This window comes from Lissotriton helveticus, chromosome 4_2 (assembly GCF_964261635.1).
Source record: "Lissotriton helveticus chromosome 4_2, aLisHel1.1, whole genome shotgun sequence".
Classification (NCBI taxonomy): Eukaryota; Metazoa; Chordata; class Amphibia; order Caudata; family Salamandridae; genus Lissotriton; species Lissotriton helveticus.
The window spans coordinates 66,380,564-66,524,742 of record NC_136064.1 but is presented as its reverse complement, the minus strand read 5'-3'; positions in this window follow the sequence as shown (position 1 = coordinate 66,524,742).

Sequence of the window (144,179 nt, the reverse complement as noted above, 5' to 3'; positions counted from 1 at the left end):
TCTTGTTTCCTAACTAATCTTTTTAAGGGTGCCTCATGCTGGGCACCTGCATTTCTTTCTCCTTTCGCGGCAAACCCTATTCTACCTAAATGCTGTTCTTTTTCTCTGAGTCAAAATCCACGTGAAAAGGAAAAGAGGGGGGTTTTGTCGGATAATCGAGGGAAGAGAGGGTGGAGTGGGACCAGATCTTTGAGACAAACCAAGGGAGCAAAGGGTGATGCGCAGGCAGGTCCATCAATCGGGCTCAAAGGGGCGGGGACTTCTGGCACGCGTGGGTCAACAAGTAGAGGGCTTCAAGGCAGCCCTCCATTCCTTCATTTTCTGCGTTTGAGAGTGGTGCATCGTCCCGCGTCCCGTTGCTCTGCGGCTCCATCTTAGGTCGAGGTCACACGTGCCTCATGATCTGTGGCCAGGCTGTGCGTCACGTCCGGCCCCTCTCCTCCGGTGACTGTGTATCTTTGAATGGGTACAAAACAGGTTTTAGAGAACTGGCAAGAGAAGACATTTATACATTTCAATTCCATCCCAGATCTAAGTAGTTGGGGGTACGTTCATCGGTCACGGTCAGAAGTTATCACTGTGGAGCATGTATACAGGCATGCCTACTGAGTATGTTCTAAGCCTATTTGGCGTTCATTCATGACATACAGGGAGAGATCCGACTCCTATTGACTGTGTACTTCATCAATCTCGAAATCGGATCCTTCGGTAGAGACTCGTCTTTCTAACCCAAGCCCTGGCAGTCTTCTATCATCATGAGAGAGAGAGATAGAGGCTAAACATTCTTTTCTCGGGGAGCAACAGTTAATCGGGGTCATCAGTTATACTTCGGGTTATGGAGCTGGGGTCAATCGGGAGAAACGGGGACGTTTTGGACATCCGTACTTGGGTGCAGAGGGGTGGGGCAATCTGGGCATTGGAGATTGCGTTTCTAACGAGCTGAGAACAGAAAGCCACTGACATATAGTCCTCCTATAAGGTGGCCAGATTAGGGGACTTCAGTCGTCTTACCTGTCCTTTCCTTCATAGCCAATTCAAGTTCCATCATTTTACAGAAAGGAGAGGTAGTAATATGGCAGATTACAATTGTTTTAGTTTCTGTCAATTTGCCGAACACCTTTGTGTTCGAAAACCAATTAGGCTCGTGCCGGCGGGGCACAACGTTACCACACAAAGGAAGAGGGAACAGGGGGACCCTCGGAGGGAGAGTCGTCCGCATTTTAAATGAACTATTCGGTACACGTACAACATGAAGAGAGAGAAAAAGAGAGAGAGAGTGAGAGAGAAACGTGTGCAATAATAGGCCATTTAATGCGCACACAACACAAAACAGTAGGGGTCAAGTTATATAGAAACACAGACTGAGGGACAACGTAAATCCATATACTACGTACACATGAATTCAGGCGGGGGGGTACATGTATTATATACAGAACTCAAGACAAAACATAGAACAGTACTTGGCCAAAGATATTTCCTCCTGCATGCTGCGCATCCTTAGTATCCTATTTAATTCGCCTGGCTGTCTTTTGCTGTTGGCCTCTGTTGCAAATACTTACACTTTCGTCAATCGTTCGGGAACTAACCTGGTCGGGCTAGTACTTACGGTGGGATCTTTGAATCGTTTTTAGCGAATGGGTATCCAGGCTGAGGCAACGGAGGGTGTCAGTCGGGGGAACAATGGGCAGCTTCGAGTTTCATGTCTATGAGGGTGCAAGAAGGAGGTGGTAAATCTTAAACATTGACAATATTCTTAGTCTTCCAGGAGGAGGATACTTGGGTAAACCTCACCCCGGAATAGTCCTGAACCTTCCCCTATTTAGTTATCGTATGAACCTACTCGTAGGTGCACGTCATTCTTGGTGGCATTATTCGGGGGCCGGTTGGAGTCATATTTTTGTCATACTGCAATAACCCGCCAAGTTTCTGCTTCGGGCCACCCTTCCAGTCGTTGGGTTCAGAGAGAGAGAGATGGTCGTTTCTAAGTAAGGGAGTGTTATATCTATGTTTGTTCGTCGTGTATAGGCACCATGTTCAGACCCCCTTTTTCCCCATTCCATCGGCCGTTCGATCATCACTCAAGTCGTACAAAAACATCTCTCTTATCAAGTCAACGCGTGCAAGGTATATCCAGTCGAGTTATACACATCCGGTCATACACGCGTGCATTCATATCACCCAAATTCGTCATGTCCTCAGGGACAGTCCCCATGGATAATGTATCATTTTTTTTCGCGGAACCATGGCGCGTTGCTTAGGTCTTCTCCATACTTTAGTCGATGTTCCGATGTGACCTGCAGAAAGAAGGGGAAAAAGAAGGGGTGGGGGCAGCGTTTTAAAACACATCCCCGCGCATAAACCCAAAAGGCTTTTACTTACCACGTATTCGACCTATCTCCGCGGGGTGCAGTCCCTTCCATCTCGGCGTTTTAAGCCCAGAGGGACTGGTAGTGCCGGAGGCATAATCATTGATGGACTGTATATTGCATAGATCGCCCACGTGTGGTGTTGCGGATCTTGTGTAGGGGAGGGTCGAAACAAAAGGGCAGTCAGTGTAAAGTGGGGTGAACTCGTGCTCTCCTTCGAGGAGGAGGGGTGGTTTACAGTGGTACCGGGTCTGGCTTAGGGCCATCTGAAACAATTACCCTGAGATATGTGGCATATAAAGTAAAGGCCAAACACCGGGACCTTTATCGATTGCTTTATGTTGCACAAAAGTAGAAAACACACGCAACGAACTTGGACCATTCACATTTTTCAATATTTCTGGGTACTTTGCTTTTTAACCTTTAAGTGATCGAATTGCTTTATTTCGCCTGTCTTTTACGTATATCGGAAACAATGGCCATGTATTCGAACTTACCAATCCAAGAGCTACGACTATATTTGCTTTTCACAAAACCTTTATTAAAAAATGTTGACGTACAAATGCAGGCCTACAATCACGTGGGCCGGCCACGGAGCAGACTGGAACTGTACATGAGGGCATATTTATTTGAGGGAAACGTAACTGAGTCGGTGGTCGTTTTATTTCATAAAAGTACGATAAGTGCAATAAAATCATATCGAAAATTCATTGTGGGCAAGTACCATAAGTGTTGAAAATTCGACCTTTCAATAATACTGTAATCAATGGCGCGTCAGAACTTAATATCAAATCATTGTCCGAATGTTCAATCAATACTCATCCCCTCCCACCATGTTCTTCAAAAACTGCATACATATCTCATGATATCAAGTCTGAGCATCCGGAACACAACGGGGAGTTGCGAGTTTCGTTTGTACCGGCGCCATTTTGGGTGGGGTCAGGCGGGTCCAAGTATAGTCAAAATGTCTCCACCAACTCGGGGTTGGACCAGAACCTCTTTCGGCAGTCCAGAAGTTTCGTTAAGAGGCAACAGAAGGGACCGGTGACATGAACCATCAATCAAAGAAAAGGGAGGGGGCAACAATCTTTCCTACCGGGTCATACTGGTGTTCCACCGGAACTGATCAAATCGGTAGTCTGCAGGATTTTTGGTCATTCAAACTGAGGCTGGCGCTAGCATGAGGGCGCCAACGTCTCGTGGCTACGTCTTGGTCGTTCTGCGGGCAATCATGGCAGTCGTTCCCCATCGGGGGGCCTGGGGCCCCTGCAGTTCTCGTAGAATCTTCAAAGCTGAGGAGAACGCTTCTGGACGGGGGGACTCGTTTTCTAGCTGGCCAGCGACCAGGCCATCCTTGCACGCCAGGCCCATTCCTGCAGAGTCGACCGCCATTTTTAGGAGATCTGCAGCTACCGGCAGTCACTGGGTCGCAAGAGCAGACGGACTACAGCCTGTCGGGCGAAGCGTCGTTGCACCGCCACAGTGGACGAGACCCTGCTGGGTGAGTGGAGCGTCGCTGCACCGCAAGAGTGGACGAGCCCTTTGCCGGGTGCGTGGAGCGTTGGGGGTGCAGCTGAGGGGCCTCCACCTGGGGAGGCGGGAGAGGCTCGTCCGCGCCGCCTCTCCCTCCCAGTGCACCCCACGGCGCCTCGTAGACATTCGTTATGGCCGGACCAGGCGATGAAAAAGGGGGGGGGGGGGTCGGAGGCATACGAAAGACATCCCCCCCGTAGCCTGCAAGGCGTTGAAAGAAGAAGAGAATGGGAAGACAAGTACTTCCCGGGCCGGGTCATTCAACCCACGGCTTCTCCGGCTGATGGCAAGCTGAGTGTTGGAGGCGGCCCCCTACCCGGAGGGGGAAGGGGGGGGGGGGTCGTCCGCGCCACCTCCGGACATCCTGGGGACAGGCCTTGGCGCGTGGTCAATCAATCAATCAGATCATTTGTATAGCGCACTACTCACCCGGAGGGTCTCAAGGCGCTGGGGGGAGGGGATCCGCTACTGCTCGAACAGCCAGGTCTTGAGCTGCTTCCTGAAGGCGAGGTGGTCCTGGGACAGGCGGAGGTGGATCGGAAGGGAGTTCCAAGTCTTGGCGGCCAGGTAGGAGAAGGACCTTCCTCCAGTGGTGGATCTTCGGATGCGGGGGACGGCGGCGAGGGCGTGGCTGGTCGATCGAAGCTGGCGTTTGGGAGCGTAGAAGTTGAGGCGGCTGTTGAGGTATCCTGGTCCTTGGTTGTGTAGGGCTTTGTGTGCGTGGGTGAGGAGCCGGAAGGTGATTCTCTTGTTGACCGGGAGCCAGTGCAGGTCTCTCAGGTGTCCGGAGATGTGGCTGCGGCGGGGGATGTCCAGGATGAGTCGTGCTGAGGTGTTCTGGATCCGCTGGAGTCTTTTCTGGAGTTTGGCGGTGGTTCCGGCGTAGAGGGAGTTGCCGTAGTCCAGACGGCTGGTGACGAGGGCCTGGGTGACCGTCTTCCTGGTCTCGGTGGGGATCCATCGGAAGATCTTGCGTAGCATGCGCAGGATGTTGAAGCACGACGAGGAGACGGCGTTGACTTGTCTGGTCATGGAGAGGGAGGAGTCCAGGATGAAGCCCAGGTTGCGTGCGTGGTCAGTTGGTTTGGGTGCGCTGCCCAGGGCGGGGGGCCACCAGGAGTCGTCCCAGGCGGAGGGTGAGGATCCCAGGATGAGGACTTCCGTCTTGTCTGAGTTCAGTTTCAGGCGGCTGTTCGACATCCATTTGGCTACGTCTGTCATCCCTTCGTGCAGGTTGGCTCTGGCGGTGGCGGGGTCGTTAGTGAGGGAGAGGATCAGCTGGGTGTCGTCGGCGTAGGAGATGATGTTCAGGTTGTGCTGGCGTGCGATGGCTGCGAGGGGGCTCATGTAGACGTTGAAGAGTGTTGGACTGAGCGAGGAGCCTTGAGGGACGCCGCAGATGACTTCGGTGGCTTCCGATCTGAACGGAGGGAGGCAGACTCTCTGTGTCCTTCCGGCGAGGAAGGAGGTGATCCACTCCAGTGCCTTCTCCTGGATTCCGACGTTGCTGAGGCGCTGTACTAGGGTACGGTGGCAGACAGTGTCGAAGGCCGCGGAGAGGTCCAGGAGGATGAGGGCCGCTGTTTCTCCGTTGTCAAGCAGGGCTCGGATGTCATCTGTAGCTGCGATCAAGGTGGTCTCGGTGCTGTGGTTGGCCCGGAAGCCAGACTGCGAGAGGTCGAGGGAGCCGTTCGTCTCGAGGAAGGCGGCCAGTTGCTTGTTGACGGTCTTCTCGATGACTTTAGCCGGGAACGGGAGCAGCGAGATGGGGCGGTAGTTCTTGAGGTCGGTGGGGTCGGCTGATGGTTTCTTGAGTAGAGCGCTGAGTTCGGCATGCTTCCAGCTCTCCGGGAAGGTAGCTGTGTCGAAGGAGGTGTTGATGATGTCCCGCAGGTAGGGTGCGATGACAGCGTCGGCCTTGTTGAAGACGTGGTGAGGGCAGGGGTCTGTTGGGGATCCGGAGTGGATGGAGTTCATCGTGCGGATGGTGTCTTCGGTGCTGATCGGGGTCCAGGCGCGGAGGGTGGTGGTGGGGGGCGGAGGTTCGGTCGTGGCGTGCGTCGGTTGAGTGCTGAAGCTGTTGTGTATGTCCGCGATCTTGTTGTGGAAGTAGGAGGCGAGGGAGTTGCAGAGGTCTTGCGAAGGGGTGATGTCGTTGTTTCCGGCGTTGGGGTTGGAGAGCTCTTTCACGATGTTGAAGAGTTCCTTGCTGTTATGTGCGTTGTTGTCCAGTCGTTCCTTGAATGCGCTTTTCTTGGTGGCGTGGATCAGCTGGTGGTGTTTTCGGGTGGCGAGCTTGAGGGCAGTCTTGTTGTCCGGTGTTGGGTCTCTGCGCCAGGTTTTCTCGAGTGCTCTGCAGTTCTTCTTGGAGCTCTTGAGTTCGTCGTTAAACCATGGGGCTTTCTTGCTTCCGGGTCTACTCGGCGGGGTCTTCAGCGGGGCGAGGTCGTCTGCGCAGTCGCTGATCCATTTCGTGAGGTTGGTTGCTGCTTGGCTGGGGTTCGTAGTGCTGGTGGGAGGGTTCTTGTTCAGGGAAGTAGCGAGCTGGTCTGCAGTGATCTTGTTCCAGCTTCTGCGGGGAGCCTGTTGCTGGTGATGGTGGAGCGTGGTTTTTCTGTAGCTGAAGTGGACGCAGCTGTGGTCCGTCCAGTTGAGTTCCGTGGTGTGGCTGAAGGCGATGTCCTTGCTGGAAGAGAAGATCGGGTCGAGTGTGTGTCCGGCGTAGTGGGTGGGGGTGGTCACCAGTTGCTTCAGTCCGAGGTTGGCGAGGTTGTCCAGCAGGGTGGTGGTGTTGCGGTCGTTGTTGTTCTCCAGATGGAAGTTGAGGTCCCCGAGGAGGATGTAGTCAGCGGAGGGGAGGGCGTGCGGGCTGATGAAGTCGGCGATGTCTTCGCTGAATTGTGTGCGGGGTCCCGGGGGACGGTAGATCAGGGTGCCTCTGAGGGTGGTCTTGGGGTTGACGTGGATCTGGAAGTGCAGGTGTTCGGCGGGTGCGAGGGTGTCGTCGGTGTCGGTCGTGATGCGGATGGTGTTCCTGTGGATGATGGCGATGCCTCCTCTGGTGTCGCCTCCGGGCTGTTCGCGCAATGGCCCTCTACCCCAGGCCGCCACCGACGCTACCTCGCCAGCTGATGGCTTTTGTAGACTTTCTAACGCCCAAAAACCTACTAAAAAGTAGCCCAAAGTAGCCCAACATTGCTACTTTTCGCAAGGAGGGACAGGAACGGCGTTAAGCAGGCGGCGAATTGCATTGTGGGTTTGGTGTTGCAGCCGTTTGCCATGTAAATAGTTGTTTAATATATAGTTGTAAAATAAAACGTTTTAACATGTTCCCTTGCTGGAGTGTTGTATATTTCTAATATTTGCCTAGGGTTTGTCGTTATTTGGGCGGGGTGGGCGGTGGAGCCGAGCTGTCTTGAAGTCATAGCGTCTAGTTCGGCTCTTCTCACTAGTTTCATATTTCCTGAGGGGTTGTTCCTAATGTTTCCATTTCAGCGAGGTCGAAAAGAGATCTCATCAGTGGCCTACTGATTTTGCTCGATTCCTTTTGTTTTTCCTAACGATTTTTATGTTCTTTTATTTGCTAGCACGATACAGCGGCTAATCCGCATTTTTCTTTATATATGTCCTTTTTATTAGGGGTGTCCTCCGGTGGAGCCAGATGGTCTACCTCTAATAAATGGTCCGGGCTGAACCAACTACTGAACAATGGGGAGAAGATAGGCATGACGGGTTACAACGGGGACAAAAGTCTGCACTACCTATCCTTCACTACTTTGCGGAGACTAGATAGAATATTTCTATTCTACAGTATTCGCAAATAGGGAATACCCAAAGAGAGAACCAATTCCAAACAATCAGTGTTCGGACAAACAATCAATCAATCAAATGAGGAATAAAATAGGCGCTACGGGTTACAACGGGGGCAAAAGCCTGCGCTACCTACCCTTCACTATCTGCAGAGAGAGAGATCTTCCTGTTCCTCCCTGTTTGTAGGCAGAGAAGATCCTTTCAGAGAACCAATTCCGAATGATTAATGTCCGGTCAAACAATCAATCAGTGGGGGATAACAATAGGCACGACGGATTACAACGGGGGCAAAAGCCTGCGTTACCTATCCTTCACTATCTGCAAAGACTAAACAGAGTATGGCGACTCTGTGCTTGTTTGCAAATAGAGAATGATCCAAAGAGAACCAATTCCAAAACAATAAATGCTTGGATAACAATCAATCAAATGGAGAGGGAAGTAGGCGCGACGGGTTACAACGGGGGCAAAAGCCTGCGCTACCCACCCTTCACTATCTGCAAAGGGAGAATACTCCTATCCTTCCCCGTTTGCAGACAGAGAATTTCTCAGAACAAAACAATCAAATGCGTAATACTAGTATTTTCCAATGACAATCAAACAATCAATTCGCAATTTGTCGTGTTACACGACCTTACCCGGACCGTATGGACAGTTTCTCGTCTTCCGTTTCCAGCGCCCGATCGTCCTCTATTCTCCGTAATTGCTGTGGCACTCCTGATGGTTCCCAGTCAGGACCGTAGATCACTCGAGAGAGGTCTGCTCGGAACCAGTGAAGTTCGGATGATCGGCTGCCAGACAAGGGTCTATCGGGCAGGAGCTCTTCCCGATCGTTGCAGTCGTTCACTCTGTCGTTGGGACCTCTCTCACTGGATTCACGTGTCGCTGATGGGCCCCACGTTTGGGACGCCAATTGTGGAATCAAGGGTTCAGGCAGGTCAGGTCGATTACCCCTTTCCCATATTTGCCTGGCGTTAGCCGCTTCTCACCCAACTCACGATTACCAAATAAAGAGGCAGGCGCTGGAGACTGGAAGGCAGGAAACAGGAGTTTATTTCCGACGGAACAGAACACGTCAAATCAGACAACAGGGTATCTTCTCGAGGTGCTCTAACAACATATCTGAGGCCTGGCCTCTTATACACTGGTTTATTACTTTATTACATGCAACACATTCTTGGTAATGCTTTGAAGTACGGAAAAGGCGTCTTTGGAATCCCCGGTTCAGGCCCGTTCCCACACATATCTACAGTAGGAGTCCCCACCCCAATCTCAGCATGATGGCTATCGCGCAGCTGGACATTCCGTTGGGAACAGGAATGCGGGCGATCGATCGGATCTAGGGGTGTGAGGGCATTGATTAATCCCCGCTCCTTTGATGTGAGGCGAGGTCCTACGGTAGGGGCAATAAACCGCATCTGTTGGGCTAAGTGATGGCCTGGGGTCGGGCCGGACAATCGGGCAAGGAGGAAGAGGTTATCAAAGGGCCTGTTTTATGGGTAGGATGAAAGAGCGAGGGGGCAGGGGTTCAGCACGGAGACAGGGTCGTGTTTAGAGGTGCGTTTATATTTAACAACAAGGGGTGGTGATGGACAGAGTTTCTGAATTAAGCAGAATACTCTCACCCAGTCAAGAGATCAGGGCAAGATCCAACACCGTTTTTAGCTCACTGCACCATCCCAGTTCAGAACCTGGCTATATGCAAATTAGTCTGTTCCTGTCCCAGTGCATGATGGGAACAGGGCAAACCAAACTACCAAGCCAATTCTTACACTGGGAAGGAAACAAGCTTCCGGGGACCGGTTTCTGGCATTTCAGCCGTCGTCGGCCCAGCTTGCTTGAATCCTGATGGTGCAATGAGCAAGGGACTCACATCTGAGTATACCCTTCCACGCTTAGGGTGGACAAAATATTTAACAACAAGGGGTGGTGATGGACAGAGTTTCTGAATTAAGCAGAATACTCTCACCCAGTCAAGAGATCAGGGCAAGATCCAACACCGTTTTTTAGCTCACTGCACCATCCCAGTTCAGAACCTGGCTATATGCAAATTAGTCTGTTCCTGTCCCAGTGCATGATGGGAACAGGGCAAACCAAACTACCAAGCCAATTCTTACACTGGGAAGGAAACAAGCTTCCGGGGACCAGTTTCTGGCATTTCAGCCGTCGTCGGCCCGGCTTGCTTGAATCCTGATGGTGCAATGAGCAAGGGACTCACATCTGAGTATACCCTTCCACGCTTAGGGTGGACAAAATATTTAACAACAAGTGGTGGTGATGGACAGAGTTTCTGAATTAAGCAGAATACTCTCACCCAGTCAAGAGATCAGGGCAAGATCCAACACCGTTTTTTAGCTCACTGCACCATCCCAGTTCAGAACCTGGCTATATGCAAATTAGTCTGTTCCTGTCCCAGTGCATGATGGGAACAGGGCAAACCAAACTACCAAGCCAATTCTTACACTGGGAAGGAAACAAGCTTCCGGGGACCGGTTTCTGGCATTTCAACCGTCGTCGGCCCGGCTTGCTTGAATCCTGATGGTGCAATGAGCAAGGGACTCACATCTGAGTATACCCTTCCACGCTTAGGGTGGACAAAATATTTACCAACAAGGGGTGGTGATGGACAGAGTTTCTGAATTAAGCAGAATACTCTCACCCAGTCAAGAGATCAGGGCAAGATCCAACACCGTTTTTTAGCTCACTGCACCATCCCAGTTCAGTACCTGGCTATATGCAAATTAGTCTGTTCCTGTCCCAGTGCATGATGGGAACAGGGCAAACCAAACTACCAAGCCAATTCTTACACTGGGAAGGAAACAAGCTTCCGGGGACCGGTTTCTGGCATTTCAGCCGTCGTCGGCCCGGCTTGCTTGAATCCTGATGGTGCAATGAGCAAGGGACTCACATCTGAGTATACCCTTCCACGCTCAGGGTGGACAAAATATTTAACAACAAGGGGTGGTGATGGACAGAGTTTCTGAATTAAGCAGAATACTCTCACCCAGTCAAGAGATCAGGGCAAGATCCAACACCGTTTTTTAGCTCACTGCACCATCCCAGTTCAGAACCTGGCTATATGCAAATTAGTCTGTTCCTGTCCCAGTGCATGATGGGAACAGGGCAAACCAAACTACCAAGCCAATTCTTACACTGGGAAGGAAACAAGCTTCCGGGGACCGGTTTCTGGCATTTCAGCCGTCGTCGGCCCAGCTTGCTTGAATCCTGATGGTGCAATGAGCAAGGGACTCACATCTGAGTATACCCTTCCACGCTTAGGGTGGACAAAATATTTAACAACAAGGGGTGGTGATGGACAGAGTTTCTGAATTAAGCAGAATACTCTCACCCAGTCAAGAGATCAGGGCAAGATCCAACACCGTTTTTTAGCTCACTGCACCATCCCAGTTCAGAACCTGGCTATATGCAAATTAGTCTGTTCCTGTCCCAGTGCATGATGGGAACAGGGCAAACCAAACTACCAAGCCAATTCTTACACTGGGAAGGAAACAAGCTTCCGGGGACCAGTTTCTGGCATTTCAGCCGTCGTCGGCCCGGCTTGCTTGAATCCTGATGGTGCAATGAGCAAGGGACTCACATCTGAGTATACCCTTCCACGCTTAGGGTGGACAAAATATTTAACAACAAGTGGTGGTGATGGACAGAGTTTCTGAATTAAGCAGAATACTCTCACCCAGTCAAGAGATCAGGGCAAGATCCAACACCGTTTTTTAGCTCACTGCACCATCCCAGTTCAGAACCTGGCTATATGCAAATTAGTCTGTTCCTGTCCCAGTGCATGATGGGAACAGGGCAAACCAAACTACCAAGCCAATTCTTACACTGGGAAGGAAACAAGCTTCCGGGGACCGGTTTCTGGCATTTCAACCGTCGTCGGCCCGGCTTGCTTGAATCCTGATGGTGCAATGAGCAAGGGACTCACATCTGAGTATACCCTTCCACGCTTAGGGTGGACAAAATATTTACCAACAAGGGGTGGTGATGGACAGAGTTTCTGAATTAAGCAGAATACTCTCACCCAGTCAAGAGATCAGGGCAAGATCCAACACCGTTTTTTAGCTCACTGCACCATCCCAGTTCAGTACCTGGCTATATGCAAATTAGTCTGTTCCTGTCCCAGTGCATGATGGGAACAGGGCAAACCAAACTACCAAGCCAATTCTTACACTGGGAAGGAAACAAGCTTCCGGGGACCGGTTTCTGGCATTTCAGCCGTCGTCGGCCCGGCTTGCTTGAATCCTGATGGTGCAATGAGCAAGGGACTCACATCTGAGTATACCCTTCCACGCTCAGGGTGGACAAAATATTTAACAACAAGGGGTGGTGATGGACAGAGTTTCTGAATTAAGCAGAATACTCTCACCCAGTCAAGAGATCAGGGCAAGATCCAACACCGTTTTTTAGCTCACTGCACCATCCCAGTTCAGAACCTGGCTATATGCAAATTAGTCTGTTCCTGTCCCAGTGCATGATGGGAAAAGGGCAAACCAAACTACCAAGCCAATTCTTACACTGGGAAGGAAACAAGCTTCCGGGGACCGGTTTCTGGCATTTCAGCCGTCGTCGGCCCGGCTTGCTTGAATCCTGATGGTGCAATGAGCAAGGGACTCACATCTGAGTATACCCTTCCACGCTTAGGGTGGACAAAATATTTAACAACAAGGGGTGGTGATGGACAGAGTTTCTGAATTAAGCAGAATACTCTCACCCAGTCAAGAGATCAGGGCAAGATCCAACACCGTTTTTTAGCTCACTGCACCATCCCAGTTCAGAACCTGGCTATATGCAAATTAGTCTGTTCCTGTCCCAGTGCATGATGGGAAAAGGGCAAACCAAACTACCAAGCCAATTCTTACACTGGGAAGGAAACAAGCTTCCGGGGACCGGTTTCTGGCATTTCAGCCGTCGTCGGCCCGGCTTGCTTGAATCCTGATGGTGCAATGAGCAAGGGACTCACATCTGAGTATACCCTTCCACGCTTAGGGTGGACAAAATATTTAACAACAAGGGGTGGTGATGGACAGAGTTTCTGAATTAAGCAGAATACTCTCACCCAGTCAAGAGATCAGGGCAAGATCCAACACCGTTTTTAGCTCACTGCACCATCCCAGTTCAGAACCTGGCTATATGCAAATTAGTCTGTTCCTGTCCCAGTGCATGATGGGAACAGGGCAAACCAAACTACCAAGCCAATTCTTACACTGGGAAGGAAACAAGCTTCCGAGGACCGGTTTCTGGCATTTCAGCCGTCGTCGGCCCGGCTTGCTTGAATCCTGATGGTGCAATGAGCAAGGGACTCACATCTGAGTATACCCTTCCACGCTTAGGGTGGACAACATATTTAACAACAAGGGGTGGTGATGGACAGAGTTTCTGAATTAAGCAGAATACTCTCACCCAGTCAAGAGATCAGGGCAAGATCCAACACCGTTTTTAGCTCACTGCACCATCCCAGTTCAGAACCTGGCTATATGCAAATTAGTCTGTTCCTGTCCCAGTGCATGATGGGAACAGGGCAAACCAAACTACCAAGCCAATTCTTACACTGGGAAGGAAACAAGCTTCCGAGGACCGGTTTCTGGCATTTCAGCCGTCGTCGGCCCGGCTTGCTTGAATCCTGATGGTGCAATGAGCAAGGGACTCACATCTGAGTATACCCTTCCACGCTTAGGGTGGACAACATATTTAACAACAAGGGGTGGTGATGGACAGAGTTTCTGAATTAAGCAGAATACTCTCACCCAGTCAAGAGATCAGGGCAAGATCCAACACCGTTTTTTAGCTCACTGCACCATCCCAGTTCAGAACCTGGCTATATGCAAATTAGTCTGTTCCTGTCCCAGTGCATGATGGGAACAGGGCAAACCAAACTACCAAGCCAATTCTTACACTGGGAAGGAAACAAGCTTCCGGGGACCGGTTTCTGGCATTTCAGCCGTCGTCGGCCCGGCTTGCTTGAATCCTGATGGTGCAATGAGCAAGGGACTCACATCTGAGTATACCCTTCCACGCTTAGGGTGGACAAAATATTTAACACCAAGGGGTGGTGATGGACAGAGTTTCTGATCGGATCTAGGGGCGTGAGGGCATTGATTAATCCCCGCTCCTTTGATGTGAGGCGAGGTCCTACTGTAGGGGCAATAAACCGCATCTGTTGGGCTAAGTGATGGCCTGGGGTCGGGCCGGACAATCGGGCAAGGAGGAAGAGGTTATCAAAGGGCCCGTTTTATGGGTAGGATGAAAGAGCGAGGGGGCAGGGGTTCAGCACGGAGACAGGGTCGTGTTTAGAGTTGCGTTTATGGCCCGAGCAGGAGAGACCGGGGGCTGTCGGGGCGCGGGGGAATACTCGCGAGGCTGGGGAGTGGGGGGGGAGAGAGAGACGCAGGTTATTGGCAGTGGACAGAGAGGTCATGACACACAAAATGGCTACTATCTATGTTCGTGATGGGGCCTAAAAAGGGGACAAGATGGCGGGGCCACTGTTTCGTGACTTTCGCTTTACCTTCAACAGTGGCGAGGGTGAACACAAATGAACGCCGCTTATGTACATATACATTGTCGTTTTCCACAGGGTAGGCTTCCTCCCATTTTGAAAACAGGCAGACAATGACAAGGACATATCTCATTCCCTCACAGCGAGGCAGGGTGATGAAGTCAATCTGTACTCTTACAAAGGGACCTCCTGATTTTCCAATTTTTCCCAATTCGACTACTGTTCTTTTCCCAGCGTTGAACTGCTGACATGTTAAGCACCTCTGGCAGAGTGACTCTGCTACCTTCCTGAACTTCGGATTGTACCATGTTTGTTGGAAAACCAGAACCATGGCATCCCTACCAGTGTGTGAATCTCCATGTATCAGTCTGGCCATAGAAGCAAGCAGATGTCTAGGCAACACAGGCATACCATTTGGGCACACCATCCTCACTTCTCTGTCGACAACCAAGTTTCCTCCATTTTTCCTTTTCCTTTGATGGCACAGCATGCTTCCAATCTCTCAACTCTTCCCAGGTAGGCACATCCTCAAACACCATAAGTTGGCAGCTGTTTCCAGGTCCCCCCAATTTGATATTTACAGACATGCGATTTCTGGCACAATGTTGGGCCACTTCATCAGCAAATCGATTTCCTAAGGTCACATGATCAGTGCCAGATTTGTGATCAGCACATTTGACCACTGCCAATTCTTTTGGTAATTGGATTGCCTCCAGTAAATCTTGTACAACTTTTCCATTTCTAATGGGAGTACCTGAAGAAGTCAGAAACTCCCTCTGTAGCCACAATTGGCCGAAGTCATGCACAACCCCATAACAGTATTGACTGTCAGTATATACTGTTATTCTTTTGTTCTTCCCAATTTTACAGGCCCTTGTCAAGGCAATCAATTCGGCTACTTGTGCAGACTTCACTCCAAATAGACAGGATGCTTCTTCAATGCGTTTTACTGAGACTACAGCATAAGCAGCACTTAGGCCTACAAGTTCGTGTCTCATACATGAGCCATCCACGAACAGCTCCTCATCTTCCACAGGCAAAGGCACTTCCTTAATGTCTGGGCGTGGTTTAGTACTGAATTCTGTCAGGTCAATGCAGTCATGCTCGTCATCTCCCTTGGATTCTGCAATCATTGAGTCAGGGAGCAGGGTAGCTGGATTCAGAATATTACATCGAGTAATGACTACATTTGCAGCACCCACGAGAATCCTCTCGTATTTAGTCAGCCGACTAGGGGTGAGATACTGGGTTTTAGTTCTGGTCAGTAAAATTACAACTGTATGTGGAACATATACAGTTACAGGATGTCTCATGACAATAGATTCACTCTGTTCTAGACTTGTGCAAGTTGCAGCTACTGCTTTCAGACATCCAGGTAATCCAGCAGCCACTGGATCCAAAGTGGCAGAAAAATATGCCACTGGACGTCTAGTCAAACCATGCTCCTGAGTTAAGACTGACAGTGCACAATTATCTCATGTATCACAGAATAGTGCAAATTCTTTGGAATAATCAGGCATTCCTAGAGCCGGGGCTGTACACAGATATTCTCGTAATTTAGTAAATGCGGTCAAACTTTCATCATCCCATTCCACTGGGTCCTTTGCTCCTTTCTTTGTCATCTTTATTAAAGGCTTTGCCAGGACTGCAAATCCCACAATCCATTGCCTGCAGTAACCTACCACCCCAAGGAACATTCTGACTTCTTTCTGAGTTCGGGGTAACTGCATGTTCCGAATTATTCTGACTCTCTCTGAGGTAACCTTTCTGATGCCCTTTTCTATCTGGTGCCCCAGATATTTCACTGACTTTGTACAGAACTGCAATTTGTCAGGGGATACTTTATGTCCTCTTTCACCTAGGTGATTCAGTAAGGCAATGGTGTCAACAACACAATCTCTCTGACTTTTAGACACCACCAAGAGGTCGTCTATATATTGCACCAAAACAGATTTTCCGGGTAAGACTAAAGATTCAGGGCATTTTTTCAGAATCTGATTAAAGATAGAAGGGCTTTCTGTATACCCTTGAGGGACGCGATTCCAAACGAACACGTGACTGTCGAAAGCAAATGAGAAAAGAAATTTGCTGTCTGGATGCAATGGGATCGAGAAGAACGCGTGACATAGGTCAATCAGGGTGAACCATTCAGCATCCCATGGAATCTGATACAGAATCACTGCTGGGTTTGGGACAATAGGACAGCAAGGAACTACAATCTTGTTTACCTTTCTCAGGTCCTGCACTACCCTGTACTTGCCACTAGGTTTCTTGATTCCAATTATGGGTGAGTTACATGGGCTACTCATCACTTCTTGTATGATGTTTGCTTCTAGCAATCTTTTTATTTCAATGGCAACTCCTGCTCTCACTTTTGCACTCATTTTGTAAGGCTTGGTATTGGGGTAAACTGCATTTTCTTTCATAGCTATTTTGATTGGGTCTACATTTGCCATTAATCCTACATCCTTTCCAGTAAAGTCCCATACCTCTGGTTTCACTGTCTTTTGAAGTTCTTCGGGTAAGTCTTGTATAGTCATTTGTTTAATTTCTGAGTCAGGTCTGATTAACATTAACTTGTATATGCCATCTTCGTCTGGGGTCTGAATTTCGACGCCTTTTGGTGTGCAAAAGATGGTACAGTTCATTTTGCACAACAAATCACGTCCCAGTAAGTTTACTGGACTGGTATCACAAACTACAAATCTATGCATTTCTTTGAAATTCCCTATTGTGATCTCCATGGGTTCAGTAACTGGGGTACTAATCAATTGATTAGATACTCCCACTACTTGGATTGCTTCTCCCGAGAGGGGTAGGTTTGGAACGTCCGCTGTTCTCACAGTAGAACGGGTAGCACCAGTGTCCAAAAGAAAGGTGACATCATTTCCGTCAACCTTTCCTTCAATGTATGGCCCTGACTGGTCTACCGGCAAGGAGGCGCCAAGTACACACTCCTCGTCCTCCCCTCTCAGGCCCCGTCAGTATTGGTCGTCACAGAGAAAAGTATCATTCAACAGAAACTGCGAAGTTGCTGCATTTCTATTCTCATTGCCTCCCCATATCTCTATGTCATCACCCTGCGATGATTTTCCCTTATAATTTGGTTTTTGCGCTCGGGGCAATTGACTTGCCTTTACCTGATGCTGGGTCTTTCTTGGTTTTTCATTCTGCGTCTGTGGAGTTAAATCAGGGGTTTGGGTATTATCATGCTGTAAATATGGACACTCGTCTCTCCAGTGCCCAATGTCTCCGCACTGGTGGCAGGGAAACTTCTTTTTAGCTTCTTCTCTGCTCATTTTTACTTTGGGCTTCCCTCCACCCCCAGAGCCTTGATTTTGGGTATTCTTATTCATTTTATTCAATTGCTTTTCCTGTTGTTCCGCTAGCTTCACCTGTGCCCACATAACCTTCTCCTTTAGAGCCTTTCGCTTGTCTGCTATCTCGTCCTCACAATACTTTGCATATCGCAAGACCTCATCCATTTTCTTAGACTGCCAACAAATTTTATTGTCTTTGATCCACTGACAAATTTCGGGTCTTAAACCGTTTACAAACCTGTAAATGAAGTGGGTCATGTCCTTCATCTCGATGTTATCTATACCACTGTAGGTTTTAAACACTTGTAACAGTCTCTCATACAAGGAGTGCACAGTTTCGTCCCTTTCCTGCCTGGTTCAATCTTGGTCCAATCAGTTTCCTTCGCAGGCACCTTTTGCTTCAGGTGTAACATTACTTGTTCATATTTTTTCATCACCTCATCAGAAGGAGCTCCTGTTTTAGAGTCCCTCAGGTATTCTCCACTAGGCCAACCAATTGCAACCTTGCATTCGGTCCATAAATCCACAGGAACCACTATATCGAAAAAACCATCCAGGTCTTTCCATAGGCATTTTTGCATCTTTACAAATCTTTCCACCTGCCTGTACCAGTCCACAGGCTTCTCTCTCAGTTTTGGAAAGTCATTGGTAAAGGACACAATATCCTGTCTGGACCAGGGAACGTGCACATATTTTCCACCTGGCACTTCACGCATAGGGTATAACTGCTCTGGTTTGTCAGCTTCCTTTAGAACGAATTCAGGAGTCGCCTGTTTGGATCTAGCCTCATCTTTCTTCTTGGCCCATCTGGCTTTCCATCTTTCTACATCTCCCCATTTTTGCAATACTGTCAATAATTCTTTGACCTGTGCCTTTTTCCCTGACACATTCAGGTTTTCCAAATCTTTGTCTGAGAAATCTGCTCTGTACGGTTTTTGCAATGGTTTTGATTTTGAAATATCTATTCCCATACTAGCTGCAGTGTCTGTTAGTTTCTCATGGAGCACTCTGGCATTCCGGGTAAGACTCTTGACTATAAACAGCAGCTCTTCTTCAGAATAGGTATTTAATCTATCTAAACCTACGTTTCCTGCCATCAGTTCTTCTATTTCTACTCTCAGTTTGTAGATATCTAAAGGTTTCGTCTGAGGAGCTTGTTTTTCTAATTCGCGACTCCATCTTTCAATTTCTTCAGGAGTCACTAACGTGACACTCTTAGTACCCGAAGTCGATTCCATTTGAATCTCTCTCGTATTGAAAGGATTATGCCTTTTCAGTAATCTTTTCCCTGCATCCCTAATGGGCAGATCCATTAGCGAGACCTCAGACTCGCATTCACTTGTCTGGTCATCCACTATCAAGGGCTCTGGTCTCGGCTGTGCTATAACTGGGGTAATAACTGGAGTTTTTGGACTCCCCTGTCGGTCCCCATACAACGGAACCACTGGTCCAATAGTTACTGGGATTGTCAATGCTTCCGGACTTGTATTCAACTGGGAAATTTTCTGAATTATCTCAGTTCTTTGTTGAGCTAGAGTTTCTCGCTCTCTTTCCTGCAGTAGCTTGTCCAGGCTTATTTCAGGTACTATTTGCGGAGTCAATGTTGGGGCAGTTGGGTGCGTCATACTAGGTCCTTCACCATAATTAGGTTTCGGGAACAAGCTTCCTATGCTTAAGGATCTTGGTTCTTCCGTATATGGAGGTCTTGAGAACGGATTCCCTGTATTTGAGGGTCTTGCCTCACCTTCATAGGATGGTCTGGGACTGAAATCTCTCTCACCTGGGTATCTTGACTCCCCACTAAATGGTAGTCTTGAACAGGTATCTCTAGCACCTATGGGTCCTAGGCCCTCATTATAAGCAGGCATTTGGCAACTGTCTCTTGGGTTTACAGATCTATTCCCTTCCTGACACGGAGGTTGTTGGGAAGTATTCCCTACACTAGAGGGTCTATTTATTTCATTATAAGGAGGCGGACTTCTCATAAACAGGTCATCTAATAATTCATCATCCGACTCCCCAATTGGCACCCAATGTTTGCACTTTTCTGTTTTCTTCTCCCCCGCCGGAGGACCACCCATTGGCATCATTGGAAACAGCCCTTCTACAATCATATTCTGTCTCCACTGTTTCATCTTTTTGTCTCGGGTCTCTTGTTTCAGTTTCGGATACCATTTTGTTAAACCTTTATCCATGCGGGGCTTGTCTCTCCCAAAAGCCTCAATCTCCCATTCCTCTAGTGCTTCGTACTGCGTTAATCTAGGTCTGGGATGTAAATCATTCATTCGGGTTCTCAAATGAAATAGAATCCTGCCATTAAATGTACCTTCTAACGGAAAAGTCAAAATTCGTCATCCTTGGTGTATTCCGCCCAGTTTTCCAACCATACACACGAGTGGTACCCTTTATCAAACATCATGAAAGATGCGGGAGTATTCGGTGGCGGAATGACAACCCCTTCTCTAGTTTTAATCGGTTTGTCCTTTTTGAAATAATTCTTCACTTTATTTACAAGGGACAATTTTCTCTTATTTCCGTACATTATGCTAGTGTTATGACCTTTAAACTGATCTTTCTCGAACCCTAACTGTCTTGGATCAGGTCTAGTATGTGGTCAATACGTGTGCCACATACGATTACTGCGAGCGACTTTGTTTACAAAATCACTTCCAATCTAAATGCGTCTTTTATTTTCGTGCGACCAATGAAGTGCACGGTTTCAAATAATCTCGACCAATGGGTGCGCGGTCTTTTCGTGAGACAGTTCTCACGCTTCGGCACTCACCCCTCCTTTACAATTTCAGCTCCGCTACACACCCGCTGTTTCGACCAATCCCAGCGCGGCACAGAGTGACGTCAGAGCAGCTCCGCAACTGACTCCCTCCTTTACAAGGTAACGGAAACTTGATTTTTCTTTTAAAGTGCAAGTGCTTTGGTTATTTAACAACATAAACACATTCGCCACTGTACTCAAGTGTCTAGACAGTAAAGATTTGTTTCACTGCAAGTAAACTACTTCCATTTACTTTTCACACACTACGGATAGATCTCTTCTGCCTACCCTTCACTCAAGCATTAGGGAACCTGCTACTTCCTTGACTCATCCACTTCTTTTCAGGGTATATACAGAGCCTAAAGTTTCACCAGCGAACCCCTTTGCTATCACCCAAGCTCCGACGAACCTGCTATTCCTTCCGGTGTGACCCTCACTAGGTTTATATCACAATAGAAGTTTTGCCAGCAAACTCGTTGCTATCATTTATTCAATTATTCATTCAGAAAACCCTAATCAGTGCTTCCAGTTCTGCCTAACCTGCACCAATTTTCCTAAAGTAAGTGACCTTAAAGCGCAGTGGATTCTCTTCACCACTCGCTATTCAATTCCCCGGGGATTCCCAACAAACATAAAACACTTTACTCACCAGTGGATTAATACATATATCAGTATATCAATAAGAAAAACAGTTTAAAACATTTCATAATTTTTCAAAGCAAAGCATTTCACGTGAGTGATCAATTCACAAAAATGTTTACCTTTTTAGCAGCAATAATTTTCTCGATTAGCAGCAATAAATTTTAGCAGCATCCAACTTATCTAGCTTAACTAGTCCTACCTAACTTTAACTAGTCCCTAACCATTTCCTCTGCTACCAGAAAATTACTGATAGAGATCACAGGTCACCCGACCAACAATTTTACCATATACGTTTCGGGCCCATAAACTTCAATTCACCATATACATTAATCAGGTGACCTTACAACTCTACTACCAGTAACCCTGATTCTTTCCTATTTCTTTCTAGTGTACCCGACTTACCAATCCACCGTTACGGGTACCTATGACCACAATGGATCAGGGAGCTAGCTGTAAAAGAAAAGCAGGCAAAATACAATACCAACTTTTATTTCTTCTGTATTCATCAAATAACCACAGACTACTAGGAAGTTTTAAAAGCTTTATCTAGATTTCAGATTTGGAGATCATACAATTCACCACCAGGAGACAATCAATGATCAAGATAACGAAAAGCACATAACCATATAGGAAAAATATCAGGGCAACCATGTATGAGTCATTAGAGGGTAAGAACATGAGAAATATGCTAAGCAGATTTCAGGAATGAAATTCGAGAATGGATAACTATAAAGGGCAATTTTATGCACGTACTAGGATTTTACTACTGGGAAATACTACAAAGGTTAAATAAGTTTGGAAAAATCCTATGCATCTATAGGTAGGGGAAAAAATGGAACACGCTAAGTTCTAGCAACTTTACTTCAATCAGCTTGAAAAAGAGAAAATTATAAACCTCATCTATGTGTCATGAACAGTATGGAGAAAGGTGCATAAAGGAAGGGTAACATAGGAACATGCTAGAATAATAGCAGTAACATGTGAGCCTTCATTAAGTAGCTTTGCGAAAGCATGGAAAATCAATTATGCGCAAGGTATGTCTTTATTAAAGCAAAGACAGGAAAATAGAAAGGTGCAGTATAGAGTTCTCAGCACTTATATATATTTACCTAGAATGGTGTGAAGACCAACCCTGGCCACGGATCAGTCAAGGACAAGAAATAACCCAAGGAAGGACAGTCATCAATGGGACAGCAGGTGCAGAATGGACACCCCAGGAAAGGACAGGAAAACCAGATTAGGATCAGGACAGGACCACCAAGGAACGACCAGCACCCGCAGTTTGGAAGCAACGCCTGCGCTCCACCCTCTCTGCAGATATCAGTCAGAACCCCGATTGGGTTAGCGAATTCCCCAGCAAAGTTCTCCGCCAGCACTTAAGGTTCAGTAAAACCTCCAGAGTCTATGGTATATTTCGGACAGAGTGCTCCGCAGCACCTCTGTATCAGTCACCTATTGAGTGCGTTGGGTCAGTGACAGGTCAGCTATTCAGACAAGTCGGACAATTTCTCTAACTAAACCTAGGCTAGTTATACTGTTTTCGGGTCAGTGTACCACCCCCCAAATGTTGCAAGTGTCAGAATCCCCAATTTCGATTGGTCCCCAAGTAGGCTAGGTCTACACACCAATCAGAATTTACGTCTACAAGCCCCTATTTGCATTTTCTGGGACCGCCTAGCAAGTTTAGGGTTCCCATGAGAGAATTTACAGAATATAATGAAAGAATTACATATGTTGCTAATGTAATACATTTCAGCTTCTCCGGCTGGGTGAAGGTGCATCTTCCCAGGCACGTCTTGGCAGGGACCTTCAGTTGGCACTCTGTCAATGCCACCGGCAGAAGACTGTCATGCGCAGAACAGCGTTTCAATATGGATTCTGGAGCAGCCCATCAACCCTCAATACCGCGGTACATGAAAAGTAAGCGAAAAACAAATTAAAACATAGAAATAAATGATTCACTGTATACCGTGATTAGCTACTCTATACCCCTTACTTTATAATATACTATTGCGTGTATGATTAGTGCAAACAGAAAATAACACAAAAGCATCTGCGCAAGCTTCACCATGTGAATACACAGACAGCCATCTTAGAAGCAAATACGCAGGCGCAAGGATTCCCACCAGAACTGCAACTACGTCACGTCACGTGAGTGTGACTAACGCATGCGCAGAAGAAAACCCACCAAGCAGCGGCCATTTTTAGGAACAAGGGTTATGGAGTTAGTAAAACACATAGGCAAGCGTCGCTAGGACACCCCAAATGTAAAATAAAAGGGAAATTAGTAAGACGTACAGGTTGAGTTACATTATTATATGTTATTCGAGGTTCATGAATTCAAGCAAGTCGCGTAATATGCGAAATCTTACTTCATCAGTAGCATCAGCCTTTAGTTCAAAGTGGGTTGATTTTCATTTTCTGGCTACACCCTTATATGAAATTCATATATATACATTACATAAAACTGTTTCTTGCAAGTCATTGCATTTTTCTTTAACTTGCAGTCAAAACATATTTGCATCTTATGCACCCAACAGAATAGCCTTAATTGTATTCCTACATCAAATATTAACTTTCGGCATACACTCCTCAATAGCATTTAATGGAGATTCTGAGTAGTGTTCAAATAATGTTCACTCTTCCAGTGTGATGCTGTACAGGAAGGAATATTTCTCATTCGTCCTGACTGCAATTGGATTGTGCCCTACCTGTTCCCTGAGAATTTCATTCTAGCACAAAAGTTTTGTTTTTTCACTTTTTGCCTAGAAACAAATTCTTCTCCAAACATCGGCTTTAGCTCTTTCAAACAAACCCTACAATTACTGTTACATTCAGGTGCCCCATTGGAAGATTGGTGACTTCTGTCTGTGTGCTCAGTATCCGATTCTGGGGCACATTTATCATGGTTTTACATTTCCCTGGTGCCATGCAAGGGGATTCAATGGTGACACAAAACCTAATAGAGATTTATCAATCCATGCAAGGCCACCTTGTATCACCCTGAGTGTCTTGATAAATTCGTAGTAACGCAAGGCAGCTCAAATTGCTGCCTTGAATTAGTCTGCCACAGGGAGGTGTGTCATGGGTGCAGCGTGGTGGTTCCCATGCATCCAGGGATGGATTTTAGCACATTCCTAGAGTTAGCAACACTTGTAGAACTGGGAATGTGTCAAAATACTATGCTGGCTGCACGTGTAATGGACAAAATGTATTAAAGAAGAACTGTGTACATCATTGAAGACACAGAGAATACTCTTTTGGTCATTTGACTGTATATATCTGATGCCTAGCTTCCCTTTTTCTTTTGCATAGAGAACTGGCATTGTGTCAAAATGCCATGCCTTCCCAGGTGTATTGAGACATAATATTGAAGTAAAAATATAGAATGGATATAATATCGAATGCAAAATATAGAATGGACAAAATATTGAATGGACACAATATAGTGGTTAAAAATATCGAATTGAAGGTAATTAATATCGATTGTCAAAATATCGAAGATAAAATATCGAAGTATAAAATATAGACATTAAAATATATCGAATTTTTAATAATATCAATTTTTTTAAAGTGTTTTGTATGTTAGTGTATGTGTGAAAAGTGTATATTATTTTTGTAATGTATGTTTAATTTTTTTTAGGTAATGAATTGTATGTTATTTAATTTAAGCGCAATTTAATTCTGTAGCGGGCTGTGGGTTTATAGGGGAATAGGGTGGGAAGTAATTTAATTATATTAAAGTAAATATAAATTTTTAGCAATTATTAATTATTTTTAATTTATTTTTCCTTTTTAGTTCTGTAGCGGGTTGTGGGTTTATAGGGGAATAGGGTGGGAAGTAACTTAATTTTAATTAATTAAGTATTTGTATTTATTTATTGGTATTCATTTTGAATTATTGTTAAATAATTTTTAATTAGTAATTAATTTTTATTAATTGATTAATTGATCATTATCTTAATTTTATTAATTTATTTTCCGTAGCGGGTTTTGGGTTTATAGGGGAATAGGGTGGAAAGTAATTTAATTGTAATTAAGAAAATATTTGTTAATTATTTGTTGCTATTGATTTTTAATTTATTGTTAATACATTTTTAATTGGCAATTCATTTTTATTAAATGGTAATTCATTTTTATTAATTGATTAATTGATAATCATGTCAATTTTATTAATTTATTTTCCGTAGCAGAATGTGGGTGTATAGAGGAATAGGCTGGGAAGTAATGTAATTGTAAATAGTTACATATTAAAAATACTTTTTGTGTATTGATAATTAATTTACTGTTAATTAATTATTAATTGGTATTAATTTGTATTAATAATTCGTTTTTGTTATTGAAAATTAATTCGTTGATAATTAATTATGAATAGGTAATTGAACTTTAATAACTAATATTTATTTGTATTTCTAATTAACTAATTATTACATAATATTAAATTCGTAATTAATTTTAATTAATGTTTTATTGGTATTGATATTTAATTTATTTTTAATAATATATTAACTCATTACTTTCCCTACTGTTAAACTCACTGGAGTGGGAATAGTAATTTTTACTCCTACGCTATCCAACACTTTCCCTACTGTTGCACTCTCTGGAGTGGGAATAGTAATTTTTACCCTCCCGCTATCCAACGCTTTCCCTACTGTTGCACTCACTGGAGTGGGAATAGTAATCTTTACCCTTAAGCTATGCAACGCTTTCCCTACTGTTGCACTCACTGGAGTGGGAGTAGTAATTTTTACCCCTACGCTATCCAACGCTTTCCCTACTGTTGTACTCCTTGGAGTGGGAATAGTAATTCTTACCCTCTCCCTATCCAACGCTTTCACTACTGTTGCACTCACTGGAGTGGGAATAGTATTTTTTACCCCTACGCTATCCAACGCTTTCCCTACTGTTGCACTCTCTGGAGTGGGAATATTAATTTTTACCCTCCCGCTATTCAACACTTTCCCTACTGTTGCAGACACTGGAGTGGGAATAGTAATTTTTACCCCTACGCTATCCAACGCTTTCTCTACTGTTGCATCCACTGGAGTGGTAATAGTAAATGTTACCCTCCCGCTATAGTACAGTAAAAATGTTGTATATTTTGTATTAATATTACGTTCATATATATATATATATATATATATGTATTAAAAAATCAAATTGTATGTTTATTTTTTTAACTTACATTAATTATTTATTAATTTTATGGTTATTTAAGTTTTTTAAGTATGTTTAAGTTAATTATATTTAATATTTCATTAATTTTCAATTACTTTTAAGACATAAAATGTTTTCGATATTTTGACTAACTATATTTTTTACAATAATATTTTTGATTCGATATTTTTGTACTTACCTGTTTGGAGATAGGAATTCGATATTTTTGTATTCTATATTTTTTCCTCGATATTTTGGTAGTTCTATATATGTGTCATCGATATTATGTCAGTGATCCCTTCCCAAGGGAGGCCTAACGAGGAGAACTATCTTGATTTCTCCTTGTTGTTTCCTCTTTCCATGGGTGCTGCGTTCTGTAGCACATTAGGAAAGAGGGAACTGCCTCTGAGGATTGTTTTTGTGCAGGAAGGTACACCTAACTGCACAAAAAGAAATCCTGCCTACAATGGAGGCACCCTTACACAAGGGTGCCTGAGTTTGTGCTAGGCAGCCCATTGTGCACCAGCGCAAGGAATACACAGTATCATTTCAAATGTGGCGCATCCTGCAGTCTCCCTTTTACGCAGTGCAAGGTGGCTTGCTGTGCTGCCTGAAAATAATGATACATCTGACCCTCCATTTTTCAGTTTCCTTTAAAGTTTTGTTAAATCCTTGGCTTCGCTGTTTTTCATTCTCCTCATCCTTCCCTGTGGGTGGTTTCTCATTAGGAGCCATATCTGTAAATTTGTCACTGAAATTTAAGCCAGCCACTGTATGTTTATTTTGATCTGATACTAACAATCTGTTCGTCTTCATTGCCTATGCACTGTCTCTACTAGAGGCATTGCATTCATTCATAAATGTATCTCTAAATCATTTGAAGTTAAAGCCTACCCAAACGCCATACCACACAAACCAAAGATTACTGTGATTGCCCACCTCTGTCTGTCCCCCAGCCATAAGTGAACTGTGAAGCTAACTGGCTACAGAGGGTATAATAAGACGGGCAGCGCATGGTGTGGGGGTAGGGGGCGTACTCTCTCGCCATACGGTGAACATTCGAAAAGCCTGAAAGATGCATGACATTGGTGGCACCTCCCAACTTTACCATGATTGCCAGGGGTTATTCAATCTCTCGTGTGTGCAAAATGGAAGAGAGGACAGTGGGCAGAGCTCTGTCTGCAAGATATGTGGTGGCCTCCATTGCCCTACTAAGGACAGCCAGGAGGCTTCCCCTGGTAGAGAGAAAGCCCCCTGCAGCAGAATGAGGTAGGTCAAAAAGGGAAAAGTCCCCAGGGGGCTCAGCAGCATTTCTGGACCGTGGTCCTCCCCAAAGGAGTGGGAGGAGTGGCCGGGTCACCAGGGAGATGAAAGTGATTCATCTGGGAGATATTAGGATGGGCTGGCACAAGAAAAGCCAAGGCAGTCACAGAAAGGACCAGATGGTGCATGGCAGACACCAATTGAACTATTCAGAAAGGACCCCCAGTCCTTGGGAGGGACACTAACAGCAGCAGAGAAAGTATTAGCAAGGAGCGCTCCCAGTCAGGGTGACACAATTATAAGGTGGTGGGTGGGTGGAGGGATGAGGGAGAGCATGGCAGGAGGAACACGCAGGGTATGATAATTAAAAAAGAAAAAATACTTACCTTAAACTGCGGGCCGCCTCCAGTGTCGCATCACGCCTCAGTGAACTTCCTTGTCACAGCAAGCACTGGGGCAGCTTCACAGACTCCCATTCAATCCCCCGCGCTGCTCTCGAGCTGGAGTGCAGTCTGAGGATTGGCCTGAGCGGGCAGAGAAGCCGCTCCAATTCATGTAAGGGAGTCTATGGGGATTCTCAAGCCCGGCAAGTCAATGCAGCCGGGTTAGAGATATCTAGGTGCGCATGTGCGTTTGGCTGGCCTGTGATGCCCAGCCAAATACACATGTGCACTTAGAAGTTCACATAGCACTCCTCCTCACCGCTCCCATGCCTGCCCGCCTCTCCCTGCACAAGTTGGCTCAGAGCCGGCAAGTGAAAAATAAAGCAATAGTAAAATATCGTTTTCTTTTTAACTTGCTGGCTCTGAGCCATTTGGGGCGATTCTCCTCCGCCCTTGAAGACGGTGGCGCCCCTGGTGGTAAGGGAGCAAATGATGATGCAGACAGGAAGAGATAGGAGGCAATCAGACCAAGAACAGGCACAACAGCACATTTTAGAAGCAAGGCTCGAAGAACAATGATGAAAGGGGGTGTTGGTGATCACGGATCAGGGAGCAGAGGGAGGGAGTAAACTTCACAATATTTGTCTCCTCAATTTTCTTCACACAATATTTTGCTCCTTGATATTTCTGTTTCCTGTATTCTGGCTGGATCACTGACATAATATCGACGACACAAATATCGAGATACACAAATATCGAGTCAAAAATATCGATTGACAAATTATCGACTCCCTATCTTCAAACAGGTAAGTACCAAAATATCGACTCCAAAATATCGACTTACAAAAATATAGACTGTCAAAATATCGATTTTTTAAAATGTCTTAAAATTAAGTTAAAACTAATATAGTAATAAATATATTTAATATAAACTTAGAAATAATTATTAAAAAAATATAATTTTAATAAATAATTTATATAATTAAAAAAATTATATCACCAAAAATTACACACACATATATATATATATATATATATATATATATATATATATATATATATATATATATATATATATATATATATATATATATATATATATATATATATATATATTAAACATATTATTAAATAAACATATATAACATTTTAGAAAATGTTTAAAATTTATTGTTACAACTATAGTGAGTTCAACATTAGCAAAAGTGTTGGATAGCGTAGAGGTAAAATTTACTACTCCCACTCCAGTGGGTGCAACAGTAGGGAAAGCGCTGGGTAGCGTAGAGGTTAAAATTACTATTCCCACTCCAGGGATGTATGACGTTACAACGCATACTTTTACAACGCCTACCATTACAACAAAACTTTTACAACGCAAAAACTTTTACAACGCATACATTTACAACGCAAGATTTTACAACGCATATACCTTTACAACGCATACCATTACAACATAAGTATTGGTAAGTATATAATAATTTTTTGAATATAAATTAATAAAAAATATTATAATATAATTTAATATAATTTAATTTTATTAAATAAATGTAATTTAAATGTAATTTTACTTTATTTTTACAAAGTACCCCTGTACCCCAAAAACCCAAAACTGCCCCTGAACCCTAAAAATACCCCTTTACCCATAAACTGAAAACTGACCCTGAACCCTAAAAATACCCCTTTACCCGAAAACTGAAAACTGACCCTGAACCCTAAAAATACCCCTTTACCTACAAACTGAAAACTGACCCTGAACCCTAAAAATACCCCTTTACCCCAAAAACTGAAAACTGACCCTGAACCCTAAAAATACCCCTTTACCCAAAAACTGAAAACTGACCCTGAACCCTAAAAATACCCCTTTACCTACAAACTGAAAACTGACCCTGAACCCTAAAAATACCCCTTTACCCCAAAAACTGAAAACTGACCCTGAACCCTAAAAATACCCCTTTACCCAAAAACTGAAAACTGACCCTGAACCCTAAAAATACCCCTTTACCCAAAAACTGAAAACTGACCCTGAACCCTAAAAATACCCCTTTACCCAAAAACTGAAAACTGACCCTGAACCCTAAAAATACCCCTTTACCTACAAACTGAAAACTGACCCTGAACCCTAAAAATACCCCTTTACCCCAAAAACTGAAAACTGACCCTGAATCCTAAAAATACCCCTTTACCCAAAAACTGAAAACTGACCCTGAACCCTAAAAATACCCCTTTACCCAAAAACTGAAAACTGACCCTGAACCCTAAAATTAAAATATTTATCAATTAATCAATTATAATTAATTACCAATTATATTTTAATTAATTACCAATTAATAATTAATTAACAATTAATTTAAAAAAAATATCAATAAATAAATTAACATATTTAATTAATTATAATTAAATTACTTCCCACCCTATTCCCCTATAAACCCACAACCCGCTACAGAAAATAAATTACTAAAATTAAAATATTTATCAATTAATCAATTATAATTAATTACCAATTATATTTTAATTAATTACCAATTAATAATTAATTAACAATTAATTCTAAATTATTATCAATAAATAAATTAACATATTTAATTAATTATAATTAAATTACTTCCCACCCTATTCCCCTATAAACCCACAACCCGCTACAGAAAATAAATTACTAAAATTAAAATATTTATCAATTAATCAATTATAATTAATTACCAATTATATTTTAATTAATTACCAATTAATAATTAATTAACAATTAATTCTAAATATATATCAATAAATAAATTAACATATTTAATTAATTAGAATTAAATTACTTCCCACCCTATTCCCCTATAAACCCACAACCCGCTACAGACTTATATTACACAAAAAATAAAAATTATTATTAACTTACCTTAAATTCGATATTTTTGTTGTCTATATTATGTCTAGTCGATATTATGTCCATTCTATATTTTTGATTCGATATTATGTCCATTCTATTCGATATTAATTTTCTCTAGTCGATATTTTTGTTGTCTATATTATGTCTAGTCGATATTATGTCCATTCTATATTTTTTACTCGATATTCTGTCCAGTCGAAATAATTGACTCGATATTATGACTGTACACCATTCTGGCTAAATACCATTGAGGAAAGTGAGCTGAGAGAGAGATGTCCAATAAAGCAGAGGAAGTGAGATACAACAGCAGCCAGGTCAGGCAAAAGAGGTGCAGCAGAAAAGGAAGCCAGCTGCAGTCCCATCCACAGCGAAGTAAACGTTTCCGTAGATGGACATAGCAGAACTGTTAGCAGAACATATTTTAGTGAGCACCAAAAATGATGGTCTACTGAGTACATAGACATATTTAACCTTTTGCAATGGGAGGTGAGTAGCAAAGAAGGGTTGAAGGCCAAAGATACATAGACAATGGAGTTTAACAATCATGCCAGCCTTTTCTGTGAAAAATAGCCAGAGCGCAGTGTAGTACTCTTCAGATATCTGGATATCTTCAGGAAAGACAGCATTAGCTTAGGAAGGTTGCCTTGGTTGAAATACAGTGAAGAGTTCAGAACAGGAACCAATCCAGTGCCATCGGCTCGAGTGGATGACCCCCAACTAGGCCCATAACACTGCTTCATCTGCAAGTTGATTGCCGCTGCCTCACACCCTCTTTCCAGCCAGATCCACCCTAGGGAGGCCTGTGGTGAGCAGCCAGGCCAGAGGTGGGACATAGGGGACTTGTTGAAACTTCAACAAGGGGGCATATTTTGTATCACAGTTTTCTAGCACAGAGGCTCCAAATGTGACAGAAAACACCCCTTTGTTCCAATGCTTCAGGGGTCAAGCGGCAGGAGGGGGTTTGGAAGTTGAGAAGGACTGTTCAATACTCCACTTAACCTGGAGGTGATCGGATGCTTGCTGCAGCAATACCAAGACAAAGAGGAAGCACAGAAATTAGGGGAAGTATTTTACTTCTGAATTTAGGATATCATACGTTTGGTCGCGGTGCAGCCTTTGGACTGAGAATCATTGATCAGCAAAAGATATGCCAGAAATAGTACATACCAAATTAATGAAGGAAGTTCAAGCAGGACTCATGGAAGTCCCATTCCAAGATTTTCCGATGTGAGACCTTACAATATCACAATTGAATGGTCACCTAGAAAGTTAAAGGGACAGTCTGGATAACTCATCACCTCTCTTGGCCAGAAGCAGAATCCATTCTCAATGTCTTACTACAACACTGATGAGGTGAGTGCCTCGGTAAAAAAGTGTGTGGGGGGGGGGGGTGTTGAGATTAATGTGAAATGTTTTCTGTTACTGCTGGTTCATCTGGAGGATTCAGTTCAGGGCCAGGTATTAGTGGACAAGCGATGCTGATAGGCTGCTCGGTCACATTCTAAACTTTCAGCACCTTTCCAGAATGGACAGTGAAAGTGCAGATGTGGTCAGACCACCTCAATATCTTTTTGCTGGTAGGTAGTACAGAGCAGTACAGAGAATGCAATCATCTGATGAGAATGTTTGAAAAGGTTGCTGGAAGGTTTGGATGCCAGTATCAATGGCCATCAATGAGGATAACATTCTTCGGCTTGAACTTGATTTGTTTGCCAGTGTGTCTCACCTGCTGAAAGACAAGCTAAAAGCATTGAGAGACCTGCTGATAGAAATGGTAGAGATGAACAAGTATGAACTGAGGCCATCTAAACTTTGTATGTAAGATGAGAACCCCAGGCTGTGCATTTTACAGGCACATGGCATTTGTCTTAAAAGGGCTTCCAAAACCACATGCCACATATTTGAAGGACAAAGGGTCCTCTTGATATGGATCAGGTTTCTGGACAGCTACATCAGAATGGCTATTAGGCTGCAGACTGACCTGCTGACTTGGAGGTGAAGATCGTCTCTGATGCATCAGGATGGGTGAGCTTCAACAATACTAGAAGGGAAGTCGGTGAGCGGAGAATTGGCTTTTTGGAATTCTTCCTGATCTTCTAGGCAATGTGGGGCAAGATACTGGTGAACCCAGAAGGTGACTTACATCAAGAAATGAGGCAGGTGTGAGTGTAATCAACAACCATTCAGCCACAGAATGTTGGGTCCTGCAACTGCTCAGAGACCTGCTTGTAATGGAACATTGTGTTCCGCACTCAATACATACCAGCACTAGATAATGGCATTGGTGACTCAATACCCGTTGTCAAGAGTCTGTGGGCTGGCACCTTCTTGGACCGACAAGGGAGTAAGTACTGGAAGATATGTGGGTCATAGGTTGTTGAGGGCATTACAATTAGCAGAGAGATCACTGATCAAGCTCACAAGACACTCATCAACAAGCATTAGTGAGGTTTATCAGCAGATGAGAGACAATGAGGATAGACGCATGCAAGCAATGTGGTGAAAATTTGTAATGGAAATGGTTGAGAAACGGCTGCCACTACTGACCATATAAAGAAAATTGACAGGGACAGTATTTTTATGGAAATCAAATCTAAAGCTTTATAGGGCTATAAATCAAATGTTGGTGAATTTCTGAGATGAATTGCTGATCGGTGGGCTAGGGAAAAGAGTAGGATGAAAAACAGAAGGAAAGCCACAACAGTGGACACTTTGGAGATCGCAATGGAGAAGGCAAGAAGAGCATGTACATTTACTTGAAAAACTAAGCTATACCCCGCCCTCTTTGCTCTCCCTGTGTTTTGGGGGCCTTGAGAATATCTGAAGTGGTGGGGGTCAAGTGACTGTGAAGATATGAGATACAAGGATGCCATGAATGCAAGTACCCAGAAGTGGCTCCCGTGCTCACTACACCACTGGAGTCAAGCTATCCTGGCTGATGACGGCTGATAGCCAGAAACCGGTCCTAGGATGCTTGATTCCGGTCCAGGGAAGACATGGTTTGGCAGTTTGGGCTGGACAGTTCCCATGAGGCACATGGTCAAGACTGATTTGCATATGGCCATGTCTGAACTGGGGTGGCGTTGGTGAGCAAAATAACGATGGATTAAACCCAGATCTGTGATTGGGGGTGAATGTTTTGCCAATGTGCAACATTTGTCCATCACCTTGTGTGTTTTGCTGTATGGTCCTGGAGAAAGTCATCAACCACCAGCTCACAGAGTTCCTTGCAGTAAACACCTGCTCGACACCTACCAATCCAGTTTCCTATCTAACCACAGCACTGAGACCTCCATGATAGCAGCAACAGATGAAATGAAACACTTCCTCGTCCAAGGTGAAACAGCAGCACTCATACTCCTTGACCTCTTGGTAACCTTCAACGCTGTCTCACACACTCATCTCCAGAATCCACCACATCGACATCCAAGGCAACACCCTCAACTGGATCTCCTCCTTCCTCTCCGGTCAAACACAGAGGATCCATCTATCTACCTCCCTTCTACTCTCTAGACAAAAACATAATCTGCAGCAAACCCCAGGACTCTTCCCTCAGCCCCACCATCTTCAATACCTACATGACGCCGCTAGCAGACATCGTCTGCTAACATGGACACAACATCATCTCATACGCTGACGATATGCTGCTCATCCTATCCCTCACAGAAGACCCGACACCACCAGAGCCAACTTCTGAAACTCCATGTCCGATGTCGCCACCTGGAGGTGGACCAACTGCCTAAAGCTCAACTCGGACAAAACCGAAGTGCTCATCTTCAGGAACAAGCCCCCTCCCTGCCCTCGTGTCCAGCTGCATTGACTATGGCAACACACTGTACGCCTGGGCCACCAAACAGCTCCACAACTGCCTCCAGACTGTCCAAAACACAGCAGCAAGACTCTTCCTCAACCACCCCAGAAGAACCAGCGCCAGTACAGCCTCAAAAGCCTACACTGGCTCCTCATCCAGAAAGTATGCATGTTCAAACCCCTGAAACACGCCTACAAAGCCCTCCACAACCCTGGACCAACCTACATCAACCACCGACCTACCAGGGAGCTCTGCTCCATCTCCATCACCTTGCCACACATTCCCTACATCTGTCAGTGCTGATGCGGAGGTTGTACCTTCTCTTACGTAACGACCTCCCCACTCCACTTGTGAACCGCCCCCTTGCTAGAAGACCTCCGGAAGAAGTTCAAGGCATGGTTTTTTGACCAAGGCTCCCAGAACACCAGTGCCTGTAGACCCCTCCGGGTGACAATTTGAGCTATACAAGACTGATTGACTGATTACATTTGCACAGACATACAATTTTTACAAATAAAACTATAGACTGCACTAACGATAATGTGTGGAAATGCATCATCTAGTGTATTGGTTTGTTTGGATCCTATTAAAGTATTTGTTTCAAACACACTTCAGAATTAACAGAAAATGTGCTTCATGTATGCTTTACTAATTCTGATATATTCTGAAATACTTGTACCATTCCTTTAAATGTTTTGTGTGCTAGGAAAAACACCCTTTCCTACCTTCAGTATACAGCAGTATTGTCACATAAATACATTAACTTTGAAGTCAGAAAAAGAAAAGTAAACACCAAGCTCCCTCTGGAGAAAGAACCTGATATTTGACCTCTGTCGATGAATGCAAAGTAAATGTGACAAGATGAGAACAAGATTTACAGGCCTGTGCACAGAAAGGAACACTCATGGAAGAATACAGGAAGATGTAGCGTGAAGAGGCATTACACGTTGGGAGGGATGAACTCACACTTGGCAGCCTTAAACAAATGAAGCCAGCAAATAGAAAGATGGAAAAAGTGAGTCACAAACCACAAAGCCAATAGTAAGCAACGGGTGTAATGCATTTTCAGGAAAGCTTTCTGAATGTCCCCAAGATGTCTTTAGGAAACTAGACTGCAACACTGTATGGCAGGCTTTGACCTAAAAACTGGGTCAGCCTGGTGTAGGCAGGTTGGAAAGGAAGTTGTTTGAGATGATATTTTAAGAGTAGGAGTTTATTAAATGTAAGAATAATGAGGGCTGGGCTTTGAGGGGAAGCAGGGAGGTTAGCCTTTTGGGGAAGCCAATGTTTAGGAACCTTAGTGTGTGTACAGCTTGTCGGAATAATGTGTTATTGTGAGTTCTGCATCCTTCAGAATTAAGGTGCCATTGTCACAAAACAAAACAGTGGTGGGAATTGGTCTTTATCAAAATATATTAAGGTATGAAAGTCATATAATCCATGTGAATTGACATGAGAATTTTATGTGCATTTAGATTTAAACAAAATGGCAAGTGTAAACTTGGGAAGAACAGAACAGCTCAAATATCTACACATACTATCAAGTCACCAATTTAAGCTGTGCAGTCTAAACACTCTTAGGGACCAAGTAGCTGATGAAAAGACACAATTTCTAAAAATGTTATTTTATGTTATGTTATGAAAATGTATACAGTGCACCCCAACTCCCAGGAGTGTCCCGGTGCTAGAGGCATGGTAACAGCTTATGAACCTATACAGATTGTGTGAAAAGCCAAGTTTTCAGCTCCTTTTTAAAAACGGAAAGGTTGCGTATTAAGCGCAGTTCCCTCTGAATCTTGATCCAATTGTGCAGCCCTAAATAGTAGAAATATCTGCCAGCCAATTCCAACCCTGCATATACGGGGGACTATAGCCAGATGTGCCGAAGAGGAGCTCAAAGTACGAGCGGAGATGTAGTCATGAATCCTCTCTCTCAGGTAGCCGGCTCCTGAACCATACGAGGCTTTATGCATTAATACCATGGCCTTCAATTGTATCCTCTTTCTCATTGGGAGCCAGTGAAGAGCCTCCAGATGAGCGGTCATATGAGATCTAGGGGGAAGTTAGAGTAGGAGCCTGGCTGGGGAAATTTGTACCACCTGAAGTCTGCGCAGAATGTATTCTGGGAGACCAAGGTAAAAGGCATTACTATAGTCCAGCCATGAGGTTATCAATGCTTAAATTACCTTTTTCCTAGCTGACCCAGACAGAAGGGGCAGGAATATTTTCAGTAGTCCAAAGCAGGAGCTTGTCAGCGCCTGAATCTGAGGTTGAAAAGAGAGGGCACTATCAAATGTAATACTTAGGTTCCTTATCCAACTCTATTGAAGGCCCGCTGCGGGCCTACTTCGGCCAGCAATATCTCCAAAGGTTAGGGGAAAATGTCCCAAAGATCATGATCTCGGTCTTGTCCGGGTTGCATTTTAGTTGGTGCAAAGCTAATGACTAAAATACCTTGGAGAGGAAATTTGTGATTGTCTCCCCATTTAGCTTCCCTCCCTTTCCACAGTGGAAGAGAAGCTTTGTGTCATCTGCATATGAAATTACTTTGCGCCCATCGACTCTGCCAGTGCCACCAGAGGAGCAAGATATATATTAAACAGAGTAGGGCTCAGCGCTGATCCCTGAGGAACACCCCCTCTCAGAGTGCGAGCTTTAGACGAGAAAGGAGGCATCCAAATTTCTTGGCTTCCATTGTCCAAAAAAGAGAAAAGCCAGGTCAGATCAATGTTCCTAATCCCGTTTGCCTGTAGACGTTCGAGCAGCCTTTGATGAGGAACAATATCAAAGGCCGAGGATGAATCTAGCATAATCAAGATGGTCCTGCCTCCCTTGTCAAGGGTGCCTCTAACATATTCCACTACTTCCAGGAGCGCTGTTTCCAGTCTGAAGTATGGCCTGAAGCCTGATTGGTTAGAGTGTAACAATGTGTTCCCTCTGAAGGAATTGGGACAGTTGTCTATTAAACTATTTTTCCAATATTTTGGAAAAAGCTGGGAGGAGGAAGATGGGTCTGTAGCTTGCCGGCTGTTTCGGATCCGCTGTGTTTTTTTTTAATAGAGGTAGCACTATTGCCCTTTTCCAGTGTGCTGGGACCTTGCCAGATGATAAAGAGGTGTCTAGTATTTTTATTTACCATAGGATTGATGACCTTATTATTAATATTATTATTATTATTATTCTTCAGCCTTATTCAGCATATCTATAGAGCATGGTTCAGACGGAGAGCATGACTTCAGGCTCTTGATAGCTGACAAGGTCATCTCCAGAGCAGAAAGTGGCCAGAGCGGGGCTTCCCATTACAGGGTTAGAAGCATCCATTAAGTCTGAGAGGACAGAGTCAGATTGTACATTTCTAAGGAGATCAGCCTGAATAGTAGCAATTTTATCATGAAAAAATAATTCCAGCTCCTCACACCAATCAGCTGACAATTGACAATCTCTTGAAATAACATCAGGTCTAACAAACAATTTCACAGTTTTGAAGATCTCCTTAGTATGGTCACCAGCCTCATCGATCTTCCTTCCAAATCTAGAAGTACCTTGGCGTGATAGTTCTTTAATGCTAATTCCAACAATTAGTTTGCATTTGCAGATGAACATTTCAACCGTTCAGTCTCAGCAGCTTCAGTGGTGTTTCCCCAGGGTCCAGTAAGCTGCAAGCTATTAGCCAGTAGTGTTTGCCAGCCTTAGGTAAACTGCAGCCGGAAGTACCCCAGTGCATCTCTACATATTTGTCCAGCAAGTCAAGGCCTTGGCAATTCATACAGAGAGAGTTCAGAGTTCAAAATGTAGCCAAGATTCTTCAACTTTGCCTTTTTTCTAGTTCCCCCCTCTCCACTGATATAGACTGGGCTCCTCCAGGCAGAAAATGACTGGCCCTTCACCATCTTCCTTACGCCTGGGTTATAACTACTGAACAGTAACTCTGCGCTCACCAATGTAGTGATCTCCTGAAGAAGACCAGAGGCCAGGTCTATATGTGATCAATTTGACGGATTATTGAAACATAGTGCTTGCATACATTCTACTGGGGATCATCCTGTCAGTTCAGCTATAAATGTTAATAGGTGATGAACAGCATCAAATAAAATGAGATAAAGGCTCGAAACTTGGGTCTATCATTAAAAATTGATATGTTTGGCGGGCATAAGGCGGAGGCTGCTATTCACAAAATCAATGCACCCTGCCAAATCACCACTAAATACCTCCTACCCATGAAAGATTCAGTGTTCTCCACCTCATTGCCCAGAGTTATGCTTAGATCTGAGAGCTTTCATACACCTCCTGCACACCCTCCTAGGGGGCATTGTGCGCTTTGTCTTCTGCTTACGCACGCTTCTTCTCTTGGAACTATCACCTAAAAAACAACACAAAGAGAGGAGTAAGCTGGTAAGGAGGCAACCTTATCCTGTGTCCAGGCCCATCACAACACTTGTGCATGCTAAATGAACTCACCGATGAGTATTACTTGGAGGAGGGGCCACCTTTTCCTTTTTTCATTTGAATTGTTGCAATCTTTATTGCTCCAAGCTGCCACTTTGAAAACACTCTGCCATCAAACTGCTGCAGCTAGTATTTACTTTTGCCTTTCCCTTATAAAAAGCATTTGTGTGGCTTTTTCACAGCACAGTTCACTCCACTTCCAAAATGTAGCAGGACATCTTTATTCTCGCTTATGTCGCGTCAGGGCCACCGGGTACTTTGTAAGCAGCTCTGGCTCTATCAGACAGTGTCCCCATGGAGAAGTCTGGAAACATAAAGCAGCCCAGGCAAGTGTGGGATTATCTGACCCCACCATGCATGAAGTGATCAAGAGGAGCAAGTCCAACTGTTCTGGGGGTAAACCTCCAAGACACTTCTGAGAAACAAAAATGGAGATAAATGGTGCATTTTGTGGCTCATTCTTCATCCTAGAGTAAAATGACATAACTTATATAGTACACCGGTCAGGAGATGTGGCCTAGCGGCTCCAGCTGCCAGCTTTTGTACCTGGGTACCCCTGTTCTAATTCAAGCCTTGGTACAAGACACAATATTGTGTGATTCTGTGCAAATCTGCCTAAAATAAGAAATGTGATGTGTGTAAAATGTGTTGGAATAATTCCCACTTTATGTTCACAATCTTGTAGATCTTTTCCCAGACCCCAGGTAATGTACAGTACTTCCTTGACTGCTAGGTTCATGCTACATAAATACCAGTATGTACATACTGCACCATGATACTCAGGAAGGGAGGGAATTACATAAATCACAGACATTTATAGGGATACTAGTAAGAAAGTATGCAATGTACAAATGCACAAATTTAAATCCTAACCCACTTCTTATGAAGATGATACAGGGACGGCTCCTCCTAAATGGCAGATTATCGTCACCCCGCAAGCTGCAAGAGCAATAGGCAGACACTAATAAATAAAATGGCATAATAATGCCATTTCACTTTGCCACCAGCTTGGTCTGTGTACAGCGCAAGCGTGAGACAGGGGGCGGGGCTGAATCCTGCTATTGCAGGATTACTGCTGCCCTTTTCAGTGCGCAGGTTTGGGGTCAGCTGGGTGGCTACCTACGGGCAGCTGGACATGTGTACTGTACATCCAGCAACCAGGCGGGTGATTTCTGCCACAGGCCAACAGCCTTAAAATGAGCCTGCTCCCTCCAATCCTGGAACTGCTCTCATGCTGTGAGCAGCTCTTGGATTGGTCAGGATTTGCATTTCACTGGGCAGGAAGGAGAGTTCTCCCCTTTCCTGCTCGTGGAGATAACATCACCATCGCCGGGAGTGCCGCACTGGGAGGGAGCACCCCCCCCATATTTTTATATTGCCAGTCGCCACTGTGATGATGTCTTACTAGTGCCCTTCATTAAAGCTCTCTTTTGTTGATGCTCTCCTACCCCACTTAACATTGTCAATGTCTTCCTCACTCGAGTCATCTTTCAAAGAGCTCGCCATACAAGCCAAATTCTCCCACTCTTAAAGAAATATACACTAGACACTGATGACCTCACCAACTGCCGGCGCATCACTCACATACCCTTTATCAGCAAGAACATTGAACAAGTAGTCAATGTTCAATGCCAAAATTACAACAATGCTTTCCATCTCCTGCGTAACTACCCGTCTGGCTGCAGATCATGCTGCAGTACTGAAATTGATAGCTTACACATTGGAGATGGTACCCTCTTGACCACAGATGAGGATGACCCCATCCTCCTGATACTAAGTAATCTTTTATTTGCCTTCAACAGTCAACAATCCCACCCTCCTAGGCACCCTTGTGTCTCAAATGGGATCGAATTCCTTCACTGGTTCTCCTCCCATCTTTCCACTCAATACCCTTTTGAATACATGGGCACCTCCAGGTCATGAAAGATCTATATCAAATGTGGAGTCCCCTTGGGTTCCCTACTGCAATTTTAAATGTTTACATGGAGCTGCCTGATGCTCTCCTCCAGATAACAGGATTAAAATTCATCAATACGCTGATCATACACAACTCATCTTGAAAGTCTCCTCTGCTTCGAACATTGGACACGCAACGCCCAACGCTTCAAACATTGCTTGTACATCATCCAGACCTGGATGTGCATGTGAAGCTAAAGACAACGAAGACAAAATTTCTGGTATTTGTCAGGAGCAAACATTACAAACCTGGCTTAATGACATGAACCTTGATGACTTCAAACCCTAACTTTCTTCTATGGCCAAATCACTTAGATTCATCCTGGATACCAGTCTTCTTTTTAGTAGGGGGGAGTTTTATATAGCACAATCTTAACCCAAAGGTATCAGAGCGCTTTACATGAGCACCAGACAGATTTTTTTAGGCCCAGGGTGATTTGCCCAGAATTACAGGATGTTGAGCATCCCTGCCAAGACTTAAACCCGGATCCCCAGCTGCAAGGTCGACCGCTTACCCTCAAGCAACATATTACTAAAAAGCAAACACAACCTGGTACCAGCTCTCTCTTCTGAAGAAAGCTAAACTGTATCTTCCTGAAAGCAACTTTAGAACTGCTGTTCAAGTCTGTGTGCTTTCACATCTAGATGATGATAATGACCGACTCACACAGGTACCCCTTAGGGGCAACTTTCATTCTTGTCCCTAACGGGTATCTGTGCCCAGGGTGAGCATATCTCATTCAAGACCTGAAAAAATATGATCACATCAGGACTATGAACTCCATTCGTTTCTCTTGCCGGCCTGCCCCTTCTTCAAAACCAGCTGCATCATTCACAAGAACATTGCGACCAGCATCGATGTTTATCTTGCAGACAAGCTCTCTGATAGTTCTCTGCACAACAGCAGCCAAGACACAAAGCTACAGTGGTCTTGTGCATCCCTTCTTCATATAGTCAACATGTTTCAGATATTTAACACCAGGGGATACATTATGATGTCGGGCGGATTGCCTCCGCCAGGCTGGCGGTAGCCACCGCCGGCCTGGCGGAGGCAATCCGCCCGACACCTATGCCCAGATTCCCCCCCGCCGTATTAGGATGGCGGGGGGAGCGCGGCGGACGGAAAGACTGTCCGCCGCTTTACCGTCGCGGTCGCAATGGAATAATATGGTGGCGGTGTCCAATGGACACCGCCAGCCATATTACAATGGCCACTGAGAGGTGCCTTTCCGCGGCGGACTGTTCCCATTGGGCACAGGGTCAAGACTGATTTGCATATGGCTGGGCTCAAACTGGAATGGCATAGGGAGCAAAACAACGATGGATTTAGGCCCAGATCTCTCTACTGGGGTGAATGCAAGACATTGCACTGCATTTTGTCCATTAATTGTTCTTTTTGCACTTTTAAAAAGTTGGCATTTTCTTATCCCAACCATTTGTTACCTGCAGCCTTTAACCTGGGTCACATGACTAGGGGCCAGATGTAGGTAGCCAAATACCGGTCGGTAACGGCCGAATTCGGCCGTTACCGACCGGTATTTGGCTTTTGAGATGTAGGTGGTTCAGAATTTACAGAATCGGTATATTTACAGATTCGGTAAATTTACCACTTCGGTATTTTACCGAATCGGTAAATATACCGATTCTATAAATCCATATGTAGGTGGGACTCTTCAGAGTCCCAAAGGCCCTACAAATTCGGTATTTTAACACCTAATCCAATTGGGTGTTAAAATACCGAATTCAGGTGTGCATGCACATGTGTGCATGCACACCTAGCCATGTGACAGACAGACATGCTCTTAGGGCATGTCTGTGTGCCACATGGCGCACATGCCTATTTTTGGGGTGCCAGAGGGTGTCAAAGTGACACCCCCTGCACCCTTGCTAAAATCGGTATTTACCGATTCTGTAATTACAGAATCGGTATTGCCCATTGATTCCTATGGGCTTCATAGCCCATAGGAATCAATAGGAAATACCGATTCGGTATTTCCAGATTCGGTAAATACCCGAATCTTAACGATTCGGTATTTCCACATCGGGAAATACCTACATCTCCCCCCTTCATATTTACCACTTCTTAAATACCGAATCGGTAAAATTCGGTATTTAAGAAGTGGTAAATCAATCCTACCTACATCGGGCCCTGAGTGTGGATGAGGTTTAGGCTTTGTGCATTGCTCCAGGACAGTGAGACAAAGGGGAATAGTATCTCGCAGGATGGGCCATCTCTGACTTGATGCTTAGGAGGAACTATCACCTACCACATTTGCACATCACAAATGCTCTGCCCCTCTCACTCACAAAGAGTTTTGGCACTAGTCAGACAAGTTGGGGCCAGGGCAGGGAGACAGGAAATTCAAAGCACCTCTGGGGTGGAAATCTCCAGAACCTCTGCCCACCTCAACATTGGCACTGTAAATAATTGTAAATAATTGACACTCAAACCCAACTCTTTAGTACACCACTGAACCTGTGGGAGACTCAGTAGGACTGCTGTGCTGCTCTGCAAAAAGGGGCTACTCTGTCCCTCTGCTGTCCAGCTGCCTGAGTAAAAAGGACTGGATCTATGTCTTGATCCCAGAACCACCAGAGTGACTCCAAGGGCTAATTGTCTGGCCTCCTGGTCAGAGCCTCAGGGAAAAAAAAGACTAAAACCCACACCTGGAATCTACCTGCAATGAGTCTTGACCTCCAACTGGTGCCACCCCAGTCCTAGACCTTTGGAAGTGGGCCTCTGCCAGCCCAGCAGTGGACCTGTGAGTAGCACCAATGCAGCGTGGCGCATCTCCTCTCAGCCGCTTCCGAACAGCCGCTGTGCAATGTATCCCCGATGCAAGACCTCGAATTGCAGCCGGCAGCTTTCTCTGAATCGCAATTGTGCAACGCATCCTCAACTCAGGACTTTGTATTGAAAGCCCCTCAGCGAAGGATTCCTTGACAATGATGCTGAACTCTGGATCGCAACCCTGCAGCTTTTTCGGAAATACCAGTGCGCAACGCATCTTTTAAGCAGGACTTCGCTTCACAAGCTCCTCATTGACGGCATCCTCAATGATGACTCAGGACTCCACACAGCAGCCTTGCAGCTTCCTCTGAACCATCGCTATGCAGTGCATCCTTGACGCAGGATCTCACAATGCTCCGCATTGTTTATCGAGCCTAACTTTGTCCCTGTATACGACCTGCAATCCATTGTGGTCTGCCTGAACTTGTGACTTTGTCCTAGTCTGGTGCAACTAGATAACTATTGTTGGCGCTTTGTGCTTCTAGGTGCTGATTTTACTTCAATCATAAAAACTGCATATCTTCGGCATACTGGTTTGATTTTTGTTGTTTTGATCTCAAATAATTTCTTGTAGGTGCTATTTTTACTTAAATCATAAAAATTGCATCTCTTCAGCATACTGGTTTGATTTTTGTTGTTTTGATCTCAAATAATTTGTTAAATTTTACTCTATTTCTTCTAAATTGGTGTGGGATTTTTCTTGTTTTATTCGTTCACTTTAACACTGCTTAAAGTGCTGCATAAATAATTTACACATTGCCTCTAAGTTAAGTCTGACTGCTTTGTGCCAGGTTACCATAGGATTAAGCACCGGTTCATTTGGGGTTTGCTTGGGACTTCACCCTGATAAAAATTGTGGTTGTTGCTTGAGTAGAGGTTCAACCCCTCAATCAGTAGCCCAATTTCCAACAGGCACATAGAGCCTTGGGTGCAAGGTCACCTTCAGCGGCTCCACCTAGTCCCATCATTTCACGTCTTCTCAATTATAGGGACTGATGAGAGAGAAACGCAATTTATAGTATATGGGCAAGTACATATTATTGTTTCCTGACTTCACGCTAGCTGTCCCGGGGACTGACGTAAATTTCTCCTGGTGAAGAAACAACTCATGAAGACAGATTCAGTATAACTATGTTGTACCCCGCTTGTCTGAAGATCACCTACCCGAGGAAAGCCACAGATATTCCAGTCACCATATCAAGCCTCAGAGTTTAAAAAAGTTGCAATGGGGGAAGCACAGGAGCAGAAGTCTTCACCTACAAGCTATGCAGATACGGACTAAGGTGCAAATATGACCAATTGGTACATATCTGTTTTATGACCACGCTGCGGATAGCAACACTACCACCTTATATGGAATGTGTATGGTGTGGCTGGACTGGTGCTACATGGGTGCAATATGAGAGTCTTATCACAGGTCTGGGTTATGGCACTTGTCCATAGCACACTCCCTGATACCTGCCTTTACATCCTCAAACTGGGTCACCACTGGCTCTCTATTTGGCTTCCACGGGTAATACATCCTCGCGTTGTTCCAACTACCACCCCTGCACCCTCCAATTAACCTTGAGTGGGAATGGAGGATGGCTGCTGTTAAGTTTTTTATGTGTAAGACCTAGTATGTTTGGGTTGCCAGAGTGGGAGGGGCCGGAGGGGGTTGTTAATCTTCTCAATTAATATGTCTCATGATTACAAAGTAATGCAAGAGGCAGGCATTCTCTGCAATTACAGATCACTACATGCATCACAGATGAAATACTATTCTAAGTTAATAAATGTAAATCCGTATTTGTAAAGCGCGAACTACTCACCCTTACGGGTCTCAAGGTGCTGGGGGCCGTCATGGAAATTAAGTGAGCTCTTGCCCAGAGTCACATGGTGCTGAGCTGAGCTGCCGCCGGAGTCGGGAATTAAACCGTGGACCCTGTGCTCCGAAGTCAGCTGCGCTGGCCGCTGCACCACACCACACTAATCACATGCATTGGCCTAGGTCTAAGCAATCACTATCCTGCCTGACATGGAATCTTAGAGGCTTAAACAACCCTCCCAAAGTGCACCAGGCCCTGAGCTATGTTGATTGCTATCAAATAAAGATATCATTGCTGCAGGCAACGCATCTTACTTCACAATCTGCCACTACTTTTACTACCAGATATTAAGGTCCTCGAACTGCTACATGGGCAGCATATAAAGAAGCATCTTCTTAATCTTCCTACTCATGTGAGATGATCACCCTGACGAAGAGAGGCACACCGTTCTATGTGCTGGTTGCTAGTACAGACGATCAATGAGAATACACCATACTCTGGTGGGAAATACAGAGGCCTCCGCCTTACCATTATTAATTGTTATGGCCCTAATGCGGACAACCTGGGGTTCCTGGCCACACTATGGCAGTGGTATTAAACTCAGACCCCCAAACTCTATGTGGTGGCAATTTTAATTTAGAACTGCCAGCTTATTTGAATAGATCAAAAACCACAAATGTAGGACATTCAGCAGCTGCAATACAGATTAATGGAATAATGGCTGATCTTGTTCTGACCGATTGGAGACACAAACACCCCACAGACAGAGGACACATTTTACTCCGCTGTACAAGGCTCGTGGTCCAGACAAGACTTATGAGTGGGGACACCAGATGCAGTTCCCTAGGTGGGTGAGGTGCTCCACCTGGCCCACACGCTTTAAGGCCACTTGCAGGTGATGATGCATCTGATTTCACCAGAGACAGCTCTGTTCCGTGTCCATTGGAGACTGGGGACCGAGCGCCTGACCGATGACTTCATCTGTGAAGATCTCTAGTCTAAAATCAGTAAGATTTTTCTGAGAAATGTAGGGTTGTGGGGAGCATTGGTACAGTCTGGGAAACCTTTAAAGTAACAGTGAGAGGCCAATGTATATCCAATAAGAATGCAATCCTTGGAAAATATTTGTGAGCCCTGGAGAGGGGCATTAAGACCCTAGAACATGTGCTGGCACAGGACAAATCCAACCTTGTTTTAGCACAAAACAGAAATAAATTCATAGAGTACACCGCCGTGGCAGAGTGGGAAATAACATTTCTTGGGAAGTACGCATGTGCGAGCGCATTTGGTGAGGGTGAAAGATGGGAGAGAGCTTAGCCTCACAGATCATAGGGCCTTGGGCCACTAATGATATACTGGATAATAGAAGATGACGCCGGGCACAAACAAATGCCCATCCACAGCATGTTATCTACAATCATGCCATACTTCAGTAACCTGTACTCCTCTAAATCCACTGATCAGACATAATTACTATTGAATACTTCGAGGATGCCGCCAATATTTAGTTAGAGGATTTATACTGACTATTCCTCTCTCAGACGTTTACAATGGATGAAATTAGAGAGGTGATAAGTAACTCCCTTCGGGTAAAGCCTAGATACGATGCCCCCCCTCCCGCTATGATGGCCTGTTGTCAGAATTCCGTAAACACTATCTGGACATACTGTCCACACACCTAGTAGTAGTTTATGAAGAGGCCAGAGAGTGGAAAATGCCCCCGCTAAGAGAGATTCTTATAATCATTTCATTGAAACAGGAGTAGCTGCTGCATACGTGTGAGTCCTATAGTCCCCTATCACTTATTAACTGTGATGTAAATATTCTTGCTAAACTGCTCGATAATCAGCTCTCCTTGTTGTAGCCAGATATACTGAGGCCAGATCAATCTGGTTTCGATCCAGGTAGATCCATGACACACAGTCTGCACACACTGGAGCATATTATCAAGAACGGCGTTAAAATTATCGCTGCTTTAGCTGCAGCGCAGCTAAAGCGGAGATAATGGGCTTGATAATATGCCCTGGAGAATTCCAATAGAAGCCCAGGTTAACACCAGAACCTGGGCTTCTATGGGAATTCACAAGGCCATATTATCAAGCCCATTGTCGCCGCTTTAGCGGCAGTTTTCTGCCGCTAAACCGGCTATAATTTTTAATGCCGTTCTTGATAATATGCCCCACTGTTCACTCTGCTCCATGATATTGATCCTGCTTTAGGTGCTGCAACAATATTTCTAGGTGTTACAAAGGCATTCCTCTCTATAGAATGGGGCTATCCATTCACTATACTGCAGTGCATGGGGGTACACCAGATATTTACCGGCAGGATCGTACTTTTAAATACCCACCTGGTGGACCGGGTGCAGTTCAACAGCGTCACATCAACTAGTATACGAACATCCTGTGGAACAAGGCAGGGTAGCCCCTATCAACAATTCTAATTTCACTCGTGGTTAAGTAAGGATAAGTAAGCAATTCTGAATAATAATAATAATTAACATGTGGTTTGATATTACCTGAGTAAAATAGTGGTCTGAAATTACATACTATTCGTCACATAACTTTATTTTAATGCAGTTGAAAACAAATGAAAGCCTCTATTAATTTTGAGGCAGCAGAGAATTTAGGCAGGTCTGGGGATTTTTCAAATCTGTTTAAGTATTATTAGTTACAGGATTAAAAGTCATTCCATTCATAAACATATATATTTCACATAAAGAAAATAGAAGCAAATGATAAATGCAGATGAACATTGCATATTAGCAAAAAGGAAAGACAAAAAATGGAGAAATAAACATAATTATAAATATGTAGTAAGAAATACTATATTAATTTGCTCATGTTATAAGTAATGGAATAGAGGGGCATATTAGCAAGGGCCATATCGCCACTTCAGCGGCACTTTTTGCCATTAAAGCGGTGATATGTTTATCGCCATATCAGCAAGCTCTCGCTAACAACAGTTAGCAACAGCTTTTAGGCGATAGCGACCGGTTTGGGGCCCGCTTTGCATGTCAGCGATTTTTATCGCTAATGGCAAGCAAAGTGGGCTTACACAAGCTGTTAGCGACTGAAAGCAGTTGCTAACACAGCTATCGCCTATTAGCAAGGCAGGCAAAGCGATAAAAAAAATTGCGCTAAGCGCAATTATCGCTATAATCTAACGCCTGCAAAAACATGACTTACCTGTTTATCCAATGAGAGGTGGATTGTCAGGTTAAGTACCCATTGGCGTTAATGCGTGAATATTGCTGGATTTCCAGCGATATTCACACATTTCTCCGCTATCGCTGGATATTTTAGCACAATGGAGAAAAACGTTGCTAATAGCATGTTTTCTCTGCTAACATATCCAGCGATAGGCAGCAATAAAAAAAATGCGCTAAGCGCATTTTGCGATAAATATCGCTATTCCTTGCTAATATGCCCCTAGGTTAGGGCCGTGAAATTTCGACGCGGGTCCTAGATAGTGGTAATAAAGGTGTTTGCAAACCAGCTTGGCGGGGGGGTCTCAGAAGTTGCTCAAATGGTTTACAGGCAGCATTGTCGATATAATCGCAGATTCACCTAAGATGATTTGTGCTTCAAAAATAGCATTATGGCTGGTCTCACATGGATTGTAGGTAAGCCATATTAGTCTGAAAATGCAAACTTTTAAGAAAAGATTTATAAGCAAGTTTGTGTTATTTATGAAAGCCTTTTTATGGACATTTGGGAGTAGGTAGAACGTCGCCATTGTGGGATGTTCAATGAACAGATGACTCTTCTCTTCCCACATTAGAAGTACTGCATTGTACCAGTCTTCCAGTTTCGTTTTTGGTCTCATTTGGATGTCCTTCGTGGGATTTTCTTGTAGTTTCTGATAGCAATTACTGTCTGATAGTTGTCTCAATGTTTATTTGAAGTAGTAATCTGTATGTAAAATTACCATATGACCCCTTCATCGGATTCTTCTATAACCAACTCAATGTTATTCCTTAGTGTCCTGATGGCTTTTCTCTCATGATGGGTGATATTTTGAGGTAAGAACTTCTACTTGTTGTCTTAGTTCTTGTGTTCTTTGTCCAAGTCCTGCAGTACTGATGTATGAAAAAGGTCTATGGTATTTCCTGGTGGTAGTTGCGGAGTTAAAGTTGACTTACATTGGATTGCATTGCTCATGGTACAGTTATTGTCAAATCTCATCACTTGTGCCAGAGTCAGTACTGTTGTTTCTTCTTCTTCCCCCATGTTTGACAATGTTTGTCACAAAATGTATGTCCTCTAGATCTTGTACTGTGAGGGTACTAAGTGTGATGATTTGATCTTTTGGTGTACTTTTTTTGGGTATGTTACTAAAGAAAGAGAGCAATTTAAGTCTGCAAGTGTATTTGGAGAGGTCCACCTTAGTTTTAATGGGATCCCAGAAGGCAGTCGGTCAGAGGAAAGGTCCCGATTTATAATCTGTGCCTGTTGTTGAGTAAGTGTGGCCCAGGACAGGTTGATCATTTGTTGGTGTTTTTTCTTTCTATTTCTTTCCTCCTGACTCTTGCTACGATCCCCAAAGAAGTTGTTTTTCTCCCTTGTTAAGTAGTGGGCTACACCACAATCAGATACTAGCGAATAATTTTCAAACATGTCTCTCTCCTTTATTTTCCTAATTTCTCTTCCATCCTTCCCTCCCCTGTTCTCTTCCTCATGAGAAATATTGACCACTCTTACAGTTTTGCTATTAAACAAGCCCAAATAAGTTCTACCTGAAGCTACAATTAGGGTCACAAGGACAGGCAAGGGCTTATCACTTAAAAAGCTTTATTAAATTCAGGTAAAATTTAAAAAGTACATAAATAACATGAACTTCCTCATAAAACTTTCTTACAAATGTTAAATCTTTCAGACTAAAAAGGCTTATATAAAATCAATATTAAGTAAATCTGTGATTATATCGACAATGTTGCAAACCACTCGACCAACGTCTGAGACTCCCTCCAAACTGAGTTGCATGCCCTTATCAAACACCTTTTTGACTTACTATCTAGGAAACCCGTCTGAACGTTCTTGCCCTAAAAACCTAATTCTGTCACTTAAAGCACGAGCAATAAGACACTGAATAGGACACTTTGTCCCACGAAAAGCATAAAGTGATTCTTTAACATTAATAATAGCTCATGAAACTTGGATGCAAATGCATATAGTATTTCTTAATACATATTTATAATTATGTTTGTTTCTCTCTTTTTTGTCTCTCCTTTTCGCTTAAGTGTAATGTTCATATGGATTTATCGTTTGCTTATACTTTATTTTTTTAAAGTGACACATACACATACATACATATATATATATTTATATATATATATATATATATTTATATATATTCACTGAAAAACATGGTTTTACAGAGGTTATAGTTAGAAATTAGCATTTAAAAAAACTTTGAAATTCACAAAAAAAACATAGGTTTCAGAAACGTTATAGTTAGTTGGACATTTGACTCATATACAACCAGAGAAATTTGCCCGTTATAGATAGTCGAGCTAACTTTAACTCGCACACCCGCAATGCACTGCTGATGACGTCACATATTACATCGCTCAAGACATGGTCAGTGACATCACTGATGACATCTCAAATGACATAACTAACTATAACGGTCTTTTGGGGCACTGTAGTGAGCTGATTACTAAGTATACATGCACACAGGCTTCCACCACTGCACTATGCCACATTATGCTTCTAGCATGCGCTCTGTTCCTTTATAAGTGAACGTTGGCATAACATATTATTGTTTAACCTTTTGTATTCTCGTGCACTCCAACTCCTCTTTGAACCACGATTACCACAAACAGTTGGTAGATAGTACTTCGAGAAGGAAGGATGCACTCAACTGGTGTTCTCTATTAAGCTTGAAAGAAAACTTTATTTACCTCAAGACGTTTCCAGCATTTTATTATTTCTCCCCTTTCAGACACTGAGTTGGTTGCACCAAAATGGGCAGAGCGGGTGCTCAGCCCGTGATCATGCCCTAGGCATTCTGACACTGTTCATTGTGGTATCAAGACACTGTCCCCGACTGGAGACCTGCTGTGCCACCCTGAGAGAGGCACCCCGGAGTCGGAGCTTGCACCGGCACGTCATTGGACACACCGTTGGTGGCAGGTGAGAAGTGAAGCCTCGGTGCGCAGGAGCTGCAATTGAGCACTGTGCAGGGCTGGGGTGCAGCAGCCTGGGTGCACAGGTGCAGGCAAGCGATGTTGCCATAAATAATAATGTAATCTCTGGCCTCATTCATATCTCTGTTTCATTTTAAGGACTTGCTGGACCGCACTCTTTCTCTCAGACCTCAGCGTCCCAGACACACGGGTGACAGGAGGTGAACAGTGAGGTCTGGGTGCAGTAGGCCTACGCTCTGTCTCCTCTACCCTCTGTTCTGTTCTTTTGACTCTCCCTCCCCTTCTCCTTTCCACCCACTCGCTCTCTGTCCCATTCTCAATTTCTTCCTTTCATTCTGACTACCTTTCTTTTTCTCTTAGACATGGCACACATACTTATGTTTCTTTTTTGTCTTGCAGGGTTTGTATGCTGCTTCCAGAGGAGTCCCAACCACTTATTTCATGTTATACTGTTTTTTGTTCGAATAAAGTCGCTTTTCCATTTATTTGTGTTGTTTTAATACAGGTTTTTTTTACCAATAAATAAGTGAGCGTATGGGTTTTCTTTTTCTGACAACACTTGTCTGTAGTTCATTGTGAAAATCGGTGGTTGATAGGAGGTTATGAGGGAAAACATTTGTAATTTTGCAGTGCACCTACCAAATATAAACCAACAGACTATTACATAAATGAAGCCTGGGTAATTCAACAACTACAAGGGTTCTATGAGTGTATCACTTTATAACACCATGAGTACTGCCTGTGTGATTACAGAATCAATAAGGCACTGCCTAGGGCCACCAAGGCTTCAGGGACTGGCGAGGCCCACCCTGCATATTTAAGTAAAGCCTTGGAGGGTGGCTATCCCCGGACATGAGTTGGCCTCAAAGTCCCCTGAACAATTAGTAAACAATACCCAGGGACGTGGCGCTCCCCTATGCTGCAAAACGTCTCTGTGCCCTCCCGCACCTAATTTACATGTGAGATTAAGGTCCCCAGTACTGCAGAGACACCGCAATATAATAAAAGGGTAGGCCCCGGAACATTACCCGCCAGGGGGCTCATTTAAATGAACCATCCGGATCAGCTTTATTGAAGCAATACAAGGTTTTCCTCCTCTCGCTTCAACGAGGCAAACAAGGATTTGCTATCACAGGGCGGAAGCCATGCTCCCGCCCTGTAATAGCAAACATAAATGTCCAGCGGATGCACACCCCGGGACATTGTATGAGCTGCGCCTGGGAGGTGGCGCTCCATAGGGCCATGATGCATTGGTTATTGCATAACTACAGAATTAGTATAAACGCATACACCACTACTTGCACACGTGTAGTACAGCGACCAGAGTGTAGTGAAGAGGCAGAGGAAGCCCAAACGGGTCTTCAGCAGAACGCAAGGAAGCTCGAAATATTGGTGAGTGCTGCCTTTTTACCTTCTCCCACTAATCGCCAACTTTATGTACTGAAGAGGCAGACAGCAGTGGATCCGATAAGTAGATCTTTGCAGTAAAACAAGATAGCTTAAACAGCCACCAACAGGACCAGACAGCAAGTCAACCGTCTTCTCCAGCACTGTATACAAACTCCCCAATATTCCCCTCATGACAGCCCTACATTCTAACATTACAGACTTACATTCTAGTAGCAATACCTACTAACATTCAACTTTGACTTCCCTTGGAATACTACACAGAGCAGATGACTTTACAGCAATGAGCTCATGGTTTCATCCTCGAGTCTTGAGACCGGTAGAGGTGAGTAGTTTGCTTCCCACTCCCTGTATTGTATAAACGCAAACTAACACTACTTCCACAGGTATGCTACAGCGCCCAGAGCACATCACTTTACAGCAATGAGCTCACGGTTTAGGCTCACGGTTTAGGCTCACGGTTTAATCCCCGAGTCTTCAGACCAGTAGCGGTGAGTGGTTTGTTTCCCACTCCCTGTATAAACGCATATTAACACTACTTACACAGTTATACTAAAGCGGGCAGTATGCTACAGGGCCCAGAGCCCATCACTTTACAGCAATCAGATCGGTTTGATCCCCGAGTCTTCACACCGGTAGGCATGAGTACTTCGCTTCCCACTTCCGGTAATGTATAAACGCACGGTAGGTGTCAGTAGTTCGCTTCCCACTCCCTGTATGGTATAAACTCCTACTAACACTACTTGCACACGTATGCTACAAAGACCAGAGCACATCACTTTACGGTTTAGGCTCTCGATTTCATACCCGAGTGTACCAGCATCTCATCTCAGCACCATGTCACTCTGAGCAACACCGCACTTTCACACCGTTATGAGTGACTACTTTGCTTCGCACTCCCCCACAGAGGTTACAGTGCTCCTATCCTCCTGTTTCCTACTCTTTTCACCCTTTTTACCCCTTACTTGTTTCAATGGAATCACAAAATGGCTGCCAACACTTCCTAGTTGCAACAGCTCGCAGCCAATAAGCAGCAATCTCGTGCTTGTAACGCCTCAGCCAATCAGATGGCAGAGTCCCCAAATATCGATAACTGTAAATTTCAATATTTCTCCAAAATTACTGAACGGATTTACACTAAATAAACAAAAGCGTGCTTTCTAGACAGACCCTTCTCCCTGCCAAATTTGGGGTAATTCCATTCACCCGTTCGACCTGTAACCTTATCTAAAGTTCCTATGGAAATTGCATGGAGAAAACATTTATTTATTTATTTATTTGCGGGTTTATAAAGCGCTTCATTCGACTCTCGAAGGAGTATCTCCGCGCTTTGGCAGCCACAACAGCAAGATGTATGGGAGTTTTAGCTAGAATATATGCTAGATTTGAAACAAAAAGGTTTTAAGTTGTTTCCTAAATGATAGATGTTCTGAGCATTGTCTGAGGGCTCTAGGGAGACTGTTCCATAGAGAAGGTCCAGCCACAGACAGCGTCTTGCCGCCGTGTCTAGGCTTCTTAGTCCGAGGGACACATAGTAGACCTTGGTCACTGGACCTGAGGGAGCGTGTGGGGATATAGGGGGTGAATTTGTTTATTAGATATTCAGGACCAGAACCGTTAAGGCATTTATGAATAATGCAGCAAGTTTTGAATTTGGTTCTCTGTTTTATAGGCAGCCAATGAAGTTTTGCCAGCAGAGGTTTGGAAGGGGTTCGGGAAGGGACGTTGAGGACTAGTCGGGCTGCAGTGCTTTGAACCACTTGGAGTTTTGCCAGAACTCCTTCATTAGCGGACAGAAACAGGCCATTGCAGTAGTCTATGCGGCTCAAGACAAGAGCCTGCACCAGTGTTTTTCTGACTAAGTCGGGGAGCAGTGGGAATACTTTCCGTAGGAGCCCAATTACGTGGAAGCACGAGCCCACAACGTAATTGCAATGCTGCTTTAATGTGAATTCCTGATCTAATCTAACTCCTAGATTTTTTACGACCTGCTTTGGGTCTGGGACTGGGCCAAGATCTTGTGGCCACCATTCCGGGGTCCACAGAAGTTTAGCTTCTCCAAACAACATGACTTCGGTCTTACTGACATTGCAATGAAGGTAATTGGAGGACATTCAATGTGCCACAGCCTTCATACCCTGAGAAAAGGAGTTCTTAACCTCGATGGTGAGGTGTTTGAAAGAGAAGAGGGGCTGAGTTTCGTCGGCGTAGGACACTGGAATGAAACCATAAGTTCTCATGATGTTGGCCAGGGGTGCCACATAGATATTAAAGAGGGTAGGGCTCAGACAAGAGCCCTGTGGCACCCCTTTTGAGATCTCTGTCTCCTCTGAGCGATAGTCCCCCATGGTCACACGCTGGGTCCGGTTAGATAAGAAACTCCTAAGCCAGGCTAGAGCCTTGTGTTCCACGCCAATGTTGGTCAGCCGAGTAGTCAGGATGTTGTGAGACACGGTGTCAAACGCCGCAGACAGGTCCAATAGTACCAGGATCACGGAAAAACCCTTGTCCTGATACATATGTAGATCGTCTGCGACTGACATCAAAGTGGTCTCGGTACTGTGCTTGGGCCTAAACCCCGATTGAGAATAGTCCAACCCACCTGCTAATTCAATATAATTGGATAGATGGCGGTTGACATACTTTTCAACAAGTTTGCCCAAGAACGGGAGAAGGGATATTGGCCTTAGATTGGTAAATTCTGTCCATGGGATAGTGGTGTTTTTCCTAATGGGTCTGACCAAGGCCCTTTTGCATTCCTTGGGGACCTCTCCGTTGTATAGGGAGAGATTAACCCATTTTTGAATCCCAGGGCCTAGATCATTGGCAATCATGGGCATTAATCTCGCCGGAATGATGTCAGTTGGGCATCCACTCTTAATCTGGATAAGGATATTACCTCCTCTAAAGAGATAGGTGGAAACATGTCGAGGGAATGGGTGGGGAGGGTTTCTGCAACTGGCTCTACTGCCGACCTAGGAGGCGGTTTCCCTCCATCAAAGGATTGAGTTGAGCTGATAATTTTATCATAAATTCCGTCTATTTTTTGGGTGAAAAATAGCGAAATGTCGTCGCAGAGTTGCTGCGATGCCACCTCAGAACTTTCGCAAGCCATTGGTTTCACGAAGGATTGCAGAATTTGATAAAGCACTCTGGGAGAGTTTCCCTCAGTCATAAGCTGGGATGCAATGTGGTTCTTTCATGCAGCACGGATGGCTTTATGGGATGTGGTGAGAGAATGCCAATAACATTGTTTGTCCTTGGCCAATTTGGATATTCTCCATTTCTTTTCGAGTTTTCTGGCTGCTTGTTTTAATGATCTTAAGTGCTCTGAGTACCAGACTTCTTGTTTTTGAGCAGGACGAGTTTTAAAATGTTTTAGTGGAGCAATATCATTTACTCCTTTGGCGATTGCCCCTTCAAATTTAGCCATAGCAGTCTCAATGTTCTCAATAGAGATCAGGGTGGGTTCAACATATCTGCCTTTGAAAGACTCCTGAGTCAGTTTGTGCCATTGTCTTCTATTAGTAGGTAAAGAAATCTGATTGGTTGGCGGGGGGTTAGCCATAGGAATATAAAATTTAATAATAAAATGATCAGTCCAATCTACTTGGGAAGGGGGTAGACATTTGCTCAACGGGGAGTTGGTCAGGATCAACTCCAGGGTGTGCCCTGCCTTGTGTGTGGGACCGTTATTGACTTGTTTCAATCCCAGTGACGACAGATCTGCTAATAGGGATTGTGCTTCCTTACATTCTGCTAGGTCACTATGAACATTGAAGTCACCTAGAAGCAGGAAATCTTCATGTTCCTGTACGTGAGGAGCCAGTGCTTCTAAAAGTGGGATGGAGAAATTGGTACCTGGACCGGGGGGCGGTATACTAGAGCTCCTTTTTTGCTCCCTTTGGGCGTGGTTTTGATTTTAAAAATCAAAAGTTCTAGCTCAGGAGTACATAGTCCTTCAATTACCGAGATGTCTATTTCTTGCTTATGGACAATTGCAATTCCCCCTCCTATTTTGACGGGCCGATCCAATCTGACTATTTTATACCCTGCTGGGATTGCTAAAGTTATAGCTGGGACCGAATGGGGCTTTAACCATGTTTCCGTCAGGAAACATATGTCAGGTTTTTCAGAGGTGATAAGGTCCCATACCTCTGTGGAATGTTTGGACAGGGATCAGATGTTACAGAGCAGATTCTTACTCCCTAAAGAGGTGCCCGTATCTTCCCTGTGGCTTTGGGTGGTGTTACAGTGCATCGGCTCCCCCTCCAGTAGCTGAGGTTGACAATCATTCTGGGTTATGTCCTCAGGTAGTGTTTGGAACAGAATTTTACAATAGTTACAGGAGAACGGACCTTCCAAGTTGATGTCTGTCAGCTTACTACAACCCCTCGGAAGGCAATTTCGTACGCCTAACATTTCCTGGGCTGTATACATTCTTGGAGTACTGGGAGCGGGTGATAGGACAATAGTGGAGAATGCCATAGTCCCTGGCCTCGTTCTGTCGCGAACGGGGGCAGATGGGCTAGTCTTTGGCTCGTCTTAGGCGCAGGCTTGGGCGCCCCTCTGCGCGCAACCGCTACACGCTTGAGCCAACGAGTGGCTAAATAGCCCTTTCAGATAAGAGGTTAGAGCGCTAACCGCTCGACTGTCCCGGGGTGTCTGGGCATGTCTGGCTCGTACCTGTCCCGCCCTCCGCTCAACGGTATAGGATACTGAGTCAGACCAGGGCGGGCAGGCTGCAACACTGAGCGCAGATTTCTAAGATGAGCCCTGGTACCCCTAGCAGTTCCGGGGGATCGTAGATGCACGGTGAGTGCGAGATTAAAATTAGCAATCAATTCCAATTCCCGATATTAGCACAGCGTGGGTGGTATAAAATTAGTATGAGTCAATTTTAAACGGCGAATGTGATTTTAAAATTTGTATTCAATTCTAAAACAGTTACAGAGTTTACAGCGTGCTCTACAATACTGAATAATGTTATTCCGCTTTGCAAGTATTACCTGGCGCCAAGCGGGGTCGGGAGGCACTGCCACAGTCCCCCTTTTTTCTCTGCCCCCCTTGACAAATCACCCCCCAAACTTTCAACATGTGAGCTGATATGAACAAATAATTAGTTTCGAAAATCTCATGAAGATTCATCAAACGATGGCAAAGTTATAAGCAAAACAAAACAATGCTCTTCCTATGAAACTTGGTCCTAACTATAACTACCTACTGGCGACCGCCAGTAGCTAATATGTGTATATATATATATATATATATATATATATATATATACACACACACACACACACACACATATAGAATTCCTGTAATTCTCAAACTAATAGTACTTCAACTGCCTTAAAAATGCTCCAGGCCTACATGCTGTTGAGAGGGGAAAAACCTGTTAGCTAGCTTAGCCTCTTCCATGCGTCAGACGGCCTCCGGCCGTACGACATCACGGTGGGCGTGTTATTGCCATCCGATCTGCACACACGTCAAATTCTGCCGCAGCAGAATTTGTGCCACGGCCAAGCGGTTAAGATCTCTGCTGCTTCACAAATAGAGGCTTTCTTTTGTAAACTTATGAGATGATTAGTATGTAATCTCTGACCACAATTTTACTCAAGGAATATCAAACCACATGCCTATTATTACTGTTGAGAATTGCTTACTCTTCCTTACTTATCTATATTTAATAGTTGTGGGAATAGGGATATTGCCCTCACAGGGTAAGCAATCAGTACTGCCAATGATCCAATACTAGTCAGCGTAACTCCAGAACTATTAACCCCCTTCCATGATAACCTTAGCTTCTATTTTCACTTGCACTGGAGCATCTGGTCACAAAACTCTGGCGCATTACTGGTACCACAAACTACACAGGTAGACCCATACTCATGTTGATGTTCACAAATGATTTGATGTTCTACATTAAGCACCCAAGTGAATATCCTTGCTTTTGGACATGATAGACAAGGAGATACAGCTAAGTCCCAAAATTGCTCTGGTAGGACACATAAAAGATATCCCTGCCCCCTACAGGACATTTGTGGTGCTAGCATTGTTATTAGCAAAATAAGAAGTAGTGTGCTGTTAAGGGCAGTGGTCTCAGCCCCAGACACAAGAATTGGATGAACGCAGGACATATTTGATGCTATATCAGATTTATGTATTGGGCAGTCTCTCACACTGCTGAGCCAACTTAAGATAGTTTTTGGTGAATTCCACCTCTGTGCCCATTCAGTGTATTGTTTTTCTGCAACTTACCTGTTCTCAGATGCAGCTTGAATCAACTGAAATGTTCCCAGTATCAATTCAGTGGATGACCAAACAAGCAAGAATCCTGCTGAAGGCTTGCCCTGCAGTGGAAAAGTAGAAACATGTTTTGATGCCACTTACTCCCCACATACCACTTTGTATTTTTTGGAGCTTGTTAGATTTAACGATATACTCTTTTTAGAGGTAGAATCCACCCAGATCTCGGACACTTAAAAACTCCTGATTTAGATGGCAGCGCCTCACTGCCAAGTGGCTTCACCCTCAAGTCTTTTAGGGCCAATGTAAATGTGGGCACTATTTACCTTAAATTGGCATCTAGAGTCACCCAAGAGCACTTCATTGAGAGATCGATTTGAAAAAGGTGGGTCTTACAACTAATACTCCTCGTAGCGTCTTTGATCTATGGGCATATGAAGTGGGACCTGAGCAACCCTACTGAAGAATGGCTTCAGTAAGCCTCCTGTTATGATTACTCGGGTTACACTATGTCATTGGCCTAGTACCGACTGCAGCTCCAACAAAATCATTTTTCACCAGTAACTGCAACTATATTGCTGACCTGGGATGTATGACGTTACAACGCATACTTTTACAACGCATACCTTTACAACGCATTTTTTACAACGCAACATCCATTACAACACATTCCATTACAACGCATGCCATTACAACCAATTTTTAAAAACTACCTTTACAACGCATTACATTACAACGCATACTACCTTTACAACGCATACTATTACAACGCATAACATTACATTGCATGTATGGTAAGTATTGGATAGTTTAGGGGTAAAAATTACTATTCTAACTCCAGGGGGGTGCAACAGTAGGGTAAGGGTTAAATAGTGTAGGGGTAAAAATTACCATTCTAACTCCAGGGGGGTGCAACAGTAGGGTAAGTGTTGGATAGTGTAGGGGTAAAAATTACTATTCTAACTCCAGGGAGTGCAACAGTAGGGTAAGTGTTGGAAAGTGTAAAGGTACTATGCGTTGTAATGTTATGCGTTGTAATGTTATGCGTTGTAATGACATGCGTTGTAGTGTCATGCGTTTTAGTGTCATGCGTTGTAATGGTTGCGTTGTAAAGGCATGCGATGTAATGGCTGTTGCGTTGTAAAAGTTTTGCTGTAATGGTAGGGCGTTGTAAAAGTTGCGTTGGTATGGTTGTTTCCCCTGACCTGAAAGTCTCCACTTTCTGAGAACTTGGATTCCTGTTTCACCCTATAAAACAATTGGCTCCCCATTTCACAGGAGCCATTGGCAGCCACAACCTCTGAAATGCCTTCTCAGATGGCTGACTGCTACTATACATCCCCTTTTCCCTCCCAAAGTTTAGCTCTGCCTCTCATCTTCTTGTCAAGCTCCACTGGCTACCTACTGAAAAGCGTAACAAATTTAAGACCCTATGTGTCTGTCGCAAAACTCTACACAAGCAAGGAGCCCCCAGCCTGTCGACTCTGATGCCTTTCTACATGCCCTCTTCAGCACTCTACTCTGCTGATTTAAACTTGGCCCATGTCCCACGCTAAAGTAGAGCCAGAATGGGAGTCTGTTCTTTTCGCTTGTTAGCCCCGACCCTATAGAACTCGGTTCTCTCTCCTACTGCTGCCATATCTTATCTTTGACTACTGCCAGGAGGCCCCTTTGGGGGGATCCGTTTGCTTTAGAAATATTTATAAATTAACTGTGACGGGATCCCTGTATTACAGTGTATAAAGCGGGACCACCAGGACCCAGGAGTACTGAGAGCTGGCAGGTCAGCATAATAGTGGTTGAAAATTTGGTGGCCAAACATGTTAAAGTGGGCAGGCACTATAATGATGATGGCACAGACCTGAAGGACATAGGCGAGAGAGAAGGACGTGGAGAAGTACCGTGACGTATTGGGGAAACGGTGTAAGGAGAACGAGGGACGGAAGCCCTGAAGGATGACTGCGAGGACAGAGCACATCTCCTGGAAGCATATGGTGCTTATGGGGACACCAGAAGACGTACCTGGTGGGATCCTGATTGGAGTATGGAGAAGATGGCGGCAGCAGACCGGGAAGACACAGAGGCAGTTTCCGTGGGGAGAGGCGCTTGTGACGTGGCTGCGCGGCTCTGAAACAGAGCCCTGGCTACAGGCAAGTGCTTGGCCTGGGGTAGGGGAATGCGGGGTGGTGGGAGGTAGCACAGGAATTTCTCTTCGGGCTCTAATAACCACTAAACACACCTGGCCAAGAACAAAGACTCCTCTCTTGTAATTTGGTTGTTTTGCACCTGAGGATCTGGCATGTTTGCAGACAGTGTACAGAGCACTATAAAATTGGGAAGAAGTATTCCCTCTGTTTAAAAGGCATGAACCAGTTACTCTGCAGTGTGGTGTTGGGATTTGTACTGACCCTTAGAACCCTCATTACTAAGCCCTATGTCCTTTTCTACCCGGGGCTACAACACCCCCACAACCAAGGAACAGAGTCCAAGAAATACCGCTGGTGGAGCTAGCAGGAACCCCGACGGCTGGTGGTCCAACCCTACTGGAGAGCGCAAAACATTTTCAAATAAAAGTCATCATACTCATACCACTCCTGATGTCGAGTCCAATCCATTCTCCTGTTACAGTGGTGTCAGAAGTGGGATTAGCAAGCAGTGCCAACAGGAGATGGATGCTACCCAGCCCATCACTATGGAGGACATGGTAAAACAATTGACTGAGGGTCAACACAACCTGCAATTGGTAGTGGAACAACAGACCCAATCTGCCCAACAGGAAAGAGTAGAACTGCATACAGCCCTTAAGCCCCAAGCCACCGTCATAGCCAATAATCAACTATTTCAGGATACCGCGATCAATGTTTGGCCAACACTATTGCAAGGACTAAGGTGCAGCAGTGCTGCAAAACATATCAACCAGGGGAGAACCCAGATTTCTTTTTCACAAATTTGAGAGGGTGGCCACTTCTGCAAACTGGCCACCAGAATGGTGAAGTCAGTATGTGGCACCTCTGTTATCAGGAGAGCTACAGACAGATTACCAGGTAGCCAACGCATCCGGTACCACGCCCTATCCTGAAGTAAAAAGAGCTATTCTTGAACAAGTAGGTTTTGACAATGAATATTATAGGACCTAATTCTGCAAAGAGAAATGGAACGACCAAGACAACCCGGGTCCCTTTTCTATCATATTCAGGGTTTGAGATACGATGGTTCTAACAAGAGGGGGCCACCCTGGATGATGTCATGCACAAAATATTGTTGGAACAGTCCCTTGAAACCTTTCCAGGAACTACCAGAACCTTAATAAAACAACATCCAAATGTGACTTTCATCATGGCTATAGACCTAGCATGTGCTTTGACCGGGCTCCCGACTTTAGGTTCACCCTGCCAAGAATAGCATCCCCTACAAACCCCAATTGAAGGAGTTCCAATCCCAGATCTCTTCCTGAGCCCAAGGTACCTTTTAGACCCCAGGGAAAGGATGTAAATCAGGGAACCCAGTGCTTTCACTGTGCAGAATGGGGGCATATAGCACACAACTGTTTTTCAGAAGGTAGCACCGGCAGAAACCATGGAAATTGGCAATGCAAGAGGACGTGTCCTTTGGGCAGGGGATAGACCCAGTAGGGATCGGAAACCCTTAGCAGTGAATAGGGTAATGACAACGGTGTTGGTGGATTCAGGATGGCGGTGTTCAGTGATAAATAAGGAGAAGGTGAAACCCAAACAGTGGATACATGGGGAAACCATCATCATTACAAATGTCCTCTGGGAAAGCGAACCCTACGCTGTAGCTACTGACACCATTAATTGGAGAGGTTCGCTGTATGACCTAAACGTGGGTGCTGTCCCACAGATGGTGGAAGAGATGATAATAAGAACTGACTATTCCAACTTTACAACATTGTTAAATTCCATTGAAGGATAAGGGAGAGTGAGTCAGCATGGTGGAGGCAGGCACCTTTCCATGAGGAGGAGATGGACGTGGGTAAGAGTCGCAATAAGCTTATACACCGTGAGAAACACCTACATAACCGACTACATGTACTGGCAGGTGATTCTAACATCTCCCTCACTTCTTCCTCCACGGCTGGTACCATGGCTGCTTTCAGAGCTGCTCAGAAGGAAGACCCAAACCTCACTCAGGCCTTGGAACATGCTGTATCAGACCCAGGTGGTCAGGTAGGCCCATATTTCAGGAACTCCAAGGGGCTGTTGTATAGGAAAGTAAGGAAAGGAGAAGATATCATCAGTCAATTGGTGGTGCTTCTTCCCTACCGGCAGCAGGTATTTTAGCCAATTCAGAGGGGGACATTATGGCCGTGACAAGATGGAGGAGTATTTACTGAGGCAATTTTGTTGGCCAAGGGTAAATTCCGACATCAGGCAGTTCTGTGCTGAATGTGAGAGATGTCAAGTCGCCAGCCCAGCCCATGCACTGAAAGCCCCTTTAGGACCTCTGCATGTTATTGATATTCTTTTCTCCCGGCAGAGCATGGATCTGGTTGGTCTACTGGTGACCTCTATGCGTGGCTGCCAGTATATCCTTGTTCTTGTAGGCTATGTGACACAATATCCAGAAGCCATGCCACTATCTAGTATGACCACAACCACGGTCGCCCATGCAATGATTGAATTCTTCTCAAGAGTGGATTTCCCCAAGGAGTTGCTTATTGTCAACGCCATCTCATCCTCCTGTTTCAACACCCTTCGCAAGCTCTGAAACATCTACAAGTGGATCCCCACTGACACTAGAAGAACGGTCACCCAGGCCTCGTCAGCAGCAGACTGGACTACGGAAACGTCCTCTATGCAGGAGCCCCGGCCAAACTTCTGAAGCGACTGCAACGCATACAGAACGCCTCTGCCCGCCTGATCCTCGACATCCTTTGAAACAGCCACATCATACTCCACCTGAGAGACCTGCACTGGCTTCCCGTCAACAAGAGGATCACCTTCAAGCTCCTCACCCACACACATAAATGGCCTCCACAACACCGGTCCAGCATACCTCAACCAACGGCTCACCTTCTACACCCCGAACCGCGAGCTCCGCTCCGCCGGCCTCGCCCTTGCCACCGTCTCCCGCATCAGGAGAGCGACAACTGGCGGCGGATTATAGTCCTAACTCTTCGCCAAGTCCTGGAAAACCCTTCCCATCCTCCTACGGCAGACCGAAGACCTATTAACCTTCAACAGGCTACTCAAGACCTGGCTGTTCGAGCAGCGCACTTTACAAATGTCTTGATTGATTGAGTGATTGATTGGCTAGAAGACTCCTTTTATGTCTAAATTGATGAAACAGGTTTGTACCATCTTCATATAACCCAGATTCAGACCTTTGTTTACTATTCCCAGACTGACGGCCTTGTAGAATGGTATAACTGAACCATTATAACTATTCGAAAGAAATTGGTATCAGAAACAGGGAGTGACTCGGACCGGAAACTTCCCCTAGTGTTATATGCTATCCGTACGGAAAACATCGGTTATATCGCGGTCTTCACACAGCAATACCTTTAAACGCAGTCATTACAACGCAAGTCATTACAATGACTTGAGCTGGATGGCGCTCTAAGCTAAGGAATAGCTATTACTATTCCAACACCTTCCCTACTGTAACGTAGGCTGGAATTGGAATAGTAAATCATACTATTCCTAAATCCAGCGCCCTCCAGCGCAAGTCGTTGTAATAACTTGCATTGTAATGCCTGCATTGTAAAAGTAACGCAGTGTGAAGACCGCAATGTGACATCACATATTATATCCGTACTCATGCAGAGTTATCAACTGGGTACAATCCCTTTTACCTAGTATTTGGGTGACAGTCCTGCACCCTGCTTGATATGGCGGCTGAACATTGGGAGAAGGAAAAGGATGAGGGCTTAGGACTTATAGAATATGCTACAACCCTCAAAGAGAAAGTCCATAATCTGTGGGAGAAGGTGCGGAACAACCTAGAAAGAGCACAGGACAAACAAAAATCAGCTTATGATAAGACAAGTGAAGTGAGGGATTTTCTGGTGGGGGAAAACGCCCTGGTGCTACTCTCCTCGTAGGAAAATAAACTCTTGGCATCCTGGCAAGGGCCTTATAGAATAACTGCCCAAATCACTCATGTGATGCAATTTTTGCATAATTACAGATTTGCCATATAATCCATCATCTGCCACATTATCTGGTAGGCCCTTTGCAAAGCTGGACTGGTCACTTTTCTGCTGCTTATTGCTATATTTCGATGTGAAATTGGTACTAATCAGGTGCAATCAACGCCCATGTATTTAACAAGTTTAAAAATGACGAAATAATGAAGTAATACTATTACAAACTGTGCCACATTATGCCACATCATTTACTTTTTCTTGCTAAACATTTTACTTCACCCTGCCACATAATTTGGACCTCTCCAGCATAATTCCAGTGGCCCTGATTATATCCCTAGTCACTTTTAACATATGCATTTCACAATAAAAAGTTCTCCAAGTCCGAAGTCAACTGACTGTAGTTACTCTGAGTAATTATGATAATTTATTAGCAGGCAGCTGAGATCAGCAGTGCTGGGGCCGCTCACATCCTGTTTGGTACAGTCAGGTCCCAGAGTGCCCTTTCATTTCTGTTGCTTGACAGCAGTATTAACATCTTCTTAGAGTTTCTTGTTGCTCAGATGTATGTAATTTCTGATGTTTCTCTCATCTTCATTGCTTGATTTTGCTCACAAGAAACTGTCAATCATAGTTGTTGAATGTCACTCATAATTACACTGAAATTATGAAAATGTCACACATACGCAACCTGAAACCTTGGCAGCTATTGGTAACACCGGTTTTAATAAAGAAACATGAAAACCCCGGTGGACTTTGAGAGAGGAAAGAAGGTCAATTTCATGGCTACAAGAATAATTGTTTTTACAATTGAATACAGACTAATGAAACACAGTTTGAACTTTTTTGTTCCTTTCACTGCAATGTTATGTGTGGACAACCACACTCTGGGCCTGATTCTGATGCGGTTAGGAAAGCAGTCTCACCTAGGACCTGATTCTGATGCAGTTAGGAAGGCCTCCTAATGGCATTTGCTCCTTCCAAATCGGATCAGGAACGTGTCTTCCCGACCGAGGGCCCAATTATGATGCGGTTATGAACATATTCTCCAATGGAAGTCAATGGGAGTCCAACCAAGTGGTATAGGGAAGCATCCAGATGCATCGTTCTCCGTCAGCCGGACTCTCCCAGTCCGAGTGGGTCGGAAACCATTTCCAAACCGATGCTGTCGGGAAGCTTTCAAACCCGCATCAGAATCAGGCCCTCTGTCTCATATTGCATAGACAGGGATGGGCGGCGATGGAGATCCGCACTCTCCTTGTACATGTTCTTAGCTTTGTTTAGGTTCATTTGGCCTTTCTTTTGTTTCTCTTGAATGTGCTGTACAAATTCTAAGGCAGCTGGAGTAAATGTGGAAACAGGAGGGGATAGAAGTAGATAACAAGAATTGAACCCATAATTACAAAAAAAAGGGAGAAACCAACAGAACAATGCTTCCCCTTATTGAAAACAAACTCAGCCACCCATAAAAATGTTTCTCAATCAGCCGAGGAGAAAAGCCATTGACACCTTAGGTATTGTCCTAGGCATTGGTTCACTCATTCTGTGTGACCGTCTGTCTGAGGGGTGAACAACCGTTACAACGAAACTTTTACAACGCACTACCATTACAACGCAGTCATTACACCGCAAACTATTACAACGCATTGCGCTGGGGGGTGCTCAAGGATAGGGAATAGGTTAATTTACTATCCAATAACGTTTCCTAGTGTCCACGGGGACTGGAGTTGGAATAGTAAATTAAACTATTCACTATCCAGCACCCCAAAGCGCTATGCGTTGTAATGGACTGCGATGTAAAAACCGCATTGTAAAGGCATGCGATATAAAAGCATGCGTTGTAATGTCATACGTCCGTCTGAGGATGATGAGCAGAGGGAAGACATACATCGAAACGCAATAAGGACCCCAACCCCTTCCAGAATTTAGATACAAATTGGGGACCCCAGTTATATGCATTAACAGATGGAAGTCCATGTAATTGTACTATGTGTCGTAGAAATATGGTAGCTAGCTCTTTAGACGTAGGCTCGTTTTTCAAAGGAACAAAGTGTGACATCTTAGTCAACATTTCAACAACTACCAAAATGATGGTGTACCCTCGAATGGTTTGTGGTAACTCTACAATAAAGTCCATAGGAATGGAACACCATGGTGTGGGCATGGGAGTCAATAACCCAGCAGGGAGTTGGTGAGAACTTTACTCTGAGCACAGGCATGGCATTGTTGGATATACTGGTCGGTATCCTGACCAAAGTGTGCCATCAAAAGGATCTTCTGAGAAGTTCAATGGTTTTCTTGTAACCTGGATGCCCAGATAACAAATGAGAGTGGCACTATTCAAGAGCTTTTTGGAATCACCAAACAACCTTAGATATACAAAAGATCTTGCACTCTTACCCCAGTGTGCTTCTTTTCCAGGTCCTTAACTTTCTTTCAATTTTGTGCTTGTAACACCTCATTCAAAAAGGTCTCTTCAGAACATATGGCCCCCAGAATGCATTCTTGTGCTATAATAAGGGGCTGATCAATGGTAGCTTCTGCTTCCTCATAGCTATATCACGATAAAGCATCTGCCTTTCCATATTTTGTACCTGCCTAAAATTGTACTACAAAATCGAAATTGCTAAAATAGTGTGTTCAAAGCAGTTGGCTCATAGATAGAGGTCTGGCTGTCTTTTCAAAAGTTGCAAGTTTCTATGATCAGTGAGAACAGTAACTGTATGCAGAGCACCCAACAAGTATTGGTGAGACTCTTCAAAGGCACGTTTAATGGCTAGAAGTTCCCTATCACCCACAGAATAGTTTTGTTCCGCGGGATTCAATTTGTGAGAATAAAAGGCCACAGGATGTAACTGCCCAGTGTCCAAATCTCTTTGTGACACTTTTCCCCCAATGGCCACTTGAGATGCATCCGCTTCAACTATGAATGGTTGAGATGAATCAGGATGTCTCAGAACAGGGGCAGTAACAAACGCATTTTTTTGTTTGTTTACTGTTTAGCATTGTGTTTTTGTTTTTTTTCCTCAATTACTATGTTTATTTCATTTTGTCCTCTCTACCAATTTATTTTAAAGTGCTCTGATATCCTTCGGGATCTTGTTTGCGCTATATAAAACATTATAAATAAATAAAAATAAATAAATAGTTTGGTAAAGGCTTCTCCAGTCTCAGAAGACCAGCAGAAGGAACGCCTTTTCTTAACAACTTAGTGATGGGAGTTGCCAGGGCTGAAAAATCATCAATGAAACATCTATAAAAGTTGGCAAAGCCCAGGAAGCTCTGCACTCCCTTTACAGTAGTAGCAGAAGGCCAATAAATGCTGGCCGTTATCTTTTGTGGATCCATTGTTACCCCCTCAGTAGATAGGACGAAACACAAAAAGGTCACTTTTGACATGTGGAATTCGCACTTACCCAGTTTTACATATAGGTGATTTTCTCTCAAGAGTTCTAATACTGACCTCACTTGACCTATATGTTCTTTGGTAGAAGATGAATATACCAAGATTTCGTCTATATAGGTTGTAGCACAGATGTTTAACATATCTCTCTAAGCTTCATTGATACAAATCTGAAAGGTGGCAGGGGCATTACAAAGGCCGAATAGCATTAAAAGACATTCATATAGCCCAAACTTTGTTCGAAATACCGTCTTCCGTACATTACCCTCTTGTACTCTCACTAAACGATAATCTCCCCTTAGATCCAATTTGGTAAAAATCTTGGCCTTTTTAACCTGGTCAAGTAACGATTAGATAAGTGGTAGAGGGTACCGGTTCCTGATGGTTATGTCATTTAGGGTGCAGTAGTCAATGCAGAATCTGAGACCCTCTCCAGTTTCAGAATAAAGCAGGGGAACAAGAAGGATGGATGAACCCTATCCTGAGCATCTCGTCCAGATATTCTCTCAGATAGATATTTTTGACAACACCGTATTTGTGCTCCAGTGACCAGATCAATGCGGCAGTCGTATGGTCTTGATAACAGGAAGGCAACTCAGGTACATTAGAATCCACAAGGACAGCAATATCTTTCTGTGGCACTGGTTCATTCTGGATGATGTTGTGTTAGACCAAGGAATGCCTAAAATTGATTGGAATTGGGTTGAGTAAATGAGATCAAACTGAACTGTTTCACTGTATTGGTAATTTAAAGTGAGTTCCAGTTCAGCTGTGGCATGGGTAGCAGGACTAGATTTTATGTTACTCCCGTCAATGGTTTTTACTTCATCTCCCACAGTCCTAGATAAGGAGTTCCATAGGTTTGATATATTGCATGTCAATAAAATTCCCTCTAGTGCCGGAGTCAATCATAATCTGCATGTCTATGGACTGATTTCCCCATAACAATTGCACTTTTATAAGGAAATGATGGAGAGAGGATAAAGCATGATTCTGAGCTAGGAGTTGGGAAACTATTAATCCTAATCTACCCGAAGAGCTTGTCTCTGTAGACTTTAAGATCTTCAGTTTCCCGACTCATCACGCCTTTAAGGTTTAACTTGGCAGTTGCGTAAGAAGGGTCCTTGTTTCTCACAATATAAACACAACTTCTTATCTCTGCGACGCTGTCTCTCTTCATCGCTCAGAGGGTGCCTAGCGCTACCTAGTTGCATAAACTCAGGTTCTTCTGTGTTTTTTTCAGGTCTACATTCATATCTCTAAACACTTACCTTGCAATGTAAAGGCAAGCATGGTAAAGGTATATATGTAGGAAAGACATGCATGGTAAAGGCATTGCGTGCTACCGGATGCATGGTAAAGGCATGCATTTTAATGTCATACAACCCAGTTGAACAATGTCTCAGACTAAATCTTCTTATTGGAAAATGTTGAAACGCTGCCCAAGAATGGACCCATTTATATGGCCAGGGAAACTGGAATTAAAGGATTGTGCGGCTGTGGAATTTTTCTCTATAATCATTAATTTACCGCATCTGCCGCATAATCCATCATCTGATGCATAATCTGCAGATTTTAACAAAAATACATTTTGCTTCTAGCTCAAACAGTTTAAAAGTTACAAGAAACGCAGTGTCATGTGCTGCTTTTTGCAAAGGTTTTCTTTTGCTGTTGCTATATTTAGGTATTAAACTGGCACCAATAAGGTGCAATCTAAGCCCACAGTCTCAATAAGTGTAAAAATGATAAAATAATGAAATAATATGATCAAAAAATGAGCAGCATTATGCCACATAATTTGCCTTTTCTTGCTGCATGATTCAGTCTACGCAGCTGCCTAACTTGGTCTTGTCTTGCTGCATAAATCCAGTGGCCCTGTGATTGGCATCATCCCAAATGCAAAAATCGCTATTTAAGTAATTGCAAAATTTGCAATTACTTAAATTGCGATTTCATTTAGGGAATCGCAAATTGCGATTCCGTAAGTGCAATGCAATAACAAAAGAAATTTGAGATTTTGCTGTTAAGAAATGCAAATTACCATCAATTTAAAGTGGATGGTAATTTGCGAAAAGTTCTATGTTGCACACACACGCCCTTGGGGCATGTGTGTGTACAACAGGTTTTTAATTGCACTTTCAGGGGTGCATCAGGGTGTCCTTTTGGCCTCCCTATCACCCTTGAAATTGCATGCGCAATTTGCGAGTACCTATTTGGTACTCGCAAATTGCGCATGCAATTCCCATTGATTCCAATGGCCCGTAAGCTATCCCTTAATTTGCAAGTCGCAACTAAGGAATTTTAAGGAATCGCATATTTTTTTGCGAATCCTTCATGCATTACATTTTGCGATTACTAAATAGCGAATCAGTGAAATTTGCTATTTAGAAATCAAAAAATGCGGGATTGATGCATGTGCCCCTAAAACTCAGTGCATGAAAGTACAATATCAGATTTCAATGTATTTTGGAAATTCAAGCATTTTTTGCCAAACATCTGCTTCTGAGATTTGAAATTAAACATGTTTTCATCTTGAATACACTATTTTCAATGTTGGTATATATACATTAAATCAGCGAGTAAAGATTTCTTATTTATTAAGCTGACCTGCACACAGGAGAGCTACTTACAGGTAGTTGAAGAGTTACCAGTAGCACACCACCTACTAGTTGTAGAAGCCTGGTTTACCCACAATAACACCTAACTAACAAATGCATACAGACACCTGAAAATAAAACACTTCAGAGAATATATGCAGACTAGAGATGAAAAGTCTCTAACAAGCACTTCACCATGTGCATAAATAAAGACTAGAGATAAATGGACCTAACAAGTACTTCACAGTTCATATACAGACAAGACAAAAAGACACCTAAATGACAAATACTTCACAGAATACATACAAACTAAACACTAAAAATGTGTCTAACAAGCACTTCAGGGTGTGTGTATATATAAAGACTAGCCATAAACACACCGAACAAGCACTATACGGAACATATACTGAAGAGACCTAGGACTAACAAGCACTCCACAAAATATTTACAGGCAAGACATAAAGACAACTGACTAGCAAGCATTTAAAAAAACATAAGCAGACTAGACATAAAGATACCCGACTAACAAGCACTTCACAAAATATATACAGACAAGGCAAAAAGACATCTAACAAGCACTTCACAGAACATATGGAGGCTAGACAGAAAGACAGTTACCTAACAAGCCCTTTACATAATATATACACACTAGGCATAGACATCCGACTAACAAACACTTCACAGAATATATACAGACAAGGCATGAAGACACCTGACTAACAAGCGTGTCACAGAACATATACAGACTAGGCATAACGACATCTGACTACCAAGTACTTCACAGAATCTACAAGGCACAAAGACAACTGACTAACAAGCACATCACAGAACGTATACAGACTAGACATAAAGACACCTTAAAAACAAGCACTTCACAGAACTTATACAGACAAGACATAATGACATCCGACTAACAAAAGCATCACAGAACATATACAGAAAAGGCATAAAGACAACCGACTTAAAAAAAGTCACAGATCATATATGGAAAAGGCATAAGAACACCTGACTAACAAGCACTTTGCAGAACATATGCAGACTAGACATGAAGACACCTGATTAAAAAGCGCATCACAAAACATACACAGACTAGACATAAAAACACCCGAATAACAAGAGCATTACAGAACATATCCAGAATAGACATAAACACACCTGACTAACAAGCACTTCACAGACCATATACAAACAAGTCATAAAGACACCCGACTAAAAAGCGCTTCACAAAACATACACAGACTAGACATGAAAAAACACCCAAATAACAAGAGCATCACATAACATATCCAGACTAGAAATAAAGTCACCTAACTAACAAGCACTTCACAGAACATATATAGACTAGGCATAAAGACACCTTACCAACAAGCACTTCACAGAACATATATAGACAAGGCATAAAGGGGCAGATTTATGTTAACTGGCGCATCCCCAGGGATGCGCCAGTTAATGTGCGCCACAGTGCGCCACAGCTCCGCCACCCATGGTGCGCCGCATTTACAATGCGGCGCACCATGGGGCAAAAACGGCACAGATGCGTGACGCATCTGTGCCGTAAAGGCGGCGCATTGCTGGAGTTGCGTCGCAAGCGCGACGCAGCTCCAGCAAGGCTCGGGGCTGCCCTATCTGACCAATGCTGCATCAAGACCTACGCCTACTTCAAGCAGGCGCAGGCTTTTGACGCAGCATTGGCCTGAAAGTGACTGAGTGAAATCTTATAGATTTCACTCAGCCACTTTTGCGAGGCGCATCTGCCCCGGAACGCCCACCCTGCGCCGGAACGCCCACAAGCGGAGCAGGGCTTTACAACGTGACGCATCTGCCTAGATGCGTCACGTTGTAAATCGTTCGTAGGGATGCGCCACGTTTACGCCGCCTTGCGTGACGCAACAGCGGCGTAAACGTGGCGCAAGGCCTTCATAAATCTGCCCCGAAGACTCCAGACCAAGAAAAGCATCACAGAACATATCCAGACTAGACATAAAGACACCCAACTAACAAGCGCATCACAGAACATACACAGGCTAGTCATAAAGACACCCGACTAACATGCACATCGCAGTATATACACAGACTAGGTATAAAGATACCCGACTAACAAGCATATCGCAGAACATACACATGCTAGGCATAAAGACACCTAACTAGCAAGCACATCGAAGAGCATATATAGGCAAAGTATAAAGACACCCGACTAACAAGCACATCACAGAACATACACATGTTAGGCATAAAGACACTTAACTAATACGCACTTCACAGATCATATACACACAAGACATACAGACACCCAACTAACAAGCACATCACAGAACATACACAGGCTAGTCATAAAGACACCCGACTAACATGCACATCGCAGAATATACACAGACTAGGTATAAAGACACCCAACTAACAAGAATATCGCAGAACATACAGATGCTAGTCATAAAGACACCCGACTAACAAGCACATCACAGAACATACACATGTTAGGCATAAAGACACCTGACTAACAAGCACATCGCAGAACATATACAGACAGGTATAAAGACACTTAGCTAATACGCACTTCACAGATCATATACACACAAGACATAAAGACACCCAACTAACAAGCACATCACAGAACATACGCAGGCTAGTCATAAAGACACCGATTAACATGCACATCGCAGAATATACACAGACTAGGTATAAAGACACCCGACTAACAAGAATATTGCAGAACATACACATGCTAGGCATAAAGACACCTAACTAGCAAGCACATCGAAGAGCATATATAGGCAAGGTATAAAGACACCCGACTAACATGCACATCACAGAACATACACATGTTAGGCATAAAGACACTTAACTAATACGCACTTCACAGATCATATACACACAAGACATACAGACACCCAACTAACTAGCACATCACAGAACATACACAGGCTAGTCATAAAGACACCCGACTAACATGCACATCGCAGAATATACACAGACTAGGTATAAAGACACCCAACTAACAAGAATATCGCAGAACATACAGATGCTAGTCATAAAGACACCCGACTAACAAGCACATCACAGAACATACACATGTTAGGCATAAAGACACCTGACTAACAAGCACATCGCAGAACATATACAGACAAGGTATAAAGACACTTAGCTAATACGCACTTCACAGATCATATACACACAAGACATAAAGACACCCAACTAAGCATGGGCGGATCTAGCGGATCTCGCGTACGCGAAATTGCGGCTTTACGGATTCGCAATCCGTGAAGATACGCGAACTCTAGCGGATTTGCGGATTTTCCCGTTTTTTGTGCTGGACTATGTTGTTTCTACGTCTGGTTTATCATCACAGGTTCACAGCACCCTCTGTTTCACCACTGCCACCCTCTGGGACACCCATGCCACCCTCTGGTACATCCTCACTGCCACCCATTAGGTTTATTTATCACTGTAGATTATGGTGGTTGAAAAAAGCAAGCACACCTGCCCTTCTTCAACTGCCATCAATTAATTTGTGGGTCATTAATGTGTCAGTAATTTTGAAACTTCCAGTCTGGCTGGCACCTGCTTCCTTCCTTATCTGTAATTTGCTTTTAGTTGCAGTGAAATTTTTTTTCACAGGACCTTTATGGTCTACTTGTAGCTATTCTATGAGCCTGCTGTTTGGGTCATAGCAGGGTCATAGAATAGTTGCAAACTCTGGAGGGGCCCCTCAGGAAGCACTACCTTGAATGTTACTAATGTTAAGTTTGAACTTTTGCACCTGCTCATTGCTTTCAGTTTAGCTAAAATCGTTTTTTCTGCAATTTCGCGCGTTTTTTGGGGCTCGAATCCGTGCGAGATCGATTTCGGAAGCCGCGAATACGTGCGAATACAAAATTGTTTTTTGTGCGACGTGTATGTTCGCGTGATCTTGCGCGTGTTCGCGAGGCGCTTCTAGCTATACGTTTGCCAAGTTACCCTATCGGTCGTACACGGGCGCGGCCATCTTGTTTGCGTGACGTAATTCCGTTTCCGGCCGCTATGTGTAATCTCGCAAAGTGTGCTGCTCGCTAGTACAATTTCGCGCGTGCTCGCAAGGAAAATCTCGCGCGAACTTACCCACGCGGTCGTGAACGGGCGCGGCCATCTTGTTTCTCATTCATTGCTATGGTTCTGGGCATGCTTTCTCTATCCTCTCTCAATCTCTGCCATCCTTTGCTTGTTTGAAGTTTATTTGATCTAATTTTACTTATTATCTATCCCTCTATTTTTCTAGCTCTATATTTTTGTGTTTTCTGCTGCTTTTAGTTACTTTTAAACTACTTTTTTAAACTCTTTTCTTTTCTTCTTCACTATTCTATTTCTTGTTTATCATTTAACTGTATTTCTGCCCAGACCATGGTAAAGGGAGCCGGGAAGCACCCTGAGAAGGGGAAGGGTCCCGCACCCCGTGCCCGGCTCCCGTGCGGGCGTTTGAGGGGGGAGCAAGTGGTCCCGCGGGAGATCTTCAGCGCGGAGGAAGTGGCGGCACTCATCTTCCACGTCCAGCGCCGCCTCCCCAAGACGATCCTGGGAGGCGGCAAGATCGCGACTGGCTATGGCATCCGGGAGCGCCGCAAGCGGTGGGAGAAGGTGTGCCGGGCCATGTATAAGCTCTCTGGGGTCCGGCGCACATATAACCAGGCCACCCACCGCTGGACCGATGTCATGGACCGGGAACGGGACTTGCTGGACGCGCTCGGCGTAGAGGTCCCCGGGCTTGGTGAGTAGTAGTAGCTATTCATTTACTACTCTGTTTTATCCGGCTCTGTTATTTGCAAATCTTTGTTCTTTACCAAGAGCAATAATGCTGCCGATTACATTGAGGTAAATTATATTTCAAAATCTTCAATGCATTTCAGGTGCACTGCTCTCCTTCTCAGTAGCCTTGCTTGCTACTATGCTTCTTTGTTTTGTATGTTGTGTTCAGAAGCATTTCATTGGCCTGAGAAATTATGTATGAGTGTAGTGTAAAGATAAGAACTGCGTAATGCTAGACACTAAGGGTCATATTTTCAATTACCGGCGCATCCCTGCAAAGTAGCAGGGATGCGGCAGTAATTGTGTGCCATGCCACCACCACCCATTGGCCCAAAACGTCACAGAAGCCTTACGCATCTGTGCCGTAAAGGCAGCGCATTGCTGGAGTTGCGTGCCAACGATGGCGCAGCTCCAGCAATGCTCTGGGGTACCCTATCTCCCCAATGCTGCATCAAGCCGTACGTCGGCTTCAAGCGCGCAGGGTTTGAGTCATGCATCATTGTCCTAAAAGTGACTGATTGACATCTTGTAGATTTCCCTCAGCCACTTTTAGGATTCGTTCCTGCGCAGGTACGCCCTCCCTTGCGCCGGAACGCCCCCTAATGGCGCAGGGCTTTACAACGTGATGCATCGCCCATATGCCCATATGTGTTTTTTTTTTTTATATATACGCCGCACCAACACCATGGCGAGTCTTTTGTTCTGCCGCTGCGTCACAAAAGGCACGCAACAATGGAGGAAAATGAGCCGCAAGGGACTTCTAAATCAGCCCCAACAGACTGAAGTCCAGTCCTTCCTTTAGACACATGGCTATAAGAAGAAATAGTGGCGGTGGTGGGTGGATTGATAGTTTGAGTATTCACTGATCTGCAAGCAGGATGGACTTTGTCTGTCACTTCGCGTGCTGCGGACTGCTGCCTGCAGTGCCAGGCCTAGGCAAACCTCTTTAGTAGTCTGTTTATTGAGTTACATAGGAACTTTCTAAGTCAACGTTCCGCAAATCAGGCAATACGAATAACGTAGTATACCACATGAGATAGATCCCGTGGAATAGTTGTCTATCTATTTGCTATTTCTCCAAAATATTTTGTTATTGTTCTTTTGAAATGTTTGATTTGGTTGAAAAATCTCATCCATGTTTTCTGGTTTTTCTTTCTTTCATGTTGTACATCAGCTCCCCCCAAGGGCAAGAGGACACAGGAGGAGGGTGCTGAGGATGCAGGCCAGGATCGGGCAGGCGAGGGCTCCTTTGCTGGCCCCAGTAAGTTTACATTTTAATAAAGAGTACCTATTTTTTCCTAGCGTTCCTCATTCGATTTTTTCTAAATCGTCTTTGATCTTCTTGTAGACTGGATATAAATTCTTATCCTGCCTCGAATATGACTCCCTGTGGTATTACTAGACTATTCTTATTAGTCTGTCTGTGTAGCTAACTAAGATTGGACATTTGGCAATTCCATTGGACTCCCATTCTATTCAGCAATAGCTCTATGCACTGTCTCCTTACTGACTAGATAGTGTGGCAGAGTCATTCAGCTCCCGAAGTCACCGATTATTGATCCCCAATGATCTCTAGATTATCGTACGCAGGACAAGAGAGTACGGAGTCACAGCACAGTCAAGAAGTGTCAGAGGCACTCATGCTTGCAAAAATTCCAAAACCTCTAGCTCATCCACTCTAGTCTGGAGGAACAAAAACCACAGAGTCTATTTAAGTTTAAAAGCTTTATTAAAAGTAAACACATTTATTAAAATCTACTTTGTCATAAAACTATTTAACTGAAAACGGAAAAGTGGTTAGTGCTGACGATTAATTGGACACATTTCTTGTGGTCGAGCCGAGCTCTCACCTGGTTTGAACTTGATCCTGGTCGTGTTCTTAGGAGTCAAGCTTCTGTCTGTTAGGAGAAAAAGTGGTGCGTGTTAAAAATCAAAAGCAAGCATTCATCAGTTGTGCATAAAAGTGCAGCAAGACAACAGCCTTCCCTGGAAAATGGGACATTTTTACTTTGGAGTAGACAGTCACAAATTATTACATTGTATTCAGTTTTTTTAACATTTCTCCTAGACCAAATATTATATAGTAGTGAGTGGTGTATTCTAACATTCTTAAATGTACTTTGTAGGTGTAACATCTGGTGACGGGGCCAGCGCGGAGGTGGCTGTGTTGGGCGAGGACTCGGCGGACTCTGGGGAGGAGGCGGTGCAAGAGCCGGTGGACGGTCCTGTGGGGGTTCAAACGGTGGTGGCGGAAACAGGTAAGCTATATATTCCTTACTTATTGAGATTGAAGACTGCATAGTGTGCTTTCTGCACGGGTGTATTACAAATCAACCAGGTAGTAGCCTCCTCGAAATGTACTTCGACTTAGCTGTGAAGTTTTTGGTGAGAAGAATCCCAATAAGTTCTTAGACGAACGTGATGGATGGGATGAACGAAAAGCGAAAGAAGGGTGTAAGTAAGTGGGACGCGAACTTGTATGATGGCTGGCAAAGAAGAACGATATGTGTTTGCTTGGCCCCCGAGGTGGCTGGGAAGGAAAGAATATGGTATGGTGCATGGCTGGGTCAATGATGAAGCAAGGATGGGTGGAAGGACAGCAGCCTGGGTGGGTGAAACAGAAACTGTATGTGTGCGTATACTTTGACTGAATGGATGCCTGGAGCATGGTATTCTCTGACTCTTAGATAGCACATGTGTATCTAGAGAGAGTAGATGGTCGCCAGATGAAGTAAGTGTTACCTTGAAGAGCATGTACCACCGCACCCGCACGTCCGTTCCAGTGCAGGGAAGGCAAGGAAAAGAAATTGTAAATGTGTCCAATACTACCATGAATAGTAGCAGTACTTTGTATTGCGTCTGCAATCACAGCATATATCTGGTTATTACGGTGGACATTCCGTACCTCTCTTAATAACTTTAGTTTACTTGTAGTACGTCATTCATGTGTGGGTGTATCACTGTTCACTCAATATTAAGCAAAGCACCTAAAGTCATCCCATATGTCATCAAATACGTCCCATGTGAAGTGATAGATAAACAAATTAGTTAGCTTCTTCATTTTCCTTTTCTAGTACTCATTTGCACTGTAGGGTGAAAGGTAAATTAATTAAGCAGTAGCCCTTGTAACAGAGTATTCTCAGTGCCACCCGTAATAGAAAAGTAATAGCTTCACCACCTGCATGTACTGGACCGGTACAGTAACGCAAGTCTGTCTCACTCATCATGGTGTGCAACTTTTTTTCTCGGGTGCAAGTTCACTGTGCTGTCCATGTCATTCTGCCGGCTTGCATAAGATAACGTACCAATTTCCCTAAACAAGAGAGAAGAAGAAGAATAAGACTGGTGTACTGTCATAGTCGACTGTAATGGAAGTCCATAGTGGTCGTAGAATTTGTTCATTAAACTACCACTAATGTTAGAGCAAGGATGCAGAAGTGGGAGGTTACATAGATACTGTCCTCAATAGTTATGTACTGTGCTTTCAATTTGCTACTTGTACTGTGACCCAACTTTCGGCTCAATCACTTTGTGTTATTAATGCTAAGGAGCATTGGTTACAGACTATGTCTTTCTTTCTTCATATAGTTGCTCCTTCCAAATCAACAACACGGAGGGAGCAGGCTAGAATGGCCCGGCAACGGAGGCTGGAGGCCACTGTCGCCGAATATCGGCGGCTGGTGGCCCTGGAGGAGGAGGAGGACACGCAGTCGAGCGGGGCAACAACAACATCCTCGACTGTGACCACTGCATCCTCCTCCGTGACTAAGCCAGCGGGACCGAGCCGGGCTAACAAAGACAACCGCCACTGCCAAGCAACAGAAATACCAGCTGCCCCCCACAGGAGCTGCAAGGAACGCCAACGCCGCCTACGAGTCCGAATGTCCAACCTGGAGCAGGAGGTCCTGAAGTATAAGAACTTGGTTAAGGGCCTCCGCTCCGAGCTTGCCACCCTCCGCAAGGAGTATGATGCCCATGCCGCAAAATGCACCAGCACCAGCACCCTCCAGTAGTGGAGTGTCCCTTGCCCTTTTTTTATAGACTTTTGGGGGGTGGGATTTGGGAGTTGGGATCGTTTTGGGACGTTTCAAAGACAATCGTTGGGGTTAGGGTGGGTGAGGGAGATTATTTTGTTAGGGCTACATAAATATATTTTTAAACTTTATCTGACCATACCTGTTTTTTACTGCTTTTCAGTCTGGTGGGTGGGGGGCGGGGGTGTAACAGTAACTTTGTTTTCCTGAACAGTCGTAGGACTTTAGTAGTACAACCGTCAATCTCTTGTCTACTCCGAAATAATACTCCATTATACTACCTCCCACCAAACGCTTATCTTACCTGTAATTTGTGTTAGAAATTAGGGCTAGGCCCAGGGCTGGCTCCACGTGAAATGGGGATTAACGTTGTCAATCCTGGGCGGGTGACATTTCCTCATTGCGGTGGTACTAGTGGTGTGACACAGTGGCAGTTGCATGCCTATGGAAAAAAAGAAAACGAAACCTTGTTTGTCCTTACTGTAGCATTACAACGGTTACGGTACGATCGAGAATATAGCAGGTGGCAGACAGAACAGTGCCATAATGTAGCCTAACAAATGGTAAAGTATTTGCTTGCAAGTATAACTAGTACTTGCGTTGAATTTATTTGACATTGGCTACTACTACTAGAAGATATAGTACTGAAGCTGAGTAAGTCTAGAAGATATCCTCGTATTCCTTCACCAGCCTGTTGCTATGACCTTATCCTCCCCAGCAAGTGTGTGGAATTATTGATGTCATTTTAGTCAGACATCAAGCAAAACAACACAGCCCGGGGGAAGAGGGTTAGGGTTTGTAAAATGGATGGGAATGGGGGTTTCTTTTTGGGTAGGTTTTGTTGAGAGAAGAAAAAAAAAGCATAGCATGGACAAACAATAATTGAAGATAAAGACAATCTTTGGTTACAAACTAAAGCTAAGCAGATGCAGTCACACTCATAGAATAATACAATGGATACTGTATCTGTATTGCGTATGTTGTTGGAGTTGTCCTTGAATTTGGTAAGTAAGTTGCATGCAGCAAACAATTCCTCTTATTGGCGGCACTCCTCCATTCCAGCTGACGCTTCGTCCATCAATGTTGGTGACCACTGACAGAAGACACCCTGTCCACTGCCTGCCTGGCGGATGTTGACTGAAACCCGGCCTGTAATTATTGAACGGAAAACAGGAAGTGCTATTACAATACCACTGATAAATAAATAAAAGGTATGTACGCTGTGTGGTTCAAAATGTGACACTTTGATTTCCCTAATAGACAGTACAATATTTTTGAAATTGCGTGCTCTGTCTGAGTCACCTTTTTAAGGATAAATAAGTATGGCCAAAATATTATAGCGGATCTTTCCCCTCAAGGTAGGTGTACTGTAAACTGTGTTTTAGAACAAAATTTGACCTTCCCAGCAATGCTCCCACCAAGACCCTTACTAAAGCCAGTCTTAAAAATGTAGAAGAACCCCAATCAGATCTCCAAAAACGATGCCTAGCAGAAAAATGGTTACAAAACGTACTTTGAAAGTAACAGTAGGCCCAAATACAGACCGTGGATTGTATTCAAACCACTTGCAAGCAAGCAAAAGTATCCATAGCCAGCATCGCTCCAACAGTGCTCTACAACACCAGAACTGCGTTGCAATAGAACCCCCCGAAACACATGCAATCCTGCTGGTAGGGCTAACCCTAACGAACCCTAACTTACAAAAAGTGCCAAAACTGGTGTTTCCTTCAGGATTTTGTCCAAAACACTTCTATCCGGTATTAGACCTTCCCAGGAATGCCCCAGGCAAGACCCGCCAACCCACCCGGAAAAAACCACCCGACAACACCCCCAAACAGCGAAAAAGCTAAATCTCATACTTACAATATCTCTCGGCCTTCGGTCCAAACGCGGCGCTGTGCAGCTAGGTCATCATCATCATCATCAATCATCATAACTCCTGTTTTCCACCACGGATTTCCTGAAAAGCAAATGCAATCAAGATTAGATTGTCGCAGCAGTGCTTCGACAGAGACCCCGGCCGCAACCCACCCACGAACAGCAGGAAGCCCCCCAAAACGCTACATTGAGCAAGATGACAGAAGAAATAGCAAAAAAAAGGCTGTTCCTTCAGGATTTTGTCCAAAACACTTCTATCCGGTATTAGACCTTCCCAGGAATGCCCCAGGCAAGACCCGCCAACCCACCCGGAAAAAACCACCCGACAACACCCCCAAACAGCGAAAAAGCTAAATCTCATACTTACAATATCTCTCGGCCTTCGGTCCAAACGCGGCGCTGTGCAGCTAGGTCATCATCATCATCATCAATCATCATAACTCCTGTTTTCCACCACGGATTTCCTGAAAAGCAAATGCAATCAAGATTAGATTGTCGCAGCAGTGCTTCGACAGAGACCCCGGCCGCAACCCACCCACGAACAGCAGGAAGCCCCCCAAAACGCTACATTGAGCAAGATGACAGAAGAAATAGCAAAAAAAAGGCTGTTCCTTCAGGATTTTGTCCAAAACACTTCTATCCGGTATTAGACCTTCCCAGGAATGCCCCAGGCAAGACCCGCCAACCCACCCGGAAAAAAACACCCGACAACACCCCCAAACAGCGAAAAAGCTAAATCTCATACTTACAATATCTCTCGGCCTTCGGTCCAAACGCGGCGCTGTGCAGCTAGGTCACTCATCATCATCATCAATCATCATAACTCCTGTTTTCCACCACGGATTTCCTGAAAAGCAAATGCAATCAAGATTAGACTGTCGCAGCAGTGCTCCCAGACACCAAAAATTACCCACAAACACCCGGAACCCCGCCAAAGAGCACCTCAAAGGCAAGCAAGTCAGCAAAAACGGCAAGAAATTTCCACCTCATATTTGGTCCAAAACACTTTTGTCCATTATTAGAGCTTCACAGCAATGGGCCCAAATCCGTCAACTCACCCGCAAAGAGGTACAACACCCCCACAAGTGCTGAGTCTTTCTTCATTGGGCGTAATCCAGCACTCTGCTTTGAGGGAAATCGCAGTCTGGAGGAGGAGGATAGAGGAGCATGTTCTTCAGAACTTGTGAACCTGAGGAATGTAGACTGCGGCACCTTCAAATCAATAAGCAAACAAGTGAAGACAGTTCTGATGATGGTCTTGTTTTTGGGATTAGGTGATTAAAGTTTGAATTAAATTAACTGTGCAAAACAAAGAAAGAGAGACACAAAGCACACAGGAATAAAAGTGAATAAGGACGAAAAAGAAAGTTCTTGATTGACTGTCTCATTTTCAGGGCTCGGTGTCAGGGAATAAGAACAAGATTTCGTCATCATACTCTGCGAATTCAGGCTGGATGAGGTCAGTGCCACCGAACAGAGAACAAATCCCCTCATCTACGTTGCCGTCCTCCTCGTCTTCATGCGGCGTGCTTTCTCGTACTTTGTAATCTGGTGGTATGAGGTGCTGATTCATCTTGATCATTGTCAGCCGCTCCACATTTTTGGGCGAGAGGCGGCTCCGTTTGGGAGTTACAATGCCACCAGCAGCACTGAAAACACGTTCAGAAGACACACTTGCGAGTGGGCAAGACAAATAGTTTATAGCCAGGTTGAAGAGCTGTGGCCACAATTGTTTTTTGCCATGCCAATACTGCAATGGCTCATCATTAAGAAAGACCTCTGTTGAGTCATTCAGATAGTCCTGCACCATCGACTCAAGGTCATCAACTGTTCCTCCACTTTGCTTACTTTTTGCTGTGCCTGTGACATTTTTTCGAGAACCATACCCCATCAAACTTAGCCAATCCTCCTCCGCAGCCACTGTTAGTGTTGTCATTGTGTGTGGTGCAGATGATCCAGTTGCCGGTGTCTTTAACGGCTGAGAGGTCACTTGTGCCCCAGCCACAGGTGCAGAAGTGGATTCTTGTGACTGGGGATGGCCTGCTGATGCTGATGTACTGTCTTCTCCTTCAATAACCTGCCGTTCTTTTTCAAACCTCTTGGCTGACCAGGCTAACCAATGTTTGTACTTTTGAACATCTGCATCAGCAAAAGGAAAGAATGCTTCGCCTGCCAGCGCCTTTTTGTAGCGTGGATCCAGAATAGTAGCACAAATGTAATGCTGATCTGACTTGACCTTTTGAAGACGTTCATCACCACGTAGGCGCTCTAATAATTTCTCAGACAAAATAAAATGGTCTTTTTTTTGTACATCTTTTTCAAACTCAGAAGACACCGCCATCAGTTGGTGCTCCAGCATGCACAACAATGGGATAGCTTTTCCCAAATTACAGTCCTCCTGGCTGACTGCACGCGTGAAGAACTCAAAAGGACGAAGCATGTCTGTCAGGCTTTTAACTATGTCCCATTGCGCCGCACTCATCCGCAGGTCCTCCTTCTGAGATGTACCCTCTGTGAAGAAATAGTGATCGAGTACCGTATACTGCTCATACAGACGCTCAAGCATGTAGAAGGTTGAGTTCCAACGTGTTGCCACCTCCTGGATGAGTGCTTTCACTGGCATTCCACGTTGAAGTAGCAGTCTCCGCAGATGCTTCCGGGCCTTAAAAGAATGGCTGAAATGGTTGCACATTTTGCGGCAGGTGGCCATTACCTCGAACGCTGGACTCTGTTTATCACTCAAGAATTTTTGAACTACCAGGTTGATACAGTGCGCCAAACACGGCACTCTAACATGGTCACCCTTCAACATGGCCTTAACTACATTGGCGCCATTATCCGTGGAAACATAACCAATCTTGCGTTTTAGGGGGGATAGCATTTTCAAGACCTTTTTGTTAAACTCTTCCAAAAGGTTTTCTGCTGTGTGACTTTTCTCCAAGCCAAACATGGCTAGTGTTGCATGTTTCCGAGCAGCTTTGAAAACTTTGTCCGGGTCAACACCTGCGTTTAGCTTTGCTTTAACACCTGAAAAAGAGACCCAGTGTGCAGTGATGCACATGTAATCAGCGCCTGCGCCACTGGTCCACATGTCTGTTGTCAGATGTATTGTGTGAACAGCACTCTTCTGCAAAGCTGCCCCAATCGCCTCCAGCACATCTTCATGTAGTGCTGGAACGGCAACTCTGGCAAAATAGAACCGGCTCGGAACCTTCCATTTAGGGCAGAGCGTTGCCACTAATTCAAGAAAACCTACCGCTTCTACAAAAGAAAAAGGTAGAAGGTCCACAGCTAGCATTTTAGCCAGCTTAGTGTTATACAGACGCGTCAGTGGGTGGTTGCGTTCATATGGCACGTCTGAAGTAAGCATTGTTCTAATGTTGCCCTGGACCAAGCATTTACGGGCTGATAATGACTTCGTTGACCCAATTTTGCTCGCTGGTGAACTTTTGTGCGTTGGTGTCTCACTCGCTCCAACACTCTTAGTGTGCCTCACATTGGGTGTGCTGCTGACAGGGGTACTGGGTGTAAGGGAAGTGTTTGACACGTCTTCTTCCTGCTCGTCATCATCAGATGAAACATCAACGTTTCCTTGAATTTGGCCTTTCTTGATCGCATCTAGGTGCCCAAACCATTTGACAGTGTGCTTTCTCTCAAGATGACCTCTCTGGCCGCCGGTACCATAGTTGGTACCTGACTTACCACGACTAACTGCAAGCTTACAAAGGGTACAAATGGCAAACTTTGGATTTTTGGGACAAACAGTAAAGAAGTCCCAAACTGGGGACTTGAAGTGTCTGTGGGACCTGGAGGAGGCGGCGATACTGGTGGTGGTGGTCATGAAGCTAATGCCAGATGAAGTGGAGGATCTGGATTGCCCAACTTTTGTACGTTTTGCACTTTCACCGCCACTAATTAAGGTCGAGGTTGACGGAGGTCTCTTCTTGCCAGAAAGAAATATGGAAGCGGGACGAGTTGGTGTACTACTTAACTCCAATGATTGTGGTGTTTCCACTGCCTCCTCATCGACAACATCATCATCATCATCATCACGCTCAGCAGCTCTTCGGGCTAGGGTCAAAATGTCTGTTTGCTGCATGTCCGCTGGGGCTGCAGTGACCTTTATGATGACTGGGTCGTCGTTGGCAGAGTCTTCATCAGCAGCAGTATCCGCCACTTCTTGTTGAGCCTCATCACACTCCATAACTCTGAGACTTTGGACGAGCTTCCTTTTACGCTTAACTACCTTTGTTGGATCATGGTGTGCCTCACTCTCAGACGGCTGTGGTGCTGGTTCCCAAGTTTGATCCGTATCATCAGAAGGAGGTGTGCTTGAAGAGGATGTAGACACCACCCTTAATCTCTTCCTTGCTAGGGGTGTGGAAGACAATGAAGGATCATCAGGAGGAGTGGCTTCCTCAAATGATACCTCGCCTTGATTGTCGATTTCCTGATGTGCCCCTACTTTGGGAGGAACAACTATTGTGGGCACTTGTGACCCTCCATGCACCTCTGCTTGCGCATCTCCTTGCGCTGCCTCTCCTTCCACATGTACTTGGGCTTGTACTTGCACATGTGATTGTTGTTGCGGCTGTGGTTGTTCAACACTCGTCAGATGAGCTACAACAACCTGTGTTGATTGAGGGACATTGCTGCTGCTTTCTTGTGATGAGCCAACATCACTGGTCGATGGTGATTGAAGAACTATACTGGCTGCCTCTGCAGCACTCAAGGGCTTGGACTTAAGTTGGCGTGGTGGTGGTGGTGGCACTGAGCCCAATGGAGCGGGGGTGCTGCTGCCAGCTTGGTCCCCAGCAGATCCCGCTGCTGCTGCTGCAGGCATACTTTTTTTTTTACTCCCAAAAAAAGGGGCGGGCGGCACACCAGTGTCCTTGGTAACTTGCTTCTTCTGCTCCTTACTGGCAACTTTCTTGCTAGAGGAGCTACGGGTTACTTTTTTTGGGGCCATCTTCTTCAGAGCAGGTCAGCAGGCAGCAGTTGCACGAGTTGCAGAGGGTTCTGTGTCCAGACGTGACGTCGCGTGACGTTAGGCTGCACACACACACCGCTGCAGGACTTCTTCCTGGCACTGGTGGTTCTCTTGAGTCTTCTTGTGCACCTAAAAGCAATGGAAGACAGAGGAACATCAGTTCAGTTAAACACCCCAAAAAATCGACAAAACACAGAAAAATGAGCACAATCCCATGCCATCCATGATGTTTACATTGAAGACACCCCACAGAAAGACTAGGGACATGCAAGTATGCAACACTCACTACCCCTGGGCATAATGGATGAAAAGTAGGCAAAATAAGTGCATGCCTCAGACACTGCCTCTCTTCAAAATGGCCCCTTACACCCCAAGCACATGTTGCCTGTACCAGCCAGCACTCAAGATGGCCACCACCACCACCCACATGGCCAGTCCACATCAACAGTACACCCCCAAAAAACAGAAAAACAGCCAGAAATCACCACAATCCAATGCCATCCATGATGTTTACATTAAAGAGAGTGAGACCACACCACAGGCACACTCAGTCCATGCACCACCACCCCTGGGCAAAAGGCCACACCAGCAGCCCCCCAAAAACGACAAAAAACAATAAAATCAGCACAATCCCAGCCCATCCATTGCCTCAATGGTGTTTAAATTCAAGAAGACACCCCTCAGAAACACTAGGCCCATGCAACACTCACTACCCCTGGGCATAATGGATGAAAAGTAGGCAAAATAAGTGCAGGCCTCAGACACTGCCTCTCCTCAAAATGGCCCCTTACACCCCAAGCACATGTTGCCTGTACCAGCAAGCACTCAAGATGGCCACCACCACCACCCACATGGCCAGTCCACATCAACAGTACACCCCCAAAAAACAGAAAAACAGCCAGAAATCACCACAATCCAATGCCATCCATGATGTTTACATTACAGAGAGTGAGACCACACCACAGGCACACTCAGTCCATGCACCACCACCCCTGGGCAAAAGGCCACACCAGCAGCCCCCCAAAAACGACAAAAAACAATAAAATAAGCACAATCCCAGCCCATCCATGGCCTCAATTATGTTTAAATTCAAGAAGACACCCCACAGAAAGACTAGGCGCCCATGCAACACTCACCACCCCTGGGCAAAGGGCCCCACCAGCAGGCCCAAAAAAAGGACAAAAAACAATAAAATCAGCACAATCCCAGCCCATCCATGGCCTCAATGGTGTTTAAATTCAAGAAGACACCCCTCAGAAACACTAGGCCCATGCAACACTCACTACCCCTGGGCATAATGGATGAAAAGTAGGCAAAATAAGTGCAGGCCTCAGACACTGCCTCTCCTCAAAATGGCCCCTTACACCCCAAGCACATGTTGCCTGTACCAGCCAGCACTCAAGATGGCCACCACCACCACCCACATGGCCAGTCCACATCAACAGTACACCCCCAAAAAAAAGAAAAACAGCCAGAAATCACCACAATCCAATGCCATCCATGATGTTTACATTACAGAGAGTGAGACCACACCACAGGCACACTCAGTCCATGCACCACCACCCCTGGGCAAAAGGCCACACCAGCAGCCCCCCAAAAACGACAAAAAACAATAAAATAAGCACAATCCCAGCCCATCCATGGCCTCAATTATGTTTAAATTCAAGAAGACACCCCACAGAAAGACTAGGCCCATGCAACACTCACCACCCCTGGGCAAAGGGCCCCACCAGCAGGCCCAAAAAAACGACAAAAAACAATAAAATCTGCACAATCCCAGCCCATCCATGGCCTCAATGGTGTTTAAATTCAAGAAGACACCCCTCAGAAACACTAGGCCCATGCAACACTCACTACCCCTGGGCATAATGGATGAAAAGTAGGCAAAATAAGTGCAGGCCTCAGACACTGCCTCTCCTCAAAATGGCCCCTTACACCCCAAGCACATGTTGCCTGTACCAGCCAGCACTCAAGATGGCCACCACCACCACCCACATGGCCAGTCCACATCAACAGTACACCCCCAAAAAAAAGAAAAACAGCCAGAAATCACCACAATCCAATGCCATCCATGATGTTTACATTACAGAGAGTGAGACCACACCACAGGCACACTCAGTCCATGCACCACCACCCCTGGGCAAAAGGCCACACCAGCAGCCCCCCAAAAACGACAAAAAACAATAAAATAAGCACAATCCCAGCCCATCCATGGCCTCAATTATGTTTAAATTCAAGAAGACACCCCACAGAAAGACTAGGCCCATGCAACACTCACCACCCCTGGGCAAAGGGCCCCACCAGCAGGCCCAAAAAAAGGACAAAAATCAGCACAATCCCAGCCCATCCATGGCCTCAATGGTGTTTAAATTCAACAAAACAGTTGTATCATGCACCCCTAACCAACCCTGGTCCTACTGGATACTGTGGCTACCCACAATATAATTTATTTAATGTTCTGAAAAAGTTCCAAAATTTTACTTGCAGCAACTGTAATGCCCCAAACAAACTTACTTGTGAAAGTTGATTTCTAATCCAAAAGTGATCCAAAGACCGTCAAAAAGGCCTCAAATCCAAATATCCAGCAGCACCCACAAAAAGTAATCCTTCCAGCTCCAGATCCAAATGAAAGTGACCAGGAGATGGACAAAGCACTGGGAGGAGCCTGCTGGACAGGAACAGGAAGTTGGAGACTGTGGGGCACTTCCTTCCTCCCCCCCCCCCAAAATGGACTCCTTGCAAAAAAAAAGGCCATGCAAATGTCAACCTGAGGAGTGATTCTGATAAAAATCATAATTTTCTGAAGGTTTATCCTGTTTGCTGGTGATTTTCTTGTGCGAAATTGCAAAATCTCTATTTCGCAAGTGCGAGATTGTTCCTTTCCGCCGCAACTACGTGTTCGCAATTGCGAACTCTCGCGAGGTGTGCTGTGCAAGGTGGCAAGCCGCGATTACGAATTCGCGGGCGCCAAACTCCCGCGGGAACACGCAGCAAGATCTAAAATGGCGCGTCACTCGCAAAGAAAAACAACTCGGCAAACGCTAAATGACGGAAAGTGAACGCCGTGCACCACGCCGCGCGCCGCAACCAAGCAAAAAATCCGCCGCGAGCGGATTCACGGATTTTCGACAAATTCACGAGCGTTCGCGGATTGCGAATTTGCCGAAATTCCGAAAAATCCGCGATCGGAGCGGATTTTACGCCCATGCTTACACCCAACTAACAAGCACATCACAGAACATACACAGGCTAGTCATAAAGACACCCGATTAACATGCACATCGCAGAATATACACAGACTAGGTATAAAGATACCCGACTAACAAGCATATCGCAGAACATACACATGCTAGGCATAAAGACACCTAACTAGCAAGCACATCGAAGAGCATATATAGGCAAGGTATAAAGACACCCGACTAACAAGCACATTACAGAACATACACATGTTAGGCATAAAGACACTTAACTAATACGCACTTCACAGATCATATACACACAAGACATACAGACACCCAACTAACAAGCACATCACAGAACATACACAGGCTATTCATAAAGACACCCGACTAACATGCACATCGCAGAATATACACAGACTAGGTATAAAGACACCCAACTAACAAGAATATCGCAGAACATACAGATGCTAGTCATAAAGACACCCGACTAACAAGCACATCACAGAACATACACATGTTAGGCATAAAGACACCTGACTAACAAGCACATCGCAGAACATATACAGACAAGGTATAAAGACACTTAGCTAATACGCACTTCACAGATCATATACACACAAGACATAAAGACACCCAACTAACAAGCACATCACAGAACATACACAGGCTAGTCATAAAGACACCCGATTAACATGCACATCGCAGAATATACACAGACTAGGTATAAAGACACCCTACTAACAAGAATATTGCAGAACATACACATGCTAGGCATAAAGACACCTGACTAACAAGCACATCGCAGAACATATACAGACAAGGTATAAAGATACTTAGCTAACAAGCACTTCAAAGAACATATACAGACCAATCATAACGACACCAGACTAAAAAGTATATCGTAGAACATATACAGACCAGGCATAAAGACACCTGACTAACAAGTGCATTATAGAACATATACAGACTAGGCATAAAGACACTTGACTTAAAAGCATATCACTGAACATATAGAGATTAGGTATAAAGACAACTGACTAACAAGCACATCACAGAATGAATACAGATTAGGCATAAAGACATGTAACTAACAAGCACTTCACAGAACATATACAGACAAGGCGTAAAAACACCTGACTAACAAGCACTTCACAGAACATACATAGACGAGGCATAAAGACATCTTACTAACAAACGTATCACAGAACATATACAGACTAGACATGAAGACACTTAGCTAACAAGCACTTCACAGAACATATACTAAGAAGACATGAAGGCACTAATTTAACAAGCACCTCAAAGAACATATACAGAAAAAGGATAAAGACACCTGACTAACAAAAACATCACAGAACATATCCAGAGTAGACAAAGACACCCAACTAACTAGAGCATCACAGAACATACACAGACTAGGCATTAAGAAACAAGACTAACAAGCACATCACAGAACATACACAGGTTAGGCTTAAAGACACTCGATTTACAAGCACATCGCACAACTTACACAGGCTAGGCATAAAGACACCCTACTAACAAGCACATCGCAGAAGATACACAGGTTTACCATAAAAGCACCCGATTAACAAGCACATCACAGAAGATACACAGGCTAGGCATAAAGACACCCAACTAACAAGCACATCACAGAACATACACAGGCTAGGCGTAAAGATACCCAACTAACAAGCACATCACAGAACATACACAGGCTAGGCATAAAGACACCCGACTAACAAGCATATCACAGAACATACACAGGCTAGGCATAAAGACACCCAACTAACAAGCACATTAGAGAACATACACAGGCTAGGTATAAAGACACCCCACTAACAAGCACATCACAGAACATACATAGGCTAGGCATAAAGACACCCGACTAACAAGCACATTAGAGAACATACACAGGCTAGGTATAAAGACACCCCACTAACAAGCACATCACAGAACATACACAGGCTAGGCATAAAGACACCCAACTAACAAGCACATCACAGAACATACACAAGCTAGGCATAAAGACACCCGATTAACAAGCACATTAGAGAACATACACAGGCTAGGTATAAAGACACCCCACTAACAAGCACATCACAGAACATACATAGGCTAGGCATAAAGACACCCGACTAACAAGCACATTAGAGAACATACACAGGCCAGGCATAAAAACACCTGTTTAACAGGCACTTCACATAACATACACAGACAAGCTAAGTTATAGAGACACCCAACTAACAAATACATCACAGAACATACAAAGGCTAGGCATAAGGACACCCGACTAACAAACGCATCACAGAACATATCCAGACGAGGCAAAAAAACATTTAACAAACATTTCACAAGAACATATAGAGGCTAGACAGAAAGACAGTTAGCTAACAGGCACTTTGAGAGAATATATACAGACAAGGCATAAAGACACCCGTCTAACAAGCGCATCACATAATATATAGAATCAACACAGAGAGACACTTGATTAATAAACACTTCACTAGGTATATACAGACTAAACATAAAGATTTCGGACAGCCTTAATAGTTTGTTTTAGAGCGTAGAACAATGCAAACTGTGCACTCTGGATTAATCAAGAGCGCCACGAAGCAATCCTCGAGGCGGACGTGTGCTGCACGAAGGTAATAACAAGACATCAATCCGTTTGTAGGTGGTTTGCGGTTCTGCTGCCTCTTTGTAGACATGCCCCGGTGATTATAAGTTACAGAAGTGCTGCTCGAAGAACTGTGTGAAAATCAAGGTGTTTTTGTCATAAGAGTAGCGTGAACCTGCAAGAAGGCAGCATGTTGGAGACCTATAAATCGTCCAAATTGGGAGCGGGGGCAGATCGAAGGTCACACCTTTCTTTACTGTGCACAGAAGTGGCACCTCGGACAGAAGCTGTTATCACTGCCGTCCGGATCAAACACCTTTTGTTAAGGGCGAAAGAGAAGGTCGATGCTGCTTGACATTATCACCTTTTGTGCAATTTGCTTTTCCGTGAAATATGCTTTCTTATCAAAAATAAAAGTGAGCATTCCTAGAAGAAAATGTAAGGAGGGCAGGGAAAGTGTTCCCCTTTTCCAGACGCCGCATTTGTCAGTGGTTTCTAAAGTAAAGATTTGTACTTTAATGCATATTGGGATGTGGGTGGGTTGGGGTTTAGGGTCGGGGAACAAGTCCTATAAAAAGAAGTGAGGGGACTGACAATATGCAAATGGCCCCATGACGTCACGCGCTGAACGTGTCCCGGTGTCTGAAAATGACACCGGGACACGTTCAGCTTATTTCTGCGGGGCCCAGCTTCTAGGCAGGGGGGACGGCGTCCACCCAGTGAAAGGAGTGGGGGGATGCCGTCCACCAGCGTGTACCCCCCCCAGACTCGAACCTGGGGAGGGGGTACTGGGGGGTGTAGAGATTCCTTGGGCTGAGGTGACAGAGGCCTGCCCTTTCTTCTCGGCCAGGGAAGCCCCTAGCCTCGGTCCTTAGCTCCCCTTGGCCAGTGCAGGGATCAGCCTAGCATGCTCGCCGCCATGGCCGGACTGGCCATAGTGGGCACCGGGCATTTCCCCGGTGGGCAGGAGGGGGCCATTTTTGTGGCCGGGTTTACAGCAGTTCTACAATATCGGCCCCCTGTAAGAAAAGCGGAAGCGGTGCTTCGTGGCCAGGGCTGGTTGCTGTTCCCAGTCCAGCCCTGCTCGCCGCCCTCACGACACCGCGAGGGTTCAGTATTGGCCCCCGCCCCTGCTCGGGAGCAGCTGCGTTACGTTTGTGCCTTTAACCCCTTCCATGCTCATGACGGAACGGTTCCGTCATGAGCTACGGTTGAGCTGTGCTCATGACGGAACCGTTCCGTCATGACCACGCCCGTTTCTTTTAGGGCCCAGCACCGGAGGGGGAAACGCGGTCGCACTGAAAAGGTTAAAAGGATGCGCAGCGCAGTATCTGCTCCTCTCCCAACGGGCTTACTGGATTGATTGTGTTATTCAGCTCCTTTGGCACAAGCAAGCAGGTTCAGGGGGTGTCTTTGCTGCTCGCTGAGCCCTCTCTATTGTCGGGGTCTGGTCAGTGTGTGTGGTGTCACTGTCATCGTGCTACGGTGCTTTAAATAAACAGCACTCCACACCCCCTCTGGCTATCACTGCACTCTTCAGCACTGGATATAAGACCAGGGTACAGCTCCTAAAAAAAGAAGTGGGGGGACTAACCTAGTTAGGCAGTATGCAAGTGACCTCACGGCATGTGACATCACGGCGTGCGATATCACAGCGCGCGACATCACGGCGCACAACGTCACGGAACATGGCATCATTGGGGCACGACATTACGGCACGTGACATCACACATGGCATCACAGGAATTTACATCATAGGAAGTGACATCACAAGCCATGGCTTTACAGGAAGTGGCATCACAAGAAGTGACATCAGATCTTAAGCCCTCACATATCGGTTTAGAAGGTCTATCATGAGTATATTTGAGCGCAATTCAAGAATACATGCAAACCCTCCTAATTACGGGAGAAGATTCATTCTTTGTAAGCTACACATAAAACAATGTTGCCTTTTATCAGCATAAAGCTTCCTTTACCTAAGGATTGAACAAAGTGACTCTACCACCAGCCTACTCAACCAGGAAAAATATTCCATATGCAGCACATTTTCGTGTAGATGTGACTGCTTTAACTGCCTGCGCTCTTCGGAGGAGAGACTACTCTCCTATGCGAATTATTCTTACTCAACCTTCCCCACCTTCACTCATTTTGTGAGATTGGGGCTCATTTTTCACATACAGAGCATGACTCAAAGCAAGAGACAAAGACAGAAAGGGAAGAAAGGAGAGAGATAAGAAAACAATGATGAATGCAGAAAAGGGGCTGAAAAAATAACCTGCAAGAATAAGCAATTTTAGGGTAGTGAAAGAATAAGGTTATTGCAAACTTGGCATTCTTCAATAGGACACTAGGAAAAGGTTTATGCATTTACAGCTAGATTCATCAAAGTGAAATCGGCTCGCAAAGGGCCAGATTCTGAGAATCTGGCCCTTTGCAAGCGCAATTTTTGCATTTGGGATTCATCATCCCAAATGCAAAAATCTAAATTATAGAATTCGCAAATTTGCGAGGAATTGCATTTAAGGAATCTCTATTTGAGATTCCTTAAATGCAATTCATGAAACATTTAAAAATTGCGAATTCGCTAATTTGGGCCGCTATTTACCGCGAAGTCAAACCTCGTGGTAAATAGCGGAAACTTAGAAAAATGCACTTAAGTGCATTTTTCTAAGTTGTATGTTACACACACACATGTCCCAAGGACATGTGTGTGCGTAACACCAGCATCCAATGTCATTTCAGGGGTGCAACAGGGTGTCCATTGGACACCCCTGCACCTTTGAAATCGCAAAATCAAAATGCGAATCGCTAATAGCGATTCACACATTGATATGTCTTCCCATTAATTCCTATGGGCCTTTAGGCCCATAGGAATGAATGGGGAGTTATTCCTTATTTGCGATTAGCAATTAGCTAATCGCTAATTAGGAAGCTGTAGGAATCGCAATAAATATTGCGATTCCTACATGAATCCTGTTTTGCGAGTCTGTAATAGCGATTCCTTATTATTCACTATTACAGACTCGCAAAACATGCCGATGATGAATCTGGCTGTATGTTTCTTCCCAAAGCCACGCAAAAGCTATTCTATGAGGCTATTTCCTCTTTGTATGTGTGCTACAGAATGCAGCATGCATGCAAAGAGGAAATAACGACGAGAAATGGATATATTTCTTCTTGCTACACCAGCCTCAGGTAGACTCACCAGTTTGGTTCAGATCTATGTTTACAAGTCTTTGTAAATATGGATCTGCGTCAAAATACATCGATGGATGCACAGGGACGCCCTAGCACCACCCATATAATGCCTACCTGACACAATGTAATGCAAGACGGGGCAATGTGTGGGACTATAAATCCCAAAAAAGATTTAACATCAGACTTGTGCTAGAAAAGTGAATTAACCCTGATGCAAAATCTGGGCCTCAATTTATGTATTTATTTTTATTTAAACTATGCCACAAAGAAAGTGGCAAGAAGAAGAAACCTGACAGTAAATCTGTTCTGGTTAACTGGTTGCAACGACTGTATTTTAAATTATCTTGTGGGGTTAAGTCACCTGCTGCAGAAATCTATGTGTTCCTTTAAATCTGAATGAATATTAATTGTAAAATAGCTCTGGATGGAGGTTAATGCACTTGTAAAGATCTGTGTTTTGTCTAGCATCAGTTTTGACACCAAGTAGCATAGAGAGTAAATGCAAGGAACATGTAACCGGCAAATTACATATTTTATTGTATGTAGCTAGGTAAGTGGGTTACTTGCAGTTGCATTGTGAACCATTTAATAGAGCACAGTGAGCTATGCAAGATATGTGACTTCTATACCTTGTAATCCTCACTGTTTTATGTAACACATCCTGAACAATTATATACAAATTAATATGTTTTTTTGTAAATGTAATATGTATGTGTGATATGAAGAGTTCTGACACCTAACATTAGGATGAGTAGCGATGTACAAGTAAACATAGTGGTACTAAAATTTAAACTCCTCCTCAGGGGTAGTAAGCGCTATATAACTTACATTTATTTTGTGTGAATACTGGGAAAGACCAACACATCTGACATTCTTACAGTGCATGCATATCTCAAAAACAGAGCCTGAACAAAGTGAAAAGCTGCCTCTTTAAAGTATGTGTGAAGTGCTACCAAGGGGGGTGCCTTTCTTTCATCTCTGCTGCTGTTGCTTCTAGGTGTGAGGCTCCTGATTGCTCCCAACCAGGAGACTCGAACAAAAGGAAGCCAGATGACCCCTCAAATTGGTCCTTTGTAATGTGCCCAGCAGGTGTCTGAAATGCCCTTCCCCAACTGCACGTTGTTGCTTATCGAAAGCAGACAACGTGCAGGCACTGCTGAATGTGTCCGGGTGGTTGAAAATTACACTGGGATGAATTAAGCACATTATTCAATGGGGCCCAACTTCTTGGCAGGGTGTACGGCATCCACCCACTGAAAATAGTGGGTGGATGCCGTCTACCCGCGTTTATCCTCGACTTGTGCCTTGAATAGGACTGACTTTCCACCTGTGTATAGTAAAGTGAGTGCTAGTGATTGAGGACTGCAGTGAGGCCCCGTAAGGAGGCAAACCATATATATGGTGCCCGGAAGGAGGCAAACCGTGTGTATGGTGCCTGGAAGGAGGCAAACCTTGTGTGTGGTTCTTGGAAGGAGGTAAACCATATGTATGGAGCCCAGAGGGAGACAAACTATGTGTATGGCACCCAGAGGAAGGCAAACCATGTGTATGGTGCCTGGAAGGATGCAACCTGATTGTATGGTGCCCAGGGGGAGGCACACCTTGTGTATGGAGCTCGCAAGGAGGCAAACCATGTGCATGGTGCCCGAAGGAAAGCAAACCTTGTGTATGATGCCCAGTGCCCACTGTCATGCACAGCCCGTCATGGATAGCATGGACCTCCTGTCTTGCTGACATGCAAAACCTTTCATGGTTGGCATGGCCTACCTTCCTCACTGTCATATACTGGTCATGGGTAGCATGGACCTCCTGCCCCACTGTCATGCACAGTCCATGTTGGACTTGGCCCTTTTTGTAGGGTCATCCTTGAACTTTTTGCCTTCCTCCTGTATTTTGTCTGACCTGTTTGTGTTGGTTTTATAACTCTGACACTTTACCACTGCAGATCAGTGCTTAAGTGCATATGCTCTCCCTATTGTAAACTGATGTATGGATTAGTGATTCCATGATTGGCTGGTTTATTTTACTGGTCAGACCCTAGTGCAGTGCACTGAGTGTGCCCAGGGCTGGTAATAAAAATGCTGCTAGTGGGCTTGCAGCACTGGTTGTGCCACCCACAGAAGCAGTCTGTAAAAGTGTGTCTACGGCCTGCCATTGCAGAGCCTGTGTGCAGTCTGGAACTGCCATGCTGACTGGGCAAGTGCACCCACTTGCCAGTCCCTAAACCTTCTCTTTTCTTCGTATCAGACACCCCGATAGTAGGCCCACGTCGCATCTTGAATGTCGGCGCTGTAGCTGCCGTATTACACCGCATCGAGAAAATCACCTCGCATCTCCGCAGAAGCGTGCCGCCGTCGGAGTTGCTGCCGTTGCATCGTGGATGTCGCCGCTATAGTTGTCGCATTGTGTGGAAGGGGTGTAGGGGCTCACGTCCTGTCTCAGTGGAGAAGGAGTGAGTGTGGGGCTCCGTGTCCTAAGGTGCCCGAAACCCAGTCTCAGAGCCTGGATGGTTCTTTAAGGAATACCAGGTGGGGAGCCTAGGCGGTCCTGATGGGTCACCCATTAAGGGGGATCCCCTAGTGTCTGTAATCAGATCTCCATCAGTTATGGTGTCTGGAAGTGCCGCTCCAGTTGGGAGGGTGTAGAAAAGTCAGCCCATAACGCCCCGGATGCCCAGGCTGCTGGCGCAGGGCGACTCTTCGTTTCCATCTTGAATAATTACCAAATAAAGAGACGGGCACTAGAAGCAGGAAGACAAAGAAAAAGGTTTATTTCTCATGAGGAGGGCCTGTCCTTTGGGACACTCGCATAGTGTCTTCGGGAGGTGCTCTAACAAGTTTCTCTGAGGCTTCGTCTTTTATACACAGGTTGGTGGCACACAGGCAACCTTTATTACAATCAACACTTTGTATAGTATGGAGGTATTCCAACACGTGGCTACAGTAGGGCCCTTATCCTCCATGAAATAGGAGGGGGCTGTCATGCGGCTGAGGGTTCTGCTGATTCCATTGGAATGTGTGTGCTTGATTGAATCTCAGGGGTGGGGCGGTCATGATCAATAGTGGCTTCTTTCAAGAGAGATGAGTGCATACAGTGGTGGGCAATAAACTGTATCCTCGGGCTAAGGGATGACCAGCGGTCTGAGCAGACATTCAGGCTCAGAGGAAGAGGTCATCAAAGGAGGGGTATTCATGGAGGGACAGGAGGTGTTGGTCAGGCGCGGGGTGCGATTCTTAGGGACAGAGTCATGCGGGAGGGGAGGGCTCATGACTTGTGCATGAGAGAGCGGGGGCAGTCAGGGCGCATGGGGGATGCTTGCAGGGTCAGGGAAGTGCGCTGATGAGCGATTGTGGACAGGGAGACCATGGTACCTAAAATGGCTGTCGTGTACGTGTGTGCATAGGTCTATGCTAGTGGGAAAACACAGTCAGAGTTTTAGCGATATTCGTTCTGTTTACACCAAGGGGTACTGAGAACACAAATGAACGCCGCTTATGTACATACATATTGCTATTTTTAACAGTCCCCACTTTTTACATAAGCACGTTCAATTTCTACACAGTACATAAGTACGTTCAATTTCTACACAGTCGATGTGATAGGCAGAATACAATGCATGTCAATCTACGTCTGTTGGGCTCTTTTATACAAGCCTAGAAATCGGCATAATATTTAGTCGGTGTAGAATCAAGGAAAAATGTTCCGACACATAAAAATCAAGTTCACATTTTTCCCTCTAGTGGCATCACATATAGAAAGAACGTTCTGATACCTTCCGGTTTGTCAGTATTATAGGGGATTTTCGGAAAACCTAACCACATGAGTGACCGATGAAACATTTCTTTAGAAGGCAATACGAAATGGCGGGTATCCAATTCGATACAAGTGATTTAGTCAAGGGGCGAAATAGAAAGTTCTGGAAAGGGGGAGGGTCTTTGTCTCAATGTCTTTTTAACAGAGTCCGTCTTCTTTTGTTGGCGCTGCTGAGCACCGGCGGCGGAGCTATAGGTCCAGCTCGGATTCGTCCATACACGTTGCAGGGTGCGATCAGTCCTCTGCTATTAGATCACAGTCCTGTTTCCTAACTCATTTTCTTATGGGTGCCTTATGCTGGGCACCTGCGTGTCTTTCTTTTTCCGCGACAAAATCCCAGCCCATAGTCAATTTTTATAAGAAAGAGTTTGTTGAATAATCGAGGGAGGAGAGGGCGGAGTGGGGCCAGATCTTCGAACACACCAAGGGACCAAGGGAGCAAAGGACAATGAGCAGGCAGGCCCATCAGTCGGACTAAAAAAAGGGACGGGGACTTCAGGCACGAGTGGGTCAGCAAGTCGAGGGCTTCAAGGCAGCCCCTTATTTCTTCATCAGCTGAACTTGAAAGTTGTGCCTCGTCCCGCGTCTCGTTGCTCTGCGGCTCCATCTTTGGTCGTCACACGTGCTCCATGATCTGTGGCCAGGCTGTGCGTCACGTCCAGCTCCTCTCCTTGGGTGATTGTATCTTTGAATGGGTGAAAAACAAGTTTTATAAAAACTGGTCGAGAGAATAGATATACATCTCAATCCATCCCCATGCCTGAGTAGGTGGGGGATAGGTTCATCGGTCACAGTCAAAGGTCGTCATTTATGGAGTCTGGAGAAGGGTATTGCATATTGAATTCATAGACTGATTTTGGCATACATTCGGGACATATGATAAGAGGAATTGGATTTTTGTACACAATGTAATTTTCATCACATAAAAACATCGAGTCCTTATGTAGAGACTCATTCTTCCCTTTAACCCAAGTATCGATAATCTTACATCCCCTTCCGGGGTCGGCTAACTCTTGCAAGCAGGGGCGCTATCATCATGAAGAAGGGGGAAGGGGGCAGATGTAAAACATGGCTTTCCTGGGGAATGACAGTTAATCAAGGTCATCAATTTCGTTTCGTGGGTAGCTTGACATGAGGCGAGGGTTAATCGGGGGCGCGTGGGTGCTTTGGACAGGGAGCCGGGGTCGATCGGGAGAAGTGGGTTACTCTGGACATCCGCACTTAGGTGCAAGGGGGTGGGGCAATCGGGGCAGTTGGGGATAGCATTTCTAACGAACTGAGAAACAGAAGGCCATTGACGTTATAGTTCCCTTATAAAAGGCCAGATTAGGGGACATCCGTCGTCTTACCTGTCCTTTCCTTCATTTACCAACTCGGGTTCTATCGCTTGTAAAAAGGAGAGGCAGTAATATGGCAAGTCACAATCGTTTTGGTTTTGGTCAATTTTATTGAACACCTTTGCGTTCGAGGAAAATCCAATAATGTTTTGTGCCCGAGGGGCACAACGTTATTATACACAAAAAGAGGAAGCGGGGTTTTTGGAAAGAGAAAGAGAGGGAGAGAGAGAGAGAGAGAGAGAGAGAGAGAGTGAGAGAGAGACCGCACCCTAAATGGTCCACTCGGCACACGTATGAAGAGAGAGAGAGACGTGTATAATAATGGCCATTCAGTGCGCGCACAACATAGAACACCAGGGGTTAAGTAACAGGAAAACACAGGCAGAGGGATGACATATATCCATGCATCACATACACACAAACTCAGACGGGGAAGACAGTACATGTATTATACACAAAAATCCAGGACAAAACATAGAACAGTCATTGGCCAAATTTATCCCTTTCTGTATGCTGTGCATCCATTTCATCTGAGCTCTTTTGTTTACCCTTTTTTCTTCTCTCTTATTTGTCGGCTGCCTTTGCTGGCGGTTTTCATTATACACCCTTACGCCGTTGGCAACAGGCCATGAACTGACCTGGTCGGGCTAATGCTCACGGTGGTATTTTCGAGTCACTCTAGCAAATGCGTTTTCAGGCCGAGACAACGGTTGGTGTCAGCTGGAGAACAATGGGGCAGCTCGGAGTTACATGTCTAAGAGGGTGCGAAGAAGGATGCAGTAGATTTTAAATGTACCTCACCTCATAATATTCCTTAAACTTTCCCTATTTAATTAATCGTAGGATGCTTATTCATTAGCGCACGTCATTTAAGCTGTACTATTCAGGGTGCCAAGCGAAGTTATATTTTGTGGTTTCCCTTTCAGGCTGCCCTCTCAGGTGCTAAGTTCAGAGTGAGAAAATAGTCATTGTTCGCTTGTTGTGGTCAGGTACCATAATCAAACCCTTTTTCCCGTCTCTTCATCCGTTAGATCACCGTTATCTTTTTCGTGATCGATGTTCCAAGGTGACCTGCAGAAAGAGGGAAAGGGAGGGAGGGGAGAGCAGGGGGCTATATTGATAGACACACTCGAGCGCATAAACCCAGAAAGGCTTTTACTTACTGCGTACTCGGCCTATTTCCACAGGATGTAGTCACTGCCAACTGGGGCGTTTAAGCCCAGGTGGACCGTTAGTGTGATTTTCTTATACAGGTAGCATATAAAGTATGGGCTGAATACCTGGGTCTTTAGCGGTTGCTTTTGGCTGTATAAAAAGGAAAAATGCACAACAAAAAATTTGACCCTTCATATTTGCAATATTTCTACGTGCTATACCTTTTCAACCCTTTATCTAATCGAGTTTAGTCATTCCACCTACATTTCAGTTATATCGAAAAATAGGGATCACTCATTCAAGACATTATAAATCCACACGGACAACCATAGTTGCTTTCTCAAAAAATCTTTAATAAGAACGTCGGTGCATAAATACGGGCCTACAACCCCGTGGACCGGCCACGGAGCAGGTTGGAACTGTAAATGTGAGGATACTTTATTAGAACAACGTTAGTGGAGTTGGTGGTCGTTTATTCCATAACAAAAGTGCGAAAAGCGCGATAAAATTATGTCGAGACTTCAGTGTGAGCGAGTGTCATAAGTGTTGGGCTTCCAACTTTCACTAATCATGACGTGCAAAACTTAAATAACAATTCATTGTCCGAATGTTCAATTAATACCCATCTGATGTCAATTTACCGTCTGAACACATAATCAGTACCCATCCAATATAAATTCTTTTTTCCGAACATATAACCAGTACCCATCCCATGTCAATTCATTTCCTGAATTTACAGTTTACATCCTATATCAATCCATTGTCCGAACTCATAACCAGTACACATTCTATATCAATCTATATGTTAAAAAAACTTCATACATATCCTATGACATCAAGGCTGAGCAATCGGGGTACAATAAAGAGTTGAGGGTTTCATTTGTATCGGCGCCATTTTGGGTGCAGTCAGGCAGAACCAGGCATAGTCTAAATGTCTATTAACTCGTGGTTGACCCAGAGCTTCCTTTGGCAGTCCCAAAGTTCCGTTAAAGGGCAAAAGAAAGGATCGGTGGTTTGAACCATCAGTCAAAAAGGGGAGGGGGGTGCAACAATGTTCCTACCGGGTCATACTGTGCTTTCACCGGAACTGATCTGAACTGTAGTCTATAGGACTCTAGTCATTCAAACTGAGGCTGGCGCCAGTATTGGAGCGCCGACGTCCTGCGGCTACATTTCCATCGTTCCGTGGGCAATCATGGCAGTCACTCCCCATCGGGGTTATTTGCGGGAGTCGGGGACTCCCGCGGCTCCTCTAGAGTCTTCAAGGTCGTGGAGAACTATGACGGTGGAGTCAACAAGTAGCCGGGCCATTCCTTCATGCTGGGCCCGCTCTTCCCAGGTCGATCGCCATTTTGAAAGTTCGGCAGCTACCGGCGACCGCGGGGTCAAAAAGAGCGGACGGGCTCCCACCTGCCGGGCGAGGCGTTGCAGCATCGCCACAGTGGAAGAACCCTTTTCCGGGCGCCTGGAACGTTGAGGGTGCAGTTGGGAAGCCTCCACCTGAGGAGGCGGGAGAGGCCTGTTCGCACCGTCTCTCCCTCCCAGTGCACCCCATGGTGCCAGCTTGACATTTGTTATGGCCGGTGGCGATGAGGATGAGGGGGGGGGTCGGAGGTATGTGCAAGACACCCCCCCCAGAGTTGTTGCAGCAATTATAAAAGAAAGAAGTGGTGCCTGGCGTGTTGTTGCTGCTATTACGAAGGAGAAAAGAAAAAATGTCCCGTCCGTCTTTGGGCCGGGCTTCCGGTGGATGTTGGCCGGACGCCCCTTGCTCTGGCCCCATGAACAGGTTCCTTGGTTTATCGGCTGCAGCCGGATTCCGTCGGCCCCAGCCCCCGGCCGTTGGTGGCCGGACCGGAAGAGCATGTGGCGGGACTACCTGCAACTCTCAAGGGCCACCGCGGCCGGACTGTGGGAGAGAGAGGAGGGTCGAGGACATAGACATTCCCCCCCCTACAACTCTCCAGTGTGGTCAAGGCGATCCCCTAGCTGGGTCCCGCTGGCTTCGGCCTCTCCTCCGGCTCCACCCTATGTTACGATTTCCTGGCCTACTGTTGGCAGCGGGACCCGCCTTATATGGGTTGCTTTTGGCTGGGCGTGGCCGCAACCCTGCCCCGCTTTGGAAGTTTCCAGAGTGGGGGCGGATGTTCTGCTGACTTGCATTTTCTACAGTTTACCGTTCTTATTTCTAACGTTTTATTGTTTCTAGGGCATTAATAGGTTTTATTATTACGTATTGTTATCGTTTCTTGTTCGTTATTTTAAATAAAAGTTCATGTTCATCAGTGGCCTACTGATCTCGTTTTCCTATTCCTTTCTTTCCAGGTTGTTTCATGCTAAAGCTTCTGTTAACAGGTTACAGTGATCACTTAGTTATTAGTGTATGTGTCCTTTTCACTAGGGGTGTTCTCTGGTCGGGCCAGATGATCTTCCTCTAGAAAATGGTCCGGGTGAAACTGGCGTATCAACCAGTGGGGAGTAGATAGGCATGGCAGATTACAACGGTGGACAAAGGTCCGCATTACCTACCCTTCACTACTTGCAAAGACTAGAGTATGGCGACTTCTGTGCTTGTTTGCAAAATAGAGAATACCTCCAAAAAGAACCAATTCCAAACAGTCAATGTTTGGGCAAACAATCAATCAATGAGGAATGAAATAGGTACGACGTGTTAAAGGTTTGCGTTACCCACCCTTCACTCTCTGCAAAGGGGGAGAGAATGTTGCTATTCTTCCCCATTTGCAGGCAGAGAAGATCCTTTAAGAGAACCAACTTCGAACAATTCAATGCTCGATTCAATCAATCAATCAATGGGGAGAAAAAAAATAGGCACGACGTGTTAAAGTTTTGCGTTGCCTACCCTTCACTATCTGCAAAGATTAAACAGAGTATGGCGATTCTGTGTTTGTTTGCAAATAGAGAATCTCCCAGAAGCTATCAATAGGTAATACTAGTATTTTCAAACAATCAATCAATCAATCAATTTCGCAATTTGTCGTGTGTCACGACCTTACCCGGACCGGACCATGTGGACAGTTCTTTGCCTTTCCTTTTTCCAGCGCCCAATCGGTCTCTTTTCTCCATGTTTCTACCGCAGCATTCCTGTGGGATCCCAGTCAGGACAACAGGTCACTTGAGAGAGGTCCGTTCGGAATCGGTGAAGTTCATTCAATCGGCAGCCGGACGAGGGCCCTCTCAAGGCAGGTATACTCCAATTATTTAGATGTTCACCCCATCGTCTGGACCTCTCTTACCGGACCTTATGTCGCTGATGGGCCCCGCGTTTGGGGCGCCAATTGTAGAAAAGTCAGCCCATAACGCCCCGGATGCCCAGGCTGCTGGCGCAGGGCGACTCTTCGTTTCCATCTTGAATAATTACCAAATAAAGAGACGGGCACTGGAAGCAGGAAGACAAAGAAAAAGGTTTATTTCTCATGAGGAGGGCCTGTCCTTTGGGACACTCGCATAGTGTCTTCGGGAGGTGCTCTAACAAGTTTCTCTGAGGCTTCGTCTTTTATACACAGGTTGGTGGCACACAGGCAACCTTTATTACAATCAACACTTTGTATAGTATGGAGGTATTCCAACACGTGGCTACAGTAGGGCCCTTATCCTCCATGAAATAGGAGGGGGCTGTCATGCGGCTGAGGGTTCTGCTGATTCCATTGGAATGTGTGTGCTTGATTGAATCTCAGGGGTGGGGCGGTCATGATCAATAGTGGCTTCTTTCAAGAGAGATGAGTGCATACAGTGGTGGGCAATAAACTGTATCCTCGGGCTAAGGGATGACCAGCGGTCTGAGCAGACATTCAGGCTCAGAGGAAGAGGTCATCAAAGGAGGGGTATTCATGGAGGGACAGGAGGTGTTGGTCAGGCGCGGGGTGCGATTCTTAGGGACAGAGTCATGCGGGAGGGGAGGGCTCATGACTTGTGCATGAGAGAGCGGGGGCAGTCAGGGCGCATGGGGGATGCTTGCAGGGTCAGGGAAGTGCGCTGATGAGCGATTGTGGACAGGGAGACCATGGTACCTAAAATGGCTGTCGTGTACGTGTGTGCATGGGTCTATGCTAGTGGGACAACACAGTCAGAGTTTTAGCGATATTCGTTCTGTTTACACCAAGGGGTACTGAGAACACAAATGAACGCCGCTTATGTACATACATATTGCTATTTTTAACAAGGGTACAGAGGTCCAGACTGAGGGGAGAGGGGGAAAGAGTCTCCAGTGGAAGAGCCAGTGGGTCAGGGGCTAGCCAGAATGGCTGCCTCAGCAGTGAATGACCATGGTGACACGAATTTTGTCCTGGGGGAACTTCGCACACTATCTGCGCCAGGCAGACTATCACACAACACATGAGTTATGTGTTACCCTCAGGTGAGGCATGCGTGCTCCCAAGGAAGTCCTGGTGCACCGGGCAAGTGTTCAACCGAGACCCCCAAATCTAGCAGTCCATTATAGGTAGCATGGCCCTGCTGTGCCTCTGTCATACAAATCCCTTCATGGACGGCATGGACCTCCTTCCTGCCTCACTGTCATACAAGGCTGGTCAGGGGTAGCATGGACCTCATGTCCCGTTGTCATGCCAAGCTTGTGATGGGTTGCATGGACCTCCTGCCTCACTGTTGTGCATGACAGCAGGGCAGAAAGTCCATGTTAGCCCTGATGGGCTTTGCATGACAGTGTGACAGATGGTCCATGCTACCCGGACCAGCAGTCACACTGTCATGCAAAGCCAATCAGGGGTAACATGGACTTCCTGTCCTGCTATCATGCAAAGCCCATTAGGGGTAACATGTCCCTCCTCTCTGGCAGTCATGCAAAGCCAGTCATGGGTAGGTATTAGGGGGGTGGAAGGCGTTGGGGTAGTTTGAGGAACAGCGCAAAAGGGGCGGGGGTTGGAGGAGTGCAAGTTAGGGTGCAGTGCTATAAGCCTTAGGACAGTGGGAGGGGAATGGGTAGTTGGGTTCGTTTTTAGGAGGGGGTTGGGGTAGATTTTAGGGCAGTGGAAGTGTTTGGGATAGTTTAAGGGACAGTGCGGGCAGGGTAGTGGAGGATTTAGGCCTTACGTCAGTTGAAGGGGAATAGGTATTTGGGTTTGTTGTTAAGACGGGGATCAGGGTAGGTTTTAGGGCAGTGGAATAGATGGAATAGTTTAAGGGACAGCGCAAATGGTGCAGGGGGTTGGAGTACTGTATGTTAGGGTGCAGTGTTTTAGGCCTTAGGGCATTGGGAGGGAAATAGGTAGTGGGGTTCGTTTTTAGGGCAGGGGTAGGTTTTAGGTCAGTGGAAGGGGTTGCGGTAGTTTAAGGGACAGTACAAAAGGGGCGGGAGCTCAGGGTAGTGGAAGTTAGTGTGCTGGGTTTTATGCCTTAGGACAGTGGGAGGGGAATGGATAGTTGGGTTAGTTTTTAGGGCGGGTCGGGGAAGGTTTTAGGGCAGTGCAAGGGCCTGGAGTAGTTTAAGGGACAGTGCGGGGCAGAATAGTGGAGGAATTAGGCCTTAGGGCTGTAAGAGGAGAATGGGTAGTTGGGTTTGTTTTAAAGGCGGGGTCAGGGTAGGTTTTAGGGCACTGGAAGAGGTTGGAATAGTTTAAGGAATAGAGTGGGGCAGGGTAGTGTAGGGTTTTAGGCCTTAGGGTAGTGGGAGGGGAATGGGCAGTTGGTTTCGTTTTTAGGGCAGGGGTCAGTGTAGGTCTTAGGGCAGTGGAAGGGGTTGGGGTCATTTAAGGGATGGCAGGAAAAATGGGGGTCAGAGTAGCATAGTGTTTTAGACCTTAGGACAGTGGGGGGAGAATAGGTAGTTGGGAGAGTTTTTAGGGCTGGGGTTTTGGCTAGGATTTATGGCAGTGGAAGGGGTTGGTGTAGTTTAAGGGATGGTGCGGGAGGTGGGGTAGTGTAAGGTTTTAGGCCTTAGGGCAGTGGGAGGGGAATGGGTAGTTGGGTTCGTTTTTAGGGTGGAGGGTTGGGTAGGTTATAGGGCAGTGGGAGTGGTTGGAGTAGTCTGAGGTGTCGGCCGGAGCCATGAGGGTCAGGGTAGTGTAGTGTTTTAGTCCTAAGGGCAGTGGGAGGAGAATGGGTAGTTAGGGTAGTTTTTAGTGTTGGTGGGGTCGGGGTAGGTTTTAAGGCAGTAGAAGGAGTTGGGGTAGTTAAAGGGACAGCGCATGGGGCAGGGGAGGGAGGCGGGGCAGTGGCAACCTAAGCCACAAATACCCTTCTACCATTCATGCCTATACTACGAACCTTCATGGTAAAGGCATGTGTTCTAAAGGCTGCATGGCAGAGGCACCCATGGTAAAACCATTTGTGCTTCTATCATACAACCAAATACAAACATGGGTAGCATGGACTTCCTGCCCTGCTGTCATGCACAGCCTGTCATGGCTGGCATGTCCCGCCTGTGCCGCTGTCATGTAAAGCACGTCAGGTGTAACATGGACCCACTGCTGTAATGCAAAGCCCATCATGGGTGGCATGGACCTCCTGCAGTGCCGTCATGCAAAGCCCATAATGGGTGACATGGATGTCCTGCCCTTCTGTTATGCAAAGCCCATCATGGGTGGCATGGTCCTCCTGCCCTGCCGACATATAAAGCCCATCATGGGTGGCATGGACCTCCTGCCCTGCCCGACATGCAGAGCCTGTCATGGGTGGCATGGACCTCCTGCCCTACTGACATGTGAAGTCTGTCAAGGGTGGCATGGAGCTCGTACCCTGCTGATATGCAAAGAACGGTGATGGATCAAACCCAGATCTTTTGACTGGGTGTGAGTGTTTGATTGGTTCAGATGCTCCGTCCATCACCACCCCCTTTTGTACCGCTTTGGCTGCTTGGTTCTCTGAGCTGATCAGGGACCATAAAATTCGCTGCAAAAGGCTTGAAAGAACATGGCGTAAGAACTATAAAGAGGAGGATAGAAAGCTACTCAATGCTGAGTTGAGAGAGTACAAACGGACGATCCAAAAAGCGAAACACGACTACTTCTCTACACGAATTGAGGAAGCCAGCAACTCCCCTAAGGAGCACTTCCAGACAGTTTCGTCCCTGATGGCCCCCAAGCCAGTAGAGATTGCCCCTAGTAAGGAACTCTGCGAAGACCTTGCCAAGTTCTTTCAGAACAAGGTAAGAGAGATATTCCTTCCGTTAGACAAGCAAGTGATAACAGGGTCCCCTGTCGCCAATAAGGAAAGAAACAGTATCAATATGACGTTTCTCAATTTTGCCCCGATCAATGAGGAGGAGATCACGAATAGACTATTAAGGATAAAATCTGGATCTCCATCTGACCCCTGCCCTGCCACGGTGGCTAAACTAGCCCCCACGGCCATGGCTGCTGGTCTCACCCCACTATTCAACGCTATGTTGGACAAAGGGGTATTTCCATCACGATGGAAACAAGCCTCCATTCTCCTACTTAAAAAACCGAACCTGGACATAACCGATCTGAATAATTTTCGACCTATTGCCAGACTTCCTCTTCCAGCAAAAATTATGAAGGGTATCCTTAACACTCAGTTAAGTACCTTCCTGAGAGCCGGTCAGTGTCTAGATCCCTCACAGCACGGTTTTAGGGCAGGTCATAGCACCGAATCTGCATTAACCAAATCGGTAGAGAACATAAGATCAATAATGGATACAGGAGGTAGAGCGGCTCTGATCTTGCTAGACTTGTCTGCGGCCTTCGACACGGTCCACCATAAACTTTTAGTGGACCGGTTGAGGGCCTGTGGGATACAAGGAAAGGCCCTTAAAATTCTACATGCCTTCCTATCCGGAAGGACTAAGAAGGTAGCGCTAGGCACCTTTGAGTCCGACCCTTTTGTACTCCCCTGTGGCGTTCCTCAGGGGTCCTCCCTGAGCCCCACCCTTTTTAATGTTTATGTTTCCACCCTTGCACCAGTGATCAGATCCTTTGGCTACCAATTAACATCGTATGCAGACGACACCCAGATAATGGTGTCTCTACTTCCGGGTGAAACAGAACACACAGCAGACAGATTCAGAGGCTGTATGCGTGAAGTCAGTTCCTGGATGGCAGGAAACTGCCTAAAACTGAATTCAGCGAAAACTGATCGGCTGAGCAAAGGCTGGTGGTAGTCCCCAGAGTTAGGAAAGCTCATTGGGGGGGTAGGAGCTTCTCCTTGGGAGCAGCTAAAACATGAAACGCTCTACCGCCCAGCTTAAGACAGACACAAGACCTTCTATCGTTCAGAAGAGCTCTAAAGACCTGGCTTTTTACAAACTGACTCCCCTGATGCAATACATGCTTTCTTAGTCATACAGCGCCAGGACACCTCCGGGTAACAGTGCGCTTTAAAAATGTGAAAAATAAATAAATAAATAAATAAGTGTGGCAGGGTATGCTCAGACGTGAGTCCCTTGCTCTCTTTGCAACTGGATTCAAGCAAGCCGGGCTGAAGACGGCTGGAATGCCAGAAACCGGTCCTCGGAAGCTTGTTTCCGGTCCAGGGAAGGCATGGCTTGGCAGTTCAGGCTGGACTGTTCCCATGAGGCACAGGGTCAGACTGATTTGCATATTGCCATGTCTGAACTGGGGTGGCAGAGTGGGCTAAATAACGATGATGGATCAAACCCAGATCTTTTGACTGGGTGTGAGTGTTTGATTGGTTCAGATGCTCCGTCCATCACCACCCCCTTTTGTACCGCTTTGACCGCCATAAGTGTGGCAGGGTATGCTCAGACGTGAGTCCCTTGCTCACTTTGCAACTGGATTCAAGCAACCGTACTGAAGACGGCTGGAATGCCAGAAACCGGTCCTCGGAAGCTTGTTTCCGGTCCAGGGAAGGCATGGCTTGGCAGTTCGGGCTGGACTGTTCCCATGAGGCACATGGTCAGACTGATTTGCATATAGCCATGTCTGAACTGGGGTGGCAGAGTGGGCTAAAGAACGGTGGTGGATCAAACCCAGATCTTTTGACTGGGTGTGAGTGTTTGATTGGTTCAGGTGCTCCGTCCATCACCACCCCCTTTTGTACCGACATGCAATGCCCATCATGAGTGGCAAAGACCTCTTGCCCAGCTGTGATGCAAAGCCCATCATGGTTGGCATGGACCTCCTGCCCCGGCATCATGTCAAATCTGTCATGTGTGGCATGAACCTCCTACCCTGCTGTCATGCAAATCCCATCATCGGTGGCATGGACCTCCTGCCCTGATGTCATGCAAAGCCCGCCATGGGTGGCATGGACCTCTTGCCCTGCTGACATGCAAAGCCCGTCATGGGTAGCATGGACCTCTTGCCCTGCTGTCGTGCAAAGCCCATCATGGGTGGCATGGAGCTCCTGCCCTGCTGTGATGCAAAGCCCATCATGGGTGACATCGACCTCTTGCCCTGCTGTCGTGCAAAGCCCATCATGGGTGGCATGGAGCTCCTGCCCTGCTATGATTCAAGGCCCGTCATGTGTGGCATGGACCTCCTGCTCTGCTGCCATGCAAAGCTCATCATGGGTGGCATGGACCTCCTGCTCTGCTGCCATGCAAAGCTCATCATGGGTGGCATAGACCTCTTGCCCTACCGACATGCAAAGCCCTTCAAGGTTGGCATGGACCTTGTACCCTGCTGACATGCAAAGCCCATCATGGGTGGCATAGCTCTCTTGCCTGGTGTCATGCAAAGCCCATCATGGGTGGCATGGACCTCTTGCCCTGCTGACATGCAAAGCCCGTCATGGGTGGCATGGACCTCCTGTCCTGCTGTCATGCAAAGCCTGTCATGGGTGGCATGGACTTCATGCCATGCTGTGATACAAAGCCCATCATGGGTGGCATGGACCTCCTGCCCCGCTGTCATGCAAAGCCAGTTATGGTTGGCATGGACCTCCTGCCCGGACAACATGTAAAGCCCATTAGGGGTGGCATGGACCTCCTGCCCTGCCGACATGCAAAGCCTGTTATGTGTGGCATGGACCTCGTGCCGACAGGCAAAGCCTGTCATGGGTGGCATCGACCTCCTGCCCAGCTGTCAAGCAAAGCCATTCATGGGTGGCATGGACCTCCTCCCCTGCTGTCATGTAAAGCCCGTCATCGGTGGCATGAACCTCTTGCCCTGCCCACATGCATAACCCATCATGGGTGGCATGAACCTCTTGCCCTGCCCGACATGCAGAGCCTGTCATGGGTGGCATGGACCTCCTGCCCTGCCCACATGCATAACCCATCATGGGTGGCATGGAGCTCTTGCCCTGCTGTGACGCAAAGCCTGTCACGGGTCTCATGGACTTCTTGTCCTGCTGACATGCAAATCCCATCATGGGTGGCATGGACATCTTGCCCTGCCGACCTGATGTGATGTAAAGCCCATCATGGGAGGCATGAATCTCCTGCCCTGTTTTCAAGCATAGCCCTTCATGGATGGCATGGAACTCTTGCCCTGCTGTGATGCAAAGCCCATCATGAGTTGCATGGAGCTCCTGCCCTGCTGTCATGCAAAGCCCGTCATGGGTGGCATGGACCTCATGCGCTACTGACATGCAGAGCCCGTCATGGGTGGCATGGACCTCCTGCCCTACCAACATGCAAAGCCTGTCCAGGGTGGCATGGACCTCATGCGCTACTGACATGCAGAGCCCATCATGGGTGGCATGGACCTCCTGCCCTGCTGTGATGCAAAGCCCATCATGGGTGGCATAGACCTCTTGCCCTGCTGTGATGCACAGCCCGCCATGGGTGGCATGGACCTCCTGCTCTGCTGCCGTGCAAAGCTCATCATGGGTGGCATGGACCTCTTGCCGTGCTGTCAAGTGAAGCCTGTCATGGGTGGCATGGACCTCCTGCCCTGCCGACATGCAAAGCCCATCATGGGTGGCATAGACCTCTTGCCCTGCTGTGATGCAAAGCCCGTCATGGGTGGCATAGACCTCTTGCCCTGCTGTGATGCAAAGCCCGTCATGGTTCTCATGGACCTCTTGCCCTGCTGTTGTAAAAACCTGTGTCGGGTCGGGGACAATCGATATTTGCCCGGCGGTATGGCCTCTGTGACCCTCTAGTTAATTAATCAATGAAGAGGCAGGCGCTGGAGACTGGAAGGCAGGAAACAAGGTTTTTTATTCTCTCCGGAGGAGAACACAACGAAACGGACAGAAGGTATCGTTCTGAGGTGCTCTAACTTACGTTTGAGGCCTGGCCCCTTATATACAGTGCTTGTGGTTTTTATTATAGTTTACATACATGTGACAAAGCTTTGATATACGGAAAGACATACCCGGAATCCCCCTTTGGGGCCCGTTCCCACACACATTTACAGTTGAAATCCCCACCCTAGTCATAACAGGTGATGAGTATCACGCAGCTGGATATTCCGCTGATTCACGGAATGTGGGAGGGTTTGATCGGGTCTCATGGAGTGGGGGCTTTGATCAACCCGGGGATCCTTTGATGGGGGACGCTTTCTATTGTACGGGGAGGGGCAAGGAATGGTATCGGCAGAGCTGGGTGTCGGCCTGGGAACAGGGAAGACAAAACGGGCACACGGGGAAAAGGGGGTTTGCATCTAAGGGCCGGAGATCATGAAAGGGAAGCAGGGAGGTGTCGCGCTGGGAACAGGATGGGGGCCTGGGGCAGAGCAGCGCCGAAGAGGGGTTTATGACTCAAGGCAGGTGCAAGCAGGGGGTGGTCAGCGTGCAGGCTTAGTGAAGGCGAAGGGCTATGTCAGGGGCCAGCGGCATGCAAAAGGGTTCGTTCTGATCGGGGCATCTTAAAAAAATGGCGGGCGCGCACGACAAAAGTGTGGCATCAGGGGAAGAGGCAAGATGGCGCAGATAATGTTCACCAGAACGTACTAATTTTCAACAGTCCTCCCTTTAACATATTCAAGACATCTTGCTGGTTCATTTTCTACTCGGTCATGAGAAAGAAAACGGTAGGAACCCCAGATGAAAAGAGTTGTACATTTTAACGTTTCTAGTTTTTAGGAGGTGGGCCTATTTGATAAACTTTGATCAATTTGTTTAGCAGGAAAGTCATAGGAATGCAATACAAAAATGAGCAGCAAGTATAGTTCGTACTGGCAGGTTATTACATATATATCAGGTTCGGATTGGAGCATGATCAATACAATGGCGGCTGGGAGAGAAATGAGGTCTAGCAGAAACGGCGATTGGGGATGTCAAATGTTCATTCTTTGTTGCCTTTCGTTGGCGCTGTTGAGCACCGGCGGTGGAGCTACGAGTCCAGCTCTGTTCTAAGTTCTGCGTTGCAGGGCACGACCCTTTCCTCGCGTTTCTGGTCGGAAAGGTCCTTTTCGCCCTGTGTCCTTTGAGGTGATTGTCAGAAAGTTCAAATGGAAGAAGAGCGTACAAAACAGTCCATAGGGTAGGTCAGAGGAAAAGGGGGATGGAGCAAGGCCAAAGTAGGAACAAACTAGGGGAACGAGAGACTTCAAATAGGCGGGCGTGTGACCGAATTCAGAGAGCGGGGACTTGTCGACAGACACTGGACATCGAGCAGGGGCATCAGGTCGACCCTTTCTTCTCATGTTGTCGAAAACAGTGCCTCGTCCTGCAGCTCTTTTCTGTCGTGGTCTCGCCTTGGCTAATGTCGCAGGTGTTCCATAGTCTGCAGTCAGGCCTCGTGCTCCCACATCCGGTCCTCCTCTCCTCCAACGGTAGTACCCTTAAACAAGTTTGAAAAGACAGTCTTTAGTGAATTTGCAGATGAAGATAATCAAAAGTCTATTTCTCTCCCAGCTCCAGGCAAAGAATGAAAAATGCCCGTTATGTTAGTGTTTACAACTGGCATATGAATGACCGGTGACGGGTTTGTTGGATTTACTATGACTTTCCTTTACAATTAGTTACTACACAGGTATTTTGCTGAGAGACGAACATGGCTGAACATTTCCTTTCTATTGATGCATCCTGCTTTTCAACTACTACGGGGTTCATTTTGATGATTTCTTTACCTTGGACTAGTCTGTTAACCTTGTAAAACATCATTCTGGGTCCTACGTAACCTTTTATAGCCTGATTACTTAATTAGGAAGGACAGGGGTTTTATGGGAAACAACCAGGGACATAGGAAACTTGTGGTAAGGGCACAAATCGACCCATCTCTCACAACCGGAAATGGGGGGTAGTTTCATAATTCCAGTTTTGGGCGGCTGATACAGGGGAGGTAACAGGGCGATTCGGGGAGGGGAGGGTCGCGTATTCTGAGGTCCTTGTTTTATACTATAGGAGCCGTTGACATGTAGTTCCCTTATTTTCGGGTCAGATTAGGGAACTTCTGTCGTCTTACCTGTCCTTTCCCTTACGGCCCAACCTTGGTTCATTGACTTCTAGCGGAAAAGGAGAGGTAACGACGCGGCCTCAGGGTGATTGTATTAAAGACAAGTTTTTGTGCAAATACTGACGGTATTTGAAGCCAATTAGGTGGTGTGCTAGGGGTGGCAGTCTGCCAATTTCGGGGCTAATCACTCGGAAGAGTGGGAGTGCAAAAAAATAGAGGGAGAGAGAGAGAGAGAGAGAGAGAGAGAGAGAGAGAGAGGGAGAGAGAGAGAGAGAGAGAGAGAGAGAGAGAGAGAGAGAGAGAGAGAGAGAGAGAGAGAGAGAGAGAGAGAGTGCAACGGCAGACTAAATAGTACACGTGCAACAGAGAGGGTGGCAGTGTATTCAAGAAAGGCTATTTAGTGCATTACACAGTAAAAGGCATTCACGGGTCTGCGTTAGAATCTTGTAATCATGCAGTTTGAGCATTAGACAGGGTAGAGGGGACGTGCTTTGAGAAAAAAGGGAAAGAAGAAAGGAGGTACCATTTTGTCGCACTTCTCGCATTCTCGGTCCTTCGACCAGTTGGGTCAACGCCTCAGTCACACACACACATTCCCTCATAGTTTCGCATCATACGTGACATGGGTTCATTCGTCCGATCCGGTTTAAGGGTGATCACTTTTTATCAGGTTGTGCTAATTTCTTTCGGGTTTGTTCGATACGTGAGTAGTTTGCAGGCGTGCTTAGACACCACCTTGCGGCGCCAGTCCGCTTCGTGTATTAGACATGGCGAGGCTTCAGATCTTCGCCACACCTCGGCTGTAATCTCTGATGTAACCTGCAGAGGGAGGGAAAAAAGGGGGGTGGGGGAGACAGCATTCGCGCGCATTCAAATACATGGATTCATAAGTCCTTTACTTACCTCTTACTCGTCTTTTCCTCCTTGGGGCAGGGTCCCCGGGGATATGGTTTCTGGAGTCGAGGGGGGGTAGTGTGTCCATATAGGTCGTGTGCGGGGAAACGTAAAAAGGAAACCAGAGGTGCCTAGTGCGAGGTATCTAGTCAAAGGATGTATCTCACTATCGGGGTCCTTAAACCTCTTTCAACGCTGTGGCGTTCTAAGGTTCTTCGGTTCTTGGGTCCCTGATACTTTGGAACGTGGTACTTTATAACATTTATATTATTTCATTTCACCCTCCTTTTACATTCCCTCATTTACACCGTTCGTTTTACCCATCCTTGGAAGTCAAGGTCTTCCTCTACGCGAGAGTTCATGGGTCAGTCGCGTACTTTGAAGGCGGAGTGTCGTGTTGTCGATCCGATCCGTCCTCCGGGGCTGGGCAACCATCTTCTTTTAACCTTAAAGAGAGAGCAGAGTAGGGTGCACAGAAAAGAACTTTCCCACCGATCCCACATTTTTAAAATAAAGCATGCAATACCCGTCCATAGTTTCAAAAACTTTATTTTGTAAAATTATTTCAGCATGTGGATTATGAGGGTGCGGTCGTATTTGGCCGGTCGTGGTAACGGCTAAAGTGCCTACAGTGGGGGGTGTCGCTTGCAGCAAAAAAACATCGGAAAGTTTTACTCATTTCATTTGTAAGAAACTAAAACGTCTATTAATTGGCTGGGGGTTCGGGGGCATTTATTTTCATAATTTAGAAGCATAATCACAATAGTTGTAATCAGATTTCCTATATGCATACTGTACGTGTGCGTCGTAAATGAGGTTTACATCAATTATAAAAATATAATACATTGTACATTTGTAATCAACATTTGTAACGGGGATCCTTTCATACTGTTCGTCGAGTGAGTTCTCCTTGTCTTTTCTAGCCAAGTGTACAAAGGATCATATAAAATCTCAGAACATCAAGTTTATATTAGTGCGAAGGAACACCACGAGGTGTTTGTAAGTTCCGATTGATACCAGCGCCATTTTGGGCGGGGCCGGCTCAGTCCGGAAGCAGCATCAGGGGAAATGTTTCCCATTACTGGCAGTTTGGACCAGAGTCCTTTTCGGCAGTTCTAGAATTCATGCTAACAGAAGGAGTGGCAATGTCATGTTTGTTTCGTTGGCGATCAAGGCAGCCGTCCCTTACCGGAAACCTGCAAAGGCCGAAGGTTCCGTCGGGGACCTTTGTAGGATCTTCAAGGCTGCGGAGATGCTGTCGGAGATGGGGGTTTGTGCTCCAGGGGGCAAATGTTCGAGTTATATGGCTGGTCAAAGTTACTCTAGTGGCCGGGGCCCGTCTTCCAGCGGACCCAGACGCCATTTTGAGGCCCTACCGGGGCCACTCTCGTCGAGTTTGCAAGAGTGGAAGAGACCCTTCGGAGTGAAAGGAAGAGGTCCCTGTTTTGTGAAAGCGGGACGTTCGGCTGGGGTGCAGCTGTGATGCCCCCACCTGGGGGGCGAGGGAGACTGGTTCGCATCGTCTCCTTCTCCCGGTGCACTCCATGCCGCTCCTTTTCATCGCCCCGCATGAAGGTTTCTCCACATCCGGTGTTCCCCAAGTCCTGTGCTCGGTGCTGTGGGAGTATGGCCACCATTGCACGTTCGGTGCTGCGCAAGTACTGGGGTGCCACCATGGTGTGTTCGGTGCTGTGGAAGTATGGGCACCATCGCCTGACTGGGGGTGTTCGGCGTCGGGCCGGGGGCTGGGAAACCTCCTACCGGTGGAGGTGGGAGAGGCTCGTCCGCGTCGCCTCTCCCTCCCAGCCCAACTTGGACAAATTGTTGTGGAGGTACGTGCAGGACATCCCGCCGTCCAGAGCTGCTGCGGCTGTTACGGAAGAGAAAAGGAAAAAAGGTGCCTCGTTCTCCTCTGGACATGTGGCGGGACTACCTACAACAGCCCGGGCTGCTGGCTCCTGCCTCTCCTCCGGCTCCCCCATACGTGAAGATTTCCTGACCAAGAGTTGGCGGCCGGGCCCGCCTTATATGGGTTGCCGTTGGTTGGGCGTAGCCGTAACCCTGCCCAACTTTGGAAGGTTCCAGAATGGGGGGGGGCGAATGTTCTGTTTGACTTTCATTTTTCTACAGTTTTACCGTTATTATTCCTTGTTTGTTGTGCTAAATTAAAAGTTCAAGTTCATTAATGGTCTACGGATTTTGTTTTACCATTTCTTTCTTTCAAGGTTGCTTTTATGCTAAGTTTCTGCTAACAGAGGTTGAGTAACACGGAAACACGTGTAGAGGGATGACGCAGATTTGTACATTACATACACACAAACTCAGACGGGGGACAGTACAAGTACGACATACAAAGACCCAAGACGAATATAAAACAGTTATTGGTCATAATTATCTCTTTCCGTCTGTGAATTTGAAACGAGGCTGGGTTCCTGTCTTGACATTGCCCGACCTAGGAGAACTTGAGCATGCCGCTGAGATTTTCCTGGCGAAATCTGTGCCATCGGGCATAATCAAACGTGGTGGTTCTGTCTGGTCTGTCTATGTAAGTCGGGTTCTTCTTTGTCTCGCGCTTTTTCCCGTACTGCCGGTCTGTCGTTCCTGTCGGCCCTTTGCCTTTACTCACGCTCAGTAGAGTCGGGCATTGGGCTTTCCAGTGTCCGACATACCTACAGAAAGCGCATTGGTCTGGCCCTAAGTCTTAGTCGTCTTTTGCACAGTGTCGGGGGATAAGTTGTGGGTAGCGGTGTCCTGGGGTTGTCCTGTCGGTATATTTCTCTACTTGGTTTGTCCTCGTCTTTTCTCTGTCGTTTCGTAGCTTCTCTGCGCCACATACCGAGACTGTCGAGCATAATTGGCGTTGTCTTATTATTTCGAAGGGCTATTTCTAACGTTTCTATTTTATCAAGGTCAAAGGATCCTGTCAGTGGCCACTGTTTGTCTTGACTCTCTTCGGTATACCTGTGCCACAATTTATTATAGGCTATGGTGACTAATCCATAGTTTATGAACATGTCCTTATTAGGGGTGCCTTCTAGTGGAGCTATATGGTCCACCTCTAATACGCGGTCCGGGCTAAACAGGCTATTTATCAGTGAGGAGAAGACAGACATGACGGCTCGTAACGAGGGACTAAAAAGTCAGCACTGCCTATCTTATCACTAGGTGCAAAGACCGTACAGAATATTTCTATTCGACGTTGTTTGCAGGCAGTGAATACCTCATGGATCAAAAAAAAATGATAATAACCAAACGACCAATAAATAACAATGGGGAGAATGAGTAGGTCCGCAAAGATCTGCGTTACCTACCCTTTTCACTATCTGCAAAAAGGGTGGTCTCTTCCCTGTTTGCAGACAGGGAATCTCCAGGAAACAATAGTTTTGCGAACAACAGTTCAGTTTCAAGTAATTATTGCGTGGGGGAGAAAAAATAAGCACGGTTGCTGCCCTACCTATCCTCCACTGCTTGCAAAGAGAGAGCCCGTTGTTTCTCCGTTTGCAGACAGTGAATCTCCAAACAAATAAAAAAGAGCAATACTAGTATTTTTAAACAAACAAGCAATCAAGCAATTTTTCGCAACTTGTCGTGGTAACACGACCTTACCCGGACCGTATGGACAGTTTCTTGTCTTCCGAATCCAGCGCCCGATCGTCCTCTTTTTCTCGTATTTCTCACGGCACTCCTGATGGTTCCCAGTCAGGACCGTAGATCACTCGAGAGAGGTCTGTTCGGAACTAGTGAAGTTCGGATGATCGGCTGCCAGACGAGGGTCTATTGGGCAAGAGCTCTCCCGATCGTTGCAGTCGTTCACTCTGTCGTCGGGACCTCTCCCACTGGATCCACGAGTCGCTGATGGGCCCACCCAGGGACGCCAATTGTAAAAACCTGTGTCGGGTCGGGGACAATCGATATTTGCCCGGCGGTATGGCCTCTGTGACCCTCTAGTTAATTAATCAATGAAGAGGCAGGCGCTGGAGACTGGAAGGCAGGAAACAAGGTTTTTTATTCTCTCCGGAGGAGAACACAACGAAACGGACAGAAGGTATCGTTCTGAGGTGCTCTAACTTACGTTTGAGGCCTGGCCCCTTATATACAGTGTTTGTGGTTTTTATTATAGTTTACATACATGTGACAAAGCTTTGATATACGGAAAGACATTCCCGGAATCCCCCTTTGGGGCCCGTTCCCACACACATTTACAGTTGAAATCCCCACCCTAGTCATAACAGGTGATGAGTATCACGCAGCTGGATATTCCGCTGATTCACGGAATGTGGGGGGGTTTGATCGGGTCTCATGGAGTGGGGGCTTTGATCAACCCGGGGATCCTTTGATGGGGGACGCTTTCTATTGTACGGGGAGGGGCAAGGAATGGTATCGGCAGAGCTGGGTGTCGGCCTGGGAACGGGGAAGACAAAACGGGCACACGGGGAAAAGGGGGTTTGCATCTAAGGGCCGGAGATCATGAAAGGGAAGCAGGGAGGTGTCGCGCTGGGAACAGGATGGGGGCCTGGGGCAGAGCAGCGCCGAAGAGGGGTTTATGACTCAAGGCAGGTGCAAGCAGGGGGTGGTCAGCGTGCAGGCTTAGTGAAGGCGAAGGGCTATGTCAGGGGCCAGCGGCATGCAAAAGGGTTCGTTCTGATCGGGGCATCTTAAAAAAATGGCGGGCGCGCACGACAAAAGTGTGGCATCAGGGGAAGAGGCAAGATGGCGCAGATAATGTTCACCAGAACGTACTAATTTTCAACACTGTGATGCAAAGCCCATCATGGGTGGCATGGACCTCTTGCCCTGCTGTGATGCAAAGCCCATCATGGGTGGCATGGACCTCTTGCTCTGCTGACATGCAAAGCCCGGAATGGGTGGCATGGACCTCTTGCCCTGTTGACATGCAAAGCCCGTCATGGGTGGCATGGAGCTCCTGCCCTGCTTTCATGCAAATCCCATCATGGGTGGCATGTACCTCTTGCCCTGCCGAACTGCTGTGATGCAAAGCCCGTCATGGGAGGCATGAATCTCCTGCCCTGTTGACATGCAAAGCCCGTCATGGGTGGCATGGAGCTCCTGCCCTGCTTTCATGCAAATCCCATCATGGGTGGCATGTACCTCTTGCCCTGCTGTGATGCAAAGCCCATCATCGGTGGCATGGACCTCCTGCCCTGGCAACATGCAAAGTCCATCATGGGTGGAATGGACCTCCTGCCCTGCCGACATGCAAATCCTGTCATGGGTGGCATGACCTCCTGCCCTGCCTTTATTCAAAGCCCATCTTGAGTGGCATGGACCTCCTGCCCGCCATCATGCAAAGCCCGTTATGGGTGGCATGGACCTCCAGCCTTGCCGACATGCAAAGACTGTCATGGGTGGCAAGGACCTCCAGCCCTGCGAACATGCAAAGCCCGTAATGGGTGGCATGGGCTGTTGTGTGCGATTTTAGATTCCGATTGAATTTCCCGATTCATCCCTTATATAGGTTCAATTTGCGTTGCCCTTATATAGGCATAGAAATCCAGTCCTCATGTAGGCATATCCCATGCAGCCCAAATACAGGCATGGCTACTTCCATCCGTTTATCTACGTCACAACAATTTCTTGGAAAACCAGACTCTTAAGCCGTTAGGGACTTCCCCTTGCTTGAATATTGATTTCTCCAAGAACACATTTATTATGCATGAACATCTATTCCTTAGGGGTTCATTCCTGTCGTTCATATGCCCGACTTTATGTCAAAGCTGGCATTCCTAAACACCTTCAAGGCATAAATATACCTTTACTTGCTATGTCAAAGCACTGTGTGGTTCTGTGCAGTTCGACTACCTACTTGCACGACACAGTTCGCTACAGCAGGTGCCGAAGGAAGGCAACTCTCCAGCTAATGCACAGATTAGAAGCTGACCTCCTCTGCCGAGAAATCCAGCTCCAGTGTTTCTGACTCCCCTTGCTGGGTGTTGGGAAATCGAGTCCGTGAAAGAGATACCAACCTCTCTCATTCTAAGGTATGGAGCAGATTAGAACCTAGAGAAACCTTTGGCAATTCTTGGCAAAACTAAAACCTAGGCTAAAGAAAACACTTACTTCTTCCTTCGTACTAGACCTAGGTTAGGTACATTGGGGTAGGCGTATTTTAGAATCACCAGTTGAGTATTTTAGCCTGTGTTATTTATGTATTTATTTTTATATGTCATAACACTTGACAATGCTATTTCAGTATTATTTTATATTACTGTTTACGCTGTACGCATCATACTTTGCATTCTGTCTAACGATTGTAGCAGTTCACCTCTCTTGCATGAGAAAGAAGACTGTTCAATAAACCCCTTTTATTGAAACGCCCGTCTCTCTATTTTCTCTGCAACTCTGTAGAAACGAAGCATGCACGATTGACTGAGTAAAATTGTTATCTATTGTTTCCACAACTCTGATGATACGTTTTATTCTTGGGGAAACAAAGTTGTCATGTTTATGCGGTTGTCAGAAACTAATCTCTTCTTGTGTATTCGAGAAAGTTTCAAGTGACCTCTGAGCTAGCTGGTACTCACAATTAAGTTTAGTATACTCGATAGAGACATACAGGCACATGCATCAAGCGTTTTTGAAGTCGGTAAAATTGCGAATCGCAAAAAAAACACAATTGCGATAGCAATTTGATGTGTAAAATGCATCAACCTTAATTTTGCGAAAAATTGCATTTTTTCGCAAAATTAAGGAATCGCAAATAAATTCTGCAAAAACCATTGCGATTTCTCGTTTGCGAGTCGCAAGCAAAGAATCGCAAATAAGGAATCGCAATACAAATGCATGAAAAATCGCAAATAGCGATTTTCTAAAAATTCGCAAAATTGCAATCGCAATTTATGAAGGGACACAACCAGGTGTTAAAAATGAGTGCAAATCAGAAACAGCTGAAGGCCACCAGAAACTTATATAAACACACCCACAATGAGGTCCCAGTTTCCAAAATGGCTGGTCTGTACCTGATGGCGAGGAGGATGAGGCTGCAAGCTGCTCAACAGAGAGGGAGGCAAATTAATGAGCGCATCTTCAGAGTCCGCATAACTTTGCTTGGACAGGAGGAAGATGAAATATATGATAAGTATAGGCTGAATGGCCAAATGATACATGATTTAATCCATGAATTGGACCCCATCCTGCACAACAGACTCATAGGACCAATACAATTCCAACGCATGTCCAGGTATTATGTTGCCTACATCTACTGGCGTCAGGCACTTTTCAGGGAGTCATTGCAGTAGCAGGAGGTGTGTCTCAAAGTGCAATGTCACGGATATTGGCAGATTTCCTTGATGCTATGATGGTCCGGATACACACACACACATAAGTTTCCCTACCACAGCCCATGAAATAGCTAGGACCAAGCAGGAGTTTTATCAAATTGCTGGCTTCCCCCAAGTACTGGGTTGTATTGATTGCACCCATGTGGCGATATGTCCCCCTGCAGCTCATGAATATATGTATCGCAATAGGAAAAGTTATCATTCCCTGAATATTCAGGTTGTGTGTAACGCAAAGAACATTATAACGGACATTGTGTCACAATTTCCTGGTAGTGCACAAGTGCACATGATTCGTATATCTTCAGGCAAAGTGGCATTCAGACCCGTCTAGCAAGGGGAGAGTTTGGAGAGGGACATTTGCTAGGTAATTATGTGCAATACATCATTCCATTCCTTGTACAAATGTAAAACTAAAACAACAACTGATAGCCTTTTATCCCTCACATGTAGGTGACAGCGCATACGCCTTGCGAAATTACCTGCTGACACCATATCTCAATCCAGCCACAGCCGCACAAAGGAGATACAATGCAGCACATATCTCTACAAGGAACGTGATAGAGCGAACATTTGGGCTGCTCAAGAGCCGATTTAGACGCCTTCATAAGACCGGAGGCGCAATGAAATACAGTCCCGTCAAATGCTGCAAGATAGTGGCAGCATGTGCCATGCTGCACAACATAGCAACAAAGGGATGTTTGGAAATGGAGCTGTCTGACAGTGACTCGGAGGATGGAAACCAACAAGTGCCACACCACCCTGCCCAACAAGGCACAGGCGCAGCAGAAGGGCGCAGGCGCAGATTGGAGATTACACAGAATTACTTCTGAGGTGAGTAATGAAGACACAAACACATTAAATGCAATGCAAAGTATACTTTATGTAAATGAATTGTGACCAGGGAACAGAAGGAAACATCCAAAGTGACAAATGTCACAAGACTCATTTGAATAAAAAAAATAAGTCCAAAAGTAAAATGAAATGTACTTGAGACTCAGTGATTAGGTCACAGCGTGTCAATGGTTAAGTCACCATTTAAAGCCAAATGTGAGGATGGTAGCCTAGCGTTTGTTCCCTCGAACACCCAGACGTCTGTCTGCCGCAGCATCTTCTTGCCTTTCGTTGGTAGTGGATGGGGTGGCGCTGCGAGTAGTGCGTCTCACTGCACTTGCAACAGGCACTGTTGTACTGCTCAGGCTTGAGGCACACTCACTACTTTCATCCAGCCCAGTCATGTGCACTCGACTACCAGATGCATTCATCATGTCTACTGCATTTGTCACTTGGTGTAGTGCTTTGGCAACATCTCCACTCCAATGACACATTTCCGTCTGCATAGTCACTGATCTATGCGCCAGCAGTGTTGTGGCCAGCCAATTGTTGGTCTTTCCTTGATGTTTGAGTTGCTGCATCAGTTGGCGGTGTTGTCTGTTGCGCGATGCATGCCCCTCCTGCATGACTTTTGTGAGTTCCTGGACACTACTGACCAGTACTGCAATTTTGCCTGACATCTTAGCAATTTCCTCCTTCACTAACCGAGTGTTCTTGCTCTGCAGGCGATGTGAACGGAGCATCTGTCCCTCCAAGCCACCCCAGACTGGATTTGTCGCCTCCACCTGCTGTGGTCTGCGTGCTCTGCATCTTCTCCTTTGCGATCTAAAATTGCCTCTCCGGATCTGTGTTGGTGTGGATGTTGCGATGAATGTTTGCCGTACACTGACTGCAGGTGCAGTATTGCCCTCATCATCGGATGCCATGGGACGCAGTGTTGGGACACGTGACCTACGGGAATGAGGCACACGTGACTGGGTAGTTTGCAGAGCTGGTGTGTCCTCATGTTCTGATGCGCTGCTGTTGTGCATTTCCAGACCATCACTGTCCCCGACCTCATTACGTTCTGCATCTGTGAGGTTAAACAGTGCAAAACTGCATCAATGTATGCTTGTGAGGTCATGTCACAGTTCACAATTAATACATTTCATTTTGTTTTGGACATCTGCTACACTATTTCTAACCATTTTTGGCATATCTGTGTGTGTGTGTCATTGTCAGTACTTAGCCTGACTACAACTCCCATGATGCACTTCCCTTAGTAATGTAATAGTAGTACAGGCTTTACAGTGTGTGCTTTTGCTGTGCTCAGCTGACATCCAGACTTATGTACTTGGGGCAATTTAAACATGCATTTCTCTTACCTTCAGACGTGTGTGCAGCTCCGAAGGTGTCCAGCTGCGTGACTCCAACAACAGCATCAGGCTGGATGGTTGACTCCACCAATTCCTCCATGGGAGTGTTTCCTGTGTCTGGTGGTGTGCCCCCTCCTGTCTTATGTGCCTCCTTCAAACGGTCTGCAATGCGCGCCTTGGCACGACTGTGCAAATCGTACCATCTCTTTTTCAGTTCCTCTGTTGAACGGTGAGTCACCCCAATGGCATTAACTTGGTTCTGAATCCTGATCCATATTTTACATTTTTCCTGCTCAGGTACCTTCAGTGAGGCTTTCCCAAACAGCTTGTCATTGCTGTGCACTACACCCTCAATTAGAGTCTCTAATTCTTTTTCAGAGAATTTAAGTTTTCTCTTCCTTGAACTTTGGCTGTCCTGTGCTTGATTGTCATATTCCATTTTGCTGTTCTTTCCAGGTGTACTCAGTCTCTCTCCCTCTCACTCTCCTCTGCTCCCAGTGCCAGCTCCCTCCTCCCCTGAGCCTCAGCAATGAAAATGAGGCTTGGACAGCACACTTCCTGGTTCTGATGTCATCAACATGCATCAATGTGCGACCTCGCAATTTGCTAAATCGCTAATTGCGATTTCGCAATTTGCGAGATCGCAAATACAAGGAATCACAATTTTATCTGCGAATTTTACCGATTCCTTAAAAAATCGCTATTTTTGTCATGCATGCCGTTTTGCGATTCCTTATTTACGATTCCTTAAAAATCGCTAATAAGGAATCGCAAACACATTCAATGATGCATGTACCTGATACTTACCTCAGTCCTATGTCAAATCTATAGTGTATATTATTCCAATGCACAGAGCCTATTGGGAATATAGGAACAACACTACATGGCGCCCAACGGTTTGATAAAAAGCACTAATTTAACACTAGATACTGGAGTAACTCAGTCATGTTTTTCTCAGAGACCCCTTTTTCCGTAAATAATCCAATAGACGTCTGGAGTGGGTAAAAGGAGAAAATCCGCCATAGCTGAGTAGGACGAAAAATCCTATGTATTAGCTTTTTGGTTTGTTCAACGTTGAAGGGTACAGTGTTCCAAAATATTGTGTACCTTATCTTTGTTCCCTTGAAACTTGCTCTGCAAACTTTCAGTCAACAAAATGCTGGATAGCGATAACAACACCGAAGCCGGTGGAGCTGCGGCCGATCCAGCTTTTAACATTTCAGGTTTCCAAGAAACCGACTAGGATGCTACAGCCATTCCTCTAAATTTAAGGAACGCCATCACTATAAAACTTATAAAACATGGCCTATCATCGAGAGGAGGTAGGGCAGTTTTTGTGATAGAGGCACATGAATATCACCAGACAGAGGTATTCTATTCATGGATAGTCTTCCCTGAAGAAAATCCAGTAACACAAGTGTTTCACTTCTACAAAGAAGATGAACCACCAGAGGAAAACATTCCTTTCGAGGATATTGAAATTCCACTAACATTCCAGGAGCATGAGCTCTGGTTGAAAGGCGCCCTAAAACATTTAAATCATATTACCAGGCTCGGTCCACTAGGTAGACCAGGAGCAGCATGGTCGGTCTTAGCCAGCTATACACCACATCCTGGCATTAATGAAATGTCAGATGTAGAATTACGAATTCAACTCAAAGAGTTGATAAAAATTTATAGACACTTGGTTCAATATGTCATGGGGACTCTTATAGTCCAACCTGCAATAATGATTCCACAACATACCCCTCACCTGGAGAATACACTAAATATAGCAACACAGACTCTACACTCAGTCATTGGTAAATTACCTGCAAAACGGGAACAAATTCCATTCTGGATAGCTCAAAAATTACTCAAATCAAAGCAGTATTTCCCAATACTAACCCTCCTGAGAAACACAGGATTTTAACAATCTGTTTATCAATGGGGATCGCACCACATCTGGAAGACTGCAACACTTGTGGTACAGTCTTTGCTGCAATCTACACTAAAACACATGGTGTTCCGTCTATGGCAGTAATACCTGACTTCCTGAAACAGATTCAAAATGAATACAGGGAGCCTGCTTTAAATTTGGGTATGAAATTATTAAAAGATTTCAAACAGTTCTCAGCAATAATATTAGGCAATATTAAAGGTGAAGCAGCATCTGTGGTGATCCACCAGAAATTTAGGGAATTCGATATAACTGAGCAACCACAAGAACTAGCCAGAAAAATAAAAACATCCTATGAAGAATTAGGCAGGGACAGTCTGAGTGGGAAACCAGTGAAACCCCAACTGTCTGAAAGCCCTGAAAAGGTCTTTACTAAAAGCACTCCTACTCCTTCTAAAAAGAAGTGGGAAAACACTAAACAAACTTCTAAAGAGAAGCGTTCTCATTCTCGAGGTAGGTCTCCTCAAAAGGAGCCCTCTAAAAGGAATAAGGATAATTTGAGATACTGATATATGTTCCTCTGGTACCTTTCAGACTTCGTCACAGAAATCCGAAAGAAGAGGACGTTCAGAAAACAAGGAAGAACGCGCGAAGTCCAAAGACGATCAACACGTTCAGAAAAACAAGAAACCTCAATTCACCAAAAAGAAGGTAGCAGGTCTAAAAATCAGACATGCCGAGGATCTTGAGGATACAACTCAAGAACGGGGAATGGGCTCAGACAATGTTGGACAGCGCAGCAGAAGTCACCATAGTTCGCAAGAACTTGATGGATCCTCTGGAGACAGTGGACTTGAATGAGTTCATTCAAGTTGAAACTGCAGATACCAGGGTTAGTTCTCCACATAAGTTATATAAAGTAACACTCCGGATGGAGGGAGACATACCAAAAAAAGTGAGAGCACTCTTTTGGGAGCGACTTTCTAAAGGTTCAATCAATCAATCAGGGGGATTTGTAAAGCGCACTACTTACCCATGCGGGTCTCAAGGCGCTGAGGGGGGGTGGGGCGACGCTACTGTTCAAATAGCCAGGTCTTGAGGAGTTTTCTGAAGGCGAGTAGGTCTTCGGTCTGACGTAGGTGAGTAGGAAGGGTAGGAAGGGTGTTCCAGGTCTTGGCGGCGAGGTAGGAGAAGGATCTGTCGCCGGAGGTAGTTTGTTGGATGCGGGGGACGGTGGCGAGGGCGAGGCTGACGGAGCGGAGCTGGCGGGTGGGGGTGTGGAAGTTGAGTCGGCTATTCAGGTAGGCTGGTCCGGCGTTGTGGAGTGCTTTGTGTGCGTGGGTGAGGAGTTTAAAGGTGATCCTCTTGTCGATGGGGAGCCAGTGTAGGTTCCTCAGGTGGGGGGTGATGTGGCAGCGGCGGGGTGCATTGACGATCAGTCGGGCGGAGGCATTTTGGATGCGCTGGAGTCGTCGTAGGTGTTTGGCTGGGATTCCGGCGTAGAGTGCGTTGCCGTAGTCCAGCCTGCTGCTGACGAGGGCCTGTGTAACCGTTCTTCTTGTTTCAACCGGGATCCATTTGTAGATCCTGCGAAGGGTGCGGAGGGTGTTGTAGCAGGAGGAGAAGACGGCGTTGACCTGTTTGGACATGGAGAGGGTGGAGTCGAGGATGAATCCCAGGTTGCGTGCGTGGTCGGTGGGTGTCGCTGCTGTCCCCAGAGTGGTAGGCCACCAGGAGTCGTCCCAGGCTGAGGGGTTGGGCCCGAGGATGAGGACCTCCGTCTTGTCCGAGTTCAGTTTCAGACGGCTGCTCCTCATCCAGTCGGTGATGGCCTTCATTCTGTCATGGATGTTGGTTTTGGCAGTGCGTGGGTCCTTGGTGAGGGAGATGATGAGCTGAGTATCTTCGGCATAGGAGATGATGTTGAGGTTGTGGTGGCGGGCCACTTGTGCGAGGGGGGCCATGTAGATGTTGAACAGCGTCGGGCTGAGGGAGGAGCCCTGGGGTCCGCCATAGATGATGTCGGTGGCTTCGGATTGGAAAGGCGGGAGGCGGACGCTCTGGGATCTGCCAGAGAGGAAGGACGTGGTCCAGTCGAGGGCCTTCTCTTGGATACCGGCTTCATGGAGGCGAGTCTTTAGTGTGCGATGGCAGACTGTGTCGAAAGCGGCAGATAGGTCCTGGAGGATGAGGGCTGAAGTTTCGCCGTTGTCTAATTGGCACCTGATGTCATCAGTGGCAGCGATGAGGGCTGTCTTGGTGCTGTGGTTTCATCTGAATCATGATTGGGATGGGTCCAGGATGTTGTTGTCTTCTGGGTGGTGGGTCAGTTGCATGTTGATGATTTTCTCGATGACCTTCGCCGGGAACGGGAGCAGGGAGATGGGCCGGACGTTTTTGAGGTCCTTGGGGTCCGCCTTGGGCTTCTTGAGGAGGGCGGTGATTTCGGCGTGCTTCCAGCTTTCTGGGAAAGTCGCGGTTTTGAAGGAGATGTTGATGACCTTCCGTAGTTGGGGTGCGATGGCTGCGCCTGCCTTGTTGAATATGTGGTACGGGCACGGGTCCGTCGGTGATCCTGATTGGATGGAGTTTATGACCTTGCGTGTCTCGTCATCGCAGACATTGGACCAGGAGGTCAGGAGGTTGATGCTGATGGTGTTAGCAGGAGGGGTGGGGTCTGGTGCGGTCAGGTCGGTTGTGGCGTTGAAACTGTCGTGGATGTCAGCGATCTTTCGGTGGAAGAAGATGTTGAGGGAGTCGCACAGTTCCTGTGAGGGCGGGATGTCTTTGGCATTGGCGCAGGGGTTGGAGAGTTCTTTTACGATGCGGAAGAGCTCTTTGCTGTTGTGTGTGCTGTTGTCCAGTCGGTCTTTGAAGGAGGACCTCTTGGCTGATCTGATGAGGTGGTGGTGTCTGCGGGTGGTGTCCTTGTGGGCTGCGTGGTTGTCCGGTGTGCGGGAGTGGAGCCATCTCTTCTCCAGTTTCCAGCATGCGCGCTTGGAGGCCAGGAGCTCGTCGGTGAACCAGGAGGCTCTCTTGCTGGCGTGGTTGTTGGGGGTTTCTTCAGTGGGGCGAGGGTGTTGGCACAGTCTTTGATCCACTGTCTGAGGTTGCGGGCTGCGGCATCCGGGTTGGTGGGCACGGTGGGTTTGTTCAGGGAGAGGGTGGTGGTCATCTGGTCTTCGGTGATTTTGCTCCAGCAGCGGCAAGGCAGCTGTTGGGTGCGGTGGTGCGTGGCAGGTTTTTTGAAGGTGAAGTGAATGCAGCGGTGGTCTGTCCAGTGGGGTTCGGTAGTGTGTGTGAAGGAGATGTGGGTGCTTGTGGTGAAGACGGCGTCCAGCATGTGGCCGGCGGCGTGGGTGGGAGTGGTGACGAGTTGTCTGAGGCCTGGGTTGGCGAGGTTGTCGATCAGTGTGGCGGAGTTGGCGTCGTTGTTGTTCTCGAGGTGGAAGTTCAGATCCCCGAGGAGGATGTAGTCCGTGGAGGCGAGAGTGTGGATGCTGGCGAGGTCAGCGATGGAGTCGCTGACCTGGGCCTGGTGTCCGGGGGGTCTGTAGACAAGCATCCCTCTGAGAGTGGTGTTGGGGTTGGTGTGGATCTGGAAGTGCAGGTGTTCGCAGTGTTGAGGGTGCCGTCTGCGTGGGTGATGACCTTGAGGGTGGATTTGTGGACAATGGCAATTCCTCCTCCGACGGCGTTGGCGCGGTCCCTGCGGGTGATCTTGTAGCCGTCTGGGATGGCAATGGCGATGTCTGGAGCCGAGGAGTCGTTCCACAACGACTCAGTCAGGAAGGCTACGTCTGGGGTGGTGTTGTCGAGTAGGTCCCAGAGTTCGACGGCGTGTTTGCGTGCGGAGCGGGTGTTGAGGAGTATGCAGCGGAGGTGATTGGGTCTGGTCCTTGATGGTTTGGTGGTTCTGTTGCAGGTGAAGCTGCATTTGCGGCAGGAGAGGGGTCCGTGGGTGCGTTTCGGGGTGGCCTGGATGCATTGTTGGTCTCGGCCGGTGTTGAGAGCGTGGAGCGAGTCAGCGTCGTAGCTGTGTTTGGGTTCAGTGCGGTGGGGTGCGTGGGGGCCAGGGGTCAGGCGCTGGGCGCGGCTCAGGAGCGGACAGGCGTGGACAGGCGCAGACGGGCTTGCCTCTGGCGCGTCTCGTCAAGGAGAAAGAAAACAGACGGAGGAAAAAGGTCAGACTACATACTTACCGCCCACCACTGGGCCACCAGGGATGAGGCGCAGGCGGGAGCCTACGGGTGGAGGAGGGCCTCGAACTTCCAGCAGCGGCGAGGGGCAGCAGGCGGAGGGTACAGCACTAGCAGGGAGCGCGGGAGCGGTGGGGGAGCGACCTGGCCTGGCGGCAGAGTCCGGCTTCAAAACCCGTCCGACCGGCGGCGCTTGTCTCTTGTTATGACATTCTTCTCGCTTAACAAGACTGGCCACCAGAATTTGTCAGGGAGTGCTCACATAGTGAAGACATCATTATGCCAGCCTTCTCCAACCACATTCCAATTCATTTAAAAAGGAAATGGGCAGTAGCCCAAACTCCCGCATTAAACAAGAATCATGTACGATGGGATGAGGATTCTTCTCACCATAAAATCCAGTTAAAAAATCAACCAACTGCACAAAGGCAGTACCCAGTTAAGCAAGAAGCTAAGAAACAGGTCAGGGAGATCTAAGATCAACTTGAATACCAAGGGGTGATAGAAACATGCACCTCGTCAATGAACAATCGTTTGTTTCCTGTCTCCAAACCAGACCTTACATATCGTCTAGTATTGGATTACAGACATCTAGTCAGTCAAGTCAGGGGCATTTGTATAGCGGACAAATCACATCCTAGGAGTCTCATGGCGCTCATCCTAGGAGTCTAAATTCTTGTTGCAAAATATTTGCAGTGCAAAATGCACAAAGTACAGCATTAATGAAACACATTGTGCGTAAAAAATATAAAACCCCATTAGATATTCCTAACAGTTTCTTCTGTCAAAACATTGCACCAGAAAGTAGGTATTTGACCACTTTCTCAATAATGGGGATACAGCATCACTTCTGTTGCCTCCCTCAGGGATTCAAGAATAGTCCTGGGTTATTTTCAGCGAGGGTAACAGAGTTGCTACAAACGTATGATGACGAAGCTTTGTCATATGTAAATGACATCTATCTAACAGACGATGACTTGGACAGGCACTTGAACAGGGTGAACATCATTATATTGGGCTTCGCCTCTGAAGGATATAAATTCAATTTTAAGAAATCAAGAATTGCCCACCTCAACGTCCTTTTTCAAGGATATGAATTATCAAGTGAAGGCAAAAGCCTGGCAGCCAACATTTTAGAAAAGTGTGCGCTGCTCCAACCTCCCAAAAACTTACAGTCGATTCTCGGTTTCCTGAATTTCTGAAGAACATACATTCTAAATAACCCAGAAAGGGTTAAACCTCCCTACGAATTAATCAAACCTGATTTTAAAACAGTTAATTGGACACAAAAAGACACTGAAATTTTGTGTTTATTGCAAACAGACATGTTAGCTACAAAACATTTGCAAACCAGCGTAAACCTACGCAACATAGTGATCCGAATCATTCCAGGACAATGCGGATTCACGTACTTAACTTTTAACGAAGGTGAAAAAGTACCAATAGCTTACAAATCACATTTGTACACACAGGCAGAAAGAAATTTACTTCAACAGAAAAAATTCTGACAGTTGTTCAAACTGCTTTTGCAAAGTAGATACCCCACGCACAGGGTAAGCGCATTATGGTCGTTACACCTCTACCTGCCTTAGAGGCAGTGACAAAAGCAAGCATTCCTAATGCTAAAGCTTTACATCCGAGATGTAATTCTCTTGCTGCAACAGACGTTGAATACGTTTTTGATCCTTATTTCAAAACACATGCATTTTTAAAATACAAACAAGAATGTCCTCTGCCCAATGAAATTCTGCCTCTATAGCAGTATGAATGTTTAATTTATACTGACGGATCAGCTCAACCCGCTACGGGGGTAAACAAGCCTATAGTGCGGCGTGCACGATCGTTAAAGGTCGTTGGCGCAAGGGCAAATTCCGACCAATGGTCACTAAAACACAATCTCTAAGAGATTGTACAGCTCAGCGAGCTGAACTACAAGCATTCAATATGGCACTTGAGAATACAGACCGCGAATCACCCACACTCATAGCGTTCGATTCATATTATTGTGTTCAATCTTACAATGAATATTTATATATGCAAAAAGTGGCACAATCAAGCATAAAATGCTTTGGAAACAAGCAGTTCAGTTACGACAAGGACTACAAATCACTCACGTGATACATATGCTGAGTCATCAATGTGATGCCGTTCACGGTGAAGGGAATGAATTGGCTGATGAAGCCGCGAAGGCAGCTGTGCAAACGGGTTCCATAGCTGCAATCACTCGTTCAAAAACTAAAATAGATGGCGAAATAATGCTAGCTGTCAATGCTTCAAGCAAAGACAGTGGTAAAACGTTAGCTCTTAAATATCCTGTGCCTTCGCCACTCACTACTGACTCTAGGACTTTCTCCAATGCCATTTATCTACTGGGGACTGTCTAATTATCAGGGCAAAACCATACATATCGTCTTGGTTTGACATTTTACTGCCCATTAAGATTTGCTTAATAGATTTGTGTGTGGACCACTACCACTTCAAATCAACAGCCTATTATCTCTGATTGTCTGGGTTGGAATTGCACTCCAGTATGAGAGCTATAGCATCTACCTCTAGGAAGTTTTAACTTGAAGATTAATTTACAGTGCTCATACACATATATGATATAGGTCCAAGACAAGACTTCTCGAACTCTGGTTCATGAGCAAGGCCACGATCCATAACACTCTTAATCGTTCATCGAGTCTTGAAAAAGTCATGGTACGGATTGGATGTACTGACGAAACACGTGTTGGCTGCTCTTGTTGATGCTTTGATTATCTACTGTGAAGCCTTTGAATAAATGGAGAATTAAGCATACATGGACTTCATTTGATTGGGTATCTTGTCCAAAAGTGTCATTTGCTTTACATGTACTTAGGATTGTGCTCCCTCTGACCCTTTCGTTTGCATGTGTCGATTTACCAACCTTTTGATTGGTAACAGTCACCCTTGGTAGTGAGTGACAGTGGTCTGTCTAGCACTCCGTCTCAACTAGATGTGTCACATCATATTATAAGCCCATTTGAATTTCTTTGTACAAATAATAAGTGTAAGCGCAGTTATTCCCATTTGGGAAATACCACTACCAATCCTTGTTTCTCAGTAAAACGTTACCTAAAGGGTTTCCACTCAAATACTCATACATAACTGATGCGAACAATGTTCCATTTGCTCGAATTCCTGGAGTGGGGGATAGAGTATTTCCAAACATGGAACATTGATTAATACTAATTTTAGCAGCACATGAAGGGCTCGCCTCTGCACATGTAGGTGTTTCCGCCACAGTGTCATTATTAAAACAGAGATACTGGCGGCCACGCATGAGGAAACAAACCAGAAACTATGTTTTGGAATGTGAAATATGCCAAAAGATGAAAGTCTCTACTGTGAAACGTCCTGCGCAGACGCCCCTGTTAATTTCAGATAAACCATTAGCTTGCGTTTACCTGGACCACTGCGTTCCCTTACAGAGGGATTGCAGCTATAAATATATCATGATCGCAGTGGATTAGTGTTCAAGATTCATTTGGATGTGGAATCAGCGCTTGGCTGATGCTCAAACTGTTATAAAAGATTTGCAAGTCTTTATTGGCACATACGCAGTCGGCACGCTACATTCTGACCAGGGTCCTGCGTTTAGCTCTCGAGCTTACAAGGAGGCCATGGCCAATTTGGGCGTTGCATTGCGGTACTCTAGTCCATTCCATCCTGGGGGAAATTTGGTTGTGGAGAGAAAAAAACAGGACATAAAGCAATCTATAACAGCTCGGGTATTAGGTTCGGGTGATGGGTGGGTCAAACAGCTAATAAGTGTCCAACGTAGTCTTAACAACTTGCCAAGAAGTTCTCTAGGAGGTAACTCTCCATATGAGGTTCTTTTTGGAACTAGAATGCTGATTGCGGACCTTGATTGTCAGACATCAGTGGTGGACCAGAAAGATTTTGATATCAAAGATCGTTTGGCTGTTTTACAGGACTTAAAAGAAATAGGAACGAAACAAAGTTACGTGATCCTGAAACCCAGCACCACTGAGGAAAAACCGACCGTCCCAGCAAGGCCTGTCTGGATCCCAAAGCTTGGTGATCTAGTCAGAAAAAAGATTGCGGACAAGAAAGTATTTGGGCCTTCTTACAGAAAACCAGTACCTGTCCTAGCAATCCACGGATCAAGAACAGTATTATTGCCGGCCCTTGCTGGTAAAAAGGAGAACAGGTTTGTGTCTATCGACTTGGTCAAACCACATCATGTGGCCGATAATAAGCAGTAGGCCAAGTGGACTCCACCAATGTAGCGGACGCCCAGCTCTAGCTACTATTCAAGAGGTTCAACCTGAGAGACTCATCACCTTTGAAGAATTTACAGTGCGAAATGAAGGACTATGCAACAAAGCAACGGAACTTGTACCTCTTGAAACCTAAAAACCAGTTTGCCAAAAACGCCCGACTACAATGAAGTAGCATCTGACTGAAGAAATGTAACAAGTGATCCTGAGGTTCCAGCGATTTCAACGAATCCTGACACAATACCGACAATTGACAGAACTGCCTCTGCCTATTTCATTAACTTTGATACGTTTTCTGAGAATCCCAGTGAACCTAAAACGACGGCAGCAAAAACAACTTTGAAAGAACAAGCAACTGAACTTTTTCATCACCTGGAAAAGACTTATCTGGTTTCACCATGAATTGAATTTTGGATTGTGTAGGGTGTGTTTTTGTCTTCTACTTTGGTTGACTCTGGTAATAACTTTGGGAATGATGATAAATGGAAGATATGTCAAAATGGACACAGCAAGTAGGAACATCAACTTAATCCTCAAGCCACACAAATCATCCCACCGTGAACAAAGAGATTTGTCAGCAGTGAGCATCACAGCCGTTCCTATACCTGGTGGTATAGCTTGGGACAAAACGGATTATGACATTTTTGGCCGGTCGGAGCTGTCGAAGATTCCACACTTATTCAAGATTTCATTATGTGACTTTGTTTCATCAAGTACCTTTTCTGATGATTGGGACTTCGAGACTGTTAATAACATGATGTCAGACTTAGAAATGTCCGCAGTATTTACAAATCATGAATATTTAAAAGGTTCATCAGACTGTGAAATGTATTGTTATAATCATTATGGTCATCATTTCTTGCACAAATCTGCAAATCCTAGAAATGTATTAATGTATAACAAATGGGAACATTGTCCTACGCCACCAAAGGGTAGCTCAAAAACATTTACTATGAAATTTCCGTACTTTTCAGGGTTCAATGTATCCAATCCAGAAACGTTTTACTTTAAAAATGTAAACAAAACAGGAATGAAAAGTATGTTGACAAATACCAAACAGATTTATCCTGCAGCCTTTTATGCCCAGCTTTCTAAACTAGGTTTCGACTTTTGGAAAGACAACATTGAGATGAAAACTGTCTGGGGTACAAAAGATTGGCAGGTATAGAAGCAATGTTTAGAGCCTGTATAATCCCTGAACAAATTATGTTTTTGAATGACACTGTCCAACAAACGTCTTGCCTTGGGTTAGCCAAGATAAAAGACATGAACAACCCGCCTACACCTACACCTGATAGTGATAACACTTCAGAGGGGGAGGTCGACGTACATACTATTTTGCTTCACAACAGAGCAGATCCAGATTGGAATAAATGGTTAATCTGGCCCACAGACACAAACAACTGTCAAGATAGATTCCTGAAACACAGGGTTTCACATTCAATAGGCCGGACCCAAGATATGTTCAAAGACAGCATCCTGGAATAGTAACAACATACAGGGTAGGGAAGCTTTGCCTTGATTGGCTACAAAGATCTACACTTAAGGATATAAAGCAACACTTATCTTTACTTAAAGATGGCGCTGATCTTAGGGAATTCTTGCTAGGACCAAGAACACCGGGTCATAAATGTTTTATTTATGCCGGTATCTATGCTGCTTATAATGATGCATGGAAGATTACGCAAGCAGAGACTGGAGACAGAATACGAGAAATTGATCGTATTAATTTGGAGAAAACTCTCTCTGTGGTTGACAATGGGTTAACGACTCTGTCATCCAGGATATATTCATTGGACAGCATAGTGTCTTCTGCCATAGACATCATGGAACAGGACTTGGTCATGCTGCAACATAGTCAGTCGCAATTACATTCTATCATGCTATTAGGTTGGACGTTGCAAAACCTTTGTTCAGGCTATGTGCCTTGGCGTTTAATCAATACTGCGTCACTGTTTTCAGAATTCAATCTCACTGATAAACAGATCAAATTGCCACAAAGGGGAGCAAATTATACGGTGCTGAGCATTGCAAAACTGGAAAGATTGCCATTTACAGTAGCAGAAAAAACAGCTATTGAATGGATAATATATGGAACAATCACTCTGCCTGTTACAATTTCAATTTTCCATTTTCATTATTGCCTAAAACATATACCAGCAGGCACATATGAAAGGTTGGGTAAAGAATACATCAAGACATCCTGGGAATTACCGTACACACATAGATTTTGGAGTGGGGGACGTGAAGTGTTTCTTAGCGGGAAAAACTGTGAAAACGCACTAAGCGGTTCTCTCTTTTGTCAGGGTATAAACTTACACGGGGCCTGCGAAGGTTCCTCTAACAATTTATCATGCCACCTGCAAGCTTCACCAGCTGCAGTGATTGATTCCATTTTTGGACAACTTTCAAATGGAAGTTACCTCATTTTGAGCGAACACAGCTGCTGTGGCATGTTGCCAGGCATACTATATCTAGTAACTGTGTCAGCCAGGGTCACTTGCTGTATGCAAGTATTGTTTCCTAAAACCAAGACAGACAGGGAGTCGCCTTTATGGTCTTCACTGAACATCTCTTCTATACGAATTGATACTTTAAGCAGAATGAAAGCCATTCTTTTGCAAAAAATGGTGGCACTGACCTCGGCCAAAGAGACCTATGATCTGCAAGTCGCAAGGACTTCTGCCGAGATACATGCCCTCTTAACTACAAACTGCTCTATACATTTCTAAGAAATTTTAAGTCGTATCTTAAACATATCTGATAGGAGCGGTATTGTACATATATTTAAGACCGTATTTTCTGGACTGTTAGCTCCTTTAGAAGCGTTTCAAGGAGTATTTCCAAACTTCGTGCACTCTGTGTTTGGCGGACTGCCCCTCATTTTGGGACTTGCTGCAGGGATACTATTTTTGCTCCTACTGCTGAGATATGGCAAGCCAATTCCCCAGCGACACCCAGTTCTCTATGGAGACAACTCTACTGGCGATGAAGTATCGTGAGCGCATCGTCGAAATTTTGGGACTACCTCGTATACGAGAACTAAATACCACATGGTTTTTGTCATTCAGACCAAATTGGCAAGATTGCATCTTACCTGTTCTACGCTGCCTGCTATGCGGAGAAGAATGCATTTTAGACACATGTCTCACTCTACCATCAGTCATGCCAAAGGATGTTGATACTTTGCTTGAACCAGTAACGGCCCATGCACTGTGTTGTCCCCAGCAGCTACCAATTCTGATGACGGCATTCATTGAGATCTCACAGACGCACATTGCTACTGCTGAGGTACGAGAGGAAACAGGCGCGCATGTACCATCCATTATGAACATTGCTAATGCGACCAATGCTGACGGCGATGCTTCGCATCTATCTGCGGTTAATCTTCTAAACAAGGTAATCCGACTTTCACCTACAATGGTAGACAGTTTTTTTGTCAACAGACTTAGAAGATTTCAAGCCCTAACACTGACTTTTGATTTGGCACACAGTGTTCTGAGAGACTTTGAATTCGACCTTCATTTTTTCAAAACAAAGTTCTAACTTTGAGACTCTTTTTTCTATGATTAATTTTTTCTTTCAAATTTTTATTTTTAATTTTTTGGCACAAGGTAATCTGCTTAAAGTAGAACTATTCATAGACAACAAAAATTCTTTGAAATACTTCCAGAGACAATATTTGACCTTGTCCGCATACAAACAGTTATATGTAATCTGTCATGAAATGTTTCTGCACCTTTTTCTTCTGTATTTACGAGCCATTTCATAAATGTATATTTTCATGATTCATTCAGATAGCATTTTCAAATGTCAACTATATGCTTAGAATGAAACATTGCTTTGAATGCGTACAGCACCAATGCTTTTTGTGTACAACCAGTATCAATGCATTTTTTATGTATTTTGGGTGGGATTTAAGCACTTGTTGTGTAGATATATTTTAGATATGTTTCAACATGTTTAGGACTTAGTATTCAGTGAAAATCGTACATAAGAAAGTGGAGTGGGTGTTGTGTGCGATTTTAGATTCCGATTTAATTTCCCGATTCATGCCCTTATATAGGTATAATTCGCGTTGCCCTTATATAGGCATAGAAATCCAGTCCTTATTTAGGCATAGCCCATGCAGCCCAAATGCAGGCATGGCTACTTACATCCGTTCATCTACGTCACAATGATTTCTTGGTAAACCAGACTCTTAAGCCGTTAGAGACTTCCCCTTGCTTGAATATTGATTTCTTCAAGATCACATTTATTATGCATGAACATCTATTCCTTAGGGGTTCATTCCTGTCGTTCATATGCCCGACTTTATGTCAAAGCTGGCATTCCTAAACACCTTCAAGGCATAAATATACCTTTACTTGCTATCGCAAAGCACTGTGTGGTTCTGTGCAGTTCGACTACCTACTTGCACGACACAGCTCGCTACAGCAGGTGCCGAAGGAAGGCAACTCTCCAGCTAATGCACTGATTAGAAGCTGACCTCCTCTGCCGAGAAATCCAGCTCCAGTGTTTCTGACTCCCCTTGCTGGGTGTTGGGAAATCGAGTCCGTGAAAGAGATACCAACCTCTCTCATTCTAAGGTATGGAGCAGATTAGAACCTAGAGAAACCTTTGGCAATTCTTGGCAAAACTAACACCTATGCTAAAGAAAACACTTCTTCCTTCGTACTAGACCTAGGTTAGGTACATTTGGGTAGGCGTATTTTAGAAGCACCAGTTGAGTATTTTAGCCTGTGTTATTTATGTATGTATTTTTATATGTCATACCACTTGACAATGCTGTTTCAGTATTATTTTATATTACTGTTTACGCTGTACGCATCATACTTTGCATTCTGTCTAACGATTGTAGCAGTTCACATCTCTTGCATGAGAAAGAAGACTGTTCAATAAACCCCTTTTATTGAAATGCCCGTCTCTCTATTTTCTCTGCAACTCTGTAGAAACAAAGCATGCAAGATTGACTGAGTAAAATAGTTATCTATTGTTTCCACGACTCTGAAGATACGTTTTATTCTCGGGGAAACAAAGTTGTCATGTTTATGCGGTTGTCAGAAACTAATCCCTTCTTGTGTATTCGAGAACATTTCTAGTGACCTCTGAGCTAGCTGGCACTTACAATTAAGTTTAGTATACTCGATAGAGACATACTGACCTCAGTCCTATGTCAAATCTATAGTGTATATTATTCCAATGCGCAGAGCCTATTGGGAATATAGGAACTACACTACAGGACCTCCTGCCCTGCCGACATGCAAAGCCCGTCATGGGTGGCATGGACCTCCTGGCCTGCCGACATGCAAAGCCCGTCATGGGCGGCATGGACCTCCTGCCCTGCCGACATGCAAAGCTTGTCATGGGTGGCATGGACCTCTTGCCCTGGTGTGATGCACAGCCTGTCATGGGTGGCATGAACCTCCTGCCCTGGTGTCATGCAAAGCCCATCATGGGTGGCATGGACCTCCTGCCCTGCCATCATGCAAAGCCTGTCATGTGTGGCATGAACCTCCTGCCCTGCTGTCATGCAAAGCCCATCATGGGTGGCATGGACTTCCTACCCTGCTGTCATGCAAAGCCCGTCATGGGTCAAAAGGACCTCCTGCCCTGCCGACATAAAAAGCCCATCATGGTTGGCATGAACCTCCTGCCCTGCCGACATGCACATCCCGTCATGGTTGGCATGGACCTCCTGCCCTGCCGACATGCAAAGACTGTCATGAGTGGCATGCACCTCCTGCCATGCTGTGATGAAAATCCTGTCATAGGTGGCATGAACCTCCAGCCCTGATGTCATGCAAAGACTGTCATGGGTGACTTGCACCTCCTGCCTTGCCGACATGCAAAGCCCATCATGGGTGGCATGGACCTCCTGCCCTACTAACATAGAAAGCCCGTCATGAGTGGCATGGACATCCTGCCCTTCTGTGATGCAAAGCCCGTCATGAGTGGCATGGACCTCTTGCCGTGCTGTCATGCAGAACGTGCAAGGATACGCAAGCCTCGCACGAACTTCAGTCTACAAACCCGACTGACAGAGATCCATTCTCTACCCCCCCCGATCATTCCCGGATCGGCTGTCAGGATTTTCTCCTTCTTGGGCCCCCCACGTACAGCGATACTTGACCGCTAGCCCCGACGAACACGATTCCCCCGGATTCTGCCCCCCTGATCAGAGGATCCACAACCGATGCCTTTGGCTCCGATTCTCTCATGACCCTTGGCTTGACGTCCTCAGCCGTGTCGATTTACTCCGGTTTTCTTCACCTCAGCACTGCCCTCGACCCAGTCCTGATGAAGATCCTGAATTATATGGATCGAAACGCCGTCGACCCTCTAGCGCGATCATAGGCGCAATATACGAAGTGGTTCACGAAGATTACATTGAACCAAAACAGACAATAACTCCTGAAATTACCTGGAACCACCTTGTACCATTTGATTCACTGTATATATTTCTGCACCAGTCACCTTGCGCCGCCCACGCTGTCCACATTGTTACATGCGTCGTTACCTTGGTTTTTCACTCACGCACCTTGAACACCACGTGCAATTTGGGTTGTTCTCAATTATATTATTTGTTTAATGCAGTGCTGTAATAACTGCTGAATGCTTTTTTTCTCTGCCTTTGTTCCAAAATGTTTACATAAAAGATGCCTTGAGCACATGCTATAATGATATAGAGTCTCCTTGCTTCCTTGTGGATAATGTTGTACTCATATCCTCACTTATTGCCTTCGAATAATACCAGTTGGGATACCATATCTTTCTACTATAATATACCCCAATCCCAACACAGTTGATGGGTCTTGGCTCCTGTTGTTGATACAAAAAAAAGTCATGCAGAACCCGTCATGGGTGGCATGGACCTCCTGCCCTACTGGCATGCAAAGCCCGTCATGAATTGAATGGACCTCCTGCCTCCTCTGCTGTGATGCAAAGCCCATCATGGTTGGCATGGACCCCCTGCCCTGATGACATGCAGAGCCCGTCACGTGTGGCATGGACCTCCTACCCCACTGTCATTCAAAGCCCGTCATGGGTGGCATACACCTTCTGGCGTGCCGTCATGCAAAGCCCGTCATTGGTGGCAGTGATAGCGCCCTTGTAAGGGGTATAACTCTCTCAGTCCATGGCTCCCTACCTGCTAGGAAGCACGTGGCACTTTCACTTCCCAAGAATGGGTTGGGCAGGTACCAGGGTTCATCGAGAACCCGCAGCCGGAGTCTGCCCGCTCCTCTGTCTCCTGCACAACTGGGTCTCGTGAAGAGAAAATCAAGGACACTCTGCAATCTATACGCAGCTGCATCATGGCTAAAAACAATAACAAACCCAATAGATCTCACTTAGGCAAGATGTATTGGCTTTGCCAATGCTTGTTTTAATGCTGGGTCTAGGGGCAGTGCAGCCTAGGGGCTGATGTCTCCCACTCCATCTCCCTTCCTGCTCCCCCTATCGGAGGATTGGAAATGAGAGATGGAGAAACTGGAGGTGCTTATTAGCCGCCTGATCTGCTCTTAGTGCTGGAAACACATCCCCATCACCAAGGCCCACTCTGAATATCCCAGGCATAAAGGGCCGTAGAGAGAGCAGAGTTATCAAATGGGAGAATGATTGAGAGTGGATGTGGAAATCCGGCCAGAGCTGCGACTGGGTGAACTGGGGACCAGGTTCTAGTCTTGGCGATGGTTCAACATTCTTGTGATTCTAGGCACATCACTTAATCTGCCCATGCCCAAAAAAACCTAAAATGAATGCGACCATCTGCAATCTAACTGGTCTTCATGGAAAGCGCTTCAATACCTGCGGCATAAGTTCACGCTATATATAAAAAAATAATAAAAATGTGCAATGCTTGATTGAAGAAAAAAATA